General features: G+C 46.6%; 1 protein-coding gene, 1 long non-coding RNA gene and 1 pseudogene across 5 annotated transcripts; all 3 read left to right on the top strand.

Moving 5' to 3' along the window:
- Positions 1-10,416: 10,416 nt before the first annotated feature.
- NF2 (NF2, moesin-ezrin-radixin like (MERLIN) tumor suppressor) lies at positions 10,417-106,992 on the top strand. 4 transcript variants are annotated; one of them, XM_007975345.3, is made up of 17 exons: positions 10,417-11,027; positions 46,086-46,211; positions 48,739-48,861; positions 51,481-51,564; positions 63,195-63,263; positions 64,130-64,212; positions 66,745-66,820; positions 69,641-69,775; positions 73,445-73,519; positions 76,186-76,299; positions 79,896-80,018; positions 81,339-81,556; positions 82,872-82,977; positions 86,628-86,755; positions 89,901-90,063; positions 91,482-91,541; positions 103,166-106,992. In XM_007975345.3, exons 1-16 carry the CDS (start codon positions 10,914-10,916, stop codon positions 91,515-91,517), a joined length of 1,773 nt encoding a protein of 590 aa, XP_007973536.1. In that variant the 5' UTR covers positions 10,417-10,913; the 3' UTR covers positions 91,518-91,541; positions 103,166-106,992. The 4 variants fall into 4 exon arrangements, with proteins under 4 accessions (XP_007973536.1, XP_072862931.1, XP_007973535.1 ...); XM_007975344.3 differs by having other exon boundaries at positions 10,418-11,027; positions 91,482-91,526; XM_073006830.1 differs by lacking the exon at positions 103,166-106,992 and having other exon boundaries at positions 91,484-92,093.
- On the top strand, positions 11,057-23,718 carry LOC140709111 (ribulose-phosphate 3-epimerase-like; annotated as a pseudogene).
- Positions 86,763-89,407, top strand: LOC140709112 (uncharacterized). Its single transcript, XR_012089495.1, has 2 exons — positions 86,763-87,981; positions 88,847-89,407. It is a non-coding gene; the product is annotated as an uncharacterized lncRNA (long non-coding RNA).
- Positions 106,993-117,300: the final 10,308 nt, after the last annotated feature.

The following is a 117,300-nucleotide window of genomic DNA, read 5'->3' as shown; positions in this document are numbered from 1 at the left end:
TTTTTTTTTTTTTTTTTTTTGAGATGGAATCTTGCTCTGTTGCCCAGGCTGGAGTGCAACAGCACAGTCTCGGCTCTCTGCAACCTCTGCCTCCCAGGTTCAAGCAATTCTTCTGCCTTGGCCTCCTAAGTAGCTGGGATTACAGGCATGTGCCACCACACCTGGCCTCCATTTCTTTTTTAAAATTATTTTTATTTCTTTGGCTTGGCAGGGTAGCTCATGCCTGTAATCCCAGCACTTTGGGAGGCGGAGGCAGGCAGATCACTTGAGGTCAGGAGTTTGAGACCAGCCTGGCCAACATGGTGAAACCCAGGGTCTACTAAAAATACAAAAATTAGCCAGGCGTGGTGGTGCATACTTGTAGTCCCAGCTACTTGGGAGGCTGAGGCAGGAGAATTACTTGAAACCAGGAGGCAGAGGTTGCAGCGAGCTGAGATCATGCCACTGCACTCCAGCCTGAGTGACAAAAGGAGACTCCATCTCAAAAAAAAAAAAAATAAATAATAATAATAATTGTTTTTTTCGAAACTGGGTCTCACTCCCATTGCCCAGGCTGAAGCGTAGTGGTGCGATCTCAGCTCACTGCAGCCTGGATTTCTTGGGCTCAAGCGATCCTCCCGCCTCAGCCTCCAGAGTAGCTGGGACTGCAGGCCCGCACCACCATGTCCAGCTAATTTTTTTGTTGTTGTTGAGACGGAGTTTTGCTCTTATTGCCCAGGCTGGAGTACAATAGTGCAATCTCAGCTCGCTGCAATCTCTGCCTCCCAGGTACCAGTGATTCTCCTGTCTCAGCCTCCCAAATAGCTCAGATTACAGGCATGCGCCACCACGCCTGGCTAATTTTTTTGTATTTAGTAAAGATGGAGTTTCACCATGTTGGTCAGGCTGGTCTCAAACTCCTGACCTCAGGTAATCCACCTGGCTCAGCTTCCCAAAGTGCTGGGATTACAGGTGTGTGCCACTGTGTCTGGCCTAATTTTTTTATATTTTTAGTAGAAACGGAGTTTTGCCATATTTCCCAGGCTCGTCTTGAACTGCTGGGCTCAAGTAATTCTCCCCCCTTGGCCTCCCAAAGTGCAGGGATTACAGGAGAGCCACTGTGCCTCGTCCCCATTTCTTAGTCTCTCCTTTTTTTTTTTTTTTTTTTTGAGACAGAGTCTCGCTCTGTCGCCCAGGCTGGAGTGCAGTGGCTGGATCTCAGCTCTCTGCAAGCTCCGCCTCCTGAGTTTACGCCATTCTCCTGCCTCAGCCTCCTGAGTAGCTGGGACTACCGGTGCCCGCCACCTCGCCCGGCTAGTTTTTTTTTTGTATTTTTTAGTAAAGACGGGGTTTCACCATGTTAGCCAGGATAGTCTCGATCTCCTGACTTCGTGATCCACCCGTCTCAGCCTCCCAAAGTGCTGGGATTACAGGCTTGAGGCACCGCGCCCGGCCTATTCTCTCCTTTTTAAGTGATGATGAAATGAAGGCCAGGAAGTGGTAAAAATCTTTTTGAGGTAACACAGCACCTTGGACATAGGAGGTGCTCGATAAATTTTTTTTGTTTTTTTGTTTTTCTTAGACGGAGTTTCTCTCTTGTTGCCCAGGCTGGAGTGCAATGGTGCAATCTCGGCTCACCGCAACCTCCGCCTCCCAGGTTCAAGCAATTTTCCTGCCTCAGCCTCCCTAGTGGCATGTGCCACCACGCCCGGCTAATTTTGTACTTTTAGTAGAGACGGGGTTTCTCCATGTTGGTCAGGCTGGTCTCGAACGCCCGACCTCAGGTGATCCACCCGCCTCGGTCTCCCGAAGTGCTAGGATTAGAGGTGTGAGTCACCGCTCCTGGCTAATAAATATTAATTACTGTTTATGAGGGGCTTTTAAACTTGTCATACCATTTATTATTACAGTATTCCCATTTTTACAAATGGGGTAACTGAAGCTTAGAGAAGTTAAATTGCCCAAGGTCACAGAGAAGTAGAAATTCTACCTCAGGCCTGTCTGCCTCCACCATCGAGTGACATGCTAGATAAATTCAAATCTCTGCAGTCTGGCCTGAAGAGAACAGGGAACAGGAGGAGTACTACTTATTTCCAAAGGTATTCTAGGTCCAGATGGGAGTTATTACCTGCAGCCTGCTTTCATTCAGGTTCAGTACTCCAGTGTGGTGCGTTGGCTGAGCCTCTGACCATGCAAGGTCACCTGGGCCAGGTGATGTTTAATGAGTAGGGTTACCTCCCTGAGCCTCAGGCTGCAAGATAGGCAAGAACCTCTTAGTTTGCTTATTGCTATCTCCGGTGGTGCAGCTTACAAAAATGCATCTAGAACATCAGTCCAAACCTAAGCAAATGTAAGACAAAGCGACATCGAGACAGACATTTGAGAACTATATTCTATCGATACTTTTTTTTTTTTTTTTTTTTTTGAGACGGAGTCTGGCTCTGTCGCCCAGGCTGGAGTGCAGTGGCCGGATCTCAGCTCACTACAAGCTCCGCCTCCCGGGTTTACGCCATTCTCCTGCCTCAGCCTCCGGAGTAGCTGGGACTACAGGCGCCCGCCACCTCGCCCGGCTAGTTTTTTGTATTTTTAGTAGAGGCGGGGTTTCACCGTGTTCGCCAGGATGGTCTCGATCTCCTGACCTCGTGATCCGCCCGTCTCGGCCTCCCAAAGTGCTGGGATTACAGGCTTGAGCCACCGCGCCCGGCCTTTTTTTTTTTTTTTTTTTTTGAGACAGAGTCTCACTCTGTCACCCAGGCTGGAGTGCAGTGGCACGATATTGGCTCACTGCAACCTCCTCCTCCCGGGTTCAAGAGATTCTCCTGCCTCAGGGTCCCGAGTAGCTGAAATTACAGGTGTCCACCATCACACCCGGCTAAGTTTTTGTATTTTCAGTACAGACAGGGTTTCACCATGTTGGCTAGACTGGTGTCGAACTCCTGACCTCAGGTGATCCACCCGCCTCAGCCTCCCAGAGTGCTGGGATTACAGGCGTGAGCCACCGCGCCCAGCCTATCGATACTCTTTAAAAAGTGTCAAGGCTGGCCGGACGCAGTGGCTCACGCCTGTAATCCCAGCATTTTGGGAGGCCAAGGTGGGTGGAATAATTGAGCCCAGGAGTTCAAGACCACATTGAGCAACACTTCTCTACTGAAAATACAAAATTAGTGGGGCGTGGTGGCGCACGTCTGTAGTCCTAGCTACTAGGGAGGGCTGAGGCAGGAGGATCCTTGAACCCGGCGAGGTGGAGGTGGCAGTGAGTAGCTGAGACTACATCCATGCACCACCATGCCCAGCTAATTTTTTATATTTTTAGTAGAGATGAGGTTTTGTCATGTTGGCCAGGCTCTTCATGAACTCCTGAGTTCAGGCAATCTACCCATCTTGGCCTCCCAAAGTGTTAGAGTTACAAGCATGAACCACGCACCAGGCCTCAATGTTAATTTCTTGATTTTGATCATTTTATTACGATTAAGTAAAATGTTAACATTAGAGATGCTAAATGAGGGATATAGGGAAACTCTACTATTTTTGCAGGTTTTTAAGTCCAATATTAGGTCAAAATAAAAAGCTGATAGATTACACACATTAAAAAATACTTTGTTGGTGGGGTGCGGTGGCTCACGCCTGTAATCCCACACTTTGGGAGGCTGAGGCAGGTGGATCACTTGAGGTCAGGAGTTTGAGACTAGCCTGGCCAACATGGTGAAACCCTGTCTCTACCAAAAATACAAAAATTAGCCATGTGTGGTGGCGGGCACCTGTAATCCCAGCTACTCTGCAGGCTGAGACAGGAGAATTGCTTGAACCTGGGAGGTAGAGGTTGCAGTGAGCCGAGATTGCGCTACCGCACTCCAGCCTGGGCGACAGAGCAAGACTCCATCTCAAAAAACAAACAAACGAACAAACAAAACAACTGTGTTATATAAGGTCTTGTCCCAATAAGAATAAATAAACAAGAACAAAACCTTTAAATAAGAGATCTATAACTGTATAAAAAGAAATAAAGCTAATGCAACAAATAAATAGTAAGTGGGTAGGAAAAAATTCACTGCAAAGTAAGCAAGAGCAGGAAGAATAAAAGAAAGCCAAAAATAAGGCAAGGTCAAGTACAATTGCCAGAGGCAGACATACAATTTGGCTCTGAGCTTCTGAACAGCAAGAAGAAAACTTGATTACTTGAGTTACAATCTGTGTAAGAGAAAAAAAGTTAAAATTTACATCCATACATGGAGTCCTGTGCATTTCTTAGAAAATTGTATTATAAAATATTTAGTGATGGGTGAGGAGAGTCATAATATATTAATGAAAGAAAAATTAACAAATTGGCCAGGTGTGGTGGTTCACATCTGTAGTCCCAGCACTTTGGGAGGCGGAGGTGAGTGAATCAGGAGGTCAGGAGTTCAAGATCAACCAGGCCAAGATGGTGAAACCCCATCTCTACTAAAAATACAAAAAAATTAGCCGGGCGTGGTGGTGTGCGTCTGTAATCTCAGCTACTTGGGAGGCTGAGGCAGAGAACTGCTTGAACCTGGGAGGCAGAGGTTGCAGTGAACCAAGATTGAGCCACTGCACTCCAGGCCACAGAGCAAGACTCTGTCTCAAATAGAATAAAATAAAATAAAATAAATCATAAAACAATAAGTAGTATGTGAAAGCAATGGGTCAGTGGATTATGCAAGTTAAAAATTGTTTTTCTTTCTTTTTTTTTTTTTTTGAGACGGAGTCTCGCTCTGTCGCCCAGGCTGGATTGCAGTAGTGCCATCTCAGCTCACTGCAACTTCCGCTTCCTGGGTTCAAGCGATTCTCTTGCCTCAGCCTCCCCAGTAGCTGGAACTATAGGCACACACCACTGGGCTCAGCTAAATTTTGTATTTTTTTTAGGGATGGAGTTTCACTATGTTGGTCAGGCTGGTCTCGAACTCCTGATCTGGTGATCTGCCCGCTTCAGCCTCCCAAAGTACTGGAATTACAGGAGTAAGCCACTGCTTGGTCAGGCGAGGTGAGCTTGGTGACTCACACCTGTAATCCCAGCACTTTGGGATGCTGAGCTGGGAGGATTGCTTGAGGCCAGGAGTTTGAGACCAGCCTGGGCAATATAGCAAGATCCTTGTCTCTACAAAAAAAAATTTTTAAATTAGCATGGCATGGTGGCGCCTTTAGCCCCTGCTACTTGGGAGGCTGAGGTGTGAGGATCTCTTGATCCCAGGAGTTCAAAGCTGCAATTAGATATGATCGTGTCATGGCAGCACTCCAGCTTGGGTGACAGAGTGAGTTCCCATTTCTTTACCAAAAAGTGTTTTTCTTTCTAGCTGCTTCAGTTTTCTATTGCTGTGTAATAAATTGCTACACATTTGGTGGCTTAAAATAACATATAGGCTAAGCGCAGTGGCTCACATCTGTAATCCCAGTACTTTGGGAGGCTGAGGCAGGAGAATGGCTTGAGGCCAGGAGTTTAAGACCGGCCTGGGCGACATCCCAAAACTGTGTCTCTACAAAAAGATAAAAATTAACATGGTGTGATGGTGCACGCCTGTAGTCCCAGCTACTCGGGAGGCTGAGGCAGAGGGATCACTTGATCCAGTGGAGGTTTAGGCTGAACCGTGCTCTTGCTACTGCACGGCAGCCTGGGCGACAAAGGGAGACCTTGTCTCAAAAACAAACAAAAATCACTGCTCTAGAGCAGAGTTTCTTCATCTTGGCATTATTTACACTTTGGCCTGGATAATTCTTTGTTGTGGGGAGTTGTCCTGTGCATTGTGGAATGTTGAACATTGGCTTTTACTCTTAGAGGCCAGGAACATCCCCCAGTTGTGACAACCAAAAAAAGTCTCCAGGCATTGCCAAATGTCCCCTGTAGGGCATGGACCACTACCTGAGAACCACTGATCTGTAAGAGCAAAGTGTAAATCAGGTGAGATATGGATGAAACCACTCCTAGATGAAGATTGCAGCTCTACCAGTCATGGCTGTGGGTAAATTACCTCATTTCAGCCTTATTCAGTTTTCTCAGATATAAACTGAGGATATTATAGCGACCAAATGTGGTTTCGAAAAAGGTCGAAATAGTCTGGGCGCGGTGGCTCATGTCTGTAATCCCAGCACTTTGGAGGCTGAGGCGGGTGGATCACCTGAGGTCAGGAGTTCCAGACCAGCCTGGGCAACATGGTGAAACCTGTCTCTACTAAAATACAAAAAATTATCTGGGCATGGTGGTGCATCTGTAGTCCCATCAACTCGGGAGGCTGAGGCAGGAGAATTGCTTGGGCCCCAGAGGCAGAGGTTGCAGTGAGCCGAGATCGTGCCACCACACTACAGCTTGGGCTACAGAGTGAGACTCTGTGTCAAAAAAAAATAAAGATAAATAAAGCATGCAAAGCACTTTGCAGAGTGCTGTACATGGTAAGCATTTAAAATATGGTAGCTACTAATATTGTCCAGACCATAGTTGAGACCATAAGTATTTTCTTATGACCGTCATTCATTCAACAGATATTTATTAACTGGGGTCTGTGTGCCCGATCATAATGAGCTCTACCTGAATTCCCCCTCAGACCCTTATTTGGTGCATATAATTATCATCTGTGTTTATTTATTTATTTATTATTTTTTGTTTTGAGACGGATTTTCACTCGTTGCTCAGGCTGTAGTACAATGACGCAACCTTGGCTCACTGCAACTTCTGCTACCCAGGTTCAAGCGATTCTCCTGCCTCAGCCTCCCAAGTAGCTGGGATTATAGGCACCCAGCACCACGCTCAGCTAAGTTTTTGTATTTTTAGTAGAGACAGGGTTTCACCATGTTGTCCAGGCTGGTCTTGAACTCCTGACCTCAGGTGATCCACCCGCCTCGGCCTCCCAAAGTACTGGGATTACAAGCATGAGCCACCGCACCTGGCCGAATTCTTTGTGAATGACATTTTTTGGGAAGCTGGGGGTCTCGCTCTGTCACCCAGGCTGGTGTGCAATAGCACCATCATGGTTCACTGTAGACTCCAACTCCTGGTCTGAAGTGATCATCCCGCCTCAGCCCCGGTGAGTAGCTGAGACTGCAGACACACTCCACCACAATGGCTAAATTTTTTTTTTTTTTTTTTGAGACGAAGTCTTGCTCTGTCACTTAGACTGGAGTGCAATGGCATAATCTCAGCTCACTGCAACCCCTGCCTCCAGGGTTCAAGTGATTCTCCTGTCTCAGCCTCTGGAGTAGCTGGGATTATAGGTATGCGCCACCACGCCTGGTTAATTTTTTTTTTTTTTAATTTTTGTAGAGACGGGATTTCACCATGTTGGCCAGGCTGGTCTTGAACTCCTGACCTCAAGTGATCCACCCGCCTCCGCCTCCCAAAGTGCTGGAATTACAGGTGTGAGCCACCGCACCTGGTGCACACTGGCTAAATTTTTAATTTTTTTGTAGAGATGGGGTCTTACTGTGTTGCCCAGGATGGTCTCGAACTCCTGACCTCATGTGATCCTCCAACCTTGGTCTTCCAAAGTGCTGTGATTACAGGTGTAAGCCACTGTGCCCAGCCTGTGAATGGCACTTTTATTATCAGCATAATATTCTATCATATCTACTTTTATTTCTGGCCCTGACCTCCCTTCTGGGATTCAAATCCACATGTCTAGCTATATGTCCTCCCGGGAACATTAAATTTGGCAATTAGCCCAGTGCCTAGCACCTGGTAAGTCTTTCTATAAAAATGAGCTATTACCCATCATCGGTGTCACTTTTTAGTCCCTGCTGTCTGATCCACCTCCTTTTGCTACTCCTCACTGGGTTCCCAGTGTCACGTATTTTCTTTTCTTTCTTTCTTTCTTTTTTTTTTTTTTTTTTTAAGACGTTGTCTCACATTCTCGCCCAGGCTGGAGTGCAGTGGCGCCATCTCGGCTCACTGCAAGCTCCGCCTTCCGGGTTCACGCCATTCTGCTGCCTCAGCCTCCCGAGTAGCTGGGACTACAGGCGCCCGCCACCACGCCCAACTAATTTTTTGTATTTTTAGTAGAGACGGGGTTTCACCGTGTTAGCCAGATGGTCTCGATCACCTGACCTTGTGATCCGCCCGCCTCCGCCTCCCAAAGTGCTGAGATTACAGGCGTCAGCCACCGCGCCCGGCCAATGTCACCTATTTTCTATCATTTGTTGTCCCTGTGGGGAGCCCAGAAAACCCAGCCCAGTTCTCAACAGCTGAAGCGATGATAATGAAGACACTCTCATGCTAAGCCCATAAGGCCCTAAACAATCAGTTTCGGTGGGGAGAATTTGCTAGCAGAAGGCAGGACATAAAGTTCCCACAGCAGCCTCACTGGTTGTGGCAGCAAACCATTCCCGAGGCCTGGCCGGTGCTTCCTGGCACAGCAGGGGTCCGTGCAGAAGAGCTAGATTTATTCCATTAATATACCGTTACAGCAACAATGTCTGCTGAGTACTCTGGAGCTGTAATTCACATTTCCTGAGGCTGTAGTAGGGATAATTTGGAAGCAGGGCAGCACAGTGCTAACCGGCAGGCTCTGGGTGGGACAGACCTGGGTTTGAGTCCTAGTTTTACCTTTCGCTGTCTGCATTATAGCCAGCGAGTGGCTCTATCATATATTCTCGGTATCTTCACCTGTGGAGTCGGGGTGATGTTAACGCTAGCTAACATTTATGGAGAGATTATTGTTCAGTTAAAACTCAGGGCTGGGCGCGGTGGCTCACGCCTGTAATCTCAGCACTTTGGGAGGCCAAGGCGGGCGGATCACGAGGTCAGAGATCGAGACCATCCTGGCTAACACGGTGAAACCCCGTCTCTACTAAAAATACAAAAAAAAAAAAAAAAAAAAATTAGCCGGGCATGGTGGCGGGCGCCTGTAGTCCCACCTACTCGGGAGGCTGAGGCAGGAGAATGGCATGAACCTGGGAGGCAGAGCTTGCAGTGAGCCAAGATTGTGCCACTGCACTCTAGCCTGGGCGACAGAGCAAGACTCCGTCTCAAAAAAAAAAAAAAAAAAACCCAAGAAAACAAAACTCAGAAGACGGGGCGCGGTGGCTCACGCCTGTAATTCCAGCACTTTGGGAGGCCAAGGTGGGCAGATCACCTGAGGTCGAAGTTCGAGACCAGCCTGGCCAACATGGTAAAACCCCGTTCCTACTAAAAATACAAAAATTAGCTGGGCGTGGTGGGGCGGGGGCGCCTGTAATCCCAGCTACTGGGGAGGTTGAGGCAGGATAATCGCTTGAACCTGGGAGGCGGAGGTTGCAGTGAGCCGAGACAGCTCCATTGCACTCCAGCCTGGGCAACAAGAGCAAAACTCTGTCTCAAAACGAAAAACAAAAGAAAAAACACAGTAAATTGTCCCTATTTGACTACTAAGAGCTATTTTAAAATAGAATTTATCTAAGTACAGTAAGGTATAATTATCCCCCTACACCCGTTATAACCCTTGATGACACCAAATAAATAATACATGAATATGGTTCAAAAATGGGCATCGTAGAGTATAAAATGAAGAATGCTTTCATTTTCCACCCAAATTCAGCAATTTCATAGGATGCCAGGCTCCATTCTAAAGCCTTGTATGTATTCAGTGCGCTGAAATTCAACAACCTCACGAGGTAGGTATAACCATTAATATTAATTCTAGGCGGGGCGTGGTGGCTCACGCCTATAATCCCAGCACTTCGGGAGGCCGAGGCGGGCGGATCACCTGTGGTGGGTAGTTTGAGACCAACCTGACGAACATGGAGAAACCCCGTCTCTACTAAAAATACAAAATTAGCCGGGCGTGGTGGCGCATGCCTGTTATCCCAGCTACTTGGGAGGCTGGCGCAAGAAAACCCGGGAGGCGGAGGTTGCAGTGAGCCGAGATCGCGCCATTGCACTCCAGCCTGGGCAACAACAACGAAACTCCGCCCCCCACCACTCCCCCACAAAACATGATTCTAAAGGGAAGCAGAGGGTTCTGGCGGAAAAGTGCCAGCAAATCTAACAGGCCTCCACAAGAGTCTTGAAAGTTTGAGAAGCTTAGGGGTCGGTATATGTGATTAACTGTCAAACAAGAATATTCGCCGGGTGTCCGAAACGCGATCCCCTGGGGCGCCACACTCGGAGCCTACTTGAACCCCAAGAGTCCCTCCCTGGGCCAACGAAGGACCCAATTCCCGCGCCCGGCGTCCATCCTCTACGTCGTTTCCCAGGAAAGGACAGCGGAGGTCCGCCGCCTCAACCAGTCTTGTTAGAGTGGCACAAAAGCGTTCGGAGTGACTGCCACTGTAGCCACTCAACGCCGAGCCCAGGCCTGCTTTTGCAGTTAGAGTGAAACTTTCCATTGGTGGAGTCACCCCGAAGGAGGCGGGACGGAGCGGGAAAGTCCTGCCTACCTTGGTCTTCCCAGCCAATCGCAGCATCCAGGTCGCAGAAACCAGGCGGTAGCCTCCGGTTCGGTTGCGCTGTGCGTAGTGGTCTGGGAGACCTGAGGGCGGGGCCGGGAGCAGGCCCTGGGCTGTGGGGAGGGTACGCTTCCCGCGGGCGCGCGGAGTGAGGACGGTGACAGCCACGCGCGCGCATACGCGCCCGACTGCAGCGCGGCCCCGCGACCCTAGTCGGCAGCTGAGAGGCGCGCAGAATCTGGGCCGCTGCCGTCTAGGGTTCCCGTCCCGAGGCGTCCCCGGCATCTCCGGCCTGAATCCCGGAGTGCCAGGTCGCGCCTGCACCGACGGTCCCGGCTCCCGTGCCCTCCCAGGAGCCGTCAGGGCCCGCCCCTCAACTCCCCTTTCCGCCCGGGCAGGGTCCTCGCGGCCCATGCTGGCCGCGGGGGACCCGCGCAGCCCAGACCGTTCCCGGGCCGGCCAGCCGGCCACCATGGTGGCCCTGAGGCCTGTGCAGCAACTCCAGGGGGGCTAAAGGGCTCAGAGTGCAGGTCTTGGGGCGCGAGGGTCCCGGGCCTGAGCCCCGAGCCATGGCTGGGGCCATCGCTTCCCGCATGAGCTTCAGCTCTCTGAAGAGGAAGCAACCCAAGACGTTCACCGTGCGGATCGTCACCATGGACGCCGAGATGGAGTTCAATTGCGAGGTAACCGGCCGGCAGCCCCGACTGCTGCGGTGACAGTCGAGGTGGAAACTCGAGAGGTTCTCTTTATATCATCTTAATGGGTGTAGCTAGAGACGGGCAGAACCGGAAGGGGCCAACTAGGCCCAAAACCTCATGTTAAAGATGATTGCTGCTTTTTTTCATAGGGCTTTTGGGTTTTAGCATTTCCTGAAGGTTATTTTCATTCATTGTTATTGGAAGAAGCTGGATGCTCCTGTGATAGAAAATTCCGGATTTCAGTGTCAGGCTTAAGTTAGGCTTACGCTTAAACGCTTGAAAGTTTATTCTTTCATTAGGTAATATTGTTATGTACCCAGGTATTAGAAGTTGCGTCTTGTTTATTGGAAAGCCAATACTTGTTTTCCTTTTCTAAAGCTTACATATTCTGGAAAAAAAACCCTTTGAAGAACGCTATAATATCTCATACTTACTTTCCACATAGTTTCCAACATGATGATTAACAGCTATCAATTGTTCAGTATTTTCAAAGTGCCAGACATTTGCACATTTAATCCTCAGAACAAACCCATTTATCTAGTAAATGGCAAGGTGGGGTTTTGAACTAAGCTCACAGCCAGTACAGTACTGCTTCTCAAGTAATTTAAGTTCTTGCTACTAAAGGTGCGGTTTGTGGACCAGCAGCATTGGCAGCAGTAACCAAGGGTTGGCAAGCTTTTTCTCTACAGGACCACATAGTAAATATTTTCAACTTTGTAGACTAGAGAATCTCTGTTGGAGCTATTCAGCTCTTCAGCTCTGTCATTGTAACACAAAAGCAGCTTTAGATAAGATCAGCTTCCAGCATGACAGCTTAAGGAACCCATTCCTCTGTAAAACTGGTGAAAATTCTTTTTTGTTTCGTTTCGTTTTGAGACAGTCTCACTCTGCCACCCAGGCTGGCATGCAGTAGTGTGATCATGGCTCACTGCAACCCCGACTGACCTCCATGGCTCAATCAGTCCTCCTGCCTCGGCCTCCTGAGTAACTGGGACCACAGGTGTGTGCACCACACCTGGCTAATTTTTTTTTGTTGTTTTTTTTTTGAGACGTAGTCTCGCTCTGTCACCCAGAGTGCACTGGGCTGGAGTGCAATGGCGCGATCTCGGCTCACTGCCACCTCCACCTCCCAGGTTCAAGCAGTTCTCCTGCTTCAGCCTTCCAGGTAGCTGGGATTACAGGCATGTGCCATCACGTCTGGCTAACTTTTCTATTTTTAGTAGAGACAGGGTTTTAACATATTGGGCAGGCTGATCTCGAACTCCTGACCTCGTGACCAGCACCTGGGTCTCCCAAAGTGGTGGGAAAGTGGTGCTATTACAGGTGTGAGCCACTGCGCCCAGCCTCACCTAGCTAATTTTTGTAGAGACAAGGGTTTTGCCATGTTGCCTAGGCTGATCTTGAACTCCTGACCTCAAGCAATCCGCTGGCCTTGGACTCCCAAAGTGATGGGATTACAGACGGAGCCACCATATCTGGCCCAAAAATTCTTTTTTAAAATCAACTATTTAAACCCTCCGGCAATGGTCCTGAGGGCAAACAACAAATGAAACACCTATTCAAGAAAACCTACAAATTGGGTAAGAAAGATGAGAGGATATGGTATTTGAACCAAGATCATTCCCTCCTTACCCACTCCTAGCTTAGTGAGGTAGAGCTTCTACTCCAGACTATTACAAACGGAAACACCGGGCACCGCTCCCTCAGCTCCCAAATCAAATGCTTTCTTCCCAGGAAAAGCTGGACATCAGCATTTCTTATCCTACCCAGAGCTACTTGTTGCTGAGGTTAAAACCCGTGTGAGTGCAATTGAAAGTTGGAGCTCCCTTTTTTTTTCTTTCTTTTGAGACGGAGTTTTGCTCTTGTTGCCCAGGCTGGACTGCAATGGTGCGATCTCGCCTCATCGCAACCTCCGCCTCCCAGGTTCAAGTGATTCTCCCACCTTAGCCTCCCGAGTAGCTGGGATTGTAGGCTTGCCCCACCACATCTGGCTGATTTTGTATTTTTAGTAGAGATGGGTTTCTCCATGTTGGTCAGGCTGGTCTTGAACTCCTGACCTCAGGTGATCTGCCTGCATCGGCCTCCCAAAGTGTTGGGATTACAGGCGTGAGCCACCGCGCCCGGCTATTTTGGAGCTCCCTTCTTCCACCTAGTCCCTACTTGTGGAACAGGATTGTACCTTGGGCATGGCATACTGAAACTATTGGCGCCCTAATTACTCATCCACCAGTTCTAGCAGGCTGAGCCTCAGGTTGTTGTGGTCCCCTGCCTCCTTCCACCAAGTGCTCAGTTTCTAGAGTGCGGGTATCTCTCAGAAGCTTTCCACGCTCCTTCCCCCCAGCTCCAGAGCCTTTCTCCGGGATTTTGCCTGAGGAGAGAAGCAGACCCTAGAACAGATAGCTCCGAATCTCTTTCCAATGGTAGTGACTTCATTTGCAACACAGTGTGTAGAAATTCATGCCTAAGGGCTATTTGGAGATGTGAAGGTTTTGGTGAGAGGCAATTGGGAGATCTGCGGATTTAATGGAGATGCAGCCTAGACTGTAGGTCTTCTGGTTTGCTGGAAAGAATTGGGGAATAAGACAGCTGGGAGAAGCCCTTCTAGGATCAGAATAAGGATCAAACATTGACCATAGCATGGTGGCTCACGCCTGTAATCCCAGCACTTTGTGAGGCTGAGGCAGGCAGATCATCTGAGGTCAGGAGTTCGAGACCAGCCTGGCCAATATGGTGAAATCCTGTCTCTACTAAAAATACAAAAAGTAGCTGGACATGGTGGCATACACCTGTTATCCCAGCTATTTGGGAGGCTGAAGCAAGAGAATCACATAAACCGGGAGGTGGAAGTTGCAGTGAGCCAAGATCACGCTATTGCACTCCAGCTTGGGTGACAGAGTGAAACTCTGTTCTCTCACAAAACAAAACAAAACATGCACCACAGACCTCTGAGGTGATGGGTGTCCCTCCTGCCCTGGTTGTATCATTATACCTTGTATATTAATGTATCAAAATACCGCAGGTACCCCCAACATATGTACAACTATTATGAATCAATAAAAAACAATTTGAAAAGTAAAGTATGTGGTGGAGGTGGAAAAAAATGCTTTCCTCCAAACAGCCACAATTTGATTGTATCAGTTTGTAGAGCAAGAGCAAGTTATGCCTCAGTGCATTGTTGAAAATAATAGAACAATATACCCCAATTAGTGGAGCGTCATAGCTGGGTGTGGTCAAGGAGAGAAAAGAAGAGAACCCTACCAAAACCACTGTCATCCCAGGGTGACTGTAGGCATACCCAAAGCTGCACCTCCCTGAAGAGCAATATCATAGGCCTTAACACTCTTCAGGGGAAATGGATTTCACTCAAATAATCCAGCCAGTTACTAAACAAATAACAATTAGCACTGGAGAGGGAGTACCAATCCCCAAAGTTGCTACAGTATATGATCTAAAATGTCATTTCCAACAAAAAATTATAAGACATATAAAGAAACAGGAAAATATGACACATACACTGAAAAAAAGCTGGCAACAGAAATTGCCTGTGAGACAAGGGGCCAGGTTTAATGAAAAAGGCTTCAAACTAGCCATTAGTTTCACAGTACTAAAGGAAAATATGATGACAAAGAAGTAAAGGGACAGTATGACACTGTTTCATCAATTAAAGAATATCAATAAAGATATAGAAATTATAAAAAAAAATGAAAATTCTGGAGTTGAAAGTACAATAACAACTGGGCAGGGTGGCTCACGCCTGTAATCCCAGCACTTTGGGAGGCTGAGGCCGGCGGATCACCTGAGGTCAGGAGTTCGAGACCAGCCTGACCAACATGGTGAAACCCCGTCTTTACTAAAAATACAAAAATTAGCTGTGCGTGGTGGCCGGTACCTGTAGTCCCAGCTACTCGGGAGGTTGAGGCAGGAGAATTGCATGAACCTGGGAGGTGGAGGTTGCAGTGAGCCGAGATTGCACCACTGCACTCCAGCCTGGGTGACAAAGCGAGACTCCATCTCAGGAAAAGGAAAAAAAAAAAAAAGAAAGTACAATAACAAATTTTAAAATGCACTATTAGGGACTCAATAATAGATTTGAACTGGGTGAAGAAAGAATTAGTGATTTTTTTTTTTTCTTTCTTTTTGAGACGGAGTCTTGCTCTGTTGCCTAGGCTGGAGTGCAGTGGTGCAATCTCGGCTTACTGCAACCTCTGCTTCCCTGGTTCAAGCAATTCTCCTGCCTCAGCCACTGCACAGTGGCTTTGGGAGCACTTTGGGGGGCTGAGGCGGGTGGATCACCTGAGGTCAGGAGTTCAAGACCAGCCTGGCCGACATGCTGAAACCTTGTCTCTACAAAAATACGAAAATTAGTGGGGCATGATGGCGGGTGCGTGTAATCCCAGCTACTCGGGAGGTTGAAGCAGGAGAATTGCTTGAATCCGGGAGGCAGAGGTTGCGGTGAGCAGAGATTGTACCACTGCACTCCAGCCTGGGCGACAGTGAGACTCTATCTCAAAAAAAAAAAAAAAAAAAAAAGAAAATAGATTGATAGAGATTACGCATGCTGAAGATTAGAAGAAAAGAATGAAGAAAAATGAGCAGAGCCTCAGAAATGTGGGAGATCACTAAGCATGCCAACATATGCATAATGGGAATACCAGAAGAGGATAGAAAAGTAAGCAGAAAAAATATTTGGAAAAAAAAAGGCTGAAACTTCCCAAATTTTTTGAAAAACATTAACCTATACATTTAGAAAGCTTAATGAACTCCAAGTAAGATAAATACAGAGATCCACAAAAAAAAGTATCATGCTAAAAATGCTGACAGTCAGACAAGAATAAAATCTTGAAAACAAAAAGAGAAAAAGGATTCATCACTTTCAAGGGAGCCCCAATAAGATTAACTGCAGATTTCTCAGTAGAAACCATAAGGGCCGTAGGCAGTGGGATAACATCTTCAAAATACTCAAAGAAAAATCCCATCAACTAAGAATCCTGTATTTAGCAAAGCTGGATATAGATGAACTGGACATTTCAAAATGAAGATGATGGCTGGGCGCAGTGGCTCATACCTGTGATCCCAGCACATTGGGAGGTTGAGGTGGGTGGGTCACCTGAGGTCAGGAGTTCAAGGCCAGCCTGAACAACATGATGAAACCCTGTCTCTACTAAAAATAGAAAGATTAGCCGGGCGTGGTGGTGCACACCTGTAATCCCAGCTAGTTGGGAGGCTGAGGCAGGAGAATTGCATGAACCCAGGAGGTAGAGGTTGCAGTGAGTCAAGATCGCACCATTGCACTCTAGCCTGGGCAATAGAGTGAGACTCCGTCTCAAAAAGAAAAAAATAAATAAAAGTTGAAATTTCTCAGATAAACAAAAGCCAAAAGCTGAGAGGGTTTATTGCTTGAAGACCTGCCCTAGAGGAAATACTGAAGTAAATTCTTCAGGCTGAAAGCAAGAGACACCAGACAGTAATTTAAATCCATACAAATAAACAAAGAACACTGGTAAAGGTAATTATGTAATTATAAAAGACAGTATAAATGCATTTTTTTTCCTCTTAACTGATTAAGAAACAATCATATAACACAGTATGTATATAATGTTTTGTTGGGCTTACAAAAAATGTATGTGTAATACATTTGCCAATAACAGCACAAAGGAGCTGGGTGGGAGCAAAGCTCTATGGGCTAAGGAAATGGCTACAGATCTTAAAATAACAACTACAACAACATTTTGACCGTGCTAGGATTACACCTGTAATCCCAGCACTTTGGGAAGCCGAGGCAAGTGAATCACCTGAAGTCAGGAGATCGAGAACAGCCTGACCAAAATGGAGAAACCCTGTCTGTACTAAAAATAACAAAATTAGCTAGGCGTGATGACGCATGCCTGTAATCCCAGCTACTCAGGAGGCTGAGGCAGGAGAATCGCTTGAACTGGGGAGGTAGAGGTTGCAGTGGGCCAAGATTGTACCATTGCACTCCAGCCTGGGCAACAAGAGTGAAACTCCCATCTCAAAAAACAAAACAGAACAAAAATCTTTTATTGGGTATGTAAGTTTAATAGATGGATATGTAATAGATGTATGTATAACAATAAGGCCATGAAAAAGGGGGAAAAGGAATGGAGTTATATAGGAATAACTCCTATGTAAATATGACTATATATCACTGGAATTAAGCTAGTATAAACCTGAAGCTGATTCTTTCTTTTTTTTGTGAGACAGAGTCTTGCTCTATTGGCCAGGCTGGAGTCCAATGCCATGATCTTGGTTCACTGCAACCTCTGCCTTCTGGGTTCAAGTGATTCTCCTGCCTCAGCCTTCTGAATAGCTGGGATTACAGGCATGCGCCACCACACCTGGCTAATTTTTCTATTTTTTTAGTAGAGACAAGGTTTCACTATGTTGGCTAGGCTGGTCTTGAACTCCTAAACTCAGGTGATCTGCCCGCCTTGGACTCCCAAAGTGCTGGGATTACAGGCATGAGCCACCATGCACGGCCAATCTGAAGCTGATTCTGATATGTTGAGATTACATAGTAAATCCCAGAGCAACCACTAAAAAAAAAAAAAGCCTGAAAAACTAGTGAAATAATTGTTAAATAAATTTAAATGTTTCATTGGAAAATATGCACTTAAATTAATAGAAAGTAGTAAAGGAGGAATAGAGAAATAAAAAGAATGTGAAATACGTCAGGTGCAGTGGCTCACACCTCTAATCCCAGCACTTTGGGAGGCCGAGGTGGGCAGGTCACCTGAGGTCAGGAGTTTGAGACTAGCCTGGCCAACATGGTGAAACCCTGTCTCTACTAAAAATACAAAAATTAGCCGTGCGTGGTGGCACACGCCTGTAATCCCAGCTACTTGGGAGGCTGAGGCAGGGGATCACTTAAACCCAGGAGGCAGAGGTTGCAGTGAGCCGAGATCATGCCACTGCACTCCAACCTGGGTGACAGAGCGAGACTCCATTCCCCCTACCTGGGAAAAAAAAAAAAAAAAAGATGTGAAACACATACAAAAAAAAAAAAGTAAAATGGCAGTTGAATGCCAAGTAATTAGATAACTTCAATGAAATGGACAAACTCCTAGAAAGACATAAACCACCAAGATTGACCCAAGAAGAGACACCATCTGAATAAACCTATAACAAGTAAAGATGTTAAATTAGTAATTAAGGGGACTTGTGGGGTAACTTGCTCTTGGGAACCAGTGTATGGCATTGGGCTGCAAGATTGGCCCGTCCATCCTCAACGCTACCTGGCCAATTTAGTGGCCCAGTACCTCTGGATGCTAGACTCTGGGGTCGATTATCTCCACCTGGATGTAATGGACAAACATGTACGTGATGGTGTCCAAGCCAGAACAGTGGGTAAAGCCAGTGACTATAAGAGGAGCCAATCAGTACATCTTTCAGCTCGAGGCTACTGAGAACCCAGGGACTTTGATTAAAGACAATCGGGAGAATGGAATGAAGGTTGGCCTTGCCTTCAAACCAGGAACCTCAGTTCAGTATTTGGCACCGTGGAGTAATCAACTAGATATGGCCTTGGTTATGACAGTGGAACTAGGGTTTGGAGTACATAAATTCATGGAAGATATGATGCCAAAGGTTCACTGGTTGAGGATCCAGTTCCCATCTTAGGCTATAGAGGTCACTGGTGGAATAGATTGTGACGCTGTCTATAGGTGTGCAGAGGCAGGAGCTAACATGATTGTGTCTGGCAGTGCTATTGTGAGGAGGCAAGACCCCAGATGTGTGATCAACCTGTTAAGAAATGTTTGCTCAGAAGCTGCTCAGAAACATTCTCTTGATTGATGAAACCATAAGGAGCCCAGTGTTTCTGTTTACGAAATCTCCTTTTTACTGGAAAACAGAAATATCGACTACCAAATCATAATGCAATTGAAGCCATTCTGCTTTTTTGAGCAGTTATTCATTTCGGTGATTATGATTGATTGTACAGAGTATTCTAAGAAGTTAGAAATTGGTGTGTATGACTACATTTTCAGTGAAGCACTTTATTAGTGAATGAGATACTGTTTTTATTGAGAGCCTTGATTTTTATAAAGAGTAAAAATATGGCTGCATTAAGGTTACAAACAGAAAAGTGTCTTAATGTCTAAGGAGGGCATATTAGCTACACTACAAAAACAATTTTTTCTGTATTTCTGAAAAGAATTTTGTTGTTTCTCAGCTGTTTTCCAAAAGCAAAGGAAGTTTTCATGTTTTTTTCTATTTTGTGTTATGTGTGATTTGTTTATATGCTTGGTAATATGAGTCGAATGGAATTTAAAAATATAAGTTTGGGTACGATAGTGTACCATTAAAAAATAAATAAATAGAGAGAGAGACCTGGGCACAGTGGCTGTTGCCTGTAATCTCAGCACTTTGGGAGGTCAAGGCAGGAGGATCCTTTGAGGCCAGGAGCTTGAGACCAACCTGGGCAACATAGTGAGACCCCAACTCTAAGATATACATAATATATATGAAATCAGCTAGGCATGGTGGTATGAGCCTGGAGTCCCAGCTACTCAGGAGGTTAAGTTGTGAGGATCACTTGATCCTAGGAGGTTGAGGAGGTAGTGAGCTATGATTGTGCCACAGTACTTCAGCCAGGATGACAGAGTGAGACCCTGTCTCTTAAAAAAAAGAAAAGAAGCTGGGCGCAGTGGCTCATGCCTGTAATCCCAGCACTTTGGGAAGCCAAGGCGGGCAGATCACGAGGTCAGGAATTCAAGACCGGCCTGTCCAATATGGTGAAACCCTGTCTCTACTAAAAATACAAAAATTAGCCAAGCATAGTGGTGTGCGCCTGTAGTCCCAGCTACTCAGGAGGCTGAGGCAGGAGAATCACTTGAACCCAGGAGTTGGAGATTGTGGTGAGCTGAGATCGCACCACTGCACTCCAGCCTGGGCGACAGAGCGAGATTCTATCTCAAAAAAAAAAAAAAAGAAAAAAGAAAAGAAAAGAAAATCCCAGGCTCTACCTACTAGAGGTCCTGATAGCTTCACTACTGAATTCTACCAAACATTTCAAGAAAAATTACTACAGTTCTTCACATTCTTCACTAATTCTTCAAAAATGAAAAAGAGGAGAAAATACTTGTAAACGAATTTTATGAGACTGGTATTACCCTGTTGCCAAAACCAGACAAAGACATTACAAGAAAATAAAACTATAGACAAATGTGTCTTACAAATGTGGAAGCAAAAATCCTCAACAAAAATACTAGCAAACGGAATCCAGTAACTTATAAAAAGAATTATATACCATAAACAACCAGGATTTATTCTAGGAGTGCAAAGTTGGTTTGACGTCCAAAAATGAATTAATGTAAATAATGTAATGCATAATATCAATAGAATAAAAAACAAAAATCACATTGTCATTTCAGTAGACACAGAAAAAGCATTTGACAAAATTCAGCATGTTTTTCATGATAAAAACACTAAATAAACTAAGAAGAGGAGTTCCTCAACGTGATAAACAGCAGTTATGAAAAACCCACAGCTAACTTCATAATAGTGAAAGACTGAGGCCAGGCACGGTGGGTCACGCCTGTAATCCTAGCACTTTGGGAGGTCAAGTTGGGCAGATTACTTGAGGTCAGGAGTTCAAGAACAGCCTGGCCAACATGGTGAAACCCTGTCTCTACTAAAAATACAAAAAAAAAAAAAAAATTAGCCAGATGTGGTGGTGCATACCTGTAATCGTAGCTACTCTGGAGGCTTACGTGGGAGGATTGCTTGAACCTAGGAGGCAGAGGTTGCAGTGAGCTGAGATAGCACCACTGCACACTCCAGCCTGGGCAACGGAGCGAGACTCCGTCTCAAAACAAGCAAACAAACAAACAAACAAAATAGTGAAATACTGTATACTTATCCTTAAGATTAGGAATAAGATATCTACTTTCATCACTTCTATTCAGCATTGTGCTGGAGGTTCTAGCCAGGGCAATTAGGCAAGAAAATGCAATAAAAGACATCTATTTTGGAAGGGAACAAGTAAGATCATTTCTGTTTGCAGATGACGTGATCTTGCATTTGCATATAGACCCTGAGGAATCCACTAAAAAAGTATTGGAGCTAATAAATTATTAGCTTAGTAACGTTGTAGGATACAAGGTCATTATGCAAAACTCAGTTGTAAATGTATCCACTTAGAATGAACAACCTGAAAAGGAAATTAAGAAAATTCCATTTGTTATAACCTAAAAAATAAAAATACTTATAACAAGAGAAGTATCTTTTTTTTCCATCCTCTGACAGTTGTGTAAAAGAAAGTATAAAACTTATACTCTAAAAGCTGTAAAACATTTTTGGTTTTGTTTTTTAAATTTTATTTTTTTTTGAAACAGTCTCACTCAGTCGTCCAGGCTGGAGTGTAGTGGTGTGATCTCAGCTTACTGCAACGTCTGCCTCCCAGGTTAAAGCGATTCTCCCGCCTCAGCCTCCCAAGTAGCTGGGACTACAGGTGTGTGCCACCACACCCAGCTAATTTTTTGTATTTTTTTTTAGTAGAGACAGGGTTTCACCGTGTTAGCCAGGATGGTCTCGATCTCCTGACTTTGTGATCCGCCTACCTCGGCCTCCCAAAGTGCTGGGATTACAGGTGTGAGCCACCGCGCCTGTCTTAATTAATTAATTAATTAATTAATTTTTTTGAGATGGAGTGTTGCTCTGTTGCCCAGGCTGGAGCATAGTGGTATGATCTTAGCTCACTGCAGCCTCTGAGTCCTAGGTTCAAGAGATTCTCCTGCCTCAGCCTCCTGAGTAGCTGAGACTACAGGTGTGCACCACCAAGCCTGGCTAATTTTTGTATTTTTAGTATAGACGGGGTTTCACCTTGTTGGCCAGGCTGGTCTCCAACTCCTGACCTCAGGTGATCCACCCACCTCAGCCTCCCAAAGTGCTGGGATTACAGGCATGAGCCAATACACCCAGCCTGGCCTTTTAAATGATTTAATTGATTTTTTTTTTTCTCGGGCTTTCACTGAAGTGAGAACAAGTGCAGTGGTGCAATCATAGCTCAGTGCAGCCTAGACCTTCCAGGCTCAAGTGATCCTCCTACGTCAGCCTCCCAAGCAGCTTGGACCACAGGCATGCACGATCATCCTTAGCTATTTTTTTTTTTTTAATTTCTTGTAGAGACAGAGTCTCCCTGCGTTACCCACACTGGTCTTGAACCTGACCTCAAGCAATCCTTCCATGTTGGCCCTTCAAAGTGCTGGGATTACATGTGTGAGCCACCATGCCTGGCCTATAAAACATTTTTAAAAGAAGGAAGATATAAATAAGTAGAAAATAGCTCTTGTTCATGGATCATAAGACGTAACATTGTCAAGTTGGCAGTACTTTGGAGATTGATCTACACGTTCGACATAATCCCTGTCAGAATCCCAGTTCATTTCATTGTAGAAATTGACAAGTCGCCAAGTGTGGTGGCTCATGCATGTAATCCCAGCACTTTGGGAGGCTGAGGCAGGCGGATCACTTGAGACCAGCCTGGCCAACATGAAAAAACCCCATCTCTACTAAAAGTACAAAATTAGCCAGGTGTGGTGGTGCATGCCTGTAATCCCAACTACTTGGGAGGCTGAGGCAGGAGGATCGCTTGAACCTGGGAGGCGGAGCTTGTGGTGAGCCGAGATTATGCGCCATTGCACTCCAGCTTGGGCAACAAGAGCGAAATTCCGTCTCAAAAAATAAAAAAAAAAAAGAAAGAAAGAAATTGACAAGTCAATTCAGAAATTCATGTGGAATCATAAGGGACCCACAATAGCTAAATCTTGAAAAAGAAACAAGCAGAAAGACTCATACTTTGTGATTTCAAGACATACTATAAAACAACTATAATCAAGACAATGTCACCAGGCACAGTGGCTTATACCTATAATCCCAACACTTTGAGAGGCCAAGACGGGGAGATCACTTGAGGTCAGGAGTTCGAGACCAGCCTGGGCAACATGGCAACATGAGCTGAGATTGCAGCACTGCACTCCGGTCTGGGTAACAGAGCGAGACTCCGTCTCAAAAAAGTAAAATAAAATAAAATAAATAATAATTAGCTGGGCGTGGTGGCAGGCACCTGTAATCACAGCTACTCGGGAGGCTGAGGCAGGAGAATCACTTGAACCCAGGAGGTTATAGTGAGCTGAGATCATGCCATTGCGCTCTAGCCTGGGTGACAGGGCAAGTCTCTGTCCCCCCAAAAAAAAAAACTTAAAATAGATCAAAGGGCCAGGTGAGGTGGCTCACTCCAGTAATCTGAGCACTTTAGGATGCTGAGGTGGATGGATTACTTGAGGCCAGGAGTTCGAGACCAGTCTGGCCAACATGGTGAAACCCTGTCTATATTAAAAATACAAAAATTAGGCTGGGTGTGGTGGTTTATGCCTGTAATCCTAGCACTTTGGGAGGCTGAGGCAGGTGGATTGCTTGAGGCCAGGGATTCAAGACTACCTTGGCCAATATAGCAAAACCCCATCTCTACTAAAAATACAAAAATTAACTAGCCGTGGTGGCATGCACTTGTAGTCCCGGCTACTCTGGAGGCTGAGACATGAGAATCACTTGAACTCGGGAGGTGGTGGTTGCAGTGAGCTGAGATCGTGCTACTGCATTCCAGCCTGGGGTGGATAAAAAAAAAACAAACGAATATGGAGAAATTTGAACCCTTTTACACTGCTGGTAAGAACGTAAAATGGTGCAGCCAGTTTGAAAAGCAAACTAGTTAGCCAGGCATGGTGGGTCATGCCTGTAATCCCTGCACTTTGGGAGACCAAGGTGGGAGGATCACTTGAAGCCAGAATTTTGAGAGCAGCCTGGGCAACAAAGTGAGACCCTTTCTTTACAGAAAATTTAAAAATTAGCCAGGCGTGGTGGCTCGCACCTATAGTCTCAGTTACTTGGGAGGTTGAGGTGGAAGGATCGCTTGAGCCCGGGAGAGGCTGTAGTGAGGCATGACTGCACCACTGCACTGCCAGCCTGGTAATCAAAGCGAGGCCCTGTCTCAAAAAAAGAAAGGAAGAAAATTAGCTGGGTATGGTAGCGTTCTTCTATAGTCACAGCTACTTGAGAGGCCAAGGTGGTAGGATTCCTTGAGCCCACAATTTTGAGGTTGCGGTTAGCTGTGATTGTGGCACTATACTCCAGGCTGGGTGACAAAGTGAGACCCAGTCTCAAAAAAGATGAAAAGAAAAACATTATGGCAGTTCCTCAAACAATTAAACAGAGTTAACCATATGACCCAGCAATTCAACTTACAGATGTCTTCTCAAGAGAAGTGAAAGCATAAGTCTACAAGAAAAACTTATATGTGAATGTTTATAGTAGTAGTATTCATAATAGCCAGGAGGTAGAAACAGTTCAAATATACATCAGCTGATGAATGGATGAACAAAATGTGGTCTATCCATACTATGGAATTATTTGGCAATAAAATAGAATGAAGTACCAGCACGTGCTGCAACATGGATGGACCTCAAAAACACTATGCTAAGTGAAAGAAACCAGCCACAAAAGGACACAAATGATTCCATTCATATGCAAGTCTAGAATAGGCATATCTACAGAGACAAAGTAAATCAGTAGTTGCTCAGGGCTGGCAAAAGTGGATGGGGTAGAGGGTGTGATAGCTGAAATATACAAGATTTTATTTATGAAGTGATGAAAATATTCTAAAACTGGTGATGATTGTACACACTGAATATACTAAAAACTACTGAATTGTGCACTTTAAATGGGTGAATTTTAGGGTATATGAATTATATATCAAGCTGTTTTAAAAAAAAAACCTTAGGCAAAATGTAAACAATGGGCGTGACTGTTGAAAGAAAACTTTATCAACACAGAAATTTGAATTTCACATAATTTTCACAAGAAAATTTAAAAACATTAAAAAATATAACAGGCTGGGCACGGTGGCTCATGCATGTAATCCCAGCACTTTGGGAGGCTGGACTGGATGGATCACAAGGTCAGGAGTTTCAGACCAGCCTGGCCAATATGTAAAACCCCGTCTCTACTGAAAATACAAAAATTAGCCCGGCATGGTGGCATGCACCTGTAATCCCAGCTACTCGGGAGGCTGAGGCAGGAGAATCACTTGAACTCGGAAGGCGGAGGTTGCAGTGAGCCAAGATAATGCCATTGCACTCCAGCCTGGGCAACAAGAGCGAAACTCCATCTCAAAAAAAAAAAAAAAAAAAAAAAAAAGTAAAAGTCGTTCTTAGCTCTCAGGCCACACAAAAATAGGTGGTGGGTTGGATTTGTCCTGTGGGCCATAGTTTGCTGACCTCTGAGCTAAGTTGCTATTTGATAGATGTTAGATGTTGTGAGAGGTTAAGAGAGACTAGCCTATAAGGGAAGGGATTTTAGTTTTTGGGGGGGTCTTTTTTGAGACAGAGTCTCGCTCTGTTACCCAGGTTGGAGTGTAATGGTGCGATCTCATCTCACTGCAACCTCCGCCATCCGGGCTCAAGTGACTCTTTTGCCTCAGCCTCCCAAGTGGCTGGGATTACAGGCGCATGCCACCGTGCCTGGCTAATTTTTGTATTTTTGGTAGAGACGGGTTTTCACCACGTTGGCCAGGCTGATCTTGAACTCCTGACTTCAGGTGATCTGCCCGCCTTGGTCTCCCAAAGTGCTGGGATTACAGGTGTGAACCACCGTGTCCGTCCAGGAAAGGGATTTTGTATGACATTTTTTCAGCCATAATTTTGCCAGGAAAGGCTCTTCTTTTTCCTTCATTAAGTAGATTCCAGACCCAAAGATGTTGGACAGTATTATCAGCTAGAGCAAGGTTTTTCAACCCTGGCACGATTGACATTTTGGCTGGATAATTCTTTGTTGTGAGGAGATGTCTTGTGTGTTCTAGGATGTTTAGCAGGATCTCTGGCCTCTACCTACTAGATGCCAGTAGCATTTCCCCACCCCATCCCAGTTGTTGTGACAACCAAAAATGTCTTCAGACATTGTCAGGTGTCCCTGGGTTAGGGAGGACACCCTCCAATCTCCTCTTTCTCCCTACCCAACCTCCATGACCACATTGAGAACCACTGATCTATAGAAAAGGATAATAGTAGTGACATTCAGAGAGGCTGGATGGTATGGTACAAAGCTTGCCAAACTTTAATTTTACATAAATGACCTGGGGAATCTTTGACAAATGTAGGTTCTGATTCAGTAGTTTCTGGGATGGAACTGAGAATTCTGTATTAATAACAAACTCAGGTGATGATGCCTGTGCCACCAGCCCAAGGACCACACTTTGAGTAGCAGAGCATTAGTAGAAAGTGCATGGGCTTTGAAAGAAGACAGACCTGGGCTTGAATTCTAGCTAAACTACTTCTACCTTGGACAAGATATGTAGCTCTCTGCACCTTATTTTCTCATCAGTAAAATGGGACTAATAATGCTGACCCTGCAGAGTTCTTACAAGGATTCATGGAATGCATAGTCACTGGCAGAAAGGAAGATAAGGAAGGGACTATAATTGGCCTAAAGTAGGAGGCTCTGGTTACCATGGGCACTGCCCTGTTGTGATTTACCAAGCCATTACACCTCTCCGAACCTCAGATTTCCAGTGGAAAAACCTGTTTGTAAACCATGTTCACATATTCTGTTGAAAGTAATCATAGTTTGATTTATGATGATAGGACTCAGATAAGTGATTAGTTTTACTCTCCTTCCTGCTTTTTATGTTGTCCATTAACTGAGCAAGGTGCTGATGCAAGGAGATGGCAGATGCATTTTGAAAAAAAAGGAGAGAGTACTTGTAGAATTATTGACTTTATTGAGGTCAAATGTAGGTGGCGTTTCAAGAAGGACTCAAGTTCAGAACCGGTGGCAATTAACATATGAGTCAAGTTACCTTATGCTAATAAGTTCAGACTTTTTTTCTTTTTACTGCAGAGATGGGGGGAAAAATCTCCTGCACTACTTGCTGCATTGCACAGTTGGCTGGATGCTTTGGAAGATTTTTCCACTTGAAAGATTTGTTATTTGTCATTTTGAGAAAGTGGGTGCTGAGTATAATTTGCCAGGAGGCTAAACGGCTATGTTATTTCTTATCTAGGCTGGAATTTTTACTCTAATAATTCAATCTCTCAGTAAGAAAAACCAAACAGGAAGTTGTGAGAGATCCTAATACTATCTCATATTGAAAACAAAGCCTCCTTCTCCTGTTGTTTGGCATTCTAAATGTTTTCACATACCTAAGTGGGATTATGATTGGATTAAATACCAACATTACAGATCATTCCAGCATACAAGTAGACATAAGTTGTCCATAATGGAAGGAACTTTCAAAGGGGGAAGACAGAACAATTCTGGCATTTTCAGTAAAATCTTAAATCCTAGACTCCCTAGGACCAGACAAACCATCCCCTTCAAGGATGTAAACTTTGGAGGACAGTGTAATTGTACAGGGTAATAGTTCTATACTCTATATTAGTGCACCAAGAAACTTTTTTGTGTGTTTCAGAAGTAAGACTGTTATCTACTTTTTTTTTTTTTTTTTTTTTTGAGACAGTTTCACTCTTGTTACCCAGACTGGAGTGCAATGGCACGATATTGGCTCACCACAACCTCTGCCTCCTGGGTTCAAGTGATTCTCCAGCCTCAGTCTCCCGAGTAGCTGGGATTACAGGCATGCACCACCACGCCCTGCGAATTTTTGTATTTTTAGTAAAGACGGGGTTTCTCCATGTTGGTCAGGCTGGTCTTGAACTCCCCACCTCAGGTGATCCGCCCACCTTGGCCTCCCACAGTGCTGGGATTACAGGCATGAGCCACCACGCCTGGCCTGTTACCTACCTTTTTACTGCTGTGCTCTCCCATGGGTTTTTTTGTTTTGAGATGGAGTCTCGCTCTGTCGCCCAGGCTGGAGTGCAGTGACGTGATCTCGGCTCACTTCAACCTCCGTCTCCCAGGTTCAAGCGATTCTCCTGCCTCAGCCTCCAGAGTAGCTGGGATTACAGGCACCCGCCATCACGCCAGGCTAATTTTTGTATTTTTAGTAGAGACGGGGTTTTACCATGTTTGTCAGGCTGATCTTGAACTCCTGACCTCGTGATCTGCCCGACTCGGCCTCCCAAAGTGCTGGGATTACAGGCATGAGCCATCATGCCCAGCCTCTCCCATGGGTTTTAAGCAGTGCCTGTGGATGGCATGGGTGCCACTACTGAGGTCTAGGACATGGACAGGCAGGGGTGAGTGATGAATGCATGAGTGCTGATGAAGGGGTGTGAAGAAGGAAGGAGGACAGATGCTGGCTAGTGCTGCCCTCCACTAGAGCCCATTCTGTCTTTGTGTGGGACAAAGGGCTAGGGACTAGCTGTTACTTTGTGCTGGGTACCCTGCTAAATGCTTAAATACACACTACCTCATTTGATATAACAGGGACTCATTTATTCATCCAAGAGATATTATAAAATAGGCTGGGCAAGGTGGCTCACACCTGTAATCCCAGTGGGAGGCTGAGGCGGCCAGATTACTTGAGGCCAGGAGTTCGAGACCAGTCTGGGCACGTGGTGAAACCCTGTCTCTACTAAAAATATGAAAATTAGCTGGGTGTGGTGGCTTGTGCCTGTAGTCCCAGCTACTCCGGAGGCTGAGGCAGGAGAACTGCTTGAACCTGGGAGATGAGGGTTGTAGTGAGCCGAGATTGTGCCACTGCTCTCCAGCCTGGGCAACAAGAGCGAGACTCTGTCTCAAAAAAAAAAAAAAGCATAGTAATTAGGCGTGGTTGTGCACACCTGTAGTCGTAGCTACTTGGGAGGCTGAGACAGGAGGATCACTTGAGCCCAGGAGTTGGAGGCTGCAGTCAGCTATGTTCGTATCACTGCATGAAGCCTGTAGTGAGACTCTGTCTCTTTTATGTATTTGTTTTTAAAAATAGAAACAGGGTCGGCCAGGCCTGGTGGCTCATTCCTGTAATCCCAGCACTTTGGAAGGCTGAGGCAGGTGGATACCTGAGGTCAGGAGTTCAAGACTAGCCTGGCCAACATGGGAAAAACCTGTCTCTGCTAAAAATAGAAAAATTAGCTGGGGGCAGTGGCATGTGCCTGTAATCTCAGCTACTTGGGAGGCTGAGGCAGGATAATTGCCTGAGGTGGAGGTTGCCCGAGATTGAGCCACTGCACTCCAGCCTGGATGACAGGGAGAGACTCCGTCTCCAAAAAAAAAAAAAAAAAAAAAAAGGATCTTCCTACATTGGTAGGTCTCAAACTCCTGGGCTCAAGGGATCCTCCTGCCTCAGCCTCCCAAAGTGCTAGGATTATAGGTGTGAGCCACCACATCCAGCTTTGTGATTTACTGGGTGCCCACATGGACCAGGAAGGGAACACCTCCTAGCAGTAATCAAGGGCTACTTTGGACCCAGGTTCTGTAATTGGCTTCATCTTTAAGTGGGGAAATGGAGGCTCAGACAGGATACATAGCATGCTTAAAGGCTCAGTGAAGCCACCATCTATACTGAAAGAGGCAGAATAGGACAGGGACAGGTAGGTAGTGAGAGACTAGGGAGAATAGATGGGCACACCCTTTCACTTAATATCGACCAGTAAAGCCTGCAGTTGCTTTTTTGAACCTCACATTGAGGCTTTCATGTAAGTTGAGCAAGTCTTAGTTCAAGCTTCAGTTTCCTTGTTGGGGCTGCTGAGGCAGCATAGCCTAGAGATTACAAGCATAGACTTCAGAGTTTGATTCCTGGCTCTGCCTCTAACCAGCTTTGCAGCCTTAAAGCTCTGTAACCCCCTCACATGCCTCTGTTCCCTATCTGTAAAATGGTGATTGTAATTAATTCTTCCCTCATGGTGTTACAAGAATTAAATTTGAGTAATTTCTGGTAAAGTACTTAGAATAGTACCTAACACAAGGTAAGTACTATATATAATGGTTGTTACCTAAAAGAAATAATAGCCTGGGCAACACAGCGAAACCCTGTCTCTACAACAAATACAAAAATTAGCCGGTTGTGGTGGTGTGCACCTGTGGTCCTAGCGTCTCGGGAGGCTGAGGTGGGAGGATCACATGAACCTGGGAGGGCAAGGCTGCCATGAGCTTCCTGATTGCACCACTGCACTCCAGCCTGGGTGACAGAATGAGACCTTGTCTCAAAAAATAAATAAATAAAATAAATTAAAAAAAATAAAAAGGAAATAAGTTCAGTGCCTGTCGTCAGCTTGCTCACCTTCTTAGCCTCTCCTCCACTTCCTCACGTACCCTCTTGCTCTGGGCCTGTTGTCCTGGTCCCTCCTTCACTCTGCCACACCTTTGCATAGGCTGTTCTCTGCCTGGAATGCCATTCTCACTTGTTGCCTGGCAGAACTATACTCATTCTCCTTCTAGGCTATGCTCAAGAGTTTCCTCCTCTTTGTGCCCAAGGTCACCACATAGCTTCTAAGTAATGGGACTGAGATTTGAAGCTAGATCATCTGTCTTTCAGGCCAGCCCTCTTTCCACTATCCTGTGCTACCCAAATAGGAAGTGTAAAAGAGGAGTAGGAAAGAAAAGGTTAGAAACCTGGAGAGAACTTAGGTATTTGGTAAACAGGAAAAAGAAAATGGAAAGAAGAGATCCTTTGAAGGACTTCCTCAACTTAACTATTTGTCTATGGCATTATTTTATTGCATTTGGTGTATGATACTATCTCAAAAGCTTTGTAAGCTTGCCAGTGGCTTACATTTTTGCCGGGTGAATGACATGACTAATAATCCCTGCTACATTGCCTCAGTGTCTAGTTTGTCATTTTGGATCAAGTGGACATTTTCTGTAAGTGAGTCATTTTCACTTGCCCATGATATAATGAGAATTCCTTACCTTTGGCTTAAAATGAGGCTTATTTTATAAGAGTTAAGCATTGTCCAGTTGCATTTTTTTTTTTTTTTTTTTTTTTTTTTTTTTTAGATGGAGTCTTGCTTTGTCACCCAGGCTAGAGTGCAGTGGCACGATCTCAGCTCACTGCAGCCTCTGCCTCCCAGGTTCAAGGGATTCTCCTGCCTCAGCCTCCCGAGTAGCTGGGAATACAGGCACATGCTACCGTGCCTAGCTAATTTTTGTATTTTTAGTAGAGACGGGGTTTCACCATCTTGGCCAGGCTGGTCTGGAACTCCTGACCTTGTGATCCACCCACCTCGGCCTCCCAAAGTGCTGGGATTACAGGCTTGAGCCACCGTGCCCGGCCCAGTTGCATCTTTAACATATAGTCAGAATGCTCCTGCCTGTATTCAGCCTGGTGTCTTCTCATAACATTTGGTATGCCCACCTAGATAGCAATTGGTAACATCTTTATTCTGAGACTCTTTCATGTACAGATTTTGAAAAGTTAGTTGTCTGTTCAGATGACACTATTTCTTTAACTTTTAAAATCCGCTTCCCTCTCACTGACAGTTCAGTTTTGGAAGAGCCTGTATTTTTTTTCTTTTTTTTTTTTGAGGTGGAGTCTCGCTCTGTCACCCAGGCTGGAGTGCAGTGGCGTGATCACTGCTCACTGCAACGTCCACCTCCCAGGTTCAAGCAATTCTCTTGCCTCAGCCTCCCGTAGCTGGGATTATGGGCGTGTGCCACCACACTCGGCTAATTTTTGTATTTTTAGTAGAGACGAAGTTTCACCATTTGGCCAGGATGGTCTCGATCTCCTGACCTTGTGATCCGCCCGCCTCAGCCTCCCAAAGTGCTGGGATTACAGGCGTGAACCACCGCGCCTGGCCTTTTTTTTTTTTGAAATGGGGTCTCACCCAGACTGGAGTGCAGTGGTGCTATCACAGCTCACTATAGACTTGACCTGCTGGGCTCAAGTGATCCTCCTGCCTAAGCCTCCCAAGTAGCTGGGACTACAGGCAAGAGGCACCGTGCCCAGCTAGAGATGTGTGTGAATTGGTAGGTTCAAGCTAGATATTGGAGGCTCATGAAGCCCAGGTTAAAGAGGCTTGTATTCATCAGATGCGATGAAGAGCTTTGAAGTGTTTACTAGGAGTGTGATTTAAAATGGTTGGCATGCAAAATGATTTGGAATGTTTGGGGTTTGGGGTGGGGAGAGAGAGGCTGGAAATTGGAAACAATTAGAAGGCAAATGCTTTGGGCGAGGTATCACATTGAAACCTGAACAGCAGTGGGACTCAGTAGGGGCTGGGACAAAATTAGGCAGATGTAAGCGTTGAGTGAATCCAGGGATCAGGCTGTTCTGTGACCAAGAATGAGCAGAAGACCTTCTAGGCTCAAGATTCAGGAGGTTCTGAGGTCTAAAGCCCGTCCCCAGTCTCCGAGGTCAGCCAGGCAGAAGGGAATTTGGGTCAAGCCTGGCCAGAGTTGAGCTCAGGAAGTCAGTGCACTTTATCTTGTCTAGTTCCTGCATGCAATCAGGGTGTTACTTGTGTAAAACGATCAAGATCCCTAAACTGATGTCTGAACACCAGGCTTCTAGACAGAGCTCCACCATGTGACCGTGTGACATCACTTATTTCCCCCAGGCCTCAGTTCTTCTGAAAGATGAGGGGAAGAACTCACTTTCAAAGGCCCTCAGCTTTAGCATCTTATTTTAGGTGATCTGGGCAGAAGAGGCTCACGGTGCTCCTCTCCCTTTCATGTTTCCTTCTTTGGTAGGAAGTCGTCTCAAGACTTGAGTGTATAGGCATGAGAAAATCTGCTAGAGGACAGGAAGCATATTGCTTAAAGCATAAGAGCCACAGCCCTGATGGAAGGAGTAAATTGGCCTGGGAAAAGCCCTGCTGCTGCTGCCTGCTTCCCAAATGACCTTGAACTTAACTCTTTAAACCTCAGTTGCTGCATCTATAAAATGAGAATAATAGTATCTTTTTTATAGGGTTTTTTGTTTTGTTTGTTTGTTTTGAGACTGAGTCTCCCTCTGTCGCCCAGGCTGGAGTACATTGGCACCATCTCGGCTCACTGCAACCTTCGCCTCCTGGGTTCAAGCGATTCTCATGCCTCAGCCTCCCGAATAGCTGGGATTATAGGAGCGCACCACCACACCTAGCTTATTTTTGTATTTTTAGTAGAGATGGGGTTTTGCCATGTTGGCTAGGCTGGCCTTGAACTCCTAACCTCAAGTGATCCTCCTGCCTTGGCCTCCCTAAGTGCTGGGATTACAGGTGTGAGCCACCGCGCCCGGCCAGGGTTGTTTTGAGACATGAATGAGGTGGACCTTTACAGGCACTTGGTCCAGGGCCTGACCCGTAGTAAGCATTTGAGAAATATTACCTATTTATGTTGTCATGGGCTGGGAGTGTGGGAACAGGAAGTGTCTCATGCCAGAAGCACTGTGAATTTTCTCCTTTAATCATTGACTTCATTTTCTTTGAACCTTATTCAGATTATCCATGCCTTTATAATTGTAGACCCTCTATTAGTCCAAATAAAGTGAACTCACCTTATGCCATATTCTTGTTGAAGGATCTTCTTTTCTTTCTTTCTTTATTTTTTTGAGACAGAATCTCGCTCTGTCGCCAGGGTGGAGTGCAGTGGCGAGATCTCGGCTCACTGCAACATCCGCTTCTCGGATTTCAGCGATTCTCCTGCCTCAGCCTTCCGAGTAGCTGGGACTACAGGCGTGCGCCACCACGCCCAGCTAATTTTTGTATTTTTAGTAGAGACAGGGTTTCACCATGTTGGCCAGGATGGTCATGATCTCTTGACCTCATGATCCGCCCGCCTTGGCCTCCCAAAGTGTTGGGATTACAGGCGGAGCCATTGCACTTGGCTGCATCTTCTTTTTTGTAACGTGCTATGTAATACATCTCTATTTAGCTTGATGTCCACAGTGATAGCAGGATTCTTTTCGGATTTCTGCCATAGTTAATTGTTCTGCATTCTTTTGTCCCTAGTGTGTCATTTTGAAATTTTTCTTTTTTCTTTGTTTTTGATGACTTCTCCAATTATTCATGCTAGTTTTGCATTCCTGTCCAAAGAACATTTTTGGTGCTTGTTTATTTTTAATTTCATAAACTAAAGTGCTGGGTTTTAAAAATCCAGAATTGAGTTTTCTCCGAACTGCTAATCTTTCTAGCCAGCTGGTGATGAGGCTTCTCAATTCTTGTTACAGGATGATGTGTTCTGTCCTCCTGTCTGTGCTTTGTCTAATTTAGATTCTAAATCCACATGTTTTAGGACATTTTTAGCGCATCAAAATTTATTACCAAAGTAGTGCTGACTTAAGGGAAAGAAATTTTGATGAAATCTTTAGTCACTCGTGTTGACTCAAGGTGCTTGTCCTAGTGCAGGAATCTCTGTGGCACCACTAGGTGGTGCCAGCCTGCATCATTTCTAAAGACACAGCCTTTTCTCTTCCAACTCTTTCGCTACTGTTCTCTCTTTTGCTTCTTTGCCAAATTTGAACCTAGCTTTGAAAAATTCATATAAACTTTCTCTTAGTGAGTTATGTTGCTTATAGCTTTTCCCTCCACCTTGCCTGTTTTAGCCTTGTTTCTATAGTTTCAATAGTTGGACATTCAGATAAACTTAAAACTGAAGCCCGGAGTAATTACTAAATGTATCTCGACTGATCTGTGGTTTTAAATTCACCAACAGTGCATCTCCCTACTATCTTAATCATATTGATTTTGAGATTAAATCAGTCTCATAAATATGTTAGTGTTCAGCCCACACTAGTTCTTATCCATCTGCAGACTTTTTTTTTTTTTTTAGACAGGGTCTTACTCTGTCACCAGGCTGGAGTACAGTGGCTCCCTCTCAGCTCATGGCAACCTCTGCCTCCTGGGTTCAAGTGATTCTCCTGCCTCCACCTCCCAAGTAGCTGGGACTACAGGCGCATGCCACCATGCCCAGCTAATTTTTGTATTTTTGGTAGAGACGGAGTTTCACCATGTTGGCCAGGATGGTCTCAATCTCTTGACTTCGTGATCCGCCTGCCTCAGCCTCCCAAAGTACTGGGATTACAGGTGTGAGCCACCACGCCTGGCCCCATCTGCAGATATTTTTACCAGTCCTGCCCACTCATGCCTATACCTTCTAATGTTATTAAAGTCAGTTTTATTATCATTGATGACCATGAAACTTAACAGGTCAAGCTAGAAACAGAATATTCAAAATTTATTTCTAGGCAAATGTCTGGGTTCTATAGAAGCTGGTTCACATGAATAGATCATGCTCTAGCTCTGTTGTGCTGGGAGCTTTTTTGAAGGAATGCATTGTTACATACTAACCACAATTTTTACATTGTCCAGGGCAGGAGTGATCAGTTGGTTGATACTTAGTCAGGAGTTGTGTTTCATAGTCTGGTAGTTGTTACCTGATGTTTAGGCATTTGAAATTTAACCTTGTGCCTTATTTGTGCTGAATTTACTATTGTTTCCTATTTGTAGTGCTCCGTAAAATTATTCTCAGTATATCACACATTTGTAATTATTACCAATTACTGAATATCAATAACATGCTAGGTGATAAAAACTTCTATTTTTCAGCAGCATTATCATTCCCAATTTTACTACAGCAGAGAGTTCATTATTATACAGTCAACTCATGATTATTAGGAGTAAGGAATATAATAGCAGACGCTGAATGAGGGAAAAGAATGTGAAACCACACATAAACTAAAGGTGAAGTCATTTACATCCCTGAAAATGATTTTAAGATACAGAATGAGATGTTAAAGGATTAAAAGAAAATTATTGTAGCAATGAAAAAGTGCTGCATGGTTTATACAAAGTCATGTCAAGCTCATAGACTCAGAGTGGTATTATCAGAGAGTGAAAGATCACTTGATGATTATGGAAGCCAAGACCCAAAGAGGTTAAGTGACTTACCCAGCAAAGCCGGTTTGGGTGTTTTATAGCTGTTTGACAGAGCTATGATTGCTCTCATGTTGTGAGCTAAATTCCAAAGATAGAGATTGTTGTGTTTGCTTTTGTGGGGACTGTATTGCTTTTATAGCACCATGGTTGTATTGTTTCTTTTTGCTTTGTCATCTGTCAGTCAACTTTGAAGCAAATCTTCTTTGTTTACAGCATAGTAAAATATGGTGATTGCATGGCTCATAAGAGATTTACAAATGAAGAAACTGAGACCCAGTTGAGCTGCATGGCACACCCAAGTCATAGACTTGTGTGTGGTTGAGGCAGAGAATCTAGGATATAGACCTCCCTGCTGGGTTTCTGCCGCTCCCATAACTGCTCTGCACTTCAGCGGGAAAGATGCCAGAAACTGCAAGCATAAGGCCTTTTTTCCCCCTAAAAAACTGTAATTCATTTGGTTTTGAAAGACTTATCAGAGTTTAAAAGCTCCATTTTGTGGCTTCCCAAGGTGCTGTGATTTGTTTCTTACTAGTCTCCTTTGTTCTGTGGAAAATTTTCTTCTTTGGTTCTTTGAGATTTAGATTTCCTTGCCAAAGTATTTTTAGAGAGAGGAAATCAGTATGTGTCACCAAAGGGGTAAAATATATACCTTAAGGCCTAATTATGCAATTACATTTTTAATAACGAATGTCATAAATTCTTGCTTCATTGCAATCAATACTTAGAAGACTGTTCTGCTCAGAAGACTCATCTAGTTATCATGATTATCATCAACATCATCAGCCAACCATAAGCATCAAGCATTTATGGAGTATCCACAGATTATGCAGCACTTGCCAGGGTTCTGGGAGACTTAATCTGTGTGTGTGTGTGTGTGTGTGTGTGTGTGTGTGTGTGTGTACCCTTCCCTTCAAGGAGTTTGTGATCTGCAGAATTGGAGGAAAGACAGAAAACTTGGGGAAAGACAAGTACCTCATTTTTCAATACATGTAAAGCCCGTAGTGATTCATGTATGTGGTATTGGGGGGTGTGGACAACAGGGAGACAAAGGAATGGATCTTAGAAAGGTCTGGTTACAAATAAGTGGAAGCACATAAGTTTGCTGACGTGGGAGGACATAGGCTGGGTTGTAATAAGGTAGAGTAATTGGTTGAAGGAGGGAGGAAGCAATTGATGAAGAGTTGAAGGTAATAATTTAAATAGATTTGGCATAATAACAGAGATGATTGGAGAACCGGGAGAAGAAAATTACTTGCTGTAGTTGATTATGGCAGAAACTGACAGGGCAAGAGATTAGAGTTGGGATTTTTGCAAAGAGGAGGTTTCAAGTTTGTGATTTTTTTTTTTTTTTTTTTTGAGATAGTCTTGTCTGTCACCCCAGCTGGAGTGCAGTGGTGTGATCTCGGCTCACTGCAACCTTTGCCTCCCAGGTTCAAGCAACTTCTCCTGCCTCAGCTTCCCAAGTAGCTAGGACTACAAGTGTGCGCCACCATGCCCAGCTATTTTTTATATTTTTAGTAGAAACGGGGTTTCACCATGTTGGCCAGGCTGGTCTCGAACTCCTGACCTCAGGTGATCTACTTTCCTTGGCCTCCCAAAGTGCTGGGATTACAGGCATGAGCCACTGCGCCCAGCCTCCACGTATGTGAGATCTTGCCCAGATTTAAATGAAGGATGTAGGGTTCAAGATCGGTAGAGCAGAGGACAAAAGTCTCCCTCTCTCTCTCTTTTTACTATGATCTATTTTTTTTCCCTGTACTTCTTTTCACAGGTGTTGACCTATGATCTATTTCTATTTGGAGGATCTCTTTTTCCCTCATGTTGAGAATAATGGTTGAGGTGTGGTGTATCCTTTAATTATGAAAGGAAATGGCATGGTGGTTTTGCGGTTTAATCATGAGACACAAGAACAGCTTTTGTTGTGTGGTGATACCATACCCTGAATTGAGAGTATCAGTGTTAGATGTACGTTACTGCAGTTTTGTATCTTCTTCGCTTAATCAGAACAGATTTTTTTTTTTTTGAGACGGAGTCTCGCTCTGTCGCCCAGGCTGGAGTGCAGTGGCCGGATCTCAGCTTACTGCAAGCTCTGCCTCCCGGGTTCCCGCCATTCTCCTGCCTCAGCCTCCCGAGTAGCTGGGACTACAGGCGCCCGCCACCTCGCCCAGCTAGTTTTTTGTATTTTTTAGTGGAGACGGGGTTTCACCATGTTAGCCCATGTTGGGATGGTCTCGATCTCCTGACCTCATGATCCGCCCGTCTCGGCCTCCCAAAGTGCTGGGATTACAGGCGTGAGCCACTGCGCCCGGCCCAATCAGAATAGATTTTAATGGAATTTATTTTTCACTTACTGCACAGCAAAATTACTTTTATAACTTTCCATTGTGTTTTTCTTATAAATTGAGGTATTTGGCTTTTTTTTTTTTTTTTTTTTTTGAGATAGAATCTTGCTTTGTCCCCCAGGCTGGAGTGCAGTGGTGTGATCTCGGCTCACCGCAAGGTCCGCCTGCCGGGTTCACGCCATTCTCCTGCCTCAGCCTCCCGACTAGCTGGGACTACAGGCACCCGCCACAACGCCTGGCTAATTTTTTGTATTTTTAGTAGAGATGGGGTTTCACCGTGGTCTCGATCTCCTGACCTTGTGATCCGCCCGCCTTGGCCTTCCAAAGTGCTGGGATTACAGGTGTGAGCCACCGCGCCCGGCCTGGCATCTATTTTTCAAAACAGACAAAAGTTGTATTCAGGTTTGGATCTGGTACATTAGCATCTTAAATTCTCAAGTCTCCTATAAACCTGTTCTCTTAGGCCACCTATGACTGCAGAAGTCAGTTATGGATAAACATTGAGAGGGGAAATCACATTATCCTTTGTTTTCTGTTTCTGAAATAATGGCAGACATGTGGCACATGTCCTGAGCCTGGGGAGGCGCCGTTCCTTTTGTTGCTCCATCTGCATGGGAGCTAACCTTTTGACAATTTTTATGGTAAATGCTAGGGCAGCTTGTGGGCTAATTAGAAGAAACTGTTAAGTGAATGCTGAGTTCGTCGGTTCTCTTTCATTTTCTGCGGAGGAGACAGTCAAACAGCATTCTTTGTGTGGCTGGTAATTTAGCCCACTAGACCTCTATGAAATGGAATATTGCTTCTCTTTTAGCTTTTTCCATATTTTAGTCTTCTCTTTAAAGTCGACATTTCTCCATAGGTTCTAATACTTAGGCATTTCATATATAGTAGCCAAATTCAGTTCACTTTCTTCAAGAAAGTTGTCCTTTGCAAACTGTGGCCTTTTCCTGTCCCATGGGTCTGGTTTCTTACTCACCCCACACTGTTGTATCAGCAGGTACCAGGATTCGATTGTTGATGGCTGTATGTCCCAAAGAAAGCAGAGGGAGAAATGCAGCTATCAAAGCAAAAAACAAATGGCAGATTTAGGGTTGAGTCTCAACCTGGCCAGTTGCAAGATGGCTGTTCAGTAGATGTTATTCCTAATGCTTCCCTGGTAAATAGACCTCAATCAGTCCTGCAGGTTATTGGTGCTGGTTGCTTCCTATAACAGAAGAGTACTGCATTCCAGTTATGTTCCTGCTGTGGAACATAAGTGCTTAGTGCTATTTACTTAAAACATTCTAGGTTGATAAATTACGAGCACTTCACTCTGGGTAAAGCTCATAAATTCAGCTCCTACAAAAAAATAGCAAGCTGACAGCACTTAGTCCTGTTTATAAAGTTCATACACATCTATCTATGATACAGGCACAAGTATATATCTGTGAAATAGCACTGCAGCCTGTTAAAGTAATGGGTGAGCACAGCCACAAAGGTGAGAAGCATCGGACTTCCAGACTCCTCCCGTTAGCCTCTATGCCTGAAGGGCACCTTGAGGACGAGGTCTGTGGAAGGGAGCTTCCAGGCATTGGAGTCCACATTTGTGCTTTCTGCCTTTCTTCTTACCGCAAGTCACCTTTCCACCTCCCTCTTTCCTTCTGCAAAATGAGCATCTGCCTTTTAGCCTCCCTCTTCTTCACTAGGCTGAGATGAGGCAGGGAACTGTGGTGGATCCAGAGTAGTTTGAACACTTTGGCTGGGTGGAAAGCGATGGGGTTAAATAAACATTTAATCAGAACCAGGAGCTGTTCTTTTGGCAACCTGTTGAGGAAAAATGATAAACCCTAACAAAAAGGCCCTCAAGTGGCATGAGTGCAGGGCCTGAAAGCCTTTCGTGCCATCAGGTATCCAAAAAGGACATTTTTTAACCAGAAAATAAACATGAAACTCATCCGGCTAGTCCTAGGTTCTTGGAGCCCCGCAGGTATTGTTACAGGATGCATCACTGCTTCGAATCGGTGACTGAACAACCTGGTTCCTAATCAGTGTGGAGAGTCAGAGCTGTCACACGCACTGGGCTGAAGCTGCATATTCAGTACTGCATTGAACATTCAGTACTGCAGATAGGATAATTATGCTGTTTGTCTGATACTAGAAAAGTGCAAAGAACATTCCTTCACTTTGCAACAGCTTGGACCCAAGTGGCAGACCTGCTGTTCCCTTCGGCTGGCATGACCTCCCTATTGTCAGCCCTTTCACCACAGCTCAGCTACCCCCTGGCTTTCAAGACACAGCTCAGACAGCATCTCCTCAGGAAAGACCTTACTCCCGGAGACCCATGCCTGAGTTGTGTTGCCACAGCACCCTGTTCTGTTAGCACTTACCAGGTTGCATTTTTTGTGATCCATTTACCTGTCTTCCCTGTCAGACATGAACAGGGACAGTGTCTTATCCTCAATTCATCATTTATCTCCTGTTTTGAGCACAATGACCGGGACGTAGTGGATGCTCAATAAAGGTTTGTCAAATGAGTGATAGTATGGTTAGCTCAGTGAGAATTGATGGTGCCCTTTATGATCTGTCATCCATCATCCTTGGTGTGAAGCTGGGCTGGGAGGCTTTAAACAGTGCCACTTGAGAATCTAAGGAGAGGAGGCAGAGTTACAATGAACAATAACTACCCCTTACTGAGTATTTATTTGCTATGGGCCAAGCACTGTCTTAGGGTTTTTAAATGTATCAGTGCACTTAATCCTTTGATCAATCTGCTAAGATGGGTTCTGTTTATTATCCCCATTGCAAAGCACAAGGAAGTTCAGTCACTTGCCCAAGGTCACACAGTGACAGTGCAGAGATTCATACCAATGGTAGATAACCATCATTTATCTATATTCCTTTTAGACTAGTTCCTGGAATGATTAAGCCCTCATGTCCTGAGGCATCCATCTTAGGTAACAATTTAACTTCTTTCTTATTTCTAGAATGGTACTAGTGTGTTCCATACTTGGGAGAATGGAGAAAATGGTCACCAGACATTCTCTGTTTTTTGGTTCAGATGAGAGAGGTAGAGTTAGCTGACAAAGAATTGATGTTATGTATTTTTATTTTATTTTATTATTATTTTTTGTTCTTGATTTTAGATGGTAGTTTTGGTCCTTTTGGAAACACAGCATTATCCTCCAGCCTGACTGAACTATCCTACTCTCATTTCCTGTAAGGACAACTGACCTCATTTTTTGCCTCTAGACCTGTGCATATGCTATTCCTTCTGCCTGGAACATACTTACCTGCTTGCTCCTCCTTCCCCAAGCCTAGTCTTCACTTGGTTCCTCTTTTCTACCAGGAACCAGTTTAGATGTCATTTCCCTACCCGTCCAGGATAGGAGGTTCCCACAGCCCCTGAGTGTCCCTGTGGTGGCACTCACAAGTGTTGTAGTGCTGAAAGCCCACTCCTGGGGTTTTATGTGTGCAGTGAAGGAGGTGATTATCTGTTCCCAGCCAGTTCATATCCTAGTCCGTTGAGAGTAGAGACTTGTTTCTTATTCTCTATTTGTCCCCTGCACCTTGGGCAGTGCTTGGACACAATGTGTGTGTTCACTGTTTGTGGAAGAAGTGGGTGAGCAGGAGTTAACTGGCTTTAAGTCTTTGAATTTTGAGTTTTTGAAGTAGTCAAGTCCATCCTGTGGACAGCCATTGTTTGCCATGTCTTGTATGTACACAGTTGCCTGGGCACTGTGGGGAGCAGAAAGAGGACTAATACTGCCCTTGTGCTGAGGCACCTACAGTCTCAGGAGATGTTCAGAGGACAGTGAGTCACTTCACAGCATCAGCATGGTGTAGTGGACAAGTGATGACACTGAAGATGAGCTTGGTCATATTCTGGTAAGTTGGCCGACACCTGGAAGCCCCGTCCACACCCCAAGACCTCTTTCCCCAGGGTGACCTGAGAACCACCCAGAGCAACTGTGACCAATGGTGCTTGTTTTTTATTTTTTTTTGAGACGGAGTCTCAGTCTGTCGCCCAGGCTGGAATGCAGTGGCATGATCTCGGTTCACTGCAAGCTCTGCCTTCTGGGTTCACACCATTCTCCTGCCTCAGCCTCCCGAGTAGCTGGGACTACAGGCGCCCGCCACCTCGCCCGGCTAGTATTTTGTATTTTTTTTTTTTAGTAGAGACGGGGTTTCACCGTGTTAGCCAAGATAGTCTCGATCTCCTGACCTCGTGATCCGCCTGCAATGGTGCTTGTTTTTTAAGGAAGTAGAAACCCAAATTAGGAAGACTGAGCAAACCTCATGCATTTGGGGAAGGGCTTGTTGAAAAGTGGAACCTGATGTAGGTAACAACATATTGAAGTTAGATTTAACCAAACAGGAAAACTTCTTAATTGCTTAAAGACAACATTTTATTTTATAAGTGGAATTAGGGCTTTAAATCAAATATGTTTGGCTGTCTTTACTTGGTTTCCTCAGGCACCTTCACTCATCTTATCTAAAACTTAATTGCTTGTCTATCCCTGCCAGATTTGCTGCTTCTCCTTGATTCCATCTCTCCTTTAGTGGAACCACCTGGTACTCAAGCCAGACACACAGGTGTCCCTCTTAATTCTGTCTCCTCTGGTCCTGTTCAGGCACCTGTTCTGTGACTCTGCCTCTTTTCCATTTCTCAGGCTGCCTTCTCTCCCTTCTACTGCCTTCCTTATGTCAGGGATTGGCCTACTTTCTGGCCTTCTTGATCCAGGGCACCTTTCCTTCAACTCATACACCAACCTGTTGTCAGAGCCCATCCAGGATGCAGATTGGAGCCTATGACTCCTCTGCCCAAGGGTCTTCAAAGACTTCGTGGCTTTTGGCTGAAGTCGAGCCACCTGGTCCCACATGGAGCCCCATTCCTGCCATGTACCTCCTGTCTGTTTCAGTTCTACCAGATGACTAGTAGTTTCCTGTAGAAAGCATGACTTTTAAGACTTACTTCCTTCTCTCCTGCATCTAACTCTATTTGCTCTTTAAAGCCTTCTCTGACCTAGGTCTTGCCTATTTCTCCTGGAAAACACTGCTTCCACCATTTTGTAGCATCAGTGTCTAACATTGGTTGGCATGTAGGGTGTGCTCTATAATCCTTGTTGAAAGACTAAGTGGGAGGTAACAGAGGCTTAATTCACATTGAGCTGTAAATGAGCAATATCTGACTCTTCTGAGAATGGATTTTGTTTCAAGCACTGGTTACTTACTGGAAAAGGTGTCTGGGGAGTGCTGGACAGCAAGAACAAAGGGACCCCACAGAACAGGAAAAGAGGCCCTCTAGGGTCTGTGGTTTGCCTATGTTAGATCACCATGAAAAAGGCCAGTGTGTGCTTTGTCAGCTGGCAAAGAATCCTGTGACTCAGTTTCCTTATTTGCACAAAAAGGGGATGAGTCTACCTTAGGGAATTGCTCATGCTCATTTCCAACTCTTGACAGTCTACGATCCTTTGTGTCAAAGTTAAAAATCTAAGTAGGGCATTCTGAATTGGTGTCAGAGTTGATGCACTTCTCCTCACTGTGTTGCAAGTGCCAAGGGGGACAAGTACATTGTCTTTTTGCATTCAACAAAGACAGTTTTGCATTTTAAAAACCAGGTAGAAGAGAATACAGGAAAACCGCATTAACACAATTTTATGCTGGAGAATTTAAACTCGCAAGTCAGGAAATTCACTCATCATTCCCTTGACAGCTTTTGTTTCTATGCATTGCACACCCCCCTTGCAGACAGCCCCATCTTGCCAAAGCCCGGCCCCGCCATGAACATGAGTTACGGCAGATTGGGAATCGTTACCTTGATCTTCTCAACCCTGGGGTGTTTAACTTTTCCAAGTTAATGCCTGTTCTTTAATGTTACATTATCTTGTAGCAAGGTAGTCATTTATAATTTATATACTAGAGCTGCCTTAAAATAGAGACAAGAGGATAATCAGCATCCTGAAGGTTCTAGTTTTCCAAAATAACATTTCTTCAGTGAAGTCTGCCTATAGAAATTAAAACTTTTGGTGAATTTAAAAGCCCTTTGTCCTGTTGTCAGACTGGGAAATGGATGTGCCCATTACTCAGCCTTAAAAAGGAGGGAGATCATCTGTTAAAAATAAAACTCATCATTTTCTTTTATTCTTCTCAAAATAATCCCTAAAGATCTCAATCTTTATAGTGTTGCAGTGGCCCCACTATAGTCAGGGAGGAGACAGGGCAGAAGCTGAAGGATAGGAGAAACGGCGCTGCTGAAAGATAAAAACCAGTATGCATCTCAACTACTTGTCTGCTGCGGTCCTGATATTCTTCCATCTAGGTTGCTGCTTTGCTTGACTTTGACTGCAAACACAGAGAAGGAATGGGATTTCATGTTGAGTACCTTGTAGAGAACCCACTGTTCATTCATATGTGTTAAAAATAAAAAGCCTACTTGAAAACTTCCCTGTAGAATCAGGTTTTAGCAAAAACCAATCAGGTATTAGAGGTCTAATTTATTTTTCCCTTCTTGGTTTTATAGCAAGTCTCTAAACCCTAATAATTTTTTTTTTTTTTGAGACGGAGTCTTGCTTTGTCGCCAGACTGGAGTGCAGTTGGCGCAATCTTGGCTCACTGCCATCTCTGCCTCCCGGGTTCGAGCGATTCTGCTGCTTCAGCCTCCCAAGTAGCTGGGACTACAGGCGTGCGCTACCACGCCTACTAATTTTTTGTATTTTACTAGGGTTTCACCATGTTGGCCAGGATTGTCTTGATCACCTGACCTCATGATCCGCCCGCCTCAGCCTCCCAAAGTGCTGGGATTATAGGCGTGAACCACCGCCCGGCTGCCTAAGAATTTTTTTCATTCCTTTTCATTAGACATCTTCAGTGTACCAAGACTTTGAGTGGAGATTTCTAATGAGGGCAGGAAGGGATGGATGCTTCCGCAGTTGAGTGGTCTCTTTTTTCCCGTGTCTGTTGAAAGATTACTGTTTCATGACCACCATTTCTGTGATGCGTCTCATATCCTAATGCACTCGAGTTTGTATTTGAATGTCCATCTGATATTTAGGGGGTGGTTGGGGCAAGGAGGGGGCAAGCAGCAACTAAGGGGTTGTATGGGAACATCCTGGGTGGTTTAACTTGAAAGCCACTAGGTGGCAACATTTACTAAGCTGCCGGCCATTCTCTTCCCTTAAGACATTGAACTTGCTTTTCCACATAGCAGATGGAATAGCTGAGAAGAGTTTAGTAGCCATTGCTTCAGGTTCTTTTGAAAGTGAGGCTATAGGATAAACACACTACAGTATATTGGTATCTGTTCACCACCTGGATTTAGATACCAGGAGTTTGAAATTGCTCTGGGTGACTGGGTGAGTAGCTTCCCCTTTGGCCTCAGTTAGGCATCCTTGATAGGAGAGACCTGTGATTGGACTATCTGGTCTCTCATGGTTCTTTTTCTCAATGATTTACGACTTTGATTATAATTTCTTTACATTAAAAAAAACTTGTAGTAAAACCAGTCTTATTTAAAGGAATACTAGCCTTTTATCAAGGGCAAAATAATGATTTAAAAAAAAAAATCAACAAAATTTCAAGGAAATGAATGTCCCTAGAAGCTAGCCATCTCTTCAAGTTAACTCAAGAGGCTAGACTCTCCTAAATGAGGATGCTTATTTACCAGCTTTCCTCAATTAGCAGCTTTGGGGATGTTAAAATCCGTAAGGAACTGTCCAAGGGATGTATTGTGTATGCTTTGCAGTGATTAAGCCATTAAGCTCTAATTGGTATTTTCCCACTCATGGGTTTGTGAAGGAAGCTTTAAAATTATTTAGGAATTCAGTCCTCATCAGCTATCTTAGTATCATCCCCACGTTTTGGAATCTGAGAGTGGGAGAGTGCAGAGAAAAGGTTTTTGTGCAAGTGGATTATGATTTTTGCTCACAGTGTCCTTCCCCATTGGTTTGTTATTGCAGATGAAGTGGAAAGGGAAGGACCTCTTTGATTTGGTGTGCCGGACTCTGGGGCTCCGAGAAACCTGGTTCTTTGGACTGCAGTACACAATCAAGGACACAGTGGCCTGGCTCAAAATGGACAAGAAGGTTGGGCTAGATCTCGATGAAACTGGTGGGGCTGACGTGTGCTTTCCAGTTTTTCCCTGAGCAGGCGCCTGGCTCATCACTGGAGCGCTGTAGCTGTGTAATGGAGAAGGGGGCACATTCCTGAATTAAGTCATGCAGAAAGCAGGACCTGGAGATGCTGCTGGTTTCCTACTCCTCGCAGGCTCTCCTGGGCAAGCAGAAGTTACCAGGATTAGACTGCTGCTGGCCCTGGCTTTTTTACCCATTGTTACCAGCCAGATTGCTTCTGGCTTTATGCCTTTCAGTTTATGAATAAAAACTTTATGAATAAAAATTACTGTTATCTTCTTATACTTAAAAATAACCAATTTGTGTCTTTTGGAGAGTATTGGGGCTTGTGTTCTTTAGGAAATTTTTTAAAGTCTTTTTGAGAAACACCAATGACATGAATTAATCATTAATATTATCTAAGGAATAGAGAGTGCCTGGTCCCCAGGGTGAAAGAATGTCCATTTTGTCTTCAGGATTCTCTGGGGCTTCTGAAGCATGGCAAAGCAAGCTGGGCTCCTGGCAATTTTAATGTGGCTTGGAAATGAATATTGCCTAAGGGAACTGCCCTCTGCATGGGTTCATATATTCACACAGAGATACACTTGCTTACTGACCTGCCTACCTAGCCATGAAAAGCAGGTAGGGAGTAGCACTGTATGCTTTTGTCAGTAACTCCTAAAAGACACCTGAACTTCAAAGTAAGTCAATGTCTAATTCTTACTCCAAATGATGCCCCCTCAGTTGCCTACCTGAGCATGATAAATAATGAAGGCTTTCTATTTTTTTTTTTTTTTTTTTTTTACCAGTTTGACTCAAAGCTTAAGTGTTCAAATTGTGTTCACATATGTACACAGTAATCTAAATCATCACGTTGGAATCCCTGCTGGTTGTAAGTTCAATGGTAATTCCCAATAATCATGAGCATCTAAGTGCCACTGGGGGCCATTGTCAGTGAGGGTATCATAGACCAGATTTTGAATCTCCTTGGCATTGCCATCTAGAATTTGGGCAGGAGCATGGAGAGTTATGTGTCAAAGACAGCAAAACTTTTTGTATATTTTTCATGACTCTTAGCAAAGTGAATTTTAATCATAGCTGAGTGTAGGCCAAATGGATATTAGATTGGGGGCACCAGGAGCCATGGAACTTGCTGCTCAAGGGAAATACATTACGACACATGTTAATGGAGCCTTGTAGCCTGTCACATGGCATGTTTGTGTCTTGAAATTCACTCTGGAGAGCAGACAGTTCAAGCTTTACAGGGGTGAATGGAATTGTTAGAAGATTAAAGGCAGCGGTTTACAGACTGTGCTTCAAGTATTTTGTGGGGCATCTCTGGAGGTTCCTTGAAACAAAGGGTTGCCATGATGGACACATTTTACTTCTGTTGCTCAGTTCATGTTTAGATGATTTCGTAATGATCTAGTTCATCATCTCTAAGCTGTATTCTTTTTTTTTTTTTTTTTAAGACAGAGTTTTGCTCTTGTTGCCCAGGCTATAGTGCAATGGCGCAATCTCGGCTCACTGCAACCTCCACCTTCCAGGTTCAAGAGATTCTCCTGCCTCAGCCTCCTGAGTAGCTGGAATTACAGGCTTCCACCACCACACCTGGATAATTTTTTTGTATTTTTAGTAGAGACGGGGTTTCACCGTGTTGGCCAGGCTGGTCTTGAACTCCTGACCTTAAGTGATCCACCCGCTTCGGCCTCCCAGAGTGCTGGGATTATAGGTGTGAGCTACTGGCCCGGCCCTCTAAGCCGTATTCTAACCCAGACCTAAATATTGGCAGTAGGCAGCAAGAAAAAAGAATAAAGGAAGATTCCACTACTTCAGATAATTTAAAAACCTGGCCGGGCGCGGTGGCTCAAGCCTGTAATCCCAGCACTTTGGGAGGCCGAGACGGGCGGATCACGAGGTCAGGAGATCAAGACCATCCTGGCTAACATGGTGAAACCCCGTCTCTACTAAAAAATACAAAAAACTAGCCGGGCGAGGTGGCGGACGCCTGTAGTCCCAGCTACTCGGGAGGCTGAGGCAGGAGAATGGTGTGAACCCGGGAGGCGGAGCTTGCAGTGAGCTGAGATCCGGCCACTGCACGCCAGCCCGGGCGACAGAGCGAGACTCCGTCTCAAAAAAAAAAAAAAAAAAAATTAAAAAACCTTCCACCTACTATAAAGGACAGTGCCCAAGACTACTGAGTGATAAATTTCTAGTTTTTAACTATTCTGTGGCCCTGAGAACATTTATGCCTTAATCCTAGCTCTACTCACTTCTTGGGGCTATTGATTAATTTGTTTCAGAAACACCATGGGAAGTGAATATTACCTCTTCATGACTTTGTGAATGCTTCAAACTGTAGAATCACAACTTTCAGGAAATGTGATAAATTTAGTGGGAAAAGAATTTAATGCACACCTTGCAAAAGCTTCTTTGAGGGTAGCACAGGAGGAAGAAATGCCAATATAGTGTGTTTGTCTTTTGCTCTGCAATTCTGCAGGTACTGGATCATGATGTTTCAAAGGAAGAACCAGTCACCTTTCACTTCCTGGCCAAATTTTATCCTGAGAATGCCGAAGAGGAGCTGGTTCAGGAGATCACACAACATTTATTCTTCTTGCAGGTACATCAGTCCAGGCTACCCCCCTGTTCTAAGAGAACTTGCCCAGGAATGGTTGCAGAGTTGGCCTCAGAGTTGACCACAAACACCTTTGTATTGCAAAAATATTCTACCTCTGGAAAGTCAGCTCCTTTGGTTCTGTAATGGAAAAAAGTCTTCAGAACAGAACTATACTTGAGTGATGAAAATTGGTGTCAGGTGAAATTGTGAAGGTGTGATGGTGAAGAATGGATACAAGTAGCTACCTAACTGAAAATCTCCTTGAAAATGGATCCTGTTTTCTTCTAGCTAACTTAAAAGTACTCAGTCGTTTCAAAGGAAGGCTAAAGAGAGAGTCGTATAAAGCAGTAGTTCTTCCAAAAGTTTAAAATCCGCTCTCATTAAGAGAGAACTTCAGCCGGGCATGGTGGCTCATACCTGTAATCCTAGCACTTTGGGAAGCTGAGGTGGGCGGATCACGAGGTCAGGAGTTCGAGACTAGCCTGACCAACATAGTGAAACCCCATCTCTACTAAAAATACAAAAATTAGCCAGGCGTGATGGCCCATGCCTGTAATCCCAGCTACTCAGGAGGCTGAGGCAGGAGAATCACTTGAACCCAGGAGGCAGAGGTTGCAGTGAACCAAAATTGAGCCACTTCACTCCAGCCTGGGTGACAGAGTGAGACTCTGTCTAAAAAAAAAGAGAAAACTTCAGAGTTCTAGTGACACTCAGTTTGTCCCCCATATGTGGTACTTCAGACATCATGCTTCATGCTATGCTGTGTCTTTAATTGTCCTGTTTCTTCCTTACTTCCTCATTAGATTGTAAGCCCCTTAAAGGCAAGGCTCATTAAGTGCACAGTAGGCATTCCATAAGTAATTGTCCAACCAAATTGAAGAAATTAGGAAATTCATAATTACAAGTTGACCATTCAGAGGCACAGGGAGGGGAACTGGTCTGAGGATGAAAACCTTATCAGTTTCACTTATGTTCTTACTGCAGGTCAGAGTGGCTCCCCAGTTTCGTGGCCAGTTTCAGTGATTGGCACGGGGGCTATTTGTGTGCTCAAAGGTTTCAGTAATGTAAAAGATGGCAGTAGGGGTGTTAATTACGTGATTTCCCAGAGATAGATGGGTAGTCTGTCACATAGCCCTCCTGTAATTAATTTCAGCCTCAGTATATTGTGTTCAGCAAATATTAAGTTAAATATAATAAGACCCCCTAAATTCTTTTTTAAAAAGGTCTGGGGGGTGTGTGTGTGTGTGCGTGCACGCAAAAGAGGTGACAAATTTATTTCAGATGTTTTCAAATCAAAGGGACACTCTTAGGCTGGGCGTGGTGGCTCACGCCTGTAATCCCAACACTTTGGGAAGCCAAGGCGGGCAGAAACCCCGTCCTTACTAAAAATACAAAATTAGCCGGGCACGGTGGCACATGCCTGTAATCCCAGCTACTCGGGAGATTGAGGCAGGAGAATCCCTTGAACTCAGGAGGTGTAGGTTGCAGTGAGCCGAGATCGCACCATTGCACTCCAGCCTGGGCAACAAGGGCGAAACTCCTTCTCAAAAAAAAAAAAGGGACACTCTTTCAGTTTTTCTATAGTGTTGCTTTTTTCCCCCTCTCTTTGGAAATGAAACCAAGGGATTAGAAAGTTGCACTGCTTCAGAAACATCTCAGGTTTCATTTTCTCTCTTAAGAATGTAAAATCGCTTTTAAAACCTGAGAAGAATTTTTGTGTTTGAACGAAAGCACATAACCATCTCCTAGGTCCCAGAATGTCCTAATGTTGTAGAAATGGCTTTCTTGTAAGCACTTGGAAGCACTGCCTGTCTCTTGTTTGACTTTGGCTTGATTTTCTCCATACTAAAATGTTAAGGCATTTTTATGACTGAGCAAGGCAAAATTTACTGCTTTTATTAATCCGGTGACTGTTGATATCTGTGAGAGGAGAGCTGGCTTTCCTGTTGTGTTTATTTCAATGTCCCACCTACCACGTCATGCCGTTGTCTTGCTTCTGTGTCTGGAACATGCCAAGTTGCACCATTCTAAGAAAATCAAGTGCAATGAAATATGTTAATTCAACATTATGGCTTAAGAATTATATTTCCTGGACTTCACGTGTACTTAAAAGTTGAATCGATCAAATTTTATTGCTTCCTTTTCCCTTAGAGCAGCACGTTGAGAGTGATGGTTTTTTTCTGCAGTCATAACTCAGTGGCCTTGGTGACTTTTGTCTTGTGTTAATACTTAAAAGTAGATCCATTTCCTCTGGGGCCGTGTGTATTCAAAGGGGCTGAGGCTGCAGTCACCCCCAGAGCTGCTCTTAACACTTCTTGGGTTCATGGTGCTCTGTCACACAGCCTCTGTTGTAACTACGGAGACCATTTTTACTCTTCAGCATTGATCATGAAGAGAAGAGATAAGGGGGTTTTTATGCATAGCCGTCATACCAGTAACTTCTGTGACTGAACTCTCCACCTGTCTGCATCAGTAAAAAAATATTGTACCCTTTGTCAGAAAATTATTAACAGGCTGCTCTGGCAGCCCTCATTAGAATGCCGTGCAGCCATCTGTTGTGATCAGCCTATACACCTCACTTCCACGCACACAGTATCATGTCCCCCTTGTTGCTCCTTTCAGGTAAAGAAGCAGATTTTAGATGAAAAGATCTACTGCCCTCCCGAGGCTTCTGTGCTCCTGGCTTCTTACGCCGTCCAGGCCAAGGTAGGCTCAAAGAAGAAAAATGTATTCTTCCTGGGGGTTAATTTGGGTTATGGGATCACTTCTGTCTTGTGTTTCTTTGGGTTTTCTGTACTTCAGAAAGACTTGCCCCAGAAAGTGAGATGTTATGGGACTTGTGGACGTGGGAGAACCACTGTCACTGTTCCAGTGTTTGTATGATCTTGTGTGTGTGTGATGTGCACAAATTATAAGAATCATTCTAATGAATTAGAATTCATTCTAAGTGAATTCATTCAGCAAGATGAATTTTCTGTGTAATCTCATTATGTACATGTGGTTTATGACATTTACTGGACAAACCTTTTTTCTTTTTACCATAAACTCAACCATGTGGTACAACCTTTCTATTAGCCAGGAAAAATGAATTTGTGGTCTCCAGTTTTAGCCAAACATGGCCTTTAGGTCAGAAAGGCCCAGGTCCTCACTCCGAACTCATTTGTGAACCAGCTGCCCTGTGTGACACTACACTACACCCTCAGAGAATGCCCTGCTTCATCTGCCCCTGATTGACATACTAGCTGTTCATGTGGCTGAGCACTGCAGGTGCTGTGGCCCACCAGGCCCAATTGAGCTGTCTGGTTAGCTGAAAATCATTGACTTCTATTAAACCACTATAGACTTTTTTTTTCCCCCTCCCCCGCCAGACGGAGTCTCACTCTGTCACCCTGGCTGGAGTGCAGTGCCGCAATCTTGGCTCACTGCAAGCTCCGCCTCCCGGGTTCACACCATTCCCCTGCCTCAGCCTCCCGAGCAGCTGGGACTACAGGCGCCCACCAACACGCCCGGCTCATTTTTTGTATTTTTCATAGAAACGGGGTTTCACCGTGTTAGCCAGGATGGTCTCGATCTCCTGACCTCATGATCTGCCCATCTCGGCCTCCCAAAGTGCTGGGATTACAGGCTTGAGCCACCACGCCCGGCCTAGACATTTTTTTTTTTTTTTTTTTAAACAAGACCAATGAGAGAGTCAGCCAGGGTGTTTCATGTCCCTCAGATTTTTCACTTCAGTCATATATCACCTTCTCTTTGTTTCCCTGCTCCCTGCCTTTCACCAGAGCACAAGATGTTGTCCCCAGAATTGGGACTCCTTGATTACCTGTGTGATTTTATTTTATTTATGTTTTATTTTTATTTTTATAGAGATGAGGTCTCACTATGTTGCCCAGGCTGGTCTCAAACTCCTGAGCTCAAGTGATCCTTCTACCTTGGCCTCCCAAAGTGCTGGGATTACAGGTGTGAGTCACCGCGCCTGGCCTTACTTGTGTGATTTTAAAACATAATCTTTTCACTTATTTTCCTTTTTAATTATAGGTGTTCATGAAGTCATTTCCCTATAAGGTTAGAAAAATTAATAAAATACTCTTAGCTTACTTTTTGGGGTAGATTAATACAATTTCAGATGAAAACCAGGAAGTAACTGTCATTTGTAGGGGAAAAAGGCTATATGTGCTGGTCAGACCAACAGAAGCACTAAAGTCAATTTAATCATTTGATGGCTCATGTAATATTTGCTGAGTATTCACCAGGCCCGGGGTGGGGAGGGAGCATGGGAGTAGTTGACTGTCTTATAGGCAGGCACTAAAGCAAGTATCTGCCGTCAGTGATTTGCCCAAGGTCATTCAGACAATCTTGGGCAAAGCTAAGGGCAGAAGGGCGGAATTCATGGCTTTGGGATTGCATTTTGTGCCTCCCGTATTCTACTTCCCTGAAAAATGAGTAATTGAGAAAACAGAAAACGGGCCCTCATTCAACTAAAACATATGCTTCCTTTTATGCTTTGATCAAGAATATTAGCAAGAGGAAAAATGTGTCCTTTCAATCAGTATCACCCCGACAGTGATGAAGCAGTCATTGGCACTTTGATTAAATCCGAGCACTTCCTAGCCTGGAGTTGAGTTCCTTTTCGCACACTTTCTCCCCATTGAGAGTAGACCCGGGCTCTCAAGGACACCACCTCTCTTTGAAGGGCTTCCATCTCAAAGGCTACATTTTCTTTCCATGGATTTTTGGGCCACAAATTCAAAGGCCACCTGTAGAAAAAAATCACTTTTCAGGGAACCAGCAGATGTTTGCTTAAACAGATTTCACTGTAGGAAAGCCCTGCTAATTTGGATCCTACTAATTTGGAGATGAAAGTGATTCACAGACAACATATGTGGCTCACATGGAGGAGGATGTTCTAGCTATTTTTTCCGGTGTAAATTTTAAGGATCTTACAAATAAAGGTAATCTATGGCTTAAAGTCTTCATTTGGGAAACTAAGGCTTACTATGACATGCTTCCAGTTTCTAGGACTGCTGGTTAATAGTTAAAGGATATCTGATTATAATATTAATAAGATCTCACTTGCCCATAGTGTTTTCTAGTTTTACCAAAGCAATACAAATGAATATTTTGTGTGACACTCAGTGTAGTCTTCCCGGAAGCCAAGGCTTGAGAGTATTATGCCTGTTTTGCAGATGAGGAATATAAGGCTCAGAAAGGAATTTGTGATTTGTCCAAACTCACAATACTTTTATGTTAAGCCTATTTTGATGAAATTTATAGCCCACTTCTCGATGGAGAGGATTTCAGGCCAAATGGAATGAGTGGAGCTGGGATGGGAACCCTGGTGTCCAGGCTGCCTAAGTTAGCACGTTGCACTTGCCTCTCACTGTCTAGCGTGAGGGAAGTCTTTGGGTAGCAAGCCCTGCCTTTCACTAAAGGCTAGTTTCATTTATATGATCACATTTGTCTAAGTTTTTCAGTAAGTCATACTGGTTCCTTCCATTATATTCAGCTTGTTTTCTTCCACAACTTTTCTGAAACAGAAAGGAACTTTAGAAATGTGGAAGGGAAAGCGAATTGAGCTCATTAACACATGGAATGTAATTATGCACAAATGTATTCATTACAGTATTTCAGCTGTTGGAATGATATAGACACAGTTAATTCCAAAGCATAAAGAAACAATTACCCTCAAAGTATAAATACAAATACTAATCACATGGTTCAGTTAACAAGAACCATATTTGAGTTATACTTGAATCAAAAATGTAGGCAGGGACTGGCATAGTGGCTCACACCTATAATTCCTGCACTTTGGGAGGCCAAGGTGGATGGATCACCTGAGGTCAGGAGTTCCAGATCAGCCTGACCAATATGGTGAAAACTTATCTCTACTAAAAATACAAAAATTAGTGAGGTGTGGTGGTATGTACTTGTAGTCCCAGCTACTTGGGAGGCTGAGACAGGAGAACTGCTTAAACCTGGGAGGCGGAGACTACAGTGAGCTGAGATTGCGCCATTGACCTCCAGCCTAGGCAACAGAGTGAGACTCCATCTCAAAAAAAAAAAAAAAAAAAATGTAGGCAGGGTTTTTTTGGTGCAATCACATGACACACGAAACCATCTTGCAATGTTTAAGTGACCTGTTGGATTGTATATTGACCATTTGGTGTTGGAAATGTGTTCTTATTAAAAATGACTTTGGGAGAGAATGGCATATAATGTATGAATCTTGTGTTGCTGCATGCAGACTCCTAGTGATCAGAAGAGAGAAAAGAATTGTAGGAGGGGAAGCTTAGTTTCTTTGTACTCTTTAATGCAAATCAGGGACAGTACCAAAGTGCAATTGAGTTAGAAAATTGAGTATGTGTAAAGTATAGGTAGAGAGTGGCAAGAGTTGAGTCTGGAGAGGTATGCAGGAAATCAGATCATAAAAGGTCTTAACTTTATCCTGTGGGTGATGCAGTGAAGGGTTTATATTTTAGATAGAGCCTGTAGTGGCTGTGTGATGGATAGATTGGAGTGAAACAACTTTGGAAACAGGGAGACCCATTAGAAGGCTGTGATAGTTACCCTGGTGAGAGAATATTAGGTTCACACTTCAGGTGGTTGGTTGGATGGGGGCTGACTGATTTAAAAATATCCAGGAGATAAAAAGTTGATTAGATGGTGCTATATTCTGCATATCCCTTTTTTCCATATCCTTTTACAGAAGGATATTTTTTCTCCCACTCAGCATCTACTTTGAGATGTATCCATGTTGTGTATATAGATGTAGCTCATTGATTTTAACTGCTGTATGGTAACCACTGATAAATATACTTAGTTTATCTGTTCCCCTTCTGAGGGAGAGGTAGTTTGTTTCTACTTTTTCCCTATTATATAAACAGTGCTGAAATGAAGATCCTTTTACGTGATTCCTTATGTACATGTGCAAATGCTTTTTCCCCTTAAGGTAGGTGCCTACAAAAATAAATGCATACATACATACATACATACAAAAGATAGCTGGGTGCAGTGGTGGGCACCTGTAGTCCCAGCTACTTGGGAGACTGAGGCAGAAGAATCGCTTGAATCCAGGAAGCAGAGGTTGCAGAGAACCAAGATCACACCACTGCACTCCAGCCTGGGCAATGAAGTGAGACTGCATCTCAAAAATAAATAAATAAATAAAGTTTAAAAATGTAAAAAGGTAGGTGTCTAGAAGAAGAATTACATAAGAGGTTGACAAAAGAGGTGAACCCAAATATTAAAAAAATCTTAAGTTGATAAGAAAAAGACAAATGCTATGAACAGGGCATGAACAGGCACTTTATAGAAGAGAAAACAAGAATGGTCATAAATACAAAAAGATGTTTCATCTCACATGTAATCAAGAAAAAGAAAAAGCAATAATAAGGCAACATTTCAAACCCATAAGATTGGCAGGGATTACTAGATTGGGTAACTATCTAGTAATCCCTAGATGTTGGTGCTCATTTACCTGCCAAAGGGATTGTGAAATTGGCATAACCTCTGTAGAGCACCAGGTGTGGAAGAGGGGGGTGGAAGTGAGGAGACACACCGCTGGCTGTTCTAGGTGGCTACTCCAGAGGAATCGCTGCACACACATCCTTTCCATTTAAAACTGTCACAACAGCTAGACCCACTTCATTTTTGTTTCTTTTTGAGACAGCAGAGCCTCTCTCTGCCATCCAGGTGGCACAATCTCCGCTCACTGCAACCTCTGCCTCCCAGGCTCAAAGGATCCTCCCACTTCAGCCTCAGCATATGCCATGCTAATTTTTGTGTTTTTTGTAGAGGCAGGGTTTCCCCTTGTTATACAGGCAGGTCTCAAACTCCTGGGCACAAGCTCTCTGCCCGCCTCAGCCTCCGAAAGTGCAGGGATTACAGGCATGAATCACTGCACCTGGCCCCATGTCATTTTCATTTAACTGCTGAACTATTATCTCATAGAAAGGAGGGACTGGATTATTTAAATATATCTTTATTGGTAGATATTTAGGTTTGTTTTTCTTTCTGTTATTTTTCTATTGGTGAAACAGATGCAATGGACATCCTTGAATATGCATCTTTGGGCATATATGAATAATATCTCCCTATAATAGATACCAAGACATGGCATAACTGGGTTAAAGAATAAGATAATTAGTATAATAATTAAAAAAAAAAAAGATAATTTAAAATGTAAGTAATGTGAAATAAAAAAAAAAGCCAGACACAAAAGGCCACATACTTTATGCTTCCACTTACCTGTATATGAAATGTCCAGAACAGGCAAATCCATAAAGACAGAAAGTAGATTTAGTGGTTGCCAGGGGAGGGGAGAAGGAGGAAATTAGGAGTGACTGGTATTGGCCAGGCACGGTGGCTCATGCCTGTAATCCCAAAGTTTGGGAGGCTGAAGCGGGTGGATCACTTGAGGCCAGGAGCTTGAGACCAGCTTGGCCAACATGGCGAAACTCCATCTCTACTAAAAAATATACAAAAATTAGCCAGGTGTGGTGGCATATGCCTGTAATCCAGCTACTAGGGAGGCTGAGGCACGAGAATCAGTTGAACCCGGGAAGCAGAGGTTGCAGTGAGCTGAGATTGCACCCCTGCGCTCCAGCCTAGGGTGACAGAGTGAGACTCTGTCTGAAAAATGAAAATAAAAAAGGAGCCACTGGTCCAAAAAAAAAAGAAAAAATGAGTAAGACCTACTATTTGATAGCACAACAGGGTGGCTATAATCAATAATAATTGCACACTTAAAAATAACTCCAAGAATGTAATTGGATTGTTTGTAACACAAAGGATAAATGCTTGAGGGGATGGACACCCATTCTCCATGATGTGATTATTTCACATTGCCCGCCTGTATCAAAACATCTCATATACCCCGCAAATATATATATATCCCTACTATGTACCCACAAAAATTAAAAATTAAAAATTAAATTACAACTTACAAAGGTTAAAAAACGAAATTAGGAGTGATGGCCAGTGGGTACAGGATTTCTTTTTGGGGTAATGGAAATGTTCTGGAATTAGGTAGTGGTGGTGGTTGCACAACATTCTGAATATACTAAAAAACACTGAATTGTATACTTAATGTGGTAAATTTGTGTATATAAATTTTGTCTCAATAAAAAATTTAAATAGATACAGCCAGATCACCCTCCAAAAGTGATGTCATAATTTAACTTTCAATAACAGTGTGTGAGAATACCTGTTTTTCCACATCCTTTCCAACAGGAGATACTATCAGTCTTTAAAATTTTTGCTAATTGGCCGGGCGCAGTGGCTCAAGCCTGTAATCCTAGCACTTTGGGAGGCCGAGACGGGCGGATCACGAGGTCAGGAGATCGAGACCATCCTGGCGAACACGGTGAAACCCCGTCTCTACTAAAAAATACAAAAAAACTAGCCGGGTGAGGTGGCGGGCGCCTGTAGTCCCAGCTACTTGGGAGGCTGAGGCAGGAGAATGGCGTAAACCCGGGAGGCAGAGCTTGCAGTGAGCTGAGATCCGGCCACTGCACTCCAGCCTGGGCGACAGAGCCAGACTCCATCTCAAAAAAAAAAAAAAAAAAAAAATTTGCTAATTGATAGAAAAATATTTTTTTAAATTTGCACTTCCTTGATTGCTATTGGGACTGAACATCTTTTCATAAACTTACTGGCCATTTGTGTTTCTTTGTTCTGTGAATCAACTGTTTGTGACTTGCCTACTATTGTATTGTTTGTTTCTTTTCTTCTTTCCTTCTTTCTTTCTTTCTCTTTCTTTTTTTCTTTCTCTCACCTGCCTGCCTGCCTGCCTTCCTTCCTTCCTTCCTTCCTTCCTTCCTTCCTTCCTTCCTTCCTTCCCTCCCTCCCTCCCTCTCTCCCTTCTTCCTTCCCTCCTTCCCTCTTTTCCCTCCCTTTCTTTCCTTTTCTTTTCTTTCTTCCTCTCTTCCTTTCCCAGGTTCAAGTGATCCTTCTGCCTCAGCTGGGACTATAGGCATGTACCACCACGCCCAGCTAATTTTTGTATTTTTAGTACAGTTGGGGTTTCACCATGTTGGCCAGACTGGTCTGAAGCTCCTGATCTCAGGTGATCCACCAGCCTTGGCCTCTGAAAGTGCTGGGATTACAGGCATGAGCCACTGCACCCAACCTGTTTATCTTTTTCTGATTGATTTGTAGACACTCCATGTATTACGGGTTATCAACCTTTTGTCTTATTTTACATATCAGACTGGTCAGTCTTTTTCTTTGTATGTTTTGAGTGACCTTTAAAATGCCTTTACCAACCATTATTATATCCATACTCTGTTATGTTTTCTGGTATTTTTATGGATTTTTGTTTGTAGATCTAAGAATTTATTGACTGGTGTGTGGGTATAGTAGGTGGGGGTCTGTCTTTTTTCTATATATGTAGTAATCTAACCTTCGTGTTTTTGAAATCCTACTCAGAACATTTTATTTCATTTCTCATAGTTATAGACAGAGGAAATTATTTCATATCCAGATAGAGGCTCCATTTAACCTAAGTATTGGCTCCACAAGTCTTTTAAATGGTAAACTCCTTGAATTTAAATTCAATTAGTTTATGTCAGGAGTAGGTCCAGGTTTTCTGGATCTGAATTTTAATAATTTAGGGGAGTGTCTTCAATGCAAGAGTACCAAATTAGGTGCAGGCCTATGAAAGTGCAGAGACCTGAAGTCCAAGCTTCCGTAGCTTCCCAGTAAATTCACCCCAGTTACATTATCAGAATGCATCTGTTACATAAAAGGATGAGGAGCAGCCATCTCCATCCCTGGAGTGGTATGACTTTCTTTTGTATTCAGCAGCTACCCTACCACAACTTCAGGATTTTTTTCTTCCCTTGTTGTTTAAAGGGACATTTAAGAGCAGACACATACATCAAGGTGGCTTTAATGTTGGAAGCAGAGTTAGTCCAGTGGAGAAGTTTTTTCAGCAGGGTCTTTGCCACCTCTGCATTGCTCGAATGTGATGTATTTGATCAGTGGACTAGCTGAGAGCTTGGTAGAATAATGGGGATTGTTAATCTTGCATGCCTTTGGAACCTGAATTTACAACTTTAGCTTTGCATATCTGCTTGCTTTTGCATTAGAGCTTGGTCAGCACTGTTGAGAGATTTGCAAATGCAACTAACAGGGCTTTCTTTAGCATCCTACCCTTTCAGAAATCCAGGAGGCAAACAATCATCAATGTTGTCATAAGTAATGACAACCTAATTTGACAAATTTAAGCATTTTAAATATGCCACAGTTTTTGTAACACAGTTGAGGCATTTCTTCATTTAAAAAAATAGGCTGGGCACCATGGCTCATGCCTGTAATCCTAGGACTTTGGGAGGCCAAAATGGGAGGATTTCACCATGAGCCATGTGCTGTGCTAAATGCTTACCTGTGTGTATTGTTTTACTTCATCCTCATCATCCCCTGTAAGGCAGATGCTCTTATGACCCTCACTCTACAGATGAGGAAGTTGAGGCTTAGAGAGAGGATGCCTTACTCAAGCCCTCAGAAGGGGTACTCCAGCACCCCCCCCACTTCCCTTCAAGATGCTCTAAGGCCAGTACTCTCATCTGACAAATAAGAAGACAGATTTGGAGAGACCTGAGATCTTTTGGACATCAGGTTGTATGTATCAAGCATAGTTTTATTTATTTTATTTTATTATTATTATTATTATTATTATTATTTTTGAGATGGAGTTTCGCTCTTGTTGCCCAGGCTGGAGTGCAATGGCATGATCTTGGCTCACTGCAACCTCCGCCTCCCAGGTTCAAGTGATTCTTCTGCCTCAGCCTCCCGAGTAGCTGGGATTACAGGCATGTACCACCATGCCCGGCTAATTTTGTATTTTTAGTAGAGACAGGGTTTCTCCATTTGGTCAGGTTGGTCTCGAACTCTCAACCTCAGGTGATCTACCTGCTTAGGTCTTCCAAAAGTGCTGGGATTACAGGCGTGAGCCACCGCGCCCGGCCAAGCATAGTTTTAAAAACTTTGCTGGTCTTATTTAATTCAATCCCTGTAAGAGTCTTGCAAGATAAATACTATTATTATTCCTGTTTTACAGATGAGAAAGCTGAGACACAAAAATTTCCAAGGTCACATAGCTACTATGTGAAAGATGTAGGATAAAACCTTAGGCAGGCTGCCTCCAGAGCCAGGCTCCTACCCTCACTCTACAGCTGCCTTGCAGGGAGTACTGTTAAAGCTTAGTACAGTTACGACTTACTACATCACGTCTCTGAGCCTCCCAGAAGCAGGGAGATACCAAGGCCTTTCATTTATAATTTCTAAGTTATTATTATTATTATTATTATTATTATTTAGGTGGTGTCTCGCTCTATCGCCCAGGCTGGAGTGCAGTGGCCAGATCTCAGCTCACTGCAAGCTCCGCCTCCCGGGTTTACGCCATTCTCCTGCCTCAGCCTCCCGAGTAGCTGGGACTACAGGCGCCCGCCACCTCGCCCGGCTAGTTTTTTGTATTTTTTAGTAGAGACGGGGTTTCACCGTGTTAGCCAGGATGGTCTCGATCTCCTGACCTCGTGATCCGCCTGTCTGGGCCTCCCAAAGTGCTGAGATTACAGGCTTGAGCCACCGCGCGCAGCCATTTTTGTTTTTATAGACAGGGTCTTCCACTGTCACTCAGGCTGGAGTGTAGTGGCACAATCACAGCTCACTGCAGCCTTAACCCCTGGGCTCAAGTGATCCTCCCATTTTGGCCTCCCAAAGTCCTAGGATTACAGGCATGAGCCATGGTGCCCAGCCTATTTTTTTAAATGAAGAAATGCCTAAACTGTGTTACAAAAACTGTGGCATATTTAAAATGTTTAAATTTGACAAATTAGGTCAGGTGCGGTGGCTCACGCCTATAATCTCAGCACTTTGGGAGGCCAAGGTGGGTAGATCCCAAGGTCAGAAGTTCGAGACCAGCCTGGCCAACATGGTGAAACCCCATCTCTACTAAAAGTACAGAAATTAACCCGGTGTGGTGGCGTGCGCCTGTAATCCCAGCTACTCAGAAGACTGAGGCAGGAGAATTGCTTTAACCTGGGAGGTGGAGGTTGTGGTGAGCTGAGATCGTGCCATTGCACTCCAGCCTGGGTGACAGAGTGAGACTGTCTCAAAAAAAAAAAAAAAAAAAAAAATTGACAAATTAATTCCCTTAAGATTCAAAAAAATAATGCAATACAATTCTGCTACTTGAAAGATAATTATGAGATTCAAAAGAAATATTAATTCACGGGACTTTTACAGTTAAGGTGATAGGGAAATGAGGCATGATTTAAAGTTAATGATGAATATCTTCTTTCACTCCTGTGTCTATAGTTTTAGGCCACTTCATTTGGAGAACACACCAGAAGTCTTAACTTGAGGCTTTCTGAGAATGAAAGAACAGAATGAAAGAATTAGAAATTTGGTGGTATATAGAACCAGCAGCCTTGTGCCTGATGCTTTGTTTTTTCACTGTTGGTGGCTAAAAGAATAAATGTTTATAGAAGATTTTACTGAAGTACTGAGCTTTGTTGTTTTTGGTAAAATGAAGAGCCACTGTATGCTGATTTATAAGAGATAGGCTTTGATTTTATATTCTACTGTATGTTTCAGTTAGTTTCTTTTTAAACATTCTTTAACATTTATTTCCTGATCAGACTTGAGTTTTCTAGGAAAGAAAGGAGTTTTTTTTTTTTTTAAATCAGAGAATAAATGTCCAAGTCATTGTCCCCAGAGGGATAAATTAAAACACAGGGCCTATTTCCAACCCCATTAGTGACTTCTCTGTAGCTTTAGGAAGATCAATTAACCTTTTACTCACTTCTTTGTCTGTACAATAGGAATGGTAGTGTTGTCATCAGATTTTTCCAAAGTATTTTTCAGAGACTTGAGTGAAAGGTATTAAAAATACTGCCTGCATTATTCCTGGATCCCCCTAGTAATGGGCTCCAATTACCAGTCACTTAGAAGAATTTATAGGTAGGACTCTTATCATATGTTGCTAATCACAACTTTCAGTTATGATTTGGTGTTTTAATTGAAAAGCTACTGTTTTGGAAGTGACTGCTTTCTTTGAGGGTTAGAAAACATGCCCACATTTCCATACAAATGTCACATTCTTATTAGCACATCACCCATCCATTGCTTACAGGATTATGCAACTCTGTTCATAGATATAATCAGCTTTGTATTTTCATTCAAGGATAACAAACTAGCAAGGTTGAAATCTTGACTTGTCATCGGAATTGAATTGCTCCCTGGAGCTGGGAGGGAATGAGATTGGTCCAGCTCTGTTCAGAAATGGCAATTGTCTTTAGAATCTCAATCGCCTGCTCTCCCTTTCTTCTTTCCAGTATGGCGACTACGACCCCAGTGTTCACAAGCGGGGATTTTTGGCCCAAGAGGAATTGCTTCCAAAAAGGGTAAGAGATTAAATACCCTTTTCGGGAAGACATAGCAGATATGTGGTCTAAAAGAAAGCTAACCAAAGGACTTGAAGGAATATTGGAAGTACATAGCAATTTAATTTTAATAAATATTTTGTAATCTCCAGTGAAGAGTGTGGGATCTCTATTAATAATATTAAAAAGCAAAGGTTTGTGGAGTTAGTTTGGGGTCACCAGGAGTAGCATGGCCTGTAAATGTTTTTTCTAGCATGGTTGTTTTTTAAATGCAGTTGAGCATCATTGATTCCCAAAGAGGAGGCTGGAGCAGAGTGTATTCAGCTCGGGGAATTGAGCTGTTTGCAGTGGCGAGAGGTGGATAGAGGAGATGAGGTAGGGGTGGGCATTGTGGTTTTTAATCCTCAGCGTTGTTCATCTTATTCATTAGCCGCAGACGCAGGCCCGCCCTCCCTTTTGCTCCTGCGGATTTTATAGCCCCACTCATCTGTCACTGGGTAATAAAGGCCCGTTCCTCACCTCTTGCTGCCTTTACCTGTCCCTCGATGGCTTCTGAGCATGTGAAGGTCTGAGAAGAGTAAGCATTGCTTCTGGCTGAGCTCCGCTGTCAGAGGTGGTCTTTGGGATGTACCACCCAGGCAGGGAACAGGGGCACTGCCAGATGAGGGATGCACCTAGGTCTGAGTTATCATGCAACTTTCTGAGTTGCTCCTCCAATAAAATGGTGCCTTATTTACACGCCCTCTTTGTGTGTGACTGTCTCCCTGGGTGTAACTTTTTAAAAATAGCTTTACTGTTTTGTAAAAATGATGCATAATTATAAAAGTGGCAAAAATACCAAATTTACTTCATGTGTAGGTTTTTTATTTTGCTCTGTTTTTTGGTAGGTAATAAATCTGTATCAGATGACTCCGGAAATGTGGGAGGAGAGAATTACTGCCTGGTACGCAGAGCACCGAGGCCGAGCCAGGTGAGGCCCATTCATTGTTGGTTTACATTCCTTTATGGGCTTTTTTATTTTCATTTTTTGCCTTAAAGAACTGCAAAACTAGAGCATGCTTGTTGAACAAAATGCAGTACTGAAGTCTATAAAAGAAAAAGGGAGAGCTGGGAGTAACCTTGGTCTTTAGTTTTGTGTGTGTCCTTTTCTAGTACGTGTGACATAAAGTAGGTATGTGTACTGCCTATCAGTATATATAGACCTGTACTCATTGGTAATTAAGTTTACGTTTTGTTTTTTTTTTTTTTGAGACGGAGTTTTACTCTTGTTGCCCAGGCTGGAATACAATGATGTAATATCGGCTCACCGCAACCTCCGCCTCCCGGATTCAAGCGATTGTCCTGCCTCAGCCTCCCAAGTAGCTGAGATTACAGGCATGAGCCACCATGCCTGGCTAATTTTGTATTTTTAGTAGAGACAGGGTTTCTCCATGTTGTTCAGGCTGGTCTCGAACTCCCGACCTCAGGTGATCCGCCCACCTCTACCTCCCAAAGTGCTGGGATTACAGGCATGAGCCACCGTGCCTGGCCTGGTAATTAAGTTTAATTTTAATATTTTTTATTTTTATTTTTTGAGACAGAGTCTTGCTCTGTTGTCCAGGCTGAAATGCAGTGGCGCCATCTCAGCTCACTACAGCCTTAACCTCCTGGGTTCAAGCAAACCTGCCTCAGCGCCCCCAGTAACTGGCGCTACAGGCACACGCCACCATGCCCAGCTAACTTTTCTGTTTTTAGTAGAGATGGGGTTTCACCATGTTGCCCAAGCTGGTCTTGAACTCCTGGGCTCAAAGCAATTCGCCCACCTCGGCCTCCCAAAGTGCTGGGATTAGAGGCGTGAGCTGAGCCACTGTGCCCACCCTTAATTTTAAAAATTCTATTGTATGGCTATCCCATTGCTTTTGCATCCATCCCTTTATTGATGGCATTTGAGTATCTGTAGGTTTTTCACTTTTACAGAAATTTCTGCAGTGCACAATCTTTTATTTTTATACAATTGTATGAGTAGTTCTGAGGATATATTCTTTAAAACAAGAGTTGTTGGGTCAAAGGATGTGAGCATTTTGCATTTTGACAGGTACCACCAAATTGTTCTCCAAAAAGGCTGTACCTGTTTATACATGCCTGTCGACAAGTGTTATGAGAGTGTCCCACCCCCCACCCCAGTCTATCCTCAACACTTGTTTTTATCAATCTAATTTTTGTCATCTAAAAAGTGAAAACTTTTATCTCATGTTAGAATTGTCATTCCCTTGATTAGGAATTGATCATGTTTTCATTAGCCTTCAACGTTTTTTTTCTCTTCTTCAAATCAGTTTCCTAACACTTTTTTTTTTAAACTTAAGTGCAACATGCATATGGAAAAGTAGACAAATTATAAGTATACAACTTGATCAATTATCGTAAGGTGAAAACACCATGTAACACCGGAGGAAGAAATAACCTATGTCTTCCCACCTCCAATTCCCCTTTCTTCCTCGCCAAAGGCAACCAGTCTCCTGATTTTTAATTCCAGATTGGTGTTGCCCGTTTTAAACTTTGTATTCTGTTTTTTGTGTCTCCTTTTACTCAACATCATATCGTCAGATATGGGTTTGTGGCATGTGGCAATAGTTTTTTCATTTTCATTGCTGTATAGACTTCCACTATATTAGTATACTACAAATTATTTATTCATTCTACTAATGATGGACATTTAGGTTGTTGGGTTGTCTCCTGGTTTTTGCTATTACAATAGTGTCAATTTCCCAAAGTAATTGTACCAATTTACATCAACGTGTGTGATTTCTGATTTCTCCACCTGTTCACCAACACTTGGCGTTCTCTCAGGATGGGTTTTTAATATTCACTTGAGAGCATTTGGAGATTGGAGAGAGAAGGAAGAGGACAAGGTCATAGGAAGACTTGAGTTAAAATATTTCAGTATAATACCTGTTTGAGAGTTTTCTGCAAGTTATTGCTACTTCAATAGCTTACTTTAAATTATAACTTACATGAAGGTGATCTGACTTGGGTTTTACAACCCAGATAACTCTTGCCCTAACCTCCAACAATACTCAGGAAGCTTGCAGAGAGAGAGAGCTGTTTCACTTCCAAAACCTTCCAGGTAAAGAAAGTACACAAAGGAAAAGCAAGAACTTAAATAAAATTCGAACACCCAAATCTGTTTGAGGGTAAAAGATAACATACCGCATACTCTTCTTGAATTACTTGAGATGAGTTTACTGTTTACCAAGGGCAAGGTGGGAAACTAAGGCCAAGAAACACCGTGATGAGTCTGTTCTCTGACTCTCTTTTGATGGGGATGGGAAATTCTGCTCGACCTCAGTGTGTTTAATAGACTCAGGGCCGGGCAGAGCTTTGCTGGTATCTGCTGTGGCTTTTGTCTTCTGGCAGCGACGTGGCTCTAGAGGAACGGCAGGGCCAGAATGCCTGGTTTGGTGCCCACCCACTCTCCACCCATCTCACTTAGCTCCGATGACAGTGTCTTCCATTCTCCCCACAGGGATGAAGCCGAAATGGAATATCTGAAGATAGCTCAGGACCTGGAGATGTATGGTGTGAACTACTTTGCAATCCGGGTGTGTTGAAACCTCTCTGAGCTCCTTGTGTAGTAGAGTGAGGGCCAGACTGCTAAAATGGTTACTTCTTCATTCCAAGGTGATAGACTCTTTCATGGTTCTATGGTAAAGAAGAAAAGAGGAAGGAAAGATAGGTTTTAGTGCCTAACTTTCTATTTTTGGACTTCAATTAGATCATAGGTAATTAAGTGTCACTTGAGCCTTGGAGGACTTGGACCTGGTTCTGCTCTCAGCAGAAACCTGTTTGAATGCTCTGAGTGTAAGATTTGATTATTTCTGGCTCTGTGAGATCTCAGTCCACAGGGAACACCGGTAAGTACTTTCCCCCTCCCCCACACAACAACCCCCTGCACCCCCACCCCAGCCCCAGGCACTAGGAGAGTAGATCTGCCTTTATAGATTACTGATTTGTTTGGGATTCTCACTATGAGGCTAATTGGTTTTCTATTCAAACCATTAATAGTCTGCTGTCTGCTGGGAACCCACTGCTTCTGCGGGGAGAGGCATTTGTGTGCGGCCCAGATCTGGGCCTTTGGAATGTCTTTCTCCTGTGGGTCAGTATCTGGATGCAGTGTATAAGCAGCTTCTTCCAAAGGGATGCATGTGATTTGCCAAAGCATTTCACTATGGACTCCAAACTGCAGATGAGTAGATGTTAAAACAATCAGGCGGGTCCACCTTTATTTTCATAGTCATGCTTTGCTTTCCCTTATTGGGTTCCTACAGTTGTTGTATTAAATTCAGGTAAATTGAAATACATTTTAAATATTCTAGGATAGCTTTCTACTTAATTTGTATTTTGTAAATATGGATTTGTATGGATTACTCTGCATAAGAAAATAAGGCACACTAAAGTGCCTAAAAGGTGCTCCATCATAGTGCAGGAAGTTCTTTTCTAAAGTTCTATCAGTTTGTATTTGCTAATTGCTTGGTTTCTTTAAGGTCAAACTAATGTAACACATTTCTGTGGTTTTGTCAACTCAACTCCTCTTGCCCCATGTGCTAGGCACCTAGATTCTAGAAAACTAAAGTTTTATAATCCTCAGAAAACAGTTTTTTGGTTTTTAAAAATCTTTTTTGTTTTTTAGAGGTGGAGTTTTGCTATATCACCCAGGCCTGCTAGGCTCAAGTGATCCTTCCACCCCAGCCTTCCAAGTAGCTGGGGTGTGTACCACTGTGCCTGGCTGAAAAAGTTTCTCATTAGGGAATATTTCTACATCAGTCAGACTAATGGATACTGTTTTTTGTGTATGTTTCCTATATCGAGCAATAGACAAAGCTACTAGCTATTTTAGTGGCTTTTATGTTAAATTAGTTTTAAAAGGGGCTGCTTGAGTTTCCACCTCTCTCTGTTTAATCTCTAGAAGTGTTGGAGTCATAATGGTAGGAGGTAGAAGCCTGAATCTTTTTTAAAAAATTTAAACTAAATAGTCAGAAACACAATGAAATATCTCATTTTCCAAAATGAACTGCAGATTTAAAAGTACAAAGCCTCACTTCTATTAATGCAGTAGCTTTCTTAGCTTTGCGGACAAGCAGAAGAATCTTTCGTGGTTTGATGATAGCGTCTGACTTTGGGATGTGAGGAGTAAAAAGATTTACGCTGGAGTACTCACTCCTCCATCTGATGTCTGCTGTTAGATTGGTACTTCTCTTCACAGTCCCAGTACCTTCTCAGTTTACAGACCTGTTTTTCTGCCCTTGAGTCTTGGTTCAATTTCCATTATCAGCAAGGGGTCAGGAGCTGTAGTATCCTTGTGCAGCCAGTTTCCTTCCACTCTGTCCTTAGCAGGGTCAGTGCTGTGGGAGCCCAGGGCACCCACCGTGGGCTACTCTGACTGCTGGCCAGGACCGCTGTCAGGGGCAGAGCATAGGTACGGCTTTTAGACAGCTTTGTTGATGAATAGAATTCCTTTTGATAATGTATTTCCCAACATGCAATTATTAAAAATTTCAAACTTACAGGAAAATTGAAAGAATTTTTCAGTGAACACCCATATATATGCACAACCTAGATTCTACAGTAAACATTTTACCAGACTTGCTTTATCACATGAAGACTACATTATATCATAAAATGAGACCATCCAGTCCCAGGCACTGAAAATTTTCTTTCTAGTAATCCAACAATGGTTTCTTTAAATACAAGAAATCATTAAACCTATAGGTTTTTTTTATTTGTTTGTTTGTTTTAAGTCTCTCTCTGTCGCCCAGGCTGGAGTGCAGGGGCGCCATCTTGGCTCACTGCAACCTCCACCTCCCGGGTTCATCCAGTTCTCCTACTCAGCCTCCTACTAGCTGGGATTACAGGCGTGTGTCACCATGCCCGGCTAATTTTTTTTTTTTTTTTTTTTTTTAATTTTTAGTAGAGATGGTGTTTCACCATGCTGGCCAGGCTGGTCTCAAACTCCTGACCTCGTGATCCACCCACCTCAGCCTCACAAAGTGCTGAGATTACAGGCATGAGTCACTGCTCCCGGCCTAAACCTATGGGCTTTAATTCTAAACCTATGGTAGCCTGGTTATTTAACTAGAGGGAACAACACTTACGTTACTCCTCCTTTAGCCATTGAGCCAGTGACAGAAGCCCTGAGTGATTGTTCTGGGGGACCCAGAAGTCACAAGAATGGAACAGTTTTGCTTCTGCCTGCCCCAATTCAGAAAGCTGAAATCTTTTTGGTTTATAAGATAGCTGTGACTTCTGTTGGGACCTGCTGAAACTTGTCACATGTGACAGTGTGTGCCAGATTCTTTGGAAGGTTGAATAAAATTTTGAGCCTCAGCTGGAGCTTACAGTGGCTGTTCTTATTGGATCCACAGAATAAAAAGGGCACAGAGCTGCTGCTTGGAGTGGATGCCCTGGGGCTTCACATCTATGACCCTGAGAACAGACTGACCCCCAAGATCTCCTTCCCTTGGAATGAAATCCGAAACATCTCATACAGTGACAAGGAGGTAGGACATGTCTGTACTGCAGATGCCACTAGTGGCCCAGGGGTCCAGCAAAAGATCTTTCCCCATGTGCCCCGCTCGCTGGAGCCTCCCCAGCCAGGGCATCTCCTTGTTATTCATAGAATCCTTTAATTCCCAGGCTTTGAGGATGCGGTTGTTGATTTTCGAAGTATTTACAGAACAGTATTGGCATCAATAACCCCACTATGACTAATAGGAAGCTGGGAAGCTCAACTTGCCAGGGAGAAACCCCAAAGAATAGTAAACGAAAACAGTAACATTTTCTCATTACTTGACTTTCTATTTCTGTCAATAAATTCTCTTTGTATTTTTTTTTTTTTTCTTTTTTAGAGATAGGATTTCATTATGTATGCCCAGACTGGATTTGAATCCTGGGCTCAAGCAATCCTTCTACCTCATCCTCCTGAGTAGCTGCTATAGGTGCGCGCCACAGCACCTGGCTTAAATTCTCTTTGTATTTTAAGTGTGGTCTTTATTGAGCTTTCTTTCTGTGTCTGGTGCTTGATACATGTGGCAGAGAAATATATATATACACATATACACATATGGACATATATGTGTTTTGTGATGTGTTTTGTGTGTGTCTCAGTAATGATATAAATATGTATATTAGGTTAATATGCTTACAAGAATTCCAAAATAATTAAGGTTGAATAACTTAGACAAATGCTCTTAGAATTCAAATATTTCCATATAGGGTGGTGACTTTTACCAAAAAGGTCCCATAATGTATAATCTTATGTTTACTCATCCATCCATTCATTCATTCACTCATCCATTCATTCATTCTTCATTCATTTTATTTTATTATTATTATTTTTTGAGACAGGCTCTCATTCTGTCACCAAGGCTGGAATGCAGTGGTACACAATCAAAGCTCACTGCAGCCTGGACCTCCCTGGGCTCAGGTGATCCTTTCACCTCAGCCTCGCAGGTAGCTGAGACTACAGGCGTGTGCCACCACACCTGGCTAATTTTTTGTAGAGATGGGGTTTTGCCACATTGCCCAGGCTGATCTTGAACTTCTGGACTCGAGCAATCCTCCCACCTCAGCCTCCCAAAGTGCTGGAATTATAGGTGTGAGCCACCGTGCTCACCTATTCTGCATTAATTTTAAAGGAATCATTGAGCATCTGCTTTGTGTTAGATATCATGGGGGAAATAAAGATGTAGAAGATCCAGTCTTAGCCTTCAAGGAAGTCAAGTAACTACTCACCTGCTATCATAAATAAGTGCTGTGGAAGAGACATGATGACAACGATGTAGTCTTCCATATACAAGCACTTTCACCCTGACCCTCTGAATTTAATCTGTCTAAGAACACTGCTGTAAAGGCAGGGGCCATATTGTCATTATCTCTGTGTCACATCAGGAAGCAGAGACACAGAAGGATCCAGTGACCTGTGTCTGAGTGAAGTAGCAAAGGGTAGGAGCTGGAGTTGCTTTTCAGGGAGGCCCAGAGGCTGAGCCCTGAGAGCACAGGGGCACCAGGGAGAGGGAGGCTCCACTCAGTGACCTCCTGGTACCTGCACAGCCAGGACACAGAGTAGAGAGTGAAGAACAGGAACAGCTTTTGTTGCTGCCTGCAGAGCCCCAAACCTGAGCGTATTTCCTATTTTCTCTTCCTTCATGACAACTCAAGGAAGGGAACACAGGCCCCTGGTTTCCAGTATGTGGTTGGGATCTACTCAGCCATGTTTGATAAGACAGACTGAGCCCCTTAATTCAGAACATTCTGACTTTGAAGTTTTTGTAAGTATTTAGCCCAGGAGATAAGCAGATAGGTATTTCTTTTTTAAAATACTTAAATTGAAAGTTCCGCATGACATAAAGCTGTATGTGTGCCACCCTATGGTAGTTTTCCATCTCCCGATTTCATAAAGTCTGTGTATTGCCCATCCACACATTTGTGCGCTAAAGACTCCCTAAACATCCGTTCTTCAAAGAAGCCAAGGATTGAAGTCTCCCGTAGTATGGCCTGACACAGTAAACTCTAATATGCCCTCTCTGGGGGCCAGGCGCCATCATGTTCCATCATGTCAGTAACTCATGCAGTAAGCAGAACCCAAGCTGACTTGACATAAAAGAAGTAGTCTTGGTAGTTAGGCATGACAGCCGTGCTGTCAAAACAGAAATGTTAGTTTATTTTAAGTGATCCGTTGATTCTTTGTGTACGCCCTGGCGTGGTGCAGAGCCTGCAGTTTCCCCACTACTTGTGGTTTCCCACTGACAGCTCCAGGGTTTGACAGCAAAGCCAAAAATAAGCTCACAAAATTCATGAATAGCAGCCTACACAAGAGCAACACTGCTTCGAAGTTAACTTGGCCAAAAGCTAAACAAAGGATCATTTTCTGTCCTCAGTGTACTAACCCCTTCTTGGGCAATAGAACATGTGAAAGAAATATTATCTTCCCAAACATATTTATCTGCTTAGCAAGTGTTTCTTGGGAATGGATATCCATTTTGTAAGTGCATCTTGGAAATCTAGGATCTATTTGGTCTTATCGGGAGCGGTTGAGAACAGCAGCCATTTGTTCCTTGCAGGCTTTCCTGCTAGTGGTCTGACCCTAGGTTCTCCTACCAAGTCACCACCCTGTCCTTACCATTCATCTTTCTCTCCATTTTGATTTCAGAATCAAGGACTGTTTTCCCTTCTACTATAGTCCTTTTTTCCCCATTTGATTCTTTCTATTAACAGCTTTTATCAAATTATTCCCATGTTCAGAAACCTGTGGTGAGCACAGGTATCCTGTCACATCAAACCTAAACCCTTCTTTTTTTTTTTTTTTTAAATAGGGGTCTACTCTATTGTCCAGTCTGGAGTGCAGTTGTGCAATTACAGCTCACTGCAGCCTCGAACTCCTGACCTCAAGCGATCCTCCCACCTCGGCCTTCCAAAGTGTTAGGATTACAGGTGTGAGCCACCATATCTGGCTACCTCTGACTTTTGTTCTCACTGCCAGCCCCTACACCCACCTCTTCCTCCCTCCCAGGCTAAGCCTATTATATCATCTTAGTCACCAAAAAGCTAATACCACACACACACACACACACACACACACACACACACACACACAGCTCATTTCCCCATCTCTACCTTATTTGTGGTTTTGCTCTGTGCAGAACGCCCCTTCAGCCTGCCTTTTAGCTACCCTGTTGGATTCTTCTTCTAAGATCAGCTTCACTCTCTCTTGCTTCTGGTGGATCTACTCTGAACCTCCACACATCTGTGATTTGCACCACCCAATGAAGCACCAGTATATGATGTGATTTCTTGAATAATTGGCGGCTGTTAGCCTAGTTCCAACTAGATGGTGAGCTTCACGAAGGTGGGTTCCTGCCCTAGACTACAGTAGCCCTCCAATGTTGGCCTCAGGGGTGGGCCCGTTAAGGATGCTTATTTTAGGTTGTCAGGAATCCCTTCCCACACTCATGCCTAGGAAGCACACCTTTAGGATCCTGAGCTTCCACAGCCCGAGACTTGGTGCTCCTAATTCCCCGAGGTTTAGTGCCTGGACACTGGGAAGCCAGGACAAGGCATAGCTTCATGCTGGTCTGTGGCCAATGTGGTTGCTGCATTTGTGGAATTTCCAATTGGTGGTAACATTCCAGGCTGTCGGACTCAAACTGTGTTCTGCTTCATTCTTCCAGTTTACTATTAAACCACTGGATAAGAAAATTGATGTCTTCAAGTTTAACTCCTCAAAGCTTCGTGTTAATAAGCTGGTAAGTTGAGATCCTGGTTTTCATTACTGATAATGGTAGCTTTTCTGAGAATTGAATACTTCTTTTTTTTTTTTTTTTTTTTTTTTTTTTGAGACGGAGTCTTGCTCTGTCGCCCAGGCTGGAATGCAGTGGCCGGATCTCAGCTCACTGCAAGCTCCGCCTCCCGGGTTTTCGCCATTCTCCTGCCTCAGCCTCCCGAGTAGCTGGGACTACAGGCGCCCGCCACCTCGCCCGGCTATTTTTTTTTTTTTTGTATTTTTTTAGTAGAGACGGGGTTTCACTGTGTTAGCCAGGATGGTCTCGATCTCCTGACCTCGTGATCCGCCCGTCTCGGCCTCCCAAAGTGCTGGGATTACAGGCTTGAGCCACCGCGCCCGGCCGAATACTTCTTTTTAAAGAATATCAGAGTGACATCTTGTGAAGTGTAGAATGGTATCTCACTTGGCGCATACTTTCTCTTTAGCTTAGGGTTAAAACTAAATTATATCATGAGGAAGGTTTTTTTTTTGCGACAGAGTCTCGCTCTGTTGCCCAGGCTGGAATGTAGTGGCAGTACCATCTCAGCTCACTGCAACCTCTGCCTCCCAGGTTCAAGAGATTCTCCTGCCTCAGCCTCCTGAGAGGATTATAGACATGAGACACCATGCTCAGCTAATTTTTGTACTTTCAGTAGAGACAGGGTTTCACCATATTGGTAAGGCTGGTCTTGAACTCCTGACCTCAGGTGACCCATCCAACCTTGGCCTCTCAAAGTGCTGGGATTACAGGCGTGAGTCATTGCACCCGGTCACTTCTATACTGTTTTAACAGGCTGTTTTGAAAACTTTTGTATCTGCCTCCTGGTGTACATAGGCAATAGTTTCTTTGGAGTCTTGAGTATACTGGGCTAGGTGGGGTGGCTCATACCTGTAATCTCAGCACTTGGGGAGGTCAAGACAGAATAATTATTTGAGGCCAGGAGTTCAAGACCAGCCTGGGCAGCATAGCAAGACCCTGTCCCCCCAAAAATGAAAATGAGTAAAATTAAAAAAAATTAAAAATAGAGCCAGGCACAGTGGCTCAATGCCTGTAATCCCAGCACTTTGGGAGGCTGAGGCAGGTGGATCACCTGAGGTCGGGAGTTCAAGACCAACCTGATCAACATGGAGAAACCCTGTCTCTACTAAAAATATAAAATTAGTCAGGCGTGGTGGCACATGCCTGTAAATCCCAGCTACTTAGGAGGCTGAGGCAGGAGAATCGCTCGAACCCGGGAGGTGGAGGTTGCGGTGAGCCGAGATCATGCCATTGCACTCCAGCTTGGGCAACAAGAGCAAAACTTCATCTCAAAAAACATAAACACATAAAAATAAATAAAAAATAGAATTTAGGAGTAGAGGTACAGGGCTCAGTATATGTTCAAATTTCAAAATTGTGACACATTGTTTTCTAAAGAAGGTGAATTGATTTTTACAGAGCCAACAGTAGTGAGTGAAATTTCTTTTTTGCTATCCTTAATACTTGTATTATCAGCCTTTTAAAATTTTTGCCAATCTTGTGCATCTAAAATGGTATCTCATTATGATGTTAACTTTTTTTGTTTGAGATTTTGAAATAGGGTCTCACTCTGTTGCCCAGGCTGAAATGTAATGACACGATCATGGCTCACTGCAGCATGGACCTCCCCAGGCTCAGGTGATCCTTCCACCTCAGCCTCCCCAGTAGCTGGGACTACAGGCACACACCACCATGCCCAGCTAATTTTTTGTATTTTTTATAGAGACGAGGTTTTGCCATGTTGTCCAGGCTTATCTTAAACTCCTAGGCTCAAGCAGTCTGCTGGCCTCCACTTCCCAAAGTGCTAGGATTACACTCCCCAAAGTGCTGGGCCACCATGTCTGGCCAAATTTTTTGATGTTTTTGTAGAGATGGCATCTCACTATGTCACCCAGGCTGGTCTTGAACTCCTAGGCTCAAGGATCCTCCCACCTTGGCCTCCGAAAGTGCTGGGATTACAGGTGTGAGCTACTGCACCTAGCCTGTTTTCTTTATTGGCTATATCTTCCAGTTGGTGGCTCTGTTTTTCTTTTTTTATGTCTTGACGATAAAAATGTTTAATTTTAATATAGACAAACATATAAATTTTTTTCTTAATCACTTTTTGCGTCTTACTTGGCATCTTCTCTTATCCTGTGATCATTAAGATATTCTTCTATATTGTCTTCTGAAAGTTTCAAGGGTTTCATCTTTGCATTTAAGTCTTCAATCCTTCTGGAGTTGATTTTTGTGTAAGGTGTGAGGGAGGGATCCAACTTATTTTTTTCCACATGCACCCTGTTGCCTCAGCCCAGCTTACTGAATGAGCTTTCCTATCCTCCCTGGTCTGCAGAACCACATCTTGATGTAGGAGAGTAAGGTGCACCCAGAAGACATGGTGAAGTGTCCTCCAGTCCTCTCTTCATTTGTGATTTTTACCTTCTGGCATATCTGAGGCACCTTCATTTTGCATGTTTCCAGAGCTGAGAGCACTAGAGGCCGCTAGCAGGGCTTTAGTGTTTCACTCCATGCGTTCATCTTCATGTTTACTGCTACCTGCAAGAGCTCAAACTGCTATAGCACTAGTGAGCCGGTAGGCAGTGAAGTAAATTTGTGGATATTAACCTTTTTGTCTGCTTCTGTGGCCACAGATTCTCCAGCTATGTATCGGGAACCATGATCTATTTATGAGGAGAAGGAAAGCCGATTCTTTGGAAGTTCAGCAGATGAAAGCCCAGGCCAGGGAGGAGAAGGCTAGAAAGCAGGTGAGCATGACCTTGCTTTAACTGATGATGTCACTGTGTGATCAGTCCTGGCCTGGGAGGTGAGGAGTGGTTGTGGGCTCACAGGAGTCTTTTGGCCGTGGACATACCTGCTCTTGTTTTATCCCTGTTGGATCTTCATTTGCTGACGCCTGCCTGGTGGGATGTCAGCTCTGGAAATGAGGAATAAACCCTAATAGCATATCTAAAAGAAATATCTCTAGTAATTTCTACACTTGGAGAAATTAAGTGTGATTAACACCAGTTTGGGACAAAATAGCCAAGAGTGCATGCATCTATCCGTCCAGCTAGCTAGCTTGCTTGCTTTTTTTGCCTGTCTGCCTCCTTGTGCATCCTTCTCCTTTTCTAATTAGATGGTGATAGAATGCAGGGTGGCATTTCAATGCTTGCTGCTGGAATGCTAATTTGACCCTGGCCGCAATTCCCCACTGCAGGTGAGACCTCATGGCATGTCACCTGCCCCAGGAGGTGGCAGGAGCACCTATCAGCAGACTGGATGATCTGCATCATTGTTTTCTACTCATAAACCTTCTCTACTCATGGAAATCCACACAACTAATTTGGGCCTTACTGCTGAGAATATCAATTGTGTTTTTGGATGAACTACTAGATAGAGTAGCAGCAGCTGCAGTTGGCTGCCCTCAGGACTTGCAAGCTCAGAGGTGTAATAATTAGTCTGTGTGCACCTTTCTGATTTTGATACATTGGAGAGGCTGGCTCCCAGCCCTAGGATTTAGAGTGAAATGCCCAGTGTGCTTCCAGCTCTTCATCTCTTTGCTTTCTGAGGTGGCGGGCCACAGATGTGTTCTTTGGGATGCTTTGGGGGTGATGGGATGGATTTATTGGACAAAGAAATCCTACTGAGCCAGCATGGGGTCATAGTGGCAGTTTCATGAGGAGTTCTTGGCAGTGGCTCATCCCTGTAACTCCAGCACTTTGGGAGGCCAATGCAGGAGGATCACTTGCCTAGGAATTTGAGGCTGCAGTGAGCTATGATTGCACCACTACATTCCAGCCTGGGTGACCAAGCAAGACCCTGTTTCAAAACAGAAGCAAAACAAAATACCAAAATAAATAAATAAGAAGGAGGAGGAGAGCTCTCTTTGACCTTTTTCTTAGCAGAACAAAGCTTAGAAGTAAGAAATCTGAAAGTGTCAAGGAATATATAGCCTGCGGGCCCTGGCAGAGAATAGCAGGAACACTGTGATTGGCACTGCCTGTAGCACAGCAGAGCCACAAACCTGGCATCTGGGCAACCACAGATCAGGTGGACAGACACTGACCTTGGAGCCAGGTCTGCAATTTAGAATGTGACTAAGTCAATGACTTACCTTCCAGACCTCAGTTTTCTCATCCATCAGGTGAAACTAATGATGTACCTTCTCCATCTCAGATGAAGGGACGTATATTACACCTTACAGTCTTTGTAAGCAGCAAACTGATTTTGTGAATAGGAGGTCCTTTATATTGGAGTAGAGGTCTCAGGGAAAGTACAGTGCCAGGAACTGAAGGAGATTACCTGACCTTTTTTTTTAAAAAAAAATAAGAGACTGGGTCTTGTTCTGTCACCAAGACTGGAGTGCAGTGGTGCCATCATAGCTCACTGGAACCTCGAGCTCCTGGGCTTGAGCAATCCTTCTGCCTCAGCCCCTCAAGTAGCTGGGACTACAAGTGCATGCTACCACACCTAGTTAATTTTAATTGTTTTGTAGAGATCAGGTCTTTCTATGTTACCCAGGCTGATCTCAAACTCCTGGGCTCAAGCATTCCTCCCGCTTTGGCCCCCCAAAGTGCTAGGAAGACAGGCATGAGCTGCTGTGCCTGCCTGGCCTGACTGGGCTCTCTTCTCTTCTCTTCTCTTCTCTTCTCTTCTCTTCTCTTCTCTTCTCTTCTCTCTTTCTTTAAGAATTATAGGGGGAAGTGGAGAGGGATAGCATTAGGAGATATACCTAATGTAAATGACAAGTTAATGGGTGCAGCACACCAACATGACACATGTATACATATGTAACAAACCTGCATGTTGTGCACATGTACCCTAGAACTTAAAGCATAAAAAAAAATAATTATAGATATGTAGTAAGCCACCTTATGGAAATTGTAATATGATGGAAATTAGAGAACAAATTGGCCAAGCTTTTCACTGACTTGCAAGGAGAAAATTGGAGAACAACTTTCACTGTTTTATTGCTTGTCTTTGCATTATCTTTTCAAGCTCCAATGTATGTATATGTGTGTGTATAATATGTGTGTGTGTGTATATATATATATATATTTTTCTTTTTTTTTGACTTAGGATTTAGAAGAAGCAGCAGTCTTAGAAACTTTGTATGACCAGAGTGTGGGATAAGATTGAAGCAAGAAGTAATTAAATGTGCTTTAAATTATTTAAGGCAGAAAATAATGCAGTGGCCACTTCTGGATTCTGCTTTCTGAACTCAGTTAGTACCCCGGGATCACAGAGGAATGGCACTGTCTTGTGCTTGTTCCCCTTATTAAGCTCAGCATGTGGTCCAATTAATGCAGTGATCCAGAAGGCAAGGGAGGTAGTGGTGGCTTTGTACTGTTGCCTTAAGGACAGGGGGCTGTGTTCCCCGCCTGGCTCCCTCCTGTCATAGGCCTGGCTCAGGAGTTGTCTCTGCATGAGGCTGTGCAAGTCTGTGCTGTGGCTGTTGCAGCTCCCCCCTGTGAAATACAATGTGTGAACTATTGATGCATCACGGAGAATGATTCCATCTTCTCTGTGGGTCAGAGGCAAGAGTGGAGCTATTGTTGATGAAATCAGAGATGTGAGAGGGGTCCATGTGGATTAGAAATGGTGAGATGACTTGCCTGCCCAGATGAGAAAGCTGCTTATTTCTGGGGCTCTATCTGAGGGAGAAGGTCCTGCATTGCGTCCTATCAGCCACGGGGCAGAGCCACCTGAGGTTTCCCAACAAAAAGCAGCATTGGCAAGGTAGCCATTTCAGTGCACCATGTATAAGAATGCCTCCTTCTGCCGGGCACGGTGGCACATGCCTGTAAATCCAGCACTTTGGGAGGCCAAGGCGGGTGGATCACAAGGTCAGGAGTTCAAGACCAGCCTGGCCAATATGGTGAAACCCTGTCTCTACTAAAAAATACAAAAATTAGCTGGGCATGGTGGCAGGCACCTACAGTCCCAGCTACTCGAGAGGCTGAAGCAGGAGAATTGATTGAACCTGGGAGGCAGAGGTTGCAGTGAGCTGAGGTCATGCCACTGCACTCCAACCTGGGCGACAGAGGAAGACTCTGTCTCAAAAAAAAAAAAAAAAAAAAAAAAAAAAGAATGCCTCTTTCTATCCAGGTCGAGACTCGGTTTGGTTTTTTGTTGGTTGTTAGTTTGTTCATTCACTACTAGAATTTTTTTCAAGTGGCTCAGCTTTCAACTCTGCAACTGGTTTAGAAGAATGGGGTGGGGGGCAATAAGAATGACCCTGGTTACCTAAAGGAAAGGGAAGGAAAAAGTCCCAAAAGGGGAGACTCTGGAGATGGGGCATCTTTGGGCACCCTAGGTCTCGAGCCCTGTGATTCAGTGACTTTTTCTTCACCCGCTGCAGATGGAGCGGCAGCGCCTCGCTCGAGAGAAGCAGATGAGGGAGGAGGCTGAACGCACGAGGGATGAGTTGGAGAGGAGGCTGCTGCAGATGAAAGAAGAAGCAACAATGGCCAACGAAGCACTGGTGATTTCTGAGGGGCCGGGGTTCCAGGAGGCTACCTGGGGGCTTCCTTGGCTTTTCTGGAGCTCGGTCTCCTGAAGACCATGAGTTAGCAGCGTTTGCTTTGAAAGACTTAATTTCAGCTTAAAAAAAATCAGTGCCTTTTCTTTCCACCTGTGTTGGCAGAAGCAGATTTAGTTTGAGCTTATGTGCAGCCAAATTCCACTTTCACCACGAGGTTGCCTTTACAGCAGGGCTTTTCAGCCTGTGCACTACTGACATTTGGGGCTGACCATCCCTTGCTGTAGGCACTAGATCCCAGTAGCAGCACCTCACCCTCCATTTATAACAATCCAAAACATCTTCAGACATTGCTGTATGTCTCTTTTTTTTTTTTTTTTTTTTTTTTGAGAGACGGAGTCTTACTTTGTTGCACAGGCTGGAGTGCACAGTGGCACGATCTCAGCTTACTGCAATCTTCGCCTCCCAGGTTCAAGCGATTCTCCTGCCTCAGTCTCCCAAGCAGCTGGGATTACAGTCACGTGCCACCATGCCCAGCTAATTTTTGTATTTTTAGTAGAGACAAGGTTTCACCATGTTGGTCAGGCTGGTTTTGAACTCCTGACCTCGTGATCTGCCTGCCTCAGCCTCCCAAAGTGCTGTGATTATAGGTGTGAGCCACCGCGCCCAGCCAAACTTTTTTTTTCTTGTGAGATGGAGTTTCGCTCTTGTTGCCCAAGCTGGAGTGCAATGGCATGATCTCGGCTCACTGCAACCTCCACCTCCCGGGTTCAAGAGATTCTCCTGCCTCAGCCTCCTGAGTAGCTGGGATTACAGGTGCACGCCACCACACCCGGCTCATTTTTTGTATTTTTAGTAGAAATGGGTTTTCACCATGTTAGCCGGACTGGTCTTGAACTTCTGATCTCAGGTGATCTGTCCGCCTTGGCCTCCCAAAGTGCTGGGATTATAGGCGTGAGCCACCGTGCCCGGCCTGCCACATGTCTCTTGCAGGGGACAAGAAGCTCCTCTGGTTCGAACCACTGATTTAAAGGGAAAGAACAGAGTTTAAGTTGTTTTTCTCCACATGCAGCAGAAGCCTGAGCTAAAGTGGGTACTCAGAGAAGGTGCTCTTGTTACTCCCCATGGGTGCAGTCCAAAGGACCCTTCTGAAAAGCTGGGGAATGGGGCTTGTCATCTCTTGTCAAAGGGTCATGGAGGGCACTCAGCAGCAGGACATCAGGAGTCCGAGACTCTGGTTTGTCCCATCTCAGTGTTCAAGGCAGATCTGGGCGGGAGAATAACACATGATCCGGCTTCAGCTAAGAGCACCGTGCCCTCCAGATGCGGTCTGAGGAGACAGCCGACCTGTTGGCTGAAAAGGCCCAGATCACTGAGGAGGAGGCAAAACTTCTGGCCCAGAAGGCCGCAGAGGCTGAGCAGGAAATGCAACGCATCAAGGCCACAGCCATTCGCACGGAGGAGGAGAAGCGCCTGATGGAGCAGAAGGTGCTGGAAGCCGAGGTGCTGGCACTGAAGATGGCTGAGGAGTCAGAGAGGAGGTGAGGGGGCGCTGGGCACCAGACTGGCGAGGAGGCTGGTGAAGGGCCGCAGACCAGCCTTCCCTGAGGCTGAGTTCTATAGCAGCTGTCCTCAAGCTGCTTCCCCATCTTCTGGGCGGGGGGGAGGCTCCTCCTTGGCTGATGGTGACTGGTGCTTCATCCATTTTGGGGTTGGCGCTACTGGTTGGGCACAGGAACTCAGTTCTCCTGCCAGGTGGGCCCCTCTGTTGTGTCTCTTTGATAAGCCCCTGTCTCTCTGATGGCCGCGTGTGCAGGAAAATCCCTGAGCATATCCACAGACCGCTTTCAGCTAAAGAGATGTGAAGAGGCTCTTTCTGCATAAAAAAAACAAAAACAAAACGTGGTTCTTTTCTGCTTTCATTTGGTGGGTCTGCAGAACAGCAGCTGCTCACCTTTAAAGGGGAACTAGTGCCTGCATTCCCCAGCCTTCCTTGCCACATGGGGAAGGGGGGCTAGGATGGTCTCTGTGACTGGGACATCCCACTCATGGCCAAGTTGAAGGATGGAACTGTTGTCTGTACTTTTGAAAGACTATTATAAGCCTGCAACCTTCAGATAAACACTGACACATTCCCCACAGCTTTTGGCTCTGTTGATTTAGAGCACTTAAATTTGGCTTTTAGCTACCAGGGTGCAGTCACTACAGTTTTCCTCACCACTCTTTGCATGTCGTTCTGGGAATGTGGTTCCCTTTTGCCTGCCCTGCTTCAGGCCCCTTGCTGTATGCGGGTCACACTCGCTGTGCGTGATGCAGGTCAGGCCAGGCCTCACATGCTGTGTCCACCCTGAGCCCCATAGGGTGAGGATCTGCACCAGGGTGCGGGTGCCCTCAGTGACGGGGCTTATCTTCCTGCTGGAGAAAGTGGGCACAAGGCCCACCAGTGTTTTATCTGGGGGCTGTGAAGACGCAGTTCTTGTATGTTCTGCCCTATGTGATCCAATATAAGAACTTTGATCCTCTGGTCTCTTCCTTTGCCCAGCTCACTCTCACCCAAAAACAAAGCAGAGAAAGCTGCTGGTGCCCCCTCCAGCTCCTCCGTCTCCTGGCTGTAGAAGGTCTGGTTTCTCTCAGTTTTCCTGCTTTTCTAGTTTAGATTTACCAACTCAAACGAAAAATCTCAGGAATGTTGTCCTTGCTTTGGAAGTTCTGATTTCATGTAAATGTCCCTGTCTCACTGTCCTTGTTCACCTCTTCAGGTGCCATCCTCAGGGTTAGCCCAGGTCTATCCTCTGCAGGGGTGGTGTGGGGTCTTTTCAGCTTCTGTGAAGCTGACATCTCATCCTTTCCTTGCAGGGCCAAAGAGGCAGATCAGCTGAAGCAGGACCTGCAGGAAGCACGCGAGGCAGAGCGAAGAGCCAAGCAGAAGCTCCTGGAGATTGCCACCAAGCCCACGTACCCGGTGAGCCTGGGGGGCCACCAGCTGGGGCTGCCTTAGTCCTGGTGGGTGATGTTCTCTTTCCTCCCGGCCCTTCAGTTCATCTGGCGGTGCCTTCAGGGTGACCATTCAAGCAAACGCGTAGCAGGATGAGAGATGCAAAGAGCCTGCAGTTAGGGACTGGGTAGAACATCCTGGTCTGCCATTTGGCTTTGGACTAGTTAGTTGTCTCTTTGGTTGCCTGGATAACAGGCAACAGGGCCTTTTCCAGTTCTGGAATGTTTTTCTTGTTCTAAGTAATATAGTCCCAAATTATCCTCAAGCGAATTTGCTCTCTTGCCTCTTAATGCTGAGCTGAATGTAATCTTCAACTATCAGTGTATACCATATATCATAATTATAGTTCTGGGAAGGGATTGGCTGTACACCTCAGAGTGAATTACTGCCATGCAAGAACGAGCAGCCACTCTCAGTTTGGGGACACAGAGGCAGGCTTCCATTAAATGGGGTCACAAAATGAATACAAACCTCCTTCCCTCCTTTCTTCTGTGCATTCAGTTTGGCATTTTATTTTTTATTTTTTTTTGCGTATTTGTTCAGTGTCCACATAGTGCCACGCAGTTGGAAATCTCTGTCCTGACAGGTGTTCTCAGGGTGCACAGGTGCCTAGAGGAGGAGGACACAGCCCAGCCTGGAGGGGCAGGAGAGGCTCAATATGGTATCTACACTGATGCTTGAAGGGGGAGCAGGAAGTAGCCAGGTAGAGAAGAGAACATAGGTATTTAGGGTGAGGGCACAGATGCACACACATGGCCCAGACTCACACACAGCACAGTCATCTACATGGCACATCCATACACACAGCACAGACACACACGTACCCATACATATATTCATGCACATGCCACATCCACACACACAGCACGGACACACACACGTACCCATACTTACATTCAAGCACATGGTACAGGCACATATATGACCCAGATGCACACAGGGCACCAGAGCCACAAGCTGCCCAGGGTTTGAGGTAGGGAAAACATAAGCAGTTTGCTGTTGCCGTATATCCTGGTTCTCTGTTACTATGTAACAACCCACCCAAGCCAACTGTGTGGCCGAAACAACCCTTTATTATACCTCTGGTGGCTTGTTGGGTTGACTGGGCCAGACAGAGATCCTTGCTGGGGATCTCTCTGGTGGTCACAGTCAGATGGTAGCTGGGACTGGAGTCGTCTGAGCACTCAGCTGGGCTGAACACCTGAGATGTGTGTTTTGTTTTTATTTTTTATTTTGTTTATTATTATTATTATTATTATTTTTTGAGAGAGAGAGAGAGAGTTTTTTTTTGTTTTGTTTTGTTTTTTGTTTTTTTTTTTGAGACGGAGTCTCGCTCTGTCACCCGGGCTGCAGTGGCCGGATCTCAGCTCACTGCAAGCTCCATCTCCCAGGTTTACGCCATTCTCCTGCCTCAGCCTCCCGAGTAGCTGGGACTACAGGCGCCCACCACCTCGCCCGGCTATTTTTTTGTATTTTTTAGTAGAGACGGGGTTTCACCGTGTTAGCCAGGATGGACTCGATCTCCTGACCTCGTGATCCGCCCGTCTCGGCCTCCCAAAGTGCTGGGATTACAGGCTTGAGCCACCGCGCCCGGCCCGAGAGAGAGTTTTATTTACTCTGTCACCCAGGCTGGAATGCAGTGGCAGAATCTTGGCTCACTGCAGCCTCCACCTGGTAGGCTCAAGCGATCCTCCCGCTCCAGTCTCCTGAGTAGCTGGGACCACAGGCATGCACCACCACGCCCAGCTAATTTTTTTTTTTTTTTTTTTTGTAGGGACAGGGTTTTGCCATGTTGCCCCAGCTGGTCTCAAACTCCAGAACTTAAGCGATCTGCCTGCCTCAGCTTCCCAAAGTGCTGGGATTATAGGCATGAGCCACTGTGCCCAGCCTCTATGTGTTGTTTTAAAAATATACACTGGAGCAAAGCTTATGCACTGCTGTAACTGCTCTCTCCTCTTAGCAGTCAATCCTGGAGGAGATCATCCATATCAGCTTTTTAATCATGTTTTGTTGTGTGGATGGATTGCAGTTCATTTAACCAGTCCCTCACGGATGAGTATTTAGTCTGTTTTCTTTTGCAATTTTGAACAAAATGGCACTGAATATCCCTGAACACAAATCTTGACACACACAAGTGGATATATTGGTAGAATAAATTCTAATAATAGAACCGTGGGGTCAAATTTTCAATTTTGATACTCTTCAAAGAAGTTGTACCAGTTCATGCTCTCACTAATGGTGCAACAACTAGTAACTGGTTTTTGCTGGAAATTTTTATGAAGTATAACATACATGTAGAGAAGTGCCCAGATTACAACTGTACAGCTTGAAGAATTTTCATAAACCGAACATACCTATGTACCCAGCACCCAGATCAGAAAACAGGACATCCCTGACACCCCAGGAGCCGTCTCTCAGCACCCTTGCAGACAGTCTGCCTCAGGCCTTGAGAATGTCTCAAATGAATGTTCCAAGCCTCTGCTCTTTCCCAGACAGTGTCCTAGACTCAGTACGGGATCCAAGGATGAAAAAGAGGCAGATTGTTTGCAGGAAACTTGCAAATAGTAGAAAGAAGATACAGCCAAAAAGAAATCTTTTACAGGGTGGAATTGCAGAAGAACCATTAGAGAACTGTAAACACAGCATTAAGGGACAGTAAAGAAAAGGGTTGCCGGCTGGCTGGGAGGGGCTAGAAAGGCTTTGGTGAGAGATCATGGTGTTTGAGAAGGGCCTTGAAAGAGCGATGGAGCATAGGGAGGAGAAATGGGATAGGCAGGGGTACAGAGATGGGAAGGCAGTAGTCCAGGGGATAATAAACAATACTGACTGTGACTTAGTAGGGCAAATAGTAGGAGAAGCCAGGGAGCTAGATTGGGGCCCTCTTTAGATGACCCTTTGTTCTGGGATGAAAATCAGAAACAAAAAAACAAAAAAAAACTACACCACCCCTGCTTCAAGACCTACTCCGGTTCCATTGTCCAATCCCAAGCCCCTTGGTGGGCAGGTGGAGCCCTTTGTGGTGGTGCCCATCTCCCACCCCACCTCTCCACACTGTATGGCAGACTCCTGGCACCCTCGCTGGGCAGTGCCCCACCCATTGCCATACCTTCCACCTGGCAAACCTTCTCGTGGCACTGTCTTGGATCCCAGCAAAAGCAGCATCTCTTCTAGCCTCTGTTCGCTCCCTGGCTACAGTGTTTACCTTTTTTAACAGTGATGATCTGTGAACACAGCTATTTCCTGAACAAAACTTTCAGCTGCTCAAAGCCAAGGATGCTGTCTTGTTTTCTGCATCTCCAGCCCCTCTCACAGGGCCCGGGAGTTTCCTAAATGAAAAAGCGAGTGGGAGTTTGTGTTTGATTCAGCTGAGAGTGAAGAACAGTTAGAGATTTGAGGGGTGAGGGATGATTTTCCTGGATTTGTAGTCTTTGGTATTGTTCACCTGGCAGTGGCAAATGTGGAGGGACTGAAGTGGAAGGGCTCATAGTGGCATTGGGAGGTAGGACCTGAGTTGTGCCTATCGCCACTGTGGCTGCTGGAGGATTGGTTGTCAACACAGTAGTGCCCCTCTGTTCTTGTACGACCCAAGCTCCTAATCCGAAATTTCTCATTAATAGCCCATGAACCCAATTCCAGCACCGTTGCCTCCTGACATACCAAGTTTCAACCTCATTGGTGACAGCCTGTCTTTCGACTTCAAGGATACTGACATGAAGCGACTTTCCATGGAGATAGAGAAAGAAAAGTATGTAGCCCCCTGTGCCCTGCTGTGGGCAGCCATGGACCAGAGTGAGTGATTGGGGCCTTGGGAAGCTGGGGCAGAGGTGAGGGGTTGCTGAAACAGCCTGTCATTAGCTCCTACAAAGGTTTGCTCTGCTCTTACCTGTTGGAGGAAGAGTTTCCTTAATTGGAAATTAAGGGACAACAGATCAGCATTCATTCTGAATGAATAAAAATAAAAATTTTTATCCAGGATAAAAATAACACTTGACTAGTGACCTGGAGTTTATGATGGCTCTAAACCTCACCTGAAGTGTAGGACTGGGTTGTTAGCATCTCTGAGTCAGTTCAACTGCTGTTATACTACTGGACTGTAGTCGCCTCCTAGTTGAGTTTTCCAGTGACTGGGATCTATGGTGGTTCCCATGTCTAGAACAAAGAAAGATTAGAGAAGAGACTCAGGCTCGAGGCTAAGGAAAGCTGATAGCTGGTGGGGCCACTTTGCTGCAGTGGATGGCGCTGGGCAGGGCCCCAGCATGGCCTGATCATGGCAGCTTTTGCTGAGCTGCCCTCCGTCTTCCCTTTATGGTGGGTAGAAGTGGATCAGAGATGGAAAGGAAAGGATCCCCACTGCAGAGGAAGTCTAAGCAAGGGCCCCTAGTTCCCAGAGCTAGTGGTAAGTTGGTTAACTGCCACTGCTTGCCGGAGGACAACCACAGCAGCTACCGTGCATTGAGTGCCTGTGTGTCAGGGTTTTTGGCTTTTGTCTCATTTAATTCCTACTAACTAACAAACATCAAACTGACATCAAAGGTAGGTTTTCATGTTCCCCTTTTATAAGGGAGAATTCATATTTAGAGAGTTTAGTGAACTCCCCCAGCATCACACAGCTGATGCAGAGGAGTCCCTGGGTTGAAACCCCTCACCCATCTGACTTTGCAGCTCATGTGCTTTTACCAAGGGTAGTATCCTCAGGAAAACCCTTTGGGGAAAGTGTCTCCATGGAGTCCTGTATGGGCAACCACAATCCAGGCTGTTTTTCTTTGGGCTTTCACATTGAGGGTATAGCTAAGTAGCCAGTGAACCAGAGCCTCTAGCTGTCATATCTGCTGTCCATGTTCCTTTCACCATTATCCAGACATATATATTTATGTGGTTGGGATCGGGGATCAGGGTGAAGCTATTCTGCTATTTTATAGTTTGTATTTTGTTACTATCTTAGTTTGTTTTGGCTACTGTAACAAAATACCAGTGGCTAGGTAGCTAATTGCCAGCTGGGCATGGTGGCTCATGCCTATAATTCCAGCACTTTGGGAGTCCAAGGCAGGCAGATCGCTTGAGCCAGGAGTTCAAGACCAGCCTGGGCAACATGGCAAAACCCCATTTCTACTAAAAATACAAAAATTAGCTGGGTGTGGTGGTGCATGCCTGTGGTCCCAGCTACTCGGGAGGCTGAGGCAGGAGGATTGCTTGAGCCTGGAAGGCAGAGGTTGCAGTGAGCCCAGATCATACCACTGCACTCCAGCCCAGGCAACGGAGAGACACCCTGTCTCAAAAAAAAAAAAGAAAAGAAAAGAAAAGAAAGAAATTGATTTCTCACAGTTTGGGAGGCTGGAAAGGCCAAGATCAAGGCACGGGCAGAGGTGGAGTCTGGTGAGGGCATTCTTCCTGGTTCATAGTCAGCCCTTGTCGCTGTGTGCCCACCCAGTGGAAGGGATGGAGGGTCTCTCTAGAGTATCTTTTATAAGGGCACTAATCCCATTCATGAGGCTCTACCCTCATGACTTCCCAAAGGCCCCATCTCCTGACGCCTGTGTTTTGTTTTTTTTTTTTTTTTCGAGACAGAGTCTCGCTCTGTTGCCCAAGCTGGAGTGCAGTGGTGCGATCTCAGCACACTGTAACCTCTGCCTCCTGGGTTCAAGCGATTCTCCTGCCTCAGCCTCCTGAGTAGCTGGGATTACCAGTGCATGCTACCACGCCCAGCTAACTTTTGTATTTTTAGTAGAGACAGGATTTCACCATGTTGGTCAGGCTGGTCTCAAACTTCTGACCTCATGGTCCGCCCACATTGGCCTCCCAAAGTGCTGGGATTACAGGCATGAGCCACCATGCCCAGCTGGCAATTAGGTTTCGACATATGAATTTTGAAGACACGAACATTCAGACCATAGCACTTCTTACCCTTGCACATATTGGCAGAGTCTCTATACTAACCATGGCAATCCTATGGAATGTTTTTGGTATTTGTATTGCACGGTTTTTCTGGCCATGCCTTGTAGTTGGACGCTTTGTGGGTGGTTTCCAGACTTTCACTGTCATAGATGCTGTCACTCAGTGTGTCTGTTCTCAGGTGAGGGTAGGGATCTTTTCTTCCTTGCGTTGGGTGAGCTTCTGAGTGAGCTTCTGTCATCTTTAGATGAAGTCTCAGAACAAGTGGGACTGTGGATGTGGCCTATCAAAAGAGATCACGTGAAGCTGGGCGCTGTGGCTTATGCCTGTAATCCCAGCACTTTGAGGCCAGGGGTTCAAAGCCAGCCTGGGGAGCATAGCAAGATCCTATCAAAAAAAAAGAGTTTACTTGAATTACTGCTCCAAGAAGGGTTGAGACAAGGAGATTGTTCTGGGTTCCCAGGAAGCATGTTTCATGTATTTTTTTTTCTTTTTTTTCTTTTTTTTTTTGGTGCAGAACGAAAAGCTGTCTGTGACAGCTAGTATTTGTAGAGCCCCCTATGAGAATTTACCGAGGACTTTTCTACTCTTTCTTTTTCTTTTTCTTCTTCTTCTTCTTCTTCTTTTTTTTTTTAAATAGAGGCAGGATCTCGCTATGTTTCCCAAGCTGGTCTCCAACTCCTGGGCTCAAGCAATCCTCCTGCCTCAGCCACCCAAAGTACTGGGATTACAGGTGGAGCCACCATGCCTGGCCTCCACTTTTTTTAAATTTAATCCTGACCACGGCCCTGTGATCATTATCCCAATTTTAATGATGAGGAAACATTCATAGCACTTAAGTGACTAGCCTAAGCTCCACAGCCTGTGAGTGGCCAAGTAAAGATGCGAACCCCAGGCCTCAAACCGTAGATCCTGCGCCAAGCAGCTTGTGGGCCACAGAGCACCTGAGCCGTGTCTCACTGTTGCCCAAGCCCTGATGCATGATACCCTCTTGCCGGCAGAGTGGAATACATGGAAAAGAGCAAGCATCTGCAGGAGCAGCTCAATGAACTCAAGACAGAAATCGAGGCCTTGAAACTGAAAGAGAGGGAGACGGCTCTGGATATTCTGCACAATGAGAACTCCGACAGGGGTGGCAGCAGCAAGCACAATACCATTAAAAAGGTACCCAGGGTCTCTTTCTTGTATTTTGCTGATCAGGACCATCATTAATGAAATATGAGGTTGGCATCTGGTTTTCTCAGTAGCCAAGTCACTAGACTGTTAGCATCTTTTGTATGTACTTAGTTGAGGAAATTTTTAAACTTATGCCAGAAAGGGAATGTAATCTGCCAGTGACTAGGAACCCATTGGCTGGATGGCAGTTGAGCTTGTGTTAAAAGCTCTGACGTAATGAACCCCTGTTACACGGTGGGTTTTGATTCATCATTTAGCAGTAAAGCATAACGCCCTTTTAAGCCAAGGGGTGTTATGCCCAGGGAGCTGCCTTACTTTATGAGAAAGCAGAATGAAATGGAGGCTATTGAGAATGGACTTTCACTTTAGTCTTGTTGTGTCTTTAAGTGGCAAGGACTATAAAACCAAACTGAATTTTTAACTTTTTTCATACTTAAAAGGAAGTGTCTAGGAGAGAACCTCTTTGTTTTGAAAGAGAAGACTTTATTATGTTGCAAATGGTTTCATATCTTTCTCTGTTGGTATTTTGAGCTTTCAGCATTGTTGAGTTTCAGAAGCTAAATTTCATACTAATTATCAGCCCAAGAGTATACCTCTTTCATTTGGGCCAAGCAGAAGGGTCCTCTCTTGCCAAATAATGCTCTGCTCTTAACTGATAGCCCAGGATCAGGTTAACACCTATAAAATAGGTGTTATTAAGATAAAACTGTCCATTAAGTTTAGGTGATACTGATGCAGTTAATTTTTTACTCTTTACCTCAGTCTTTAAAATGGGCTTCCAGTTTTACGGACTGTCTCTGTTTTTAGTGGTTAAGCTGTATCTGAAAACTCCAGGGGATCTGTTTCTACCTGCCATCGTTACTGGGTACAGCAGGCAGCCCTGACTTTTACCTCTCGAATCCAGTCAGAACTGGCACTCGGTAGAGAATTCCTTTTAATAGTGCAACCTAGAAGGAAAGGCATTTCCACATTCCACATTCTTCTTTTCTCTGGCTTCTGTAATTTACCAGGCTTCCCTTCCAAAACAAAATTATTAAATAGTAAAGAGAAGTTCAAGGGAGGCCTCAGCCATTAAGGAAAGAGGTAAAACAATGACTAAGCCAGTGAGCCAGTCAGCCCTTAAATGAACTGCCTTAGACACCCCATCTCACCCCTTACCCCCAGCCTTGTCATCTGGGTCCCCGGAACAGTCTCACCATTTCCACTGCGGCTGCAATGAGCAGGGCCTTCAGCCACAGAAACCTGCAGTGTGAAAACTGGAGAGACCCTGTTCCAAGCCATTAAAACAAACAAGATCACTCGTCACGATTTCAGGCCTATCCAAGCATTTTGCAGATGGCACTTATGGCATTGTTGATATCACAGGGTATGTTTTTGTTTTTCTTCATTTTATTTTGCTGGTTTAGCCTCAAGCCCAAGGCAGAAGACCTATCTGCATTTGAGCCCTCAAAGTAGGTTGTTCCCAGGTACTCTCTCTGTGGTGATGGCACTGCCCTCTGTGATACTAACCCGTGCATGAGCTTGCCTGTCTCTGTCCTCAGGCCACACTGAGCCCTTACGAGGGCAGGTGGTGCCTGGGTACTGGCCGCAGCATGCTTTGAGTCTAAAAGCAGGCATCCGCCCTGTGGAGCCAGACCAGCCTCCAGGGCCCCAGAAGACTGCCTTGTTCCGAAGAGCATGTCATGGGGCTGTAGGACCGGCCGTTCTTCCCATCTCGTGTCATTGTTGGGCTGGGGAAGGTTATGGCTTCTTGTCCAGTCAGGTGTGTCTATAAGTCCTTTGTCTTGGTGGCGTACTCCTAGCATGGAAATGGGGTCAATCTGGGCACTTTTGAGACTGGTGTCTGTAACTCGAGATCAAGACCTTTTACGCGGTGACAGCCTCTCAAGACCCATGGTCACTCCTGGCAGCTTCTGGTCGTGGGGGCGAAGGGGTTGCCTGTGCTGGCTCATTTTCCTTTAGAGCTTTCCCTTTCTGTACACAGCCCTTTTCCTTTCAAATAAAGCAAACCCAGAGCACAGAGGTCTGATGTGTGAGTCCACGGGGAGTGGACTGTCTGTTCGTCCGTGCTCAGCCACCTCTGCTTCAGCTTCCACTCCACAGGCTGAGCAGAGATGTGGTCAGAGTGAACTCACATTGGAACAGTACAGTCATGGCACCCCGGAGAGGAGCGGTCACTGGTTGCTGAATGAATTAACTGAATGTTTGCTGCTTTTCTCCTGCAACAGTTCGTTATTCTTCCAGCATGCCTAGGCAGTAGAGAGAATGTATTTTGCCCAATAATAAAATGCATCCTGCCTCTACTTCTCACCTAATCCCCAGTAGTACCCATGCCAACAAGCTCCACACCACCCGACAGCAGCGTAGGATGTGTCCTTTGGAGTCTTCCCCGCAGTTTCTGCTCATAGAGTAGAATAAGCTAATTGGAACTTTCCTACCAAAAAGAGGTCTGGCATAAGATAGATCCTACTTGTGGTCGTTATCCCATCAAGAGAGTTCAACTGTTAAAGTCCCTGATAGATCTTATTAAAAGGTACACTTGAGCCATCAGCGTTCCAAGAATCCATGACATGAACCCTGTTTTGTATGTGACACTTTCATTTAGCGGGCTCCTGTTTCTTCAGCTTTCATACCCATGTTGGCATTGATACCCTGATACAGAATAGTCCGTGCTCTGAGCAGGGCAGTTATGGCCAGCGTTGTCATGGGCAGGCCAGCTCACAGCACCCAGAGCAGCCAGGTGGACCCACCTTGGTTTACTGAACTTTTTGTAACCACGAGGGCAAGCAGAAAACCCCGCTGCATTTCACCCAGTGCTGCCAGGTGTTCCCTCCATGGGAAGGTGCTGCTCAGCCCGAATGTGATTTCCTCTTTCTTCCTTCTATAATGATGCAGAGTGCTGAAATTCTTCAGGGTCCTGATTTTGACTGTCATTTCACACTGAGCTTTTACTGCAGACAAAAGAAGTTTCATTTTTAGTTAAATTTGCACTGCTCCTAGGACATACGTGGATACATTTATTTATTCATTTTAATGTCTTGATGTGAACTTGTTTTTAAAGCAGGCTGCCAGGCAGTTAATCAAACACTCGGGTTAATCAAGGGTTAATAAAAGCATGGACTTGATGTTTAATATGACAAGCGTTCTCTCAGCATCACTAGATTAAATAGTGCTGCACTACTAAAGTTTGCTGCACATGAAGTTCAGTGCACGTTCCATTTTCTAGACTTTGGCAGTCCCTGTGGTGAGTGACCGGGACTGATGGGCAGCCACATGACTGCACTAGGGTGGCTCTGGGGTGGTGCATGCTGCAGTCTGACTGGCACAAGCCTAGCTGAAGAGAAGTGCTGCTTTAGGCTTGGATGTGGGGATACCTAGATGTCAAGGGCAGAACTCCATCTAGAATGCCTGGGGATGAGATGCAAAAGCTGGTAGTGAATGGAACAGTTTCCAGTGTCCAAAAGCTCACTAATCTGGGATCAAACCAGCCTGCATTGATGTTAGTTTTATTTTGTTTTGAGACACGATCTCCCTCTGTCACCCAGGCTGGTACATTCTTGGCTCACTGCAACCTCCACCTCCCAGGCTCAAGTGATCCTCCTGCCTCAGCCTCCCAAGTAGCTGAGACTACTAATTTTTGTATTTTTTGTAGAGATGGGGTTTCACCATGTTGCCCAGGCCAGTCTTGAACTCCTGAGCTCAACCGATCTGCCCAACTCTGCCTCCCAGAGTGCTGGGATTATAAAAGTGAGCCACCGTGCCTGGCCTCTTTTGTTTTTAATGAGGTTTTTTGTTTGTTTTGTTTTGTTGAGACAGGATCTCACTCTGTCACCCACATTGGTGACAGTCTCAACCTCCTGGGCTCAAGCGATCCTCCCACCTCAGCCTCCCAAGTAGCTGGGACTACAGGCGTTTGCCACTACCCTTGACTGATTTTTTAATGTTTATTTTTGTAAAGATGGGTTTCGCCATGTTGTCCAGGCTGGTCTCGAACTCCTAAGCTCAAGTGGATCTTCCCGCCACAGCCTCCCAAAATGCTGGGATTACACACATCAGCCATCTTGCCTGGCCATTGTATTTGTCCTCGCTTTCAGTACTCTTCTGCCTCACTGAGAGGTCTCAGAGTCTGCTGTGTGATTTCAGCAGTACCCATGGGGGCTGTGTAACATTGAAGCTAATTCAAGGAGTTTGCCCTTAGGTTATGAAGGGTTACCACATTCCCTCAGGAACGCTGAGCGGCCATCTAGTCGGATTAACCGAGGTTCCTACTTCTCTGCCACTTCCTTTTTCTATAATTCTTATGCTCGCTCTCTCCCTCTCTCTCTTTTTTTTTAAATTATACTTTAAGTTCTAGGGTACATGTGCACAACGTGCAGGTTTGTTACATATGTATACATGCAGCCATAAAAAAGGATGAATTCTTACTCTCTCGAGGCACAGTGTCCTCACCTTCAAAAGGTGAATAAAAATAGTCTTTGCCCCCAGGACTGTTGTGAGGGATAAATGAGAGAATGTGCATGAAACACTCAGTGCACAGTCAGAGCTCAGTAAGGGGTTAAAACTCTGAAAAGTGAAAATCTGCTTGTGATCCTGCAGCAAAGGGCGAAGGACAGCATGTGGGCCACACCGCCAAATCTAGGTACACAGCTTGTGCTGGGCATATTCATTCATTGTATTAATTGCTACGTGGCTGGAAGTAAAAACTTTTAAAAAGCCATAATTGGCCAGGCACAGTGGCTCACACCTATAATCCCAGCACTTTGGGAGGCCGAGGCAGGTGAATCACCTGAGGTTGGGAGTTCGAGACCAGCCTGACCAACATGGAGAAACCCCATCTCTACCCAAAATACAAAATTTGCCGGGTGTGGTGGCGCATGCCTGTAAACCCAGCTACTTGGGAGGCGGAGGCAGGAGAATCGCTTGAACCTGGGAGGTGGAGGTTGCGGTGAGCCAAGATCATGTCATTGCACTCCAGCCTGGGCAACAAGAGCAAGACTCTGTCTCAAAAATAAATAAATAAATAAATAGCCATAATTAACTTCACTGGTTCCTTGTAATATTTGACTTGGGTTTGCAAGGATATATTTTTCTCCTCTTGCTAATCTTAACTTCCTATATTTCCATTTTTCCCAATTGATGATCAGTACAACTAGTTTGGCATTTGCATCTGAGTCAGAGCAGTGCTAGCCACCCTAGGGAACCTGGAATTTTTGATGGTGGCCATCAAAAAGCCACCCTAGGGAACCTGGAATTGTTTCATTCTCAGTGGGAGCAACACGTGTCCTGGCATCTGAGCCTTCCAAGTGAGGGGAATGAGTCTGGCAGTCAGGCTGGGGTTGGGGGACACAGGGTGCCTTGAGCCTGACTTTTGTGCCTTCAGAGCCACAGTGCTGATGATGGGAGTGGTGGCTTGGTGTGGCATAACTGTACCACCACACCTTGAAGGTAAAATGCAGTCTTGGAATATATACATTCAGGGTCTTTCTTTCATCCTTTCTCAAAAGAGGGGTTTCAGTCTCCCGATCCTGAGCTGGTCTGAGTGCCAGCAAACAAAGTCATCACTTTTGTGCCTGTGGTCTCCCAGGGAGCACAGGATTTCCAAGGAAATTGATGGATGAGAAATCATGGGGGTGGTGGAGCTTAGAAAGCTTATTTCATTAGTAAATGGTTTGAACCGTCAAGGTCCAGCTGTGGTTTCCACTGATGGAGGAACAGGAAGAAGAGGAGCCTTGACATTTATCTCAAGCGCCAGCAGCTTCTCTTGGATCAGGAAGACATAAAAGTCCAATGTCATCTTCAATTTGTGCGGGCTCCCCTTGGAGTTGCAGAGTCGGTGAAGTGAAGTAGAACAGTTAAAAAAGCACCCGGGGAAGTGATAAATCACAGAGAGAGATTGCATATGCGGGAAAGGCGTCTCCCACAATTAAAACGAGTGGCTAGAGCCCCCCTGGCGACCTCTGGTCTGCACTGCCAGCCCTGAAGATGGCTGCTAAATTACTTAAGTTTAATAGGTAGTTAATATAGCCAACCCTCCTTATGACCCCAGTGGGCCGAATGGCTCTGCTTGCTCTAGGAACTGGGTGTTGTATGGGTAGAGCATCCTTGGCCTTGACATAAAAGGTAGCATACTGGCTCGCCAGCCCCGAACCTTCCCTTTCTTGTTGCTGGAGCAAGGCAGGGTGAGAGGGGGAAGGAAAGAAAAAGGAGTGGTGAGTGGGGTGGGTAGCAAGCATTAACAGGGAGCAGTAGCAGCACCAGATGTGGGCGTAGCACACTGGGAAGAAATTGCAGTGACCATCCGAATTCTTCCTCTCCACTTCCTGGCTCTGTGGAAGCCCAGGGAAGGCTTTAGGAACTGTGGGCTGTTCTTAGTGCTCCTCCCGGCTGGGACACCTTGAGCTCATCCCTGAAGGCCACTCCTACCACTCTCACACACTGAGTTAACTGGTTAACTGTTGAGAGCTTAGTTTTCTTGCTTGTTTCTGGTAGCTCTAGATAGAAGAACTATCAGCCTCTTTTCCAAAAGTCTACAAGCCAATCCTCTTTTTGGTTAAGAGACTTTACCTGGTCAAGCAGTTATTCTTTGGGAGGTGTTGAAGAGCCTACAAACCTGCCTTGCCTGCCTAGGTATTTTACGACCATTTGGAAGTGCCTGAGGATATTACCAGGCCTTATTTGATGCAGTAAAACATCCCGTTTGGCCCCTGGGCACTGAAGATATGTTTCAGTGCAGCCCTCCTCCATCACCGGATTTGTTGCTGCAACAGTGGGAGGGAAAAGCCGGATGCAAACTCATTCTGCGAGCCCGAGGTTCTGTTCTCATGATCCTTGCTGTTCTGTTCTCATGATCCTTGCTGTGATTTCTCTTTTGATGTTGGCAATTTTAAAATGACATCAGTCTATCTGGACCTTTTTCCTAAGGCTCTTGCTCAGATCACTCAGTAGATAGCCGCCACCTGCCCAGTAAGGTGAATCAGGCCCATTAGGCCATTTGTCAGGGGAAGGAACAGAGGAGCAGCGGAGGGCCCCGCCGGCGCCACAGGGCAGCCGGCAAAGCAGGCAGACAGGTTTCCAGGCAGCTTCTGCTGCTTTGGGTCCCTCAGGGATTAATACACAAAAAAGGCTCCTTGGGTATTCAGTGGCAGATTTCTCTTGAGAGCAGATAAAGTCGCTAATACCACATTGGATTTGTTCATTGGGGTGGACTTGGCCTTTCATTCCACCTCTGTGTAGGATAAGTGTATGGATAGTGCTCCCACTGTGCACATCACCAGATGGCATTTGGGTGCAAACTGTCCCTAGCAAGACTGCAGAAAAGCTTGATCTGGGACATGGTGGCTCATGCCTGTAATCCCAGCACTTTGGGAGGCCGAGGCGGGCAGATCACGAGGTCAAGAGATCAAGACCATCCTGGCCAACACGGTGAAACCCCGTTTCTACTAAAAATACAAAAATTAGCTGGGCTTGGTGGCACGCGCCTGAGACAGGAGAATTGCTTGAACCCGGGAGGCAGAGGTTGCAGTGAGCCGAGATCGCGCCACTGCAGTCCAGCCTGGCAACAGAGTGAGACTCCGTCTCAAAAAAAAGAAAAAGAAAAAGAAAATCTTGATCTGGGCACTTAGTACAGCCATCCCCCTTCACTGGCCCTTCCTCTTGGCTCATTTGGAAGGGGGAAGGTTTCCCACACCCCAAACCAAAGATTCTTTTGGAATTTGCTGCTACTGGATTCAGCTGTCACCTTTCTGCTCTGACTCTGCTTTCTCCCCGTGGATCCGCGTGCCAGAGGATCTGCGCGTCCTTTTGTGTCTACACCCTCCCCCGCTCCTTCGTTTTCAATATGTAGTAGTGGTGAGGAAGTATAACATGATTTTAGGGCTCACATTTCAATTACACTGCATTTTTATGGGACAAGCAGAGACCCAGCACCTGGAGTTATTAGGTTAGTATCTAAAATGGGTTCAGCGCTGTGAGTCTTATTGTTTAAAATGAATGAGATGGTCCCCTCCTGCCTTCTTTTCTCCTCCCTTGGGATGAGTGGATTGAGGCAAGGCCCCCAGAGACGAGCTGAAGGAATCCTGGTGCTCTGATTAGTTTTGTTCCCCAGCTTAATTGTACAGCTTCCTTTCTCTCACCACTGATAGCCGAAGTGGCTCTGTGTCTCCCCCCACCTTCCCTTGCTTTAGGAACAAGATGATCACAATGCAGCCTTGTGAATCAATTTTCTCTCTGTGCTGATGAAAGTGTAATTCATTCTTAATCAAGCAGGCTTGCTGCTGCAGGCTCCGTGCCGGAATACATTTAGTTACCCTCCCATCACTTTGGGAAACGATCCCCCAAAAGGACTTTTAGAGGAGAGCTGGAAGGAGAGTTGGCCGTGCGCCTCGTACTGTGGTTTTCCAGCAGGGGGCACTCTCAGGAATGATGCTGGCGGAGGCTTTGTAGCTGGAAGCCTTCCGCTGCTGGCAGGGCAGCAGGGGAATGTTTGTCCCAGGTGCCTTCCAGGCTTGCTTTCTCCAGACCCTGGGGCCATTTCTCAGGAGTACCTTAATGGGCCACCCAAAATCCTCAGGTAGCAGTGAGGAGGAACAGTTGAAGATACAGATTGCATGCCTGGGTTAGAGAGTGCCGGCCGGGTACCAGGTTCTTTTAGCCAGCCTCCTCTGTCTTTTAAAGTAGACAGATGTGTCTCCTGAATCTGAACTTGTTTAGAGCGGGTGAATGTGCCTGTTTTTGTCACACCACACACAATTTGGGGAGTGTAAGGATGCCCAGCTCTGCCAGAGTGGAACTCTCCTAAGTTCTCCCCTGCCCTCTCACAGCCTGCTGGCTGTCACAAACAGCTGGCAGTTTTATGGACAAGTGGGCAGGGGGAAAGGGACTCTGCCGGGGCTGAGGGGCTGAGTCTCGATGTTGGGCAGGAAGGAAAAGCCAGGCGCCAACAAGTGGATCAGAGGGGGGATGTGAAGATGAACAGTCAGATAGCAATAAAGCCTCAGAGATCCGCCACAGAGAAAGAAAAGGAAGTTCGTCTCCTCAGAATGGAATTGGATTAGTGACAGACTTGAGCAGCCGGTTCAGTCTAGAGAGAACTTAATTCCTTCTGTGTTATTCACACGGCTAATTCTAATCAGATGTGAAGAGACAGCTGGAGGAGAGCAGCGGGTCAGCCCATGCCTGGTGCGGAGGCTTCATGTTCTTGTAGGCATCTTCAGGGAACTGGCAGGAGTGCTTTGGGTTGGAGATTCTGAGCAGGGCCCTTGGGTTTATAGCCTGCCCCTGCTGCGGGACTCCCATGGTTAGACCTCGTCTAGATTCAGTGAGAGTTCTGAAGGACAGTGCATGGCAGATGTCACTGGTCACATTCACCAAAGCTTGGCCCACTTGTCTTCAGAAGGATTCAAAGGCAGTTGACCAGACTTGGCAGGTCCCAGACTGGTGCAGCCACTGCCTTGGAGACCCTGGTTGTACACCCTGAGGTGCTTCTGCTTTGTTACTTGGTGAAATTTGGAGACCTCTTCTCTCTGGATAACCTTCAAGATACTCATTGTGCATGCAAGGAATTCCCCGCCCTCCTGGGGGGACTCCACTCAGGCAGGCAAGGATGGGCGAGGGGAGGGCTGTTGCTGGACTGCCAAAGGGAGCATGGGCATTTTTGTTTGGAATTCAGGGTGGGGATGGGACTCATCAGAGTGGCTTCAGTGCTCAACTCACAGTGCAACATAGGGCAAGGTGAAGGCCTTCTTGGGAGGCCTCTTCTGGCTCTAGCAAGCAGGTGTTGCTGGGCAGTGTAGAGGGACCCAGGCCGGTTGCTGAGCAGGAAGATGTACCTAACACTGGTGGGCCTGCACACCTTAGGGTATGAGAGCATCGCAGGGGAACCAGGAAACTTGTTAGCTGGTTTTCATGTGTTTAAAAAGAAGACTCGGAGGCAGCGTTTATTTTACGAAGGGCTAGCTTTTTGTCATTTCTTCTGAGCTTTTGCCTTTTCCGTTATGAATACTTCCTGCCTGTGGGTGTACTGTAAATGTGACAGCCAGTGAGCTTTCTAGAAGCAGCAGATGGTGAAAGATCCACAGGTGAGGAGCCTGCCCACTGGAGGGGCGAGACAGTGCCCAGGTAGGGCGTGCAGGTGGCAGAGCTGTTTGTGTGCCCGGCAGGGAGGCTTCCCAAGCTCTCTGTAGAAAAACTCCTGCCTGAGGGCAAATGGCTCCCCTGAGCCTCTACCTGCAGGAAAGAAAGCCAAGGGCTCTCCTTGTCTCACTGCCTGCCTTCCTTACCTGCTTGGAGGAGGGCATCCTGGTGTCTGAGATAAAGGATACTGCCGAGGTGGAAGCAGAGCCATGGGGGTGGCTGGGAGGGCCACTCCAGCAGGAGGGAGGAGCACTGTTCAGTAAATTCTGACTCCGGGGTTCCTGCGGGGACGGAAACCCATAGTAACTGCACAGTGAGGGTAAAGGGTGGGGTGGCAGCAGCCAGGTCTGTCTGAGGAGCAAGCAGCAGTGGCCAAAGGCTCCCAGGGCCCTCAGGCAGCAGCCCTTGCTGACCAGTGCAGCCAGGTCATGGCTGCCTCCAGCTGGTGGGTCTGCCTTTCCCTCTGACCACCTCAGTGCCTTCTGGAAGACTGCGGCTCTCTGTCCTGCCCAGTGGCTGTGGTGCCTTCCTACTTCTGTGTAGGCAGACTGATTTTCCTCTCTACCTTTACTTGTGGCTGAGGCGAGGCTCCTGCTCTTGCAAGATAAGAGGTGGGGCTGAGGTGCTGCAGTGCAGCTGGGGTGGGGCTCAGGAAGCAGCCCGCCCACCCGAGAGCACGCTGCATCCTAATAAGCACATGCTTGAGTCACTGGAATCTGGTGCTGCTGGCACTGCCAGAACCCTCCCCTGGCACCTCGAGGGGACAGCCAGCATGCTCCTCTGGTGGAGGATCCAGGAATTCTTGGAGCCAACATTGCACAAATGGGCAGGAACCTCTCAAGTCCCCCACAACCTGGGCTCCCTGCCTGGGGAAGTGGCCAGGCTTCATGGGGCATCACTTGGCCCGCCTGGTAGGCATGGAGGCCAGTGCCATACATGACCTTGCTGTTGCCTGCACCCCTTCTTAACGAGCATCCTGCTCCCTGCTGGAAGGAGAGGAGCCAGGGCTGGGGAGGGGAGAAGCGTGATGCTGCTATTAGCAATAACAGCTGTCGAATTCCCACCATGCGCCAGGCGCAGTGCTGAGCGCATCACACACGGTTCCCAATTCCTTTGCCTGTCACCCCATGAGGAAGGGGCTGCCATCACGCCCGATTCACAGTGAGGAACTGAGGCCAGAGGGGAGCAAATGACCTGCCCAGGGCCACACAGCTGGTCAGTGGCCCAGGCAGCTGACTGTGCCTGTGTCTGACTCAAAGTGGCTGTTCTTTTCAGAAACCTGAGCGGAGACACTGGGCTCACATGCTTTCATTTAAACCCTCTCCCATTTTTGCCCCAGTAGTTATCTGGCAGCTAAAGCTCTTCCTCCTTTCTTCCCCAGTGACCATTCTGATTCCCATTATCACAGGGCACATAACTCCTGGCCCTTCTCCTCCCGATTACATTTAGGGAGAAGCCCATCCTGACGCAGTTCCCTTCTAGAGGGAGTTCCATTTAGGCAAAAAAGGGCTCTCCATTCCCATCAGAACCAGGCTTTCCAAAGGACTCTGAAATTCGTTCCGCTGAAGAAAGCAGCTGAGCTGCCTCCCCACATTCCGCTTGTTAGTCGGGAACTTCAAGGCCAAAAGATTTGGCAGGATTTAAAGCGTCGCTCTCAAGCTGTCTCATTCTGAGCACACTAGTGCTGTCTGTCTTCTGATGGTGAAGTGGTCGGTTTGGAATTTCCCTCACTTGCCCTTTATGGAGCCGCCGATAGTACTGAGGACTCTTCACATGCAGACTCGAGGGGTCGAGAGAATGGGCCAGACCATCTTGCCCGCCCCATGGCAACCTCCAGAGAAAGGAGGCTCAGAGAGGTCAAGGGTGTCCGCAGTGAGCTGGTGATGGCAGAGAGTGAGCTCTCAGACCTTCTCAGCCCCGTATGGAGCTCTTGCCTCTCCTGCGCACCTCAGTTTAGTTTTCGTCATAGCCCATGTCCTGGTCGCTTAACAAACATTGTTTGAACTCCTGATCGGCACACAGCACTAAGCCAGATATTTGGGGGATATGAAGATGAATGGTACGGACTCCCTGCCCTCCACCCCCGCACTCCTGTGGGAAGTCCCGGAGCTGGAAATGGAACACAGTCACATCCAAGGCATTGATTTCAGGAGTCAGCAGAGAGCAGGGAATAGGGAGAGTGCTGGCTCCAGATGCTTCTGTCCAGGGAGATGCTGGGAAGTGGCCCAGAGTCAGGGGCTTAGGAGGTTGCAAACTTCACCATGCCAAGAGCTCAGTCCCTGATCCACCCCATCCCCTTCCACATCTCCCTGACTGTCCTTTACATTTGCTGGGCAGAGTACTGCCCATGTGCACCATCCCTCCCTGCCTACACCAGCCACACTGAGAAAGGCGTTGCCTCCAGCTCGTGGAGAGAAACCCCTTCTCAGCTGCCAGGTCATGCGTAAGTTTGCTTCGGGACCACCTGGGAAACCAGGAGTAGAAGGGGTAAATTCTTCCTCATCTGCCACAGGCCTGCCTTGCCCGAGGCCACGTCACCTTACCGCAGCCATGTTGCCAGGGCATGAGGACTAAGATGCTCACCCTGCCAAGCCCCGCAGACAGCACACCACAGAGGTGGCTCAGGGACCTTGGTAGATGGGAATGTGAGAATCTATTAAAATAGCCAGGGATCTCCGGTCCTCTGTCAAGAGGCAATGCTGACGGCTTTTTCCTGATGGTGTGCCTCTGCCCACCAGCCTTCCCTTTGCACGTCCTTATTTGTCACCTCCTAATTTGAATTATTGGGCAAATCTGGCCGCTTATTTGGGACTGACCACCAACTTCTTGAGCATCTATTTGAACAGGCTTCCCTTTCTCTCCCAACCACCTTTGAGGTGAGTCCAAGTGGCAGGACAGGACCCTGTGTGACAGAGCAGAGGTCTCGTGCCCTCTCAAATTCTTCTCTGCTTTCTTACAGCTCACCTTGCAGAGCGCCAAGTCTCGAGTGGCCTTCTTTGAAGAGCTCTAGCAGGTGACCCAGCCACCCCAGGACCTGCCACTTCTCCTGCTCCTGGGACCGCGGGATGGACCAGATACCAAGAGAGCCATCCATAGGGAGCTGGCTGGGGGTTTCCGTGGGAGCTCCAGAACTTTCCCCAGCTGAGTGAAGAGCCCAGCCCCTCTTATGTGCAATTGCCTTGAACTACGACCCTGTAGAGATTTCTCTCATGGGATTCTAGTTCTCTGACCTGAGTCTTAGTTTTAAGAAGTATTTGTCTTCCTTTGTCTGATGTGGGATTCCTGACTCCCTTCATCCAAGGCACCCTGGTGTGTGTGTGTCTTGCACTCCAGAGCTGACCTCCACTGCCCAGCCTGGGAAGTCATTGTAGGGAGTGAGATACTGAAGCCCTGAGAGGCCAGTGCCAGCATCCCCACCCTGCCCAGGGTTCCGGAACATTCATTCCCCCACGGGTGAGGAACTGTCATGCAGCGAAGCAGCCCAGCCCAGCGGATCCCAGGCCCAGCACGCCTGCCGGCTTCTCATCTTTAGGGAGCCCGCCCAGAGCTCGTGATGAGCAAGGGCTGGGTCCCCGCCAGGCACCCCAAGGCGGCGCTCTGGCTGGCAGCTGGTGGGGAATAGGCAGGGCAGCTGTGGCTGGGGAGAGACTTTAGGCAGAAGCTGTGATGCAGGCTGACTGCTAGCCGAGGGGCTGGGTAGTGCCGTGTGGGAGCTGATGGTACAGGGTACTCTCTCTCCCGCTCTGGCCACACTAGACCAGGGTCCGAGAGGCAGGCAGGAGCCACTCATGTCTTCCCCATTGCCCAAAGCCCATAGATGCTCCTGCCTGTGTGGGGCTGGGGCACTCCCTGGTCTTACTGTAGTCAGCACCCGTAACCCAGCTATGACCAGGGATCCATAAGCCCTGTGGCTCTACAGGTGCTGCTTCTCGCTGACCCAGACTCCGAGCTCCACCGGCCCAGTCTGCATGGCCCCTCTGCTTCACCTTCCCTCCTGGCCACGTGCCAGTGGCCACAGGCCACTTCCCAACCCACTGTTGTACCCAGGCCTCACTTTGTTGTTGCCCTTGTCCCTGATCTTCAGACCCTGAATTTTCTATTCCCTGGGGGCCGGCAAGGGCCATTTGTGCCCCTCCCAGCACAGGCCCGATGCAGGTATCCACCCGCAGGTGGCACTCACCTAGGCTGTCACAGGACCCACCTCCATACCAGGCAGCAGAGGGCCACAGAACCACCCCACGGCTCACTCCCTGGGCTGGGGCCACCTTCTTGCGCTTTCTTTGTTTCTTTTTTTCTGAGTTGGAGTCTCGCTCTATCACCCAGGTTGGAGTGTGGTGGCGTAATCTCGGCTCACTGCAACCTCCACCTCCTGAGTTCAAGCAATTCTCCTGCCTCAGCCTCCCAAGTAGCTGGGACTACAGGCATGCACCACCACACTTGGCTAATGTTTTGTATTGTTAGTAGAGACGGGGTTTTGCCATGTTAGCTAGGCTGCTCTCAAAACTCAAACCTGGGCTTATAGGCGTGAGCCACCACACCCTGCCCCTTCTTGCCCTTTCATTTCTCCATGACTGATGTTGCTGTGGCCATCCAGGGCCCTTGAGATCCTTCCAGTTTGGCTGTTATGCAAAGCAGGTGATTTGTCTTAATCAGATAAAAGATGCTTAGTAACCGGAGGCTATGGGGGCCTTGAGATTTTTGGAGAGCAGAGGTGGTCTCTGGCAATTCCGTCTGGTTTTGAGAAACTGAGCGGCTCACAGAGATCCTGTCTTCTTCCCACTATCAGGCTGACCTAACGGGGTCAGGCTGCTCAGCACCTGCTTGGGCCACCTTGCCCCAAGGAAACCAGCCCTGGGTGCCGCACAGCCACTTAGGGTCTGCAGGGTGGGACTGCAGACCTAGAGCGCAAGTGTGGATGCTGTGGCCCTGTGGCTTCTCCTAGTCTGGCCCAGCTAGGAGCAGAAGCTTCAGGCATTTGTAAAGTGAGATCTGACTCTGTCTCCTCAGTTTTCTGTTTTTTTTTTTTTTTTTGAGATGGAGTCGTTCTCTGTCGCCCAGGCTGGAGTGCAGTGGTGCAGTCTCAGCTCACTGCAACCTCCATCTCCCAGGTACAAGAGATTCTCCTGCCTCAGCCTCACAAGTAGCTGGGATTACAGGCATGTGCCACCACGCCTGTCTAATTTTTGTATTTTTAGTAGAGACGGGGTTTCGCCATGTTAGCCAGACTGGTCTGGAATTCCTGACCTCAGGTGATCCTCCCGCCCCGGCTTCCCAAAGTTCTGAGATTATAGGTGTGAGCCACCATGCCTGGCCTCTTCTCAGTCTTGAAGCCCATCCCTGAATTTCCACCGGGAGTTACTTTCCTCCTGACCTGTAAATTTGTTCTTTAACAATGGCTGCAGGCGGGAGCATATGGTGGTTTATAAAAACACTGTTGGGCTTTGTTTCCTTCTTTAACTGCCGTGTGTACTTCTGAAGTCTGGGAAGTGCCAAGCCATGCGGCCTCAAGGGAGCTGGCTGGTGTTTGAGCTGTGGCAGAAGCACCTGGGGCTCCAGGGAGCAGGCTGGGGACTGTAGGACCTTGCTCAGCCAGGAGCACTTCCCCCTCCTTGAGGCAGGAATCCGAGGTGCCTCCCCACAGATGGAGAAGGTGGAGAGGAGGATGGGCCTCAGGAGCGTCCCAAGCCCCAGCAGCAGGAGAAAGAATGAAAGAGATGCCTTGTTTTCAGAGACTGGTTCCTGTGGCTGGGATGACTGCATCCTTTTTTTTTTCTGAGACAGAGTTTTTGCTCTTGTTGCCCTGGCTGGAGTGCAATGGCATGATCTCAGCTCACCACAACCTCCACCTCCCAGGTTCAAGTGATTCTCCTGCCTCAGCCTCCCGAGTAGCTGGGATTACAGGTACGCACCTCCACGTCTGCCTAATTTTGTATTTTTCGTAGAGATGGGATTTCTCCATGTTGGTCAGGCTGGTCTCAAACTCCCAACCTCAGGTGATCCGCCCGCCTCAGCCTCCCAAAGTGCTAGGATTACAGGCATGAGCCACCGCACTTGGCCAGACTGCGTCCTTTTTAAGCGAACATTTTAGGGCCTGGGAGCTTGTCAAGTAAGGAAGTCTCAAGCCCATAGAGCAGCGTCCTGGCCACAGTGATTTCATTATGAGCGCTTCTGCCTAGGCAGAAGCCCCACGGCACCGGGATCATTCATGAGGTCACTGCCCAGCTCATGATATCCATGAGGCTGCCCTGTTGGCTGGTAGCCGTGTACAGCTGTGCGGCACAGACGGCTTCGTTCATCCTGATCGAGGCCCCACCTCAGCCACAGCAGTCCCCCCGACCTGTGTTGTGCACCCTGTTATTCATGTACCTGCCAGGCCCTGCTAGACAGCACCCTGTGGCATTACATAACACTTCATGAGTGGCTGTGTCTTGTAATTTTAGGGACAGGTTTCTCTCTTTCCCTCTCTTTTTTTTTTTTCAAGAGCCCAGAGACTGACAACCAGCTGCAGTGTCTAAGTGTTCCTCACTGACAGGGCAGGGCCTCGCCGCCCCTGGAGGGAGCAGCCTTGGCAGGGAGACAGCCTGGCCCAGTGACCCTGGGCCCAAGCCAGCCCCTCCAGGGCTTTCAGGGAAGCGCCATCCATTTTCAAAGATGTCAGACGTCACTTCTTCCTGTAGGGCCCGAGTCCTGCCTCCTGTCAGGGCCAGACCATGGAAGGCTATTTTCTATTCTGGGGAACTATTGTAATTTAAATGATTGTTTTAATAAAAATTCTAAGCTGGAAAATACTTGCCTTGGGCTTCCTCAGTTTGCCTGTTGCTCAGGCCATTGAGGCGTCAAGAATGCGACTGGGTGGTGGGGCGGTCTTGTGGTTTTGTGGAGAAAGGAGCCCGCTGCTGTCCCTGACTGCTCGGGCCTTCACCTCTGGCCCCTTGTCTTTGGTGGCAAAAGAATCACCTCCTTCCACAACACCCCTAATGACACCTTCACCGGAGAACTCCCTCCCTCTTCCTGGGGGCACTTGGGGTGGCGGCAAGGGCCCTGCATGGCGTCCCAGCACCTCCATTTCCTCTCTGTGGTCCCTGCCCATCTGTGATTTCAGACCAGAAAACTAGGGAGCTGGACTGGGTGATCCTTGCAGACATTTCTGCTTTCGGCATTCCGGGCTCTGGGGGTGCATGCAGAGCCCCTGGGGCCCAGGTGCTGTCTGCAGAGTAAATGAGGCGCAGCCACTGTCAGGGCTATGCGACATTTGCACTTGAAGTTGGAAAGCACCACTGCAGAGCTTACGGTTTTGGTTTTGCTTCTGTTTTCTTAAGCAACAAAAGTCCTTTATTAAGACCAAAACTTCTATAGGATAACTGTCCTGAAGCACTGCAGCCCCAGTCGGAGATTCAGACAGCACAGTGTGGCTGCCAGGACTTCTAAGGGACCCACTCAACACACCTGTCAGGACATACTTCAGGTTTTCATTGCACAAGCCAGTGAGGAAAACAGCCTATCGGAATACACGAGATCTTCCCAAAATGTTGCAGTTATGCATAACTGTTTTTTTTTTTTAGAAGGATGTTTGAAGTGGATAAACTAAAGAATATGAAAAAGTTTTTTTTTTGTTTGTTTTGTTTTTTTTTTTGAGACGGAGTCTCACTGCGTCATCCAGGCTGGAGTGTAGTGGCCTGATCTCAGGTCACTACAACCTCTGCCTCCCCAGTTCAAGTGATTCTCCTGCCTCAGCCTCCCAAGTAGGTGAGATTACAGGCGCCTGCCACCACGCCCAGCTAATTTTTTTGTATTTTTAGTAGAGACGGAGTTTTACCATGTTGGCCAGGCTAGTCTCGAACTCCTGACCTCAAGCAATCTGGCCGCCTTGGCCTCCCAAAGTGCTGGGATTACAGGTGTGAGCCACCATGCCCGGCAAGAATATGAAAAGTTTTAACAATTTGTTGTTAGCTTTGAATATATAGAATTGGTCAACCTGGGCCACATAGAGACCCCATGTCTACAAAAAATTTAAAAATTAGCCAGGTAAGGTAGCTGCACCTGTAGGCCCAGCTTTTTGGGAGGCTGAGGTAGGAGGATCACTTGAACCTGGGAGTGTGAGGCTGTAGTGAGCCAAGATCATGCCACTGCACTCCAGCCTGGGTAACGTAGCGAGACTGTCTCAAAAAAAAAAAAAAAAAAAAAAAAAGGGTTACTAATTAGACGTTTTTTGTTTTTTTTTTTTTTTCTTGAGATGGCGTCTCACTCTGTTGCCTAGGCTGGAGTGCAGTGATGCGATCTCTGCTCACTGCAAGCTCCGCTTCCCGGCTTCACGCCATTCTCCTGCTTCAGCCTCCCGAGTAGCTGGGACTACAGGCACCCACCACCATGCCCGGCTAATTTTTTTGTATTTTTAGTAGAAACGAGGTTTCACTGTATTAGCCAGGATGGTCTCGATCTCCTGACCTTATGATCCGCCCGCCTCAGCCTCCCAAAGTGCTGGGATTACAGGCATGAGACACCACGCCCAGCCTAGACTTTTTATTAGATGAATAATATAAACTCATTTCTCAAATGTAGATTGTTATTTTTAGTAATTGGAAGCAGTTTGATTTCCTATGTAGTCTAAGCCAAAGAAAGCACTTTGAAAATATTGGTCATTTAAAGCCATTCAGGCAATATTTTCACTTAACCTTTACATTAAAGACAACCCGACTCACCCCCCACCAAAATAGTAAATGTGACCTCACTGAGATCAGAGGTCCCCATTAAGTAGTTAGAATTACTAACACCAGAGTTCCAATGACTGATTCTAATGGTATTTTGGTATCGAGATCAGTTGAATTCTTTGCTGTTTTTTCTAGTCTGTGGTGACCCTGCTGTAAATGCAAAGCGGGGGGCCAGACCTCAGTGCTTCACTGTGGCATTTGCTGCCAGTCCCGTTGGAGCCCCAAGTGTCTCATTCTGGCCTCCCTGCTAGCACTTCATTCTTTGCCTTTGGTCTTCGTCTGAGTGGGGAGTACCTGGCAGCTGTTCCCCAGGGCTGCCTACCCCAGAAGCCTTCATGTGGCAGAGAGGATAAGGAGCCACCCACATATAATGAAGAGTTGGCAGCAAAACTCTGGGGGGAAAGGTATTGGCGAGAAGACTGCTGTGACTGTATCTAATCCAATTTCTTAGCCGTCTGGGGAAGAGAAAGTCGGGCACCCGCATGTTCTCCGTCTCCCTTTCAGACAGCCCAGGCAGCCTCATCTCCGGCAGAGAGAGGCCAAGGGCTCCTCTCCCCCTCCCCGGCCAGGCCGTGCGGGGCTCCCTGGCAGCCTGTCGTTACTGCATTACAGCAGGATCCTGCAGCCGCAGCCCAGCTCCGGTAGGGAGACCACAGCTCGCTTCCAGAGAGATGGCTCTGGACCTCTGCGCCGTGGCAGGAGCACCTGGGGAAAATTACAGGGGCCGTTAATCTGCCCAGCAAGGACTTGAGCTGGGGCCGTGTCCTCTCCTGGTTTCCACATGATGGCCATTTCTCACCAAGGTGGTGGCCCCAGAATAGCACCTGGCATTTTGCCTCTGAGCTGAAATCAAGACTTCTCCTGAAGGGCTCCGCAGTCAGAGCAGCCAGAGGCACCTCGCCTCTCCCATAAGTCACACTCGCCCAGGGCAGAGGTGGAGGGCACCTGGCTCTTCCTTCCCCACAAGGGCCAGACCTTCCACCCCCTGTGAAGACAGCTGACAGGCCTCTGGGTACCCGGAGAATGTTGTCAGGATAAGGTGAAGAACAGGAACAAAATGTGCTCAGGTTTCTAAGAAAAGGGGTGTGGATCTGTCGCAGTGTTACTGTTACTTATAAGTAATAGACACAGCCGGCCTGAGGAAAGGTGAAATATCTACCACTAGCGGCAGGGGGAGCTGGACACAGCTGAGAGGCTAAGAGCCCCTCCCTGCCTCAAAACAGACAAACCTGGGTTCCTGCTCCGCCACTGACCAGCCATGTGAGCCTAGGTAAATTGCCCAGCCTATTGGGCACTGCAGTTTCTTCATCTGTAAAATGGGAATTTTATAGGGTTTTGTGGGGATTATGAATGCCCAGAAAGCTCTAAGCAGCTTGCCTAGATGGGCATCACCACTCCATACTTGGTACACAGTGGCTTTTTTTCTGAATACTTCTTTTGGGGGCAGAGGGCAGGAGGAAGCAGAGAAAAGAACCATAGTGCCTCAGGGGATGTCACAGCTCAGAGGGATCACTCACGGCTCCCCTGTGGCCTCCATCCCCTCCACCTGCACCCGAGCTTAATGAGCCTGCAGCTGCCCTGTTTGTCCGAGTCCATGTTTGCCCAGTGCCAGCTGCAAAGCCCGGGAAATGATAGATAACTCCGGGCTGGAGCTGCCTGCGAGGGATGCTCTTATTTTGTCCCATTAATACTCCTGCTCAGGTCAATAATTGACTGGAGGCTCAGGGTGGGAGAGAACCAGGTAGGCCACCGTGTGTGCACGAGCTCTTCCCTGGGCCTGTGAGTACCTGGGCTGTGAAAAGCCGACTGCAGATGCCAGGGAGGCACGGTAGTGACCTGATTTTCTTTTATCAGGCATAGGGAAGAAGTCCCGTGGAGCCTTGCCCATTTCTAATATAAATAATGCCATTCCCCGTCTGCCTGCTCAGGGAGAAAGGGGCAGCCTTTGATTGAAGGAATTAAGTCGGTAAACAAAGCAAAGGCGGCTGCTGAGGTGCCCCAGGTAGGCACCTGCTGTGCCGTTCACCCTGAGAGAGAGAGAGGAGTTAAATTTGGACGAGTGGAGTGGACCGACAGAGACAGCCCAGCCTCAGGCCGGCCCTCCCCGGATCTCCCCGAAGTCTCCCTTTATCCCCAGCTGAGCCAGGCAGCGCCTCCCCAGGACCCCTGGCACACCCCTGCTGTGGTGAGCTGGGCATGGTGTCTCCACCCTCCCCAGCAGGGGCCCTGCTCGGGCCCTGGGGATTTTCAGCAGAGGATAATTCCCAGGGAATATATCTGAGAAAGTCAAGTGCTCTGGGATGAACAGCTTAGCCTGGAGCCCGGAGCTGGAGAGGAGCTCCACTCTGGGAGGATGGGGCCCTGTCTGTCCCAGCAGAGGGCAGCTTAAGGGTCCAGTCTGCGCTTCAGGCCAGCTGGCTGTGGGCTCTGATCCCCTGCAGCTCTCCGCCTGTGGCTGTGTGGCCTTGAGTAAGTCCCTTCCACTGTCTGGGCTTCCATGCCTTAGCTATAGAAGGTCAGGTTTGGACCAGCAGAACTTGAGGCCCCCTTAGGTTCCAACTCCACAGACTGGTCCCCCGAGGTCCCCCAAGGCCCTGTCAAGCCAGCTTCACCTTCCAAGGAGCCAAAACAGGAGTGACTGGCCCAGGATCCCGCAGGAGTGGCTACGGCTACGGCCATGGCCGGGAGCCGGAGTGGAACCAGGTGCCTGGGAGGGACCCCAGCCTGGGGCCTGTGTTAGAGCTCCCACCACACCCCTCCTTTCTCTTGGCCCCACGATCCTCTGGCACAAATTTGGGAGGGGCCACCGTGCTGCCAGCCTCCCAGCTCAAGTGAAAGGCAGCAGGCGCCAGTGCGGGGGTTGGCATGGCCACTCTGGGCTTTCCTCCTGAGCAACCAGGCCCAGCGCCTGTCAGCCCGGGTGGTGGAGGGAGGCAGCAGGAGCCGCAGCGTCAGCCGGGCCTGCTGTGACAGTTGCTCTGCCCAGAAACCCATGGGACCTCCCTTCTTTGCCCATGCCTGCATCCTTCCCCCTCCTCACCCCCCAGCCTTCCGCTCCCAGCCCGCATTCCTGAGTTCCTGAGGCTGAATCTATTAAGTCCTTCATATTAACCAGCAAAGGGGGAAACAGCCCTCTTTCATCTTAACTGGAGTGAATTTGCATTAACACCTGGGGAGTTCTGTTTGCCTTGAGAAGGCGCATTGCTATTCTGAGCCGCACATGCTGTGGGGTTAGTGCAGTATCCTATTCTTTTATTAATACGGCTTTCCTCTCCTCCTTCCTCTTTTCCCATGGAAGGGAGAGAGTGGCTGGGGATGCCAGGGCTCCCCCCATCACGTAGGAAGGGCCCCTGGAAATGCCAAGATGGGAGAGCAACTCCCAGCTGAGGCAGATTCTTCCCCTCAGAAGAATCTGGGCAGCTGGGCAGCTCCCAGCCCCAGTCCAGAGTCCCCACCCTGCTGTGTCCAGTGCATGCTGTGTGTAGGGCGGAGAACCCCACAAGGCAGGGCTCAGGGATACACCCCACCCTCAGGAGCTCCTCAGGGCAGGGAAGGTATGGGGAGGGGGACACCAGGGGGCCAGGAGCTGTGGATACTCAACGATGACCCCCACTGGGCTCAGGGGCCCGGCGAGGTCTCCCCCCCAGCGTTACAGAGGGGCCTGACTTTGCGGCTGCTGCAGGTCTGCCCCAAGCGTGCTGCTCCTGACCCTCCGCTGACAGGACTGGTATTAGCCACCCTCGGTCCTGTCCAGGCTGGATGCAATTTAGGATGCTCGAGAGTGCCTGGGAAATGCTGAGTCTAGGATGGGGTGGGTTGGGCAAACCTTGGTTTTCAGGACTCAGACCTAGAGATCAAAGTTCTAGAAGGAGAAAAGTTTAAGGCAGGGGAGGGAACAGTGAAGAGTGAATGCCTCCCCAGGACCTCTCCCCTAGAGATGGGGCTGCCCCCCGCCTCAAGTCTTTCAGGAGGCCCAGCTCCTACCCTGAGGCCAGACCTGGTGTGAATAAGAGCCCCGTCTCCCTTCCTCCAACTCCCCAGGAGGGACAGAGGAAAAGCAGCAGCCCCTGGAGCACCCTCCCCTCCCCTCCCACCTCCTAACCACCCCACCACCCTCCCCTCCTCTCCTGACCACACCACTCCCCTCCCCTCCCCTCCCCTCCTGACCACACCACCCCCCTCCCTTCCCCTCCTGACCACACCACCCCCCTCCCCTCCCCTCCTGACCACACCACCACCCTCCCCTCCCCTCCTGACCACACCACCACCCTCCCCTCCCCTCCTGACCACACCACCACCCTCCCCTCCCCTCCTGACCACACCACCCCCCTCCCCTCCCCTCCCCTCCTGACCACACCACCCCCCTCCCCTCCCCTCCCCTCCTGACCACACCACCCCCCTCCCCTCCCCTCCTGACCACCCGCCACCCTTCCCTCCTCTCCCCTCCTGACCACCCCGCCACCCTCCTCTCCCCTCCTGACCACCCCGCCACCCTCCTCTCCCCTCCTGACCACCCCGCCACCCTCCCTTCACCTCCTACCTCCTGACCACACCGCCACCCTCCCCTCCCCTCACCCCCACCTCCTGACCATCCCATGAGATGGCGAAGGGGAGAAAGGTGCAGGGCAGATGGGGGTGGGGAGCTGGAGCAGAGAAGGGGTCCCATGAGGGCCGTGGGTGAACTCGGGATGGGGGTGTCCGGGTCCCCCAGTGCTGCTCAGAGTTGAGGACTTGGCCTCTCAGCCTCACGTTCCCCTCCTGAACAATGGAGTGCATTCAGAATCCACAACAGGGTTGCCGTGGGGTTGAATGAGATCACAGGGACCGGTTCTGAGCCAGTGCCGGCTGCAGTGAGAGTTTATTAAACCAGGCCTGCCGCTGTGTGGTTATGGCTGCTTACTCTTAGCTTGTCCTGAGCCAGTTATCAAAGGAGACAGCTCAGGGTTGGTAGGGCGGTGGGCCAGAAGGGGTCCTCACACGGCTGCACCTTGACTCCTGGGCCCTAGGCTGCTGGGCCCATCTTTAGACCACCCTAAACTGTCCCCACCAAAAGAAAGGGGCAACCCTCCCAGCAACTGGCGTCAGTCCATTGTATGTTGATAGCAGGAGAGGGGCTGGTGGTTGCAGATATCCCCAGGGGGGTTGACAGCTTCAGCCGACTGGGTACAGTCCCTCTTCAGGGATTGGTGGGAGCGTCTGGAGGCTCTGGAGACCCTGGACTGGTATCAGCATTTCATGGGCATCCCCGGCCCCTCTGGCAACCTGCCAGCTCCCACTCACTACTGGACCCATGCCAGGTGCCACGGCTGCACTCTCCAGTGACATTTACCAGCTGGGACGTGGCCACAGAGACGTGAAATCAATGTGGCCTGCGGCTAGTCCACTTCATTAGAGCGACTCAGCTCCACTGGGTAGCGCAGCCCCCTCTCCAAGTCTCCCAGCTCCTCCGGGACCCACCTGCTTGGCTGACGGGCCCTGTCCCAACCCCAGCACTGATCCTGTGTATGTGGGGTCGGAGCCACAATGTCTTCTGAATGCCTGCTGTGGCCAGGCCCTAGGGAAGATGAAAAGAACAGCAGCAGTGACCTGAGTGGGCCTCGGCACACTTGGTCTCTCCCTAATCCTCACAGCAGTCCCCAGAGGGGACGACGACCATTAGGCACAGCAGGGCCCAGTGAATGCCAGCGGCTCCCACTTAGGCCTCACCAGGGACCCCCATGAGAGCCCCATGCAGTTACCATTATCCCCATGTGAGACAGAGGAGGAGACTGAGGCTCAGGGAGGCCAACTGACTTCTCAGAGCTGGGACTTGAATCCTATCCTCCTCATGTGCCTGGCTCATTCAGCAACTCAACCTCAGAGAAGAATCCCCCCAGCCCCGCCCCGCTCAGAGTGGGTGGGACAGGAGACCCTCCCCTCACATTGCCTGGGTGCAGCCCACGACCTTCTGAGGAGGCTCAGCAGTGGGAGGCCCAGGGGGGCTCGGTATGGCTAAGGAGGGGTGGTCCCGGTCTTGGCCTTCCCCTCCTCACGGCAGGGGAGGAACCCGGGATGGAGGACTGGGCTCAGTGCTCCCTGGTGGGGAGGAAAGAACCCAAGTCTGGGGTGCAGATGCTGCTCTGCCTTCTCTAGCTGGGGGCCCCAAGCAAGATACTTCACCCCTTTGTGCTCCAGTTCGCTCAGCTAGAAAACAGGGTCACCGATGTCTGCCTTGGATGAGTAAGTATAATGATGCACTTACAGTGCTTGCAAGCACCTGGCACAGAGTGAGGACCCAGAACGCCAGGGCACTTGAGCCACCAGAAGGGATAATGTCCCATAACATCTGTGTTTATCTGGCAGGCCTATGCGGATGCAAAACTCAGACTGAGCCACCTGTAACCTCCAGAGTGCCCAGGGTGAGCAGGTGGCCCAAGTCTGTTTGTCTGGCCCCCATCCCCAGAACCGCACCCAGCACAGCACCTGGCACATAGTAGGTGCTCAGGACATATCTACTCAGTGAATGAATGAGTCTCTGTTTACCCATCTTGAGCACCTCAGTGCCTGGAGAAACTCAGCCCACTCGAAGGCTGCTGTGCAATTCAGGTGAAATGATGGCTTGGAAAGGGCTTGTTTTCATAATTAAAATGAAAAGGAGGAAGAGGGAGGCGGTGACTTCCCAGCAATGGGCGTGGGGGCTGGGAAGAGAGTCCAGTGCCTGATGTCCCCCTGGCCAGCTGGTCAGGCCAGCTGAGCTGTAATCACTGCGGGCCCAGTCATCACTCAGCCACCCGCTCCCCACGCCTCTCTGGCCAGGAGGAGCATCCGTCAAAGTCTCCTTCCCCATGACGGCCCAGACAATTAGGCAGTCCCGCCTGAATCTACCGCTTGAAGCCTCTGCCTCCTCCTCCTGCCGGCCCAAGAGGCAGGGGCCAGACGGGGTCACACCCCCAAGCCAGGCCAGCCCGTCCTGAGCCCTGTCTGCGTGCCAGGCACAATGCCCACCTCGGCACATCCTCCTCTCCCTGGGCGGGGGTCACTGCTGCATCCCCAGTCCTTACAGATGAGGACGTGGTCTCCCAGAGACTCACCCGGGTCACACACGTGAGTCCCACAAGAGCTATCACGCTGAGCCCCCACTTTTAACCTCTGCAGCCCTTCTCCAGGCCTCAGTTTCCCTTGTGCACCAGAGAGCAGCAGTTTTCTAAAGGTTCCACCCTGAGGAGCCAGCTGGCCCCCGGCCAGCATCCCAGGGACAGCATGATGGATGAGGATCCCGCGGGGGGCAGGTGCGACACGCACACACACCCGCCAACCGACGGCTGGGTGATGGATCTTTTCCTCCTCTCCCCCTCCCCAGGAGCTCGGCTCCATCTGGTCAGGCACAGCGCCAGACTGATGGATGGGCCACCCACTGGGCCACCCTCGCCGCGACCACCTCCTGCACTCTGGATACTGCACACCACGGTCAGCAGGGCAGGTCTGCGGCTGCTCATTCAGTCATTCAACAAACACATATTCACCAGGGCCTACTATGTGCTAGAACGAAGCAATGAACAAAACAGACTAGGAAACCAGCCATCACCCTCCATGTGACAAATGTGGTCACAGGGCAAACAGAGGGTGACTGTGCAAGCCAGAGGAAGCCTCTGAGCTGACTTGAAGGACCAGGGCAAGAAGTCTTCACAGGACAAAGGGAGCGGCTTCTAAAAAGGCCTGGACGTGAGAAAGGGCAAGGCAAGTCTACACAGTAGTGACAAGTTCAGGATGGTGGGGTTGGGACGGGGGCACGGGCCAGGGCAGGCTGAGATGTGGAACAAAGCCAGTTTGGGCTCACCTGAGGACAGGAGGGTGCTGGGCCAGGTTGGCACTTCCAAAAGACCCTGCTACTGCCAGGGAAGGAGGCATGCTGAGGGTCTGCTGAAATTCAGGAGCAGGCAAGGCATGGTGCTCTGCACCTGTAATCCCAGCACTTTGGGAGGCTGAGACAGAAGGATTGCTTGAGCCCAGGAGTTTGAAGCTGCAATGAGCCATGATCACCCCACTGCACTCCAGGCTGGGTGACAGAGCGAGACCCTATATCAAAAAAAGAAAAGAAGGCAGGGTACAGTGGCTCACGCCTGTAGTCCCAACAATTTGGGAGACCAAGGTGGGCAGGAGTTCAAGACCAGCCTGACCAATATGGTGAAACCCTGTCTATTAAAAATACAAAAATTAGCTGGGCATGGTGTTGTGCGCCTGTAATCCCAGCTACTCAGGAGGCTGAGGCAGGAGAATCGCTTGAACCCGGGAGGTGAAGGTTGCAGTGAGCTGAGATCGTGCCACTGCACTCCGGCCTGGGCGACAGAACGAGACTCCGTCTCAACAAAACAAAACAAAAAAAATTAGCCAGGTGTGGTGCTGCAGC

The sequence above is a fragment of the Chlorocebus sabaeus genome, chromosome 19 (genome assembly GCF_047675955.1).
Source record: "Chlorocebus sabaeus isolate Y175 chromosome 19, mChlSab1.0.hap1, whole genome shotgun sequence".
In the NCBI taxonomy this organism is placed as follows: Eukaryota; Metazoa; Chordata; class Mammalia; order Primates; family Cercopithecidae; genus Chlorocebus; species Chlorocebus sabaeus.
Note: the sequence above shows the minus strand (reverse complement) of the source record. Positions and strands in the feature narration are given on the sequence as shown.

Coding starts and splice junctions, on each gene's coding strand:
- NF2 (XM_073006830.1), top strand. CDS start 10,914: ATGGCTGGGGCCATCGCTTCCCGCATGAGCTTCAGCTCTCTGAAGAGG. Junction 51,565..63,194: donor CTTACGCCGTCCAGGCCAAG/GTAGGCTCAAAG, acceptor TCTTCTTTCCAG/TATGGCGACTACGACCCCAG. Junction 64,213..66,744: donor GAGCACCGAGGCCGAGCCAG/GTGAGGCCCATT, acceptor TTCTCCCCACAG/GGATGAAGCCGAAATGGAAT.